General features: G+C 40.0%; 3 protein-coding genes across 4 annotated transcripts; 1 reads left to right on the forward strand and 2 right to left on the reverse strand.

The window, feature by feature from the left end:
• The first annotated feature begins 424 nt into the window (after window positions 1-424).
• Window positions 425-72,544, forward strand: nherf2 (NHERF family PDZ scaffold protein 2). Of its 2 annotated transcripts, none has more exons than XM_088936661.1 (7): window positions 425-1,122; window positions 3,274-3,525; window positions 46,673-46,852; window positions 63,477-63,630; window positions 64,600-64,643; window positions 65,538-65,612; window positions 68,947-72,544. In XM_088936661.1, the coding sequence occupies exons 1-7, from the start codon at window positions 916-918 to the stop codon at window positions 69,109-69,111; spliced, it is 1,077 nt and encodes a 358-aa protein (XP_088792787.1). In that variant the 5' UTR covers window positions 425-915; the 3' UTR covers window positions 69,112-72,544. The 2 variants fall into 2 exon arrangements, with proteins under 2 accessions (XP_088792787.1, XP_088792786.1); XM_088936660.1 differs by lacking the exon at window positions 68,947-72,544 and adding an exon at window positions 66,442-66,727.
• Window positions 72,545-102,494: 29,950 nt separating this feature from the next.
• Window positions 102,495-107,999, reverse strand: LOC148818720 (hatching enzyme 1.2-like). Its single transcript, XM_088936830.1, has 10 exons — window positions 107,934-107,999; window positions 107,760-107,796; window positions 107,071-107,121; window positions 106,432-106,587; window positions 105,996-106,113; window positions 104,785-104,963; window positions 104,144-104,225; window positions 103,543-103,670; window positions 103,297-103,419; window positions 102,495-102,523 (listed from the first exon to the last, which is right to left on the reverse strand). Exons 1-10 carry the CDS (start codon window positions 107,997-107,999, stop codon window positions 102,495-102,497), a joined length of 969 nt encoding a protein of 322 aa, XP_088792956.1.
• A 4,748-nt stretch (window positions 108,000-112,747) lies between these two features.
• Window positions 112,748-119,551, reverse strand: LOC148818721 (hatching enzyme 1.2-like). Its single transcript, XM_088936388.1, has 12 exons — window positions 119,486-119,551; window positions 119,045-119,081; window positions 118,411-118,461; window positions 117,751-117,906; window positions 117,410-117,527; window positions 116,658-116,836; window positions 116,435-116,516; window positions 114,896-115,023; window positions 114,601-114,732; window positions 114,209-114,327; window positions 113,619-113,833; window positions 112,748-112,760 (listed from the first exon to the last, which is right to left on the reverse strand). The coding sequence occupies exons 1-12, from the start codon at window positions 119,549-119,551 to the stop codon at window positions 112,748-112,750; spliced, it is 1,296 nt and encodes a 431-aa protein (XP_088792514.1).
• Between the last annotated feature and the right edge of the window lie 1,159 nt (window positions 119,552-120,710).

Below are 120,710 nucleotides of genomic sequence, written 5' to 3' on the forward strand. Positions count from 1 at the left end.
AGTGAATGTGATCGCGAATAATAATTTCAGTGCTCGCGCTTTTACGCATGGTCCGAACTTTTGACGTATTTTAAAACCTTTAAAAAAGAGAGACTTTACATATAAAACATGATGTAGAATAAATCCATCTGTAAAAAAAGGATCCAAAGGTAAGAACAGTACCCACAACTTATTTACAGGTAAGTCTTAAGCCTCTGGTTAGGATAACGTCTTTGAAAGGACTGTCATTAGTTCATAGAGTGATCAGAGAGTGGAACTGATGTCGAGATCTTGTTTTATTTTTTTAAAAGCAGCCATTTGGTAGGGCGGTGGTGCTGTTGAGCTGTAACAGATCTAAGCGACACATCTATTTACTTAAACCTTGTCGTGTAATTGAATCCTAATTCCCCAGCTGAGTGCTGCGGATGGAGCACAGAAGGAGCGCTTGAGCTACTTTCTGTTCATGGCCTGGAGCCTCATGTAGTTCAAAATGACAGCAGCCCACCAAGAGGAAAAACTTAAAAAAACGGAGTCCGTTATGCCGCAAAATCCATCGATTCAATAAAATAGCGAAGGGCAAAAACTTACACACGCAAAACAAACTGGAAACCGGTTACCTGTTGCTGTTCTGTAGAAGACTACCACTGGGATTACGCCTCACACTTGTGGTTTGTTATTAAAGAATGTTAAACGCCTGTGGATATACTTTTAATCTAAGGAACTTTCATCCTGTGCGTTTTTCGTTTTTGTGGTCAATGTTTTGAAAATCCCTAGCGATAATCCTCACATTTCGGGTCTCTGGAAAATTATCGGCAGCAAGTTTAAAGGGACTGCGTCGAGCGAGCGAGTCGGGCGGACTTGCAGTGGGAGAGGACGACAGTATTCTTCAGGTGGATAACAAAAAGTGAAAACGCAGAAATAGGTCTGGTGACAAACATGACCAAGGAGCTGAAACCGCGGCTTTGTCTCATGACGAAAGGGGAGAATGGGTATGGTTTTCATTTGCACGGCGAGAAAGGGAAAAGTGGCCAGTACATACGCAAAGTGGAGCTGGGCTCACCCGCGGAGGCTGCTGGGCTCCGAGCAGGGGACCGGGTGGTGGAGGTGAACGGTGAAAACGTGGAAAAAGAAACGCATCACCAAGTAAGTGGCGAAACACTATCTGAACCTCCCGTTGCCCCACAGCCTTTGGTTAGACCTTTCTTCGGTCGTATTTTGTGACGGGGATGAAGCAGCCAATGTTCTCAGAAACTGCGCCCAGACCCCGTCTTATTGCGCTAATGCCGTCATTTCTTTGCCCAAATAACTTTGGAAATTGCAGTACCGTGCGCGTATCAAGACCTGCCCGGTGGTATGAACTGGAAAGCTGAGGGCAGGTTAAATCTGACCAACCTTTTTGAACCGAACTCTGAGTTTTATTGGCACTGCATTTAGCTTGGTGTGCCCTTTAAAAAGCGCTTGAACACGCGAAGTTACTGTAAATTGAAACCTTTCTGCTTGGTTTATTGGGGATATCCTAGGTCCCAGAGAATTCAGTGGAAGCTTTCGGTTCTAAATAAATGTCATCATATGACATTGTTTATATTCTTTGAGCTCGGTTTCCTCGTAACAAACGAAATTGCTTTATTCTTTCTATTCAACGCATAGCCAAGGAAGTTGTGAAGACAAATGACTGATGCCACAACAATCGGGTGCTTGTTCGCTCCGTGCAGTTGGCCGTACCAGCACAGGACCATTGTGTGTAGGGAGGAATTGTCTCCAAGGAAGGGAGAGTTCAGCACAAAAAATAATCGTGCATGTGGTAGCTCTCAGGACGTAACTCCTCAAATACTTAGTAGCTTCATTTTTTAACACCTGTATGGATTACTGAAAGGTCATATACGTCGTTGTATATCGTTCAGCATTTCTAGTCATATTTTAGTTCAACAACTGGTGCCATTCTCATTTATCAATTGGAGCGATTTTTTTCTCACAGGAAACCCTTGGATTGTCTAATGAAAAAACTTTAGTTTCCAATCAGTCTTGCTTTGCTCCCTCTTTTGCTCTGGGACTCGGTTTGCAGGGAAGAGATTTTCTCCTGTCTCCGTTTAATCGCAAAATAAAAATGCAGATAATAATTATAACGTAATGAGCCCTTAGTTTGACAAATTAGGTGGAAATTATTATGCAATGATTACATTAAAGGTGAATACATTACATGTATTCATCTGTTAGTATTGTTAGAAAGCTTCAATGCTGTATTGACCATCTTGGCACTCAAGGTGAGTCTACAGGAATCTTAGTGAACTGACCAGCTCATTAAGAACCACACAGAAAAAAATCCATTTTCTTTAGCAGGTGAAACATTATTTTTTATTGTCGGTAATGACAAGGATAGTCTAAACTTCAAAATCCAAAAAATTCTTTGCACATTAAAAAATGGTGTTTTGTTAAATGAGGTGTTGGATTCTTAATATTGAAGTCCTCACCAAACCCCATGAATCAAAGACAAGAGCTGGCACTCTCCTAGGGAATAGAGTCACTACATGGGAGTATTTACATTCTTTCCTCTCTCTGCTTTGTGTTTTTGGAGTCATTCACCCTTGTGAAGGGAGATAAGGGCCTATTAAACTGGGGATTAACAGCTTCCAAGTGGAGATTCAATCAATTAAATTGGTGGGTTCACTCAAGGATGTTACTGCTCCTTGTGGCAGACTGTGGCATACCTAGACTTCATTTCTTTGTGGCTTTCCATACATGTCATCTGGTTTACTTGAATCAGTTTCAAAGTTCGTTTTGCTCTCAGATCCTTATTTTGTCAGGGTGTAAACTGCCTCCTCTGTAGTAAACAAATCAAAAACAGACCCTTGGTCTTTTTTATTTTGCTGGAATGTGCAATTTGGATTTTCTGTCAGAATTAAAGCAGGAATTACTGTTGTTTTTATAGTTGTCTCAGATTCTGGCCAACTCCTAAACCTAAATATTCTACATTTTGTCCCATAAGGAGATACCGACATAAGAATGCTTTGTCAGCAATGTTGACACATTTTCAGCTCGGAGCGAAAATGGTCCACTGCTCCTTATGCTGTGTTTTTGGTGAGCTTTCCATATTTGTCTGCAGAGCGGAAGGAGGACCTTTCCTTGTACATAATTTCATTATAGAGATGCACATGAATATATCACCATTATTCAAACTTTCACCATCGTTGCCTCTGCGTGCAGTACTGCAGCGCCCGAAACACCGTGCTCTGTAAAACCCCAGTGGCAGTGCGCCTCACAGCAGCCTCAGCCCCCGCTGTCGTCCTTCGGCTGCAGGTGGTGCAGAGAATCAAGGCCCTGGAGAGCGAGACGCGGCTGCTGGTGGTGGACAGGGAAACAGACGAGTATCTGAAGAGCGCCCGGCTGACCTGCAGCGAGGACATGGCACGCGGCGCCGGCTCAGGGCCCACGCCCAGGGCCCCGCCCAGCAAGAAGGAGAACGGCTCCATCCTGAAGCAGCCGGTCGCCCTGAGCAACGAGGAGCCCAAGCGGGTGGCAAAAAGGACTCCCTCGCAGGCCGGAAAGAAGGTGGGAGCCTCCCTCTTTTACTTTCCCACAGCTCCTCATGTCAGTCGGCTGGCGCTCGCGTCTTCACATGGGAGGCAGGCTGCAGGAAAGTGCCAGGCGTAAGCTGTGAGCTGTTATTTCTACAGGTCATTGACAGGAGGAGGTCAGTCAGAATCAGGCAAGAGGCCGGGCTGTGCTTGGAGGAAGCGTTCTTGTTTTGATTTTTTTAATGAGGTGTCTGGCATTAGACCAGTATTAAAGCATGCAGCATATTCTGGCCCCTATGGCTGCTGTGTGCGTAGCACAGCTTCGCTGACTTACTGAAGCAGTGGAAATGCAAGGGGGGTACCCCTGTTCAGTATATGTGACTAACATGCTTTCTGGCACACTTTAGGAATCACTGCACAATGAACAGTAAAGGAGGCTGTTGCTGCAGTGATTATTTGGCGCTGTCTTGCACTGAGTACATGTGTAGCATCATCAGCCTGTGTTCTGCTTACTTCCAACACCTCGGTTTGGTTATTGTTGTCCTTGATAAGAGCTCTAGATACACAACAGTGCTCTGAACTCAAATGTTTTTCCATTACGTTTGCAGTTAAATTCAAGCCACTTCTGAGTCACAACTGTTTTTCCTGTCTTGTTTATTGGAATGTTAATGTGTTTTTTTTTTCTCTTACTGATACACGGTTAGTTGGCTGGATACAAGTTGTTTTTCAGTTAACTGGTGTGGAAAGCACATCAAGACACTTTAAAAAAAAAACATTATTTCCCATTGAAGCACTTTGAGGAAGAGAAGAACTTTCTGTTCTCTGAACCTGTGTGGGGAAAATTGAAATAGAGAGCTAAAATCACTATGAAAAGTGGTCTCAGGGACTTTACACTGGGATCCACAAATTAGTCTGATGTCTGAGATCTTTTTAATAAAGACTAAAATAACCCAGGACTTCAGTTCAAAAGAAGAAGGTAATAAGATTGACTGTCTGCCTTGAAGCACAGCTAGGAAGAACATTTTTTAAGAGCATTTAACTGTGTCTGCCTTTGTAATATACTCCTTGGCAGGTGAACTTAGTGTCTGTATGTTTTGAGTTTGTCTCTTTAGCCCTCATTTATTCTAGCTGGCCAGACAGTACAGTATGTGTACTGTGGAAATCCAGACTTATTTCTCACTCTCTGCTTTTAAACAAAGGGTAAGGATGTTATGTACCACGCTTGTGCTTTGGTAAGCTTTCAAACAATGTGAACAAGGAGCATTTTAATCAGTCCCTGAGCCCAGCTGATGCCTTTAACAGTCACATAACATAGGAATGTCGAGGGGGACATGGGCAGAGGTACACTGCACAAGCCATTCATTCCGGTACTGGTCTAGAGCTCTGGAGCTCAGTCATCACAGCTGGTAAGTGATACAAGGAGCCTGTGTACTTCTCTAGAAGCGGAAAAGGAATTTTCTCTCAGGCCATATTCCTGTTCTGTTTCTCACCCAGTTGTGCTCAGCATGCTTTAGGGATTACTTGCTTCATAGGGTCACTCCATATTCCATCCAAGTTGTAAGCACATCAGAATTGGTGTTGGAGTTTTGCTGTTGTTGTCATTAGTTTATCAGCATATTACATTAAGTGGGTTGCTGCACAGCTGTCCATAAAATATGTGGTTATCTTCGCTTTGTGGTTTATGTGTAATGAAGCTAGATTTTCCACTATAATTTTACTGTGCATGATATTAATTAATTCCTACAAGTTAAGTGGACAGCCCAGTATTTGGAGTATTGAAGTAGAAAAACTCTGATATCTGGAAAAATCTGGAAAAACAGTCAGTACAGTTCAGTTATTTCACAGACACTTGCATTCAGAAATCCTTGAGATGATACTGTATCTGGACAATAGGGCTCCACCTGTTCTCAAGAAAAGAGGTCTGTGCTAAGGTTTTTCCCAAATCTAGCAGATTGTTCTTGTGGCAGTTCTTCTTTTATACAGAAGAATAAAAAGCGATAACTTAATACTGTACAACCTACAGTCTTGGACAGTATTAAGATTCCCATTGCATAGCCTTTTCAGCTGATTAAGCTTTTATGAGCATATAAACCAACACCAGGTGCAGGCTTCATGCTTATTATCCTTCTTTAAGTAACACTGCTCAGATATGAATGGAAATACAAACGGTATATGGAGATGCTTAGATTTGTGCTTCACCACCATATTTCGGTGAAAAGCCTGCAGCCTGTGAGCCTGAAACGAATCAAACAGCTGTGCAGTTGAAGCCTAACTTCCATCCTCATTGCAAAAATAATGGAAATGTTAAAAAGCCATAAGGGGGGATGATTTAACACACTGTGTTTGTTTTGGGGTGCATAGTTTACCGCAGCCAAAGATTGGCACCAGAGTGCTGGATATCAGCCTCTGCCTACAGTGTGATTGAAAAGTAGCATCACCAATGTGCCGTCGGAAGAAGTGATGCGCACCTGGAGCCCTGACAAAGAGCTCGCTGGCCTCCTAGACAGAGATGGCTGTCTTGGTTCTCCTGTATGAGTTTTGTGACTTCACCAGACACAGTGAGGAAGAACTCCTCTTTCGAAGCTTTGCTCCATATGCATTTCTCTCAAGCTTGGGCGACTCCCAGAAGACCCTCGGCTTTGCTTGGCAAAGGAAGGAAGTCATTTGCACAATTGGTTCCAGATTACTGGCGTTCTGGAGCTCCGTATCCAGGGCTGTTTCCAGTTAGAGGCCTGTTGTTCTGAGCCATCTGGGGCAGTCAGATGGTTCTGTCAGAGAGGCTATCAAACCCTGGCAAGTTCATGAAATAAGTGTTCTGATTACATTTGGTGAAGAAAGCTGACTTTCAATCCACAGGGAAAAAATCAAACTGGGTCTTTGCACATCAGTATCCACTAGTGATAATTTGCACAATCCCTTGTAATTCGCTTAATTTGCATGTGAGGGCTTCTATGGGACATGATCATTTTTTCTTTTTGACTTTGTTTTGTGAGAATGCCTACATGACACTTTTGTGCATTTTTTAAACATTTTATAGGAACAATCAAAACATTTTTTCCTCCTCTTATAAATTGGTTGTACTTCCGAATACACTCTAATCATTTACTGTCTATATTGTGCTTTGCTTAGTCTGTTGTTAAATGGGACTTATAGAGAAACGAACAGTTTATTTTACAGAAAACAGTTTTATGTTATAGAAAACAAATTCTATAATAGTTCATTTAAAACTCTTTCGTGTACCTTCAATACAGAAATCGCCCTATTTTTCAAAATATTGCAATCAACATTTTCACTGGGCATAACAGAATAAGACAACTGTTTCATGGGGAAAAAAATATATTCTTCTGTTATGATCTGTTTTCTTCAGGGCTGATTTTGCAGTCAATGCTCATAAAAGTTGAAAAACAATTTGACACTGAAGCAGTGTTAAAAGTGTTTGAATTCTTTATGTTGTAATTCTGAATTTCTTTTTGTAGCTTACATCTGTATTTGATTACTCTCATGTTACATACTGTATATATATATAACAGTAGAAGACTTTTCCTGTGCATGTGTATATAATGCAGGTCTGCTGTAATGGCTTTATGCATAGAGAAAGTCCATCTATAGGACAGTAAAGCATAACTATCATAATTTAGCAGAACCCTCAAACATTCTTTATATGAAAAGATAGAAAAAAATAATGAACCAGGGAATACATTTTACTTCTCTCTTTAAACTGCAATAAGTGAAAATATTAAAATATTATTATTTGTTTTCATACTCTGTGTCACTTATGTGGAATATTACCCACAACATGTAGTTTAAAAATATTTCAAAATATGCCTGGTGAAACTCAAGAAATAAAAGAACAGACAGAAACCACTATGCCCCAACTATCAATGGACCAATAGTTTTGTGCCATAGTGGAGGATGGACTAAGACAGTGATCTGTCCCTCACAGTGGCACTAAGTCCTTCTTAGTGATGAATCATGGTTTCATGTACACTACACTGATGGACATCAGTGAGTGCTATGTAGATGTGTACAACTATGAGCTTACTGTTGTGCAAAGCAGATCAATCGACAGGTAGGTCTAGGTGTGATGGTTTGGGTAGAAGTGTACAATCATTACAGAACTGCATGTGTAGAAAGCTGAGGGCAACCTCACTGCTCAGCAAAACATAGATCAGATACATCTTGTAGGCTCATCTGACATGACAGGAATGAAGAATATTAATCCATCAGGTCCTCATACTGCCTGTGTGACAAAGGCTTTTTGTGAATGTGGGAAATCACACATGAAATGTGAAATTTTGGGAGTGTGACAGTTCTGCTCAACTTGCTCCATTGAATCTATGCAAGATTAGCTCAGACAGCAGGTGGCACATCCATATTTATGCATATTTATGGCGCCACCACCTGGCTCGGAGACCAGTGAGCGGGGGCACTTCCTCTTCCAGGCTGCGTGAGAGGAACTGGACAGAATTCCACACGAACCTGTTGCAAAGAACGGCTCCTATTGCTTCCACAAGCCTGTGGCCTTCATCATACACCCCTGTTGGTGACCAGGGCTAATCAGCACAATCCAGACCACGACAAAATCATTCAATTTGCCTTCAATGCCGGCCTCTTCTTTGCAATTCTGTGCATTTTTCTGCTGAGCTAGGCAATGCCACATTCGAAAAGAGCTGAAAGATTGAGTTTGGGCTTTATTAGCTGTGACATAGTGTGGAATTAAAACCCTGTTAGTCGTTTCCCTTAAAAATAAGTGCACTTATATTATCTGTCTACTTATCTAATAATCCCCTGTAGCTGTCAGCCCTCCATTACAAAGCAACCTGCCTTTCAGCTTCTATTCTAATGCCTCTAGTGGTTTCTTATCATTGACCTGTGATGGAGATCACCTCGGGGTGTATCATGAATGTGAAAGTTATTTGCCTCAGCACCAGAGGAGAGCTCCTTTCCTTCCAGTTAATTACTGTACTTTCATCTAATAGCCTACACAAATTACGGGATACAGACTTCAGCAGATATCGGATGAGAAGTGCTGAGGCTTTATGACTGAGTAGTGAAATCACTACAGAGGAGGTGTTGGACCAGTTTATTAGTCAAGGAAATAAATGTATTTTGAAGTCCTGTCTCTTCCAAAGAAGGCAATGCAAGATAACTGTAATTCCCATGCATCTAATTTTTAAAATGTATTTGTGAGTCAACCATGATTTTCTCGATTACAATTTTTCTGGGAGCTTCATATGTAAACTAACTTCCATAAAATCAGTCAAAAAGGACACGTTAAGACATTTACAGATTGTATTAGTGCCATACCTGTCATAGCAGAAGTCTGATCATTTCTGAACTGTGATCTTAAACTGTATTGGGGAAAATGTTTGCCTTTCTGCTAGGACTTTTGAAACATGTTCATTTCAAAGTTTCTTGATGAGAAATAGTTGTACCTGTTTACAATTGAACCGGGAGAGGTCTTTCTAATGATCAGCTAATCTTTTGAAAAGTCATATTGGGACACAATGTTATCTGTATTGAGGTGGATTGTAAATAGCCTCTGGAGCTCCATTTTTAGAGGGACTGTTGAACTGTTATCATGAGTCAGATTAGTTGATTCCAGAGTTTGCCTCATCATTTTGTCTAGAGATCTGTCTGTAAAGTACTCTTTCCTTCAGGCTTGATGGCAATAACAAATTGCACACCTTCATCATTACCTAGGACATCATATGCCAGAGGTATGTAACCTTCCCTGCTTAAAGAATAACTAAAAAAATAAAAAGAGTAACTTAGTATATGATTCTGCTTGGTATTCAGGAAATGGGGCTAGAGTTTAGGAATTTCATGGAGGGGATCATGAGTCACAAGGGAAAAAATGGAATCACATCTAGAGGCCAAGACAGGGATGGATGGAAAAAATGTACCAAAATCACATTTGTGTGGGATGTGACATTGTTGATATCACGGCTTACATGTGTTTCACACGTCTGAGGTGAGGTGCAGCATAAAGACCCGAGGAAGGGCTCAGGTCGGAAATCATGTAGCAATCGGTTTTCAAATTCCTTTTCACTAATTTAGACAATTTAGACTAACCACCCAGAGTCTAGTGAAGGGGAAACTGAAGTGTGCAAAATAATTAGATGAAATGGAAATAAATGTAAACCTTACAATAATATTCCCTAATATTTTATTACATTTCTTTCGAACCAGCTGAAACAATTTGTCTTTTTACCAGAAACATTTAAAAAGCATTTAAACTTTTGTGTGACCCGCCATTTATAGTAAATGTGCGGTAAAAAGGAAGACCTGGTTATTACTGTATGAAACCACGCACATCACGGGCAATATATGCGTACATGAAGAAGATGAGTTGTCTCTAGTGCTTTTCTTTGCTTCACACATTGTGTAGACGTGATCAGAATTTGTTTTAAAAAAGGAAAATGAAAAGCAGCATATATCATTTTGATGGTATCAATGGCTATTGTTATATTATGTTTATTTTGAGTTTAAATTTCTCAGAAGCACATTTTTTAGAAATTACAGAAAACTGACGTTTTGGACCTACCGTAGATTTTTTCTTGTGTTGTTTTCGGTTTCAGAAAATGTTGTCTCTAAGGATGAAATATAACCATGTAATGAAACTCTAAACACAGGAGAGACAGAGGCATTCAATTAAAGGCTGAATTTCTTTTAAAATGCCAATTGCTGCCTGTTGCCAGGGTAGCCAGACTACTAGAGTTACCTTGAATTCCAGCACTTCCTCTGCAGTATAAATTAAATGACAAAAAAGCTTCTGGACTTCAGTAGTGTATAGTGTTCATGTATATCATATGGTTCAAGAACTCGTCACTGGATTCTATTGAAGCTTTAATTACAAACAGATTGTAGTAATATGCCATTCATGTGTCCAATGCATTTATTTGAAACATGTTGGCTTGATTCCCAGTTTTTAAAGATCAGTCTTGGTACATTAAAGTCAACCCAGTTGCTATGATTATTTGGACAGTCCTGTAAGTCCTTTGAAAGCTCTTTGTGCCCGATATGTTTATTTCAGTTCAACTGCAAAACAAGCCCATTAGCTACAAGACATTTAAAACTTAATTGACTTGAAATATTCTTTTTTACTATACAGAATTATTTACAGAATAAACCTTTCAGGGATATTAACCCCACGCAGTGCTGGCGGTACATTTAACACAATTCCTTAAAACCGTTCCATACTAAATTATTTCCTTCAATTTTACCTTATTTTGTGCTTGGTTATTAAATCGGTTTAGTTTACAGTGTTATTTTTATAAGGTTACTGGAATTGGGCATGTCTCAGTCTTTCCTCATAATTGCATACGTTTAGGTCTAACTATTTTGTTCAACTCATATAATTTTAGAAGAAAATGTTATAGTTATGGATAAAAGGTTTATACAACATTTGCAAATAAAGCATTCACTCATCATCAAATATGTGTAAGTGCACAACACAGTATCAGCATAGAGATGCCTGAACAAAAGTAAACTACTACTTTTATCAGTTATTTGTTATTTTGCAGAAGTTTGTGGACATTTACCTAGGATATTTTATAGAAAAATGTATGGGTCCATTCTTCGAAATTGTATTGCCTACAACCTGTTTAAATAGCTCAGTTTTTGTGTCTGAACACAGTGCATGTTTGTGCCTTTCTCTGACACCCTTTTCAGTTACATTTAATTTCAGTAACATCAATAACGTTGTGTCTGTGATGATAACAACCGTACAAGCTATTGTACTCTTTCTCAAATACATACTGCAGATTAATTATGTGTTTTGCAGTAAAAAAAAACATACTTTGCTGGAAAGGGGGGCTGAGATGTAATTGAAAAATAGTGAGTTTAAAGACCTTTCTGACACAATGACAGCATTTGCTTGATTCTGTGCGGCTCATTGTTCGCGTGGCTTTTAAACGTTTTAAATATAGCTTTCTCACACAGCAATGCAACAAAGCTGTTATTCTTCTGAAGAAGCATAATGCAGTATTTCACCTCTTTTGGAGTTCTCTGCTCTCTGCTTATTGAACCAATACGTATGTATTTGTGTTTTATAACAAACATCCTTGGAAACAGCAGTAACAAAGGTTGTAGAACAGGGGGCAGCAGGGCTAGTAATGTAGTTTTTGAGAGCAAGTGCCGATATGACAAGGTCTATTTAAACTCTGGGTGGTTTTATACAACGTGGTCCCCAAACAATAATTTTAAAACTCCTTTTGTTCCTTTATTGACAAAGGAACAAAGAAAATGTTTCCTTTTCTTAAAAAAAAGTGAAAACACAGACATGCATAGAATAAATGGAAATGTCATATTTAGACGAAATGGTATAATAAATATCATAATTCTTGGATAAGATAACTTCTAAAACCATTCCTGGTTGACACTGGATATTCTCAGTGGTCCATTATCATTGAAACAAACCCCCAAAAAGTATTATTATTAATGATGATGCAACACTGCAGAGCAAGAAAACATTGTTTTTACGTTAGTCTAACAGAGTCCTAAGCTGATCAATTTGGTCATTTTGTAGAATTGAGTATGTTTTTTAATAGCATCCCGCTGAATTTCCCACTACAATACTTCCCAATGTGGTTCTCATAAATCTGGATTCTATCGATTTTCCCAAGACCCGTCAAAGAAGCCGAATGGTAGCTCACTGCAGCCACACACCCCCTCTTGTCGTCTAGAAGACTCAACATTGATGAACACCAGTGGCCCCTTTCCGCTGGTCTGTGGGCGATTAGTCACCCTGATGACATATGGCTTCCATTCTGGGTTTCAACAAATAATTCAATGTCATTTCCTTCACCTACGTTGACAGCAGACACTGGGAGGCCCACTGACTGCAAATTACTGGAAATCAACTCTTACTTTTGACATCATAGCAGCTCCTTAATAACACAACAAGATAGTCTTAATATCATAAGTCAAAGCTTTCTCCTTCTCTTTTTTTTCTAGTTAATGTTTTTGCACCTGAAACCTCACTGTAATCATTATTAAATGATGCTACATACTATTAAACCAGTATCTGATGCCATATTGTTTTCCGTTGCTTCCTCACATTAGAACCTATTATTAACTACAGGATGTATAGTTTGCCGTTCGGCTGTATGTTACACATTACTTAGAAATGCACATGAATCAATCTCATTAGAGAAGGCTAAGAGAGAGAACATGAATCTCATAAAGAAAGAGGGAATCTGAACGGCAGAAAAAGGTTTTCGCAGAAGTAGTGTTATTTCATTTGGCACTATATTGTCTGTGATCTAAACCTTAAACTTCTTCTTGGCTATTTGTGCTGGCTTGGTTAACTAGCGGGGAAACAGGGACCACATAAGGGCTGCATGGCATGGCATGAGATCTGAAACAAGTCAGACATTGGATATAATTAATTGCTCTTTTGAGCTGTTTTTACTAGAGATAAAAAATAATCCACTGTTTATTAAGATGGTGCTAATACTTGTTCTATTGCCATCTTCAATAACGTGTAGTTTAAAAAAAGGAGATGTAACTTAATTTAGGATTTATATACAGGATTTGTGTTTTTTGAAAAGTCTTTCAACACCCTTCCTGAAATAATATACTTTTAAATGTCTGATCAGTTCACACGAGTAAGCGGTCACAAACAGACGTTTAGGTGTATTACGGAGTAAAAGCCTATTTCCTATCCAACTATCCAATCCTGAAGCTGTCATACAACCCAGAGTTTAATGTTGTCTCATCAGTTTTTCATGGTGGGCACAAACATTTGTGTTGAAATTCTTCTGATATCTGTTTCACTATCATCAGTGTTTCAGCCAATCCAAGCCTACACTTGAACAAGATTTCTAACAAATCTTCTGGATCCAGGACAGTTTTTTATGGCAAATCTTTTCTTCTTGCTTGTCATACGAATGAAGTGCTTCAGTCTAGCAATCAAACTCCAGCCCCTAGACCCTTTTCTGAATGTCCATGCTGTCCCTTTAACAACATATGCCCCAGATGGATCTTCTTTCATATCTCAAACACTCACGTCTCTACCTAATTCTTTGTGTGTATCTGCCTTTAAAATGGTCAACTTGTACAAGTTGTCTGAATCACAAAGAATTTGCGTAGTAAGCAAAGAGGGAAGTATTTCAATGTGTATAACCCTGATTTTCATTATTACATCACTCAAGTTAGAGTAGATTTCTGTACATACTGTATACTGCCAACACACCGATGATTAATCCCAGCACAGGAATACTGCAGGAATTGAGCCTTCCCACTGAATACTTTAGCAATCCAGGAACAGGGGCTAGATCAAGGATAAACCTTTTCAATAGAAAATGTTATGTGGTGCCTAGAATGTAGAAAAGACTATAACAACTGCAACGAATTGAAAAAAAATAGGAAATGAGTGTATCTTATAACCTTTATTTACAAACAATATAAATGTATTTTATTCCTGTGCTGCCAATGTGAGTATCACAGAAGAACAACCTTCATCATCATTCAGAGTGTGAGCAGTTAAATATGTCTGTAGGTGCTGCAGGTGTTTAGCAAAATTAAAGCATGTGAAGTTGGGTCTGGGTAACTTGGTGTTATGTAACTTGGATAACGTGTTGTAATGCTGAAAAGTGTCAGCAGTAGTTGTGTGGTATGTTTCACAAATTATTTCAAACTTCTATTGATCCCCATTTAATGCCATTATTGTGGAAAACACCTAAAACTATTGCCGAACCGAAAAGCAAAACATATTACTAGCAGATCATTTACGTCCTGCATCTTTGACATCTATTGCTATGAATTACTTTGAACATGTTGTTATAAATGGTGGCTAATGCAAGGTCTTAAATAGTATTCACTTACTGGATGCCTTGCAGTTTGCTCATAAGACCAGGAGACAAACAGTATGGAAGATGCAACATTAAATTGTTTTATTGCTTCTACACATGTAGAATTATAGCACAGGCTTGTGCTAGACTAGACTATTATAGTATTTTCATCAGCATTTAATATTATACGGCATCACCTGTTTATGCAGAAGTCCGGGACTATGTGTGTCTAATAACCCACACATTTATTAAATTATAGACCACAATGTGTTCCTGTAAATGGAATTCAATCAGCAGTTACTCATACTTTCAATGGAGTTGCACAATGCTGTATTATTTTACGTATGTTTATATACATGGGAACAGTGTTTTGTGTTTTGTGACAAACAAAGACTGGTGTATTATTTAATATACAGATAATATGGCCATTTGATTCAAAATTAGCTGCAAGCTGCAGAAAGTTTAAAATCAATGGAATGGTGTTAAATCAAATATTGGTTAAATCATAAGCATAACTACATTACTTCTGGTTTTAAGAAGAATTCAGGTTTACATTTTATGGTTAAAGATGAATGAGGAAATTGAATTTGTTGAAGAGTATAACTGATTCTAAACTGCATGGAATGGAATAGTTAGATTTTATGTCCAAGAAAGGGCAAACAGATTGTACTTCTTGAGCAGTGTAAGCAGGTTAACATTGATGCAAGCATTCTGAACTTGCTTCAGAAGACACATGCACAAACAGCATTTGAATTTTTAATTTTAGTAATCTTTTTACAACATTGCAAATAAAGTAATTGGTAAATTATTTTAGATAATTGGCAGCAACTCAAGAAACAGGTTTTAAATAAAGCAGAGAAATTACTTAGTATGCAACTATTGGCTGGATACTAAAGTACGCCTCCCTCGTCCTCTCCGTGGGACGTGGGCAATGAGTCGTAAAGCACGAGAACTGACGGCCTTGTCTTCAGACCTGCAATATCTCAGCTGCTGTTCTGGTAGGTGAAAATTGTAGTAGACTAGGACCCCCAGTTGTCTTTGTCTCCATGCTGTTAGATCAAGGACAGGCTCTGTCCAGATACGTGAGGAAGCTGGTATGCACTGGTTTCTCCACAATCAAATCCCAGCCATTGCCCAAGGCCTTCAGCAGCCAGCCGTTGGCAATGGGAGTAACATAAGGAGGTCAGAGGCCCTAAACATAGTCTACCTCACACTCCTGACTGGATGGCAAAGGCTAGTGGGATTACTTCCCTGTAGTCACAGAACACACACCACAGAAATAAAATCTGGCCATCTGAGGCCTGAGATGTCAGGATTGTCCTTCTTTAAGACAAGTATAGAATAGAAAGGACCTCAAGACTAATCAATGCCTGCCAAGAGACATTCAGATTGTAATGAGGAAGTGCACATGTGTGTAACAGAGAGTCACAAACATTAACCAGGAGAACCTGGTCCACCAGCAAGCAAAAGCAGGAGTTCAAGGGATCAATTTGAAGATTTACTTAATCAAGGATTCATTATTAAAAGTAGTATATTCTATTCCATCTCAACACCCAGTTATAGACAAGCTTTAAACTCTACCAACAGGGAGGTGATGAAGAACAACACAGCAGCAGGCAGTCATATAATTCCAGCTGAAATTCTCTGAAAGTTGACAGGAGCTAACACCTCTAAAGTAATGTGATGGTTTGAATTTCTTTCTCCATTGTGTTGATCTGAAAGTGTAGGATGTAGATTTATTTGTTTAGATTTAAATCAAGCCTTTTGTTGAGATATTGATCACATGACATCATATATTTAGTGTCTTTTACTTATTTGCAGTCTGCACTACGTTTGTAAAAAAAAAAAGTATCCACACCCACAAAAAGATTTTGCTTAAAACAAAGGCATCAGAAAAGAAAATGTGGGATTTAGATGTTCTCTCACTGAATAGAATGAAATGTTCCTGGGCTTGGATGGGTTATTCTGGTAAGTTTTATAATTGAATTAGTGCTTGTTCAATTGAGAACTCACGGGAATCATGTTGTTCAGACTCTTGGTCTTATTTTTTGGTTATAATTTAATTTGTGTCCTGCTTTGCACCCATTGCTTTCTGGGACAGGCTGTGGCTCCCCCATGGCCCCCTATTGGAGAGATTGGATAGAGAATTGATGGATGAAATTGAATTTGAAACTTATGGAGATTTTGGTTCTGTAAATATTATTTTGCTCACCAGCTCACAAAAATATTTCCACAAAAGTCATTTTGCCTTCCTTCTGTCTGCTCTTGCTGGACACCGGTGAAGAGAAAAGAAAGTGGAATTGTTGCTCTTTTCTACTTTAGTCTTGTTTATAGCTCCCATGATTGAAGAAAAAAAATAAAAAACTAATTGAAAATTCATTGGATGAGATGAAGACACGAGCTACAGTATTTGGACAAGCTTGATTTTATTGGCTTAATATTCTATAATAAATGAGCCAGTTGGGCTAGATTTCCCTCTGCCTTTTGTAATATTTTATGGGCTTTTTTATTTTGTGAATTTAGAAGTCAAATAGCTTTTATTTGGCATAATACACACTTGAAGTGGATAATATAATATGCTGTTGTTCATTCATTTCAGGGTTTCCTGCAGTTGTTGTGAAGGAATATCTACATCCGAACATACATTTTCTCACTGCTTTATTCAGTACTGGGTCACAGCAGGTTCCAGTCCCCTCTATATTCAGGTCCTGCTGCATGCTGCCACTTTCAGCTCAATTTTGGCAAACGTCAGTAGATGGCCTGACACCCCGAATTAGCCTACGAAATACCAGACTCCTGGTTCTGTCAGTGAAGTTTTGGTAGAGTTCCAAACCATTGTGCTGCCACTGTGCTTGACATGCCATGAGCTTCTTCTGTTGGAAGGTCGTGCTTGGTATTTGGTTTGTGACACACAAACTGTGTTGCATTTTAGCCAAAAGTTTCAGCATTTCACTTGTCTGTCTGAAGAACATTACTCCAGTAGTCTTGTGGATCACCTCTTTGGCGAGTTTTAAAAAGAAAACCAATGTTTTTTTTAGATAGCAATGTTTTTCTCCTGGCTGTTATCTCAGCCATATATATTCTGTTCAGTTTTTTACTGATGGTTGAGGCATAAACACTGACACTGTCCTCTTCAGGAGAGGCCTGCAGATTGTTAGACGTTATTCTGAAGTTCTTTCCTGGATGACTGATTTGCTCCTGGGGCGATCTTGGCAGGTCACTGGTCCTGGGTTGAGTCAGCATGGTCTTTTCAAATAGTAAACTGTCTGACAGTGGAAAAATGGTGCCCCTTTCCAAATTGGTGAGCATCAAGACTCCTTTTTCTCAGATCTTCTGAAATCTCTCTTGATCACGGCATGCCATAAGGACAAACTCACAAGTTTCTGACAATTATACAGGACAGGGCTGCCCAAACTCATTCTTTGTTTACTTTTTAACTACCTGAATGATTAAACCATCTGGTTCTAATTATCCCCTTAAGTGTGCTGAGTAAACTAGGGGTTCACTTATTATTTCACGTACAGTGATTCTTAATATTTATTTTTTTCTGCTTTAGTCACCATTGCATTTAAAAAACATTGCACTGGTAAATGTAAACCCCTTTGCTTATTTAAGAGAAGACCCCACAAAAACCTCAGCAGAGCCCAAAAACATAAGTTCTTGACTACACAGGTGTGGTGAAATGACTGAAATGACATATTTACTTCTAAAGGTTTAACTATGGTGTTTGGACTTTATAAATCACCTTAAATCCTTATTCATAATATGAAAAAAGAGCACTCTCGAATTATGAGATTTTAGTTGTCAAAAGACACCTAATTCATGTTTTTCTAGACTGTTGGCTGCATTTAAAGTGTATTATATTACTCTTTCCAGATGTCCGGAATTATGATCTGGTTTTACATTGGCTTATTCCTATATTTTCATGAGCTAGATTAGTTTTATTTTGTATCCACTTTCACATTCTATCTATGTTAGGTCATTCAAGTTGGAAATGTTGCCAAATTTCTATTTTTATCAGAATTAGGCATTCACACTCTGCTTATGAGACAAAAAGATTTAAAACTTTATAAAACATCATTTTCTTTAGTGTAGCTGTATAGCTTAACCACTATATTAATATAGCCATTTTAAAAACACAACAGTTACTACAAAAGGAGTAAAACATAGATGTGGAATAAAACTATACTGTTGTATTAACATTGTGCAATGCACTGTTATGACCTCATTTAAAATATTGTGTAAACTTTACTCAGCACATTACAAAGGAGATATGACTGTTCGGGAATCCATCCATAGAAGACTGACCAGATGCATTCTCAGGCTTAAAGACAAGACAAAAGACCTTAAAAATGTTAGTCTTGAACAGAGAAAACTATGACGGAACCTGATTCAAGTTATTAAAATATTTTATAATAAATGAGCCAGTTGGGCTAGATTTCCCTCTGTCTTTTGTAATGTTTTAAGGGTTTTTTATTTTGTGAATTTAGAAGTCAAATAGCTTTTATTTGGCATAATACACACTTGAAGTGGATAATATAAAATGCTGTTGTTCATTCATTTCAGGGTTTCTTGCAGATGTTGTGAAGGAATATCTACATCCAAACATACATTTTCTAGCTGCTTTATTCAGTACTGGGTCACAGCAGGTGCCAATCCCAGCAGGCAACAGGTACAAGGCGGGATACACCCAGGACAGGACACCAGTCCATCACAGGGCACACACACAGACACAAAGATGTACATGCTCACACCAGTGCCAGTTTTCCCAGAAGCAATTTAACCTGTCAGCATGTCTTTGGACTGTGGGAGTGTCTGGTAGAAACACACATGAACACAGGGAGCTGTGCCATCATGCCCCAGAATATAAATTTTAAACAAACATTGAACAGCACAGCATTATAAATAGAGGCAATAACAAGAAAGCAAGGAATAGAATGAAAACTGGTACCCTAATTAAAATTATTAGCCTATTTATTAAATACCTTCAGCTTTCAGTTGATGTTTGTATGCTGGACATTTGAGTTTAACTTGTTGGTAAAACCATTAGCCAGATCTTGATTGTGTGTGCTGTTTCTGTTGATTCATTTTTGCAGGTAGAAGGTTTTGGTTTTGATGATGTTTTCTCTTTAAAACATGATCACATGTTTAAACATGAAACGCTAAAGATGATCTTCTCTTTAGCGTTTAGTTCATTCCGATTCCTTTGGACTGCAAACACAATAAAATCAATTCACATATACTTGGAAAACCTCACAAGTTTGTTTTGTGAATATTGTACTGTTCTTGCAAAGCCAGCTGTCCTGCTTCCAGATGTGCAAGTTCTTAACTTGTGTTCAGTCCCCAGGGACAATGGAAGCTATAGCTGAGGAATGCAGTTGTCTTAAGGTGGCTCCTGCTTTTCTGATGTATAGTGCATAAGAAAGCAGGAAAAGTGTGTTTATTTAATGGTATACTGTTATTTATTGTTACCATTTATATTTAGAATCCCAGCATGCATTCCACATGCGTCCTTGATTCCCTCTGCCTTAGAAAGAGGCACAGACGCGCTCAAGATGTTCCTTTTTGAGAGCAGTGTACATCTTTGTGCTGTTGATTTTCTTCACATTACTTAGAGAAAGTGGCTTCTCCCCAGTTTTCTGGGTTCCCTGGATTGCATCATTTCAAGTGTGCTTTTTGTAACCTTTTAGAAGTAATGCAAACATGACTAATGCCGACACATTGCTATTGTTGTTTCCCTATACTTTCCATCTTGAACTCTTGGTGTTTTGGTAACATCTCTGTTTCTAGAGTAACAATATTTACGACACTAAAGGCATATTATTTGATCTTGTTTGTAAAGTGCGTGGCCTTCTATTATAATGCCTTAGTTGTAGTAGACAGTAATATTAGTTCTTTAGGTTCGGTCTTAAGGATGAGCTCTTGTGTACCTTTAGCATCTACTGTGTTTTGCTATGTTGTATCATAAATTGAATTAACATCACATCACAAAATGTCTGTGATTCTGTTTTATTCTGAGCAGGTCAGTTTCAGAATTGCCATTATACCAGTTATATTTAGAATCTCAGCCTGTATTCTGTATGCATCTTTCATTCCTTCTGCCTTTATAAGAGGCACAAAGAGGCTCAAGTTGTTCCTTTTTTTAAGGAGTGCATTCATCTCAGCTGAGGATGAATTACTCATATTTTCTTGTTCAGAGTTCTTGATTTTGATTTAAAAGCAAATTGTAGTGGTAGCAGGAGTAGAATTTGTCTTACCGGAAAGATTGATCTGAGTGAGTGCATTACTCCTGAGTTAAAAAGGTACCAACAAGTGACATCATGATAGGTGATCAAAGGAAGAAGTACAATTAATTTGGATTCCCTTTAAAGCAGCTAAAGATCAGTAGGAATCACCAGAGAGGAAAACATCAATTTGTGAATCAAAGGGAAAAGAAATAAGTATCTGTTTTTATAAGAGTATTCAGGAAAGATGGCATTCATTCTAGTTTCATAACTTTTGTAGCATTAAAAATGACAGAATTTTATTTTATTATGCTCGTAAATTAGTTGCGCAGATGAGCAGGTGCCCACAAATCAGATCATGATTCACAAAGTTAGTTGTTCTTATGCTGCATGTGGAATAGCAACATAATGGTCTGTGGTAATGAAGGCATGTTCTCAGGCAGCTGGTGTTTCACATAGAACGCAGGTCTGAATGTGAGCGGGCCCCACCCTGCCTATTCCAGTAAGTGAGGCCCTGTGCCTCACAGTGACTCTGCAGGAGGCTGCCTGGGGAAGACTGATAAAGTGGGCGCTGGATATTCTTACGTACCCTGTCCTCCACTAACAGGCCTTCCAGTCTTCATCTGCCTTCCGCAGAAGAGTACAGAATACAGCCTTTCGGCAAGGCACAGGCAGAGTTTTATTATTCAGGTCACTGTTGTTATTCCTCTTAGAACTGTTAGCTGATGTTCAGAAAGACATCCTTAACATGAAAATATATTGACAGTTTTCTAGTCTCTAGATGACTGTGTAAAATAAAAAAAGTAAACTTCAGTCCCAGGAGTTGGACAAACTAAGATTGAACGCATCTAATCATTCCACTGCTGCTTCTAAAAGGCAGACAGTTTTTCAGGCTATGCCAATTTTTCAAGAGTCCAATAGCATCTACTAGCTGTGTTTAGCTGTGATCTGGGGGTGAAATTATTGTTATTACAATCTGTAGCACCTTACAGGGTTACATAGGAAACCTGGTAGCCATTTGTATCATTAGGTTTGTACACACCTCACCTGTGATTTTGACCACTTCGTTTTGTTCACGTGTGAGGGAGAGAGAAACAGGGCTCGGGGATGCTCAGGGCAGGGAGAACAATAGAAGGAACACATGACAATGGGCATGTCAGTAAGAAGAAGTTTCCAAACAAATGGAAATCAGAGGGATGAATTCCTTTGAATTAAATGTTCAGTGTGAAAAGCTGAAATGTGGGGTGTCACAGTGGTTAGCATTGCTGCCTTGCAACTCTGAGGCCCTGGGTTCAATGCTGCATGGGTTTCCTCCCACAGTCCAAGGACATACTGTCTTCTGGGAAAACTGGCTCTGGTGTGAGTGTGTGCACGTCTGTTCGTGTTTGTCTGCCCTGTGATGGACTGGTGTCCTGTCCAGGGTCTGTCCTGCCTTGGGATAGGCTCTGGCTCCCCCACAACCCTGAATTGGAAAAAGCAAACTTCAGTCAATGGAGAGGTTTTGACAAGAAACTTATCTGTCATTGAACGCTGGTAGAATCTTTGTTTCAGGATGATCATGGTTTTCGATGTTGTTGTGAAGTAGGAGCCCTGGAAAGCCCATACAAAGTTACAGACAGAAAGGTCAGAGAAATCACAGCCTGGAGAGGCACGATAGATAATGATGGTCTTGCAGACATCTTTGATCCTCACTGGTCTAATGTATTCCCTGAAATAGGCAGCCAGTTTTATTCTTGCACCTGATATAAACAGCAGGGTACTTTCTGCAAGAGATGCAATAAGTGTGTCATCTTGTCGTGTTGACAGGCCCGAAGTGTATATATGAGCTGTGAGGTACAGCAGGTCCAGGTGACTCAGCAGCCCCCACTGCAGCTTGAAGTGCCTGGCGTGGATGGGGAACTGTGGACAAGACGGCATAGATTAGGTGATCAGCTGCATGAGATGAAAAAAAAAAGAACTTTTCACGTTGTTCACACTCTTATCTGAGAAATATTTTTTGATGAAGCTGGGAATAAAACGGGTGTTGAGGGGAAGGGAAAGACTGGTGGAATGATGTTCTGAGAATGGCAGTCCCTCATGAGGGCTGTTTTCGGTTTGGGTGAGTGCCCTGCCAGTGCCCGTGTTGATTCTATCTATGAAAGTATCGGCAACACACATTGTAGTGGTGACAGGACGTTCTCGGTGAATGTTTCAAATGGAGGGAAAATAGCGAAGAAACCACAACAGGTTTTTATGATGTTTCTATCGTTATTTTTAAATAATCCATTTTAGTTGAACAACCTGTGCAAAACAAAAGCTTTAAACTTAAAGCGTCTGACAGTACTGCAAGGCAGAGCCCAGATACACAAAGTGAGACCCTCAAAACAAAATGTAAATAATAAAACCAGAGAATATAGCGCACCAGTCATTCCCCTGAACTTCTTACTCTAAAGACTGATTAAAAGTTTCACCATACGCTTGGGGTATTCCTTGCTAGAATTCAAACAAAAGAAGCGAATGATGTCATGATATTATTAACTCAATAAATTCAAGGCAAGTGGCACATCTGATTTGATGTCTACTCAGTGTAAATTATTATGAATGTGGCATTCATAATAATCAAATCACACCTTCTAGGAAATGTTTATTCTGTTAAATCCAAAAGCATCTTCACTTGTGAAACTCTGTGGTGTATTTTATGCCACTACCAAGCTTGGTGTTTTTCCACAGAGTCAAGATGGGCAGGTTCTGTTGTATGAGGGTCTTTATACAACCGTTATCTACCAGCCCAATAAGAGCTCCTTTCCTGAAAGAGTCCGTTGAGAGCAGGGAGTGTCCTTTTCCTGCGCAAGCTTTTTGTGCTTTGAATGTACTAAGCAGTTATTTAGGGTGCGCCCTGCTGCCAAATTGTAAAGAAATAATACTTCTTTGCAAAGACAGGGAGCCAAGTCAACTCGGCCCTTTGCTGAGAGTAGCTTTGCAACTAGAAGTGACATCATGCATGGAGTCCTTGGATCTCAGGTAGGAAGATCTGCGTTGATGATGCCGGTTCCTCAGAGTTACCTCTTCATCACGGTGTCAGACACATTGTAGTTGTTATTTTTTGCTTTAGTAATAGTTAAGTGGGAGAGGGGTGAAGCAAAGTGTTCTTGTGCAAAAGGAATCAACAACTGCAAAACTCAGGATTTGCACCTCTGAATCAGATTCATACAGCCTCCTCTAGTCTTAAGTGACCGGAGTATGACTCCATTAAAGCCTTTCTGGTTTGCAGAAGGAGGAATGCTGGGAAGGACTAGGGCTGTTATTGGGTCAGTCCACCCCAGAGGAAAGGCATCACTGCCTGGCGTGTTGAAGGGGATTCATGCTTGGATAGGACCATTTAGAACTGGCTGGCTAAAGAAAGCAGTTAGAGAAGCTTACCATTGTGACGTGCTTGCTTTTGACTCCTTAAGCATAAATCAAGATTCAGATTGAAGCCCTAGAAAAGAGCAACCATCTAGAAGGAGATAGGCTTAAATGATTTTCTTATAAGCGTGTACTGTTGTCATCACAGGCATGCTGTTATACACAGTACTAGGCATGGCCACTGTTAAGTGCCCTTTAAACTTAGCCAACACTGTTATGTTCTGGTGCCAATCGAGAAAGAACTATTAGTAGCAACATTTATAAAATGAGATGTGAACAGTTTCAAGTATAGTTATACACTACAAGCAGTGTGAAATAGTGAAATAGCTAAGTTCTTATTATGTATTTCAAAGTTTCACTGCATTCGTAAAATAGTGCTGTTGTTGTATTTATATATATTTACACTATCTAAATGTTCTATTTCTTGGAGTCTATGTGGGGATTTGGGGGGTTGGATGTTACTATGTATAAAAGTTTGAATAGCTTTGAATAGGTCCATTCTAAGATGGATTTAAAGTTGAAAAGGGAAAGAACGTGAAAAAATGACTTATTACATTTTTAATATACTGTATTTAACAAATTAAAATATGTTTTGTACTGTATTTTGTGCTTTGACTATGAATAAGTTATAATACTTCACAAACTAACATTGTACTGCATAAATCCTCACCATTTATTTAAAATTAGTTTCTGTATTAAATTCAACAAAATCTAGTGATCACATTGAAAATAAAAAGATAACCTTACTGGATCTGTGTGTTTATATAGACAGCATGTATCGTGCATTAGAAGAAACTTCTCTCTCATAACTGCAAAAGATTCACAAAGTGACTGTATTATAATGAAAATTACAATCGTTTTTATAAGTGATCAATCCATCCATCCGTTTTCTAACAGCTTCATCCAATTCAGGGTCGCGGGGGGGCCGGCGTCTGTCTCAGCAAGCAACAGGCACAAGGGGATACACAGACACAAACACACACACATCGGGTGTAAGGTTCTCAGTGAAAAAAAAATGGATCATTGTTTAGGAAAATCATTAAAAATTAAATAAAAAAACTTTCAATGCCTTGGATGCATAAGTGTGCACACCCTGTATGAAGGAGGTTGTAACTGTGTTCAGATTTAACCAAACACATTCCAAATCATGTACAAAGGTAATTTGCCATCACCTGGCACCAGTTGAAGTGAATCTGAATAGCCCTAATTAAAGTCAGCTGTGCCTGTAAGAGTTCCCTGAAGGTTTCTTGGTTGTATAGTGCAGAGATAACCATGGTCCACATCAACAAAAGCTGAAATTTCAATTAGGGTGTGTAGACTTTTCAGACCCACTGTATGTGTACAGTGATTGTTTTATAAAAGAACTATTTTGTCCTGTGAGGCAACACATGGAACCTTTCTTAGTAATCTGAGAACCAGATTCCGTGTTCTTACTTACTGTGATTCTGTGTCTCTTACAAACAGGGTGAGGGTGATTTCCAGTTCTTCTTTAATACTGTATTGAAATAAGACAGCAGATACATTTCATACTCATGCTCTCCTTTGATGCGCTGTACAGACAGCCAAAAAAGGCCGCTGGTGGTCACTTTCATCTTCCAGATATCCGGATATTAATCTGGAAAGATAATTAGAGCAGTCTCTTGTCCCGACAGTAATTTGAATACAAATGTACCAATTTGCCACAATGTAACAAGCAGAAGTCGAAGAATTGCCTTAATTATACAGACTTTATGTATGTTATTCCTATATCCATAAGGAATAGATTATAGTATTCTTGAATTACAAAGGACTGGACTTTTTGGCTTTTTGTTTTGGTTCCTTGGCTTTATAGATATTATTTAATTAATGAGGTAATTTGAAACTTATGACCTCAGTATACTTCTTCAATACAGTTTTTAGAGAAACCAGTTATTTTTTGTGCAAGTTTTCTTACATCGCTGTTGTGATGCAAGTGGTAGAATTAAATGTTACTGGAACATTTCTGGATATTTGTTGGGATTTTGGAGTAGTATAAACGACAGAAAGAAGTTTGCACTGCTCCTTTTTTTTATCAAAAGGAAGACAGGAAGTCAATTTCTCACGCCCGAAGGATCTGCACTCAAATATGAAACCTGAAGAACAGTGAAAGAGCCATATTGGCTTTGCTTATGAGCAGTTTTCTCAAGGAAAACTCTGATTTTTATCCATTTTCCTGAGCCTCTACTCAGAGGATTGAAGGTTGTGTTTTTAAGATGACTCTTCTGGCTTTATTTTAACACAGACGTTATTTTAATATATAGGGGTAACAGATGAGCATTACAGTAATCCATAGTGAAAGACTCCTGCCAGCGTATAGCCCAGAGAGATCCACAATTCAAATCTCAATCCAACTAAAAACTCTTTCAGGCAAATTGTCAAAAAAAATCTTAGCACACAGCACAATAGTTTTGGTGGAAAGAGGAGCAAGACGGTTAAGCAGAATTCTTTTTAAATGAGAGTTATTGCCAAAATAAACACGGCTTTGAAAAGAAATACAAGGTTACTCTCACTTGTGAATCTTTATGATGTTTCAAATACCAAGGGGTTGAAGTCAGGACTTTTTACAGGGGGTCTGCCTGCAAGACGCTCTGACAAAAAAAATACCAGCTCTACTTTACACCTTTTAATCCCATGTTTACTTTACAGAAGTATTTGTAGGAATATTAGGCACAGTATTTTCCATTCCATCAAGCACCCTTCTAAATGAAATACATAATATGCATATTAGATATATTTACTGCTGTATAAAAACAGAACTCTTTCTTAGATTTTGACAGGTCATATAATAAGTTGTCTCCTGGGCAGAATGCCTTCAGCTACAGTATGTAAGCTCTTCACAAAGACTCTGTTGTAGCAGTATAGGACAGAGCCCAGATTCCACTCGATTCCGGACAATGACACTTGTGGTGTAATAATTGACCTAGCTGTAACAGTAACCTCCTCCCATTGATACTTTGTTGGACCTCAAATGGACGATAAAACTGAAAGTATTTTGTTTTTGTGACGAGGCTTGGAGCATTTGAGGACATTTTATGGAGCTTGGTAAACGTCTGAGGAGAGGAAAGAATGAATGTTTTGCTTTCTGTTTTGCCATGTTTTGTACAAATTGTACGTGAAAAATGTTCAACTGTACCACATTGCTTTCCTTCCAAAACCCGAGAGGACAAAAACACTGATGAGAGTCACATGATCTCTGTAAGATCTTTTGTTTTTACTCAGGTCATTAGCAGATGTTTTACACAGCAGAGACACCACCTCTTTAAACAACACCACAACAACCAAGTTCATTGTCTTATACAGTATGTACTTTTAAGAACAAACCACAAAATATCAGAAGACTGTCTATTTATAAATCTTCATCCAGAAATAAAATAAATGAAATGCTGGCCAGCTGGAAATCCAGTACACTGGGAAGTACAATTCCTGTGTGTGGTGTTCCACTGCAAAACTATATCAGCTTCCCCTACTATTTCCATAAATGCTATAGTGTACTATGGCTATTTTGACAAAATATTGCACTATTTATAAATTGCATTATAATAAATATTTACGTACATATTTTAGCAATTTCAGCAAACAGAAATTCAGATTTGCAGCTGTTTGTGAACATAAACACTCAGAGACACAGACAAACACTCGCACACTCACACCAGGGCCAGTTTCCCCAGATATCAATATGTCTTTAGACTGGAGGAGGAAACTGGAGCACCAAGAAGAAACCCACATGCAGTATGGGGAGAACATACAGACTCCACACAGACATCATCCCAAGGCCAGAATTGAACCCAGGGCCCCAGCACTGCAAGACAGCAATGTTGACCAGTGCACCGCTGTGCCACCCTTTTATAACAAGCACCAACCCTAAGTGCAATGTTCCCCGATTCCTGAGCCCGTCTGTGGCAGCCCCCTTTCATTTATCTACCAATTAAGACGTGCAGTGCGATAAAGACTTCACCACATCAGCGTGCCTCCACTGCCACCTCATGACTAGATTAGATCAGCCTTCGTACCCAGCCAGACCCAAACATACATGATATTGTAAAGCATTAGTGTGGCTGTGACATGCATCTGCTTAGTGTCTTTAAGCTCTGAGTCCTGTTTGGCTTCAGGGGATGGTTCTTGCTTCCTTATCCACTTTGTACACGCCATGTCTGTATACAGTTTGTGACAGGACTCTGTGATCTCTGTGTAAAGATAAAAGGAAAAGAGAGGAAGCACTCACCTCAGTTCAGTTATTTCGTAGGTCCGAACTTTGCTCTTGCGTTTCCTGCCTGCAGTCCATGTGGTTTGTAAGATGCAGAAACTTTGTAAATCCTGTATGAACGGTGACATTTGGAAAACTCTTCCCGGATCTGCAAAATTACACCCAGTCCTTCATATTCGTGATAGATATGTTCCTAAATGATCCTCAGTGTGTTGGGTAAAAGCTCTCCCAGGGGTATACCTACAGTCGCACAGTTGTACACGTCAACATAAATATGCCAAACCTGACAGGAAATAGATATGGTACTTCAGTTTTCTCTTCCAGAAAGGAATGTTATAAAAATGAACATAAAACATGGTCCTATACAGGTAGTGAGTGTAGTAATCATCAAGAGGATGTGATCGATGGGGAGGGGTGCGTCGGGAAACTCAGGGGCACAAATTGAGCCTCAGAGATGGTCTGAAAAGCATCTGGGCTCTGAGAATGTTCTAGAAGCCCGGCACTGCACCTAACTGCCCCGATAACGAGGAAGGGCTTTCTGCTGTTAAGTTCCTTTCGTTCATTTAAAACAAGCAAATGATTATTAAGAAAATGGGCTTCCAAATATTTGTACCTGTGAGTTTGGCACAGGACGCTTACACCACACTGAAACACAAGAAGGACACAGCGAAACATATCAAGTCTCCACTGATTTCGTTAAACCATCAGAGCAGGAAAATATCTTCTTTTGCACACAACTCTTATAATATAGCCCATGGTAGTCGATCCATCAGGACAAGGGCTGACCCAGCCTTTTATTCATTCGGGTCAGTCAGTTCCGGCTTTGCCTGTTAAACTTTAATGATCATTGGTAACGCACAAATTCAGCTCCTTTGATGTGCTTGCAGAAAAGGTCAGGCAGAGGGGAAATAAGTTTCTTCTGTGCGACACAGGCAGGCGGAGTTGTCGTGTATCAGTCTGATAACAGGACTGTTTGACGCATATGGGGCCCTGTCACAGAGCCCTGCAGTTCAGTAAGGGGTCCACTTCAAATCATTTTCAATTTCAGCCTCCTCCCTTATCCCCCCAACCCCTAAAGCCAGGAGAAACAAAACATTACGTCTGTCAGTCCTTTAAACAGTCTCAATTGATATGCTTTCTGTAATTAATTAGTAACAGGAAAGCAGGCCCCTTTACCTCCAAAAACTACAGCTCAGCTGTGATTATGAAGCAGCTTCCCAACAGGAAATCATTTTTTTCTCTGTTTTGCTCTCTAACTACAGAACATTACCTCACTGACGGCAGTTGAGGTGAGGTTTTCGGAGTTGTGGTGTCCTTGTTAATTATGCTTGGCATTTCATTTCCTCGTGTTGCCTGGGCTTCGTGTCAAATCCTGAGAAGTGAAGGATGAATGTCTACTGTTTGCCCAGCCCTCCGCCTCAGTTCACCTGAGGAATGCTGAAATTTAGGATCCCAACTTAAGCAGCTTCTCCCCTGTTTTACATACAAGCCAATTAAAAGTCATTCCCTTCCCTTTGTCAAAGCAGTAAAAAACCTGGCATTGATAATGCAAATTATTTTGCAAAGTCATCAGAAATCTTGAACGAAAACCCTGTTGTGCCTGCACCTGTTGATTGCTCTAGCAGAAGCAGAAAGAAGGATTGTTCAGGTGGAAAAACAGCTTCATTCTTTTTCTCGTCTCTACTTTTGCAGATGCAGTCTGATAAATTGGTTTATCCACTAAGTCTGACTTCTTCCGAAAAGTGGGTTGCTTTGGAAGTTCCGGAACAATAACAAAATTGACATTAGCTGTGAGGCCTGGTTCTGGAAATGCTGCATCAAGGATTTGGATTTTGTTAAGAAGAAATGACATAATATAAAGACTGTCTTAAATGTAATATAATGTATATCCATTTTGAAGCAAATGGCCGAAATTTAGGAGGAATCTGAATCTTATATAAGTCAGTTACAGGCTGAACACAGACTGGGCCAGGCGTGGATGGTTGCCATGGCACCCTTTATTCATTCAAAAGAAAAAACTCAGAGAACAACAAACTTTGTTCACAGGGTGAACCTCTTTCACAAAAAGGAGTAGGAATTCTTGAGCCGCTGAGAAACTTCCCAGGTTATTTCTCAGTGGCCCTTTTGGCTTGTCGATGATCTCTTGTACAGCCAGTCCTCTGCAGTTTGCCCCCACAGCTCTCTTGGTGAGCGGCTTGGGCCTCCAGCTCATTCGGGAGCCAGTGTGCCCACTGGAGCCTTTCCCTAGAGCAGGAGCCCCTGGGTGGGCTGTAGTTACCCTCTCCCCAGCTACCTCCCTCGCCTGCTGAGGAGACACAACACGTGAAACAAGCAGGAGCTCGGCTGTACCGGGTACCGGGGAGTCTAATGACTGATGTGTGGCTCCTGCTGACTCCCTGTCGCAAAGTCATAGAACACAATTCATAATTCATGACATCGTTTAGAGCTGGCCTTTGTGTTCTACAGCATCTCACAGCAATTCTGCACTCAAAGTGAACATCAAAGAGGGAGCTGCTGTGCCCTCCCTTCACAGGAGCAACAGAGTGCCATTCTTTAATACTGTCAGAGGATGGTAACGCAGAAAAAAATAGGCCTGGTTTAAGTTCGGTAGTAGTGCTGCTGGTGTTTGCTTTTCTGGTGCGTTTGGTGTCTTGATACATCACCGTGCCATGACAAGTACTAGAAGAATAACATTTCTATCTCCCCCTTTGGCAGCCGGCTTTAATTCCACTTCTCACCTAACATGCCAGACATATCCACGTGTTGACCCAAGCAATGAATGGAAAAGGAGAACCAAGGGCTTGTTGACGATAGCATTGATTTCACTGTAAACATTTATTTTCACAGTCCTCCGGTGTGTGTTCTGGTATGAGGACAGAACAGAGAAAATGAATTTCCATCACTTGAAGAGAAGGGCTCCATTCTGTAGTTGTGGCGCTGTTTGACCACTGTCTTCTCGGCTTTGTGAACACGTTTCAGAAGCTGCTGGCAATACACAAGCTGATCTGCAGCACAACAGTGGTGGCACATTAAGGTCTTCTGACTTCTTGGTTTGTGGTTAAGCTACAGCAAATGTTCTGGAATATGAAATCCTTATGTGCAAAACAGCTGTAAGGTTTAAGCGCTTCAACATCTTCCAAATGGAGAGTAAATTAAGATTTTCAATCCCATTTCCATCAATATCATAGAGATTTAATCATAGAGAACCACATGCTTTGAAGTATTCCATTACAGGAGAACTGCAGGATTTTTCCATCTAAAATTCTGTGGTGTAAGTTGACCAGCAGAAAATGATCAAATTTCAAAATGCTTTTGCAAAGGTTTTTCACCAAAGGATGTACCAAATGTTGGTGTTAGAGGTTAATTTGCCAAGTATTTAGAATGAAATTTTGATATGTGGGGTCTTTTAAAAAACACCCTTTCAAACTCCTGTATACCAAAGATACAGGAGTGCAAAATATTTTGTTCCAGTTTCTTTTAGTGTTCCTTGAAGTTAAAATGTTACTTTTTGTTGATTCCATTCACTCACTTTATTAAACTTTGCTATGTACTGTACTTAATGTTGGCAGTTACTCTCACACACATTGAAAAAGTAATGTAATTCTTTCAGAGACCACACAATGAGGACAGAGTCAAAAAAAAAGATTCCAAATTTACAAATAAGTAAAAATATTTGTGCGTCTGAGGATCATTACCAATGCTACAAGATGTTAGCCCCCAGACCATGTGAAAGAATTTGATGGACATCTTTACCTAAAGTTTTTCTATCAAACCACGTAGGTGACAGTATAACTGGATTCACCTGAGTGAGTTACTGTATGTAACAGACACATTCCTGCCAGCAGCAAAGCCACAGAGGATGTAAACAAAGCAGACGCAGTACATTATAAACACGTTGTTGTACTCTTATTTCACCTGCTGTTCTAAATTACAGGGTATTTTGAAATGTTAACAGCCCCAGCGAATTCAAACAGAACGCTTGGTTATGACCTTTGGCGAAGTTCCAGTGCAATTTCTCTGAAACCCTCAACATGCTGTTCTGAAATCAATCCTGACTTTCGGTTGTGGGTTGAATTATCTAAAATGTTTTCCCAGTACGAAATCTTGAGTGTTCTGAAGAATTGTTTCAGTTTCTATTGTTCCTACAAGAGTAATCTAAAACACAATGAGTTTTGTGTTTGGTTTTTTATCTGTTTTTATATTTTTTTGAGACGCTCAAACAATATTTTTGGTAGTCTTCCCACAGTACAAAGATGCTGGTAGGTTAATCGGCCTGTGAGGAAACTAGCCCTGGTGTGAGTGTAAGCCTGTTTGTATCACTGTCTGCCTTGCACAGGACTGGCGTCCTGTCCAGGGTGTCTCCTGTCTGTGCCCATTTTTTACTGGGAAAGGCTCTGGCTTCCCCATGACCCCATATTGGATAAAGCAGTTAAATATGGATGGATAATGCTTTGTGAAAGGTGAGCTCATGGAACAGTTAATATCTCTCCTGTAGGTCTTATATACAAGCTGGGAAGATCATCTTTGTATGGCTGTAAAACTAGAAACAAATCCCTTTAACTGTACACACACATCATCTTGTGTGAATTGCTGTTAATTGTGTAAATAGTTGTCTCTCAGGGTTTGCAGCCTGATCATATTTGGTATGTTGAAGGTTACCACTAGCCTGATGTCTTGTTTCCCCCTTGCTAATTGCGCTAGATTCTGCTTTGCATTTCAGTGGGAGATCCGCTTCAGTGTTTGTGTGGCTTTTACAACCCTGTGTACTTCTTGCACTTAAACTGAAAAACAGACAAACGAAGAAGGAATGAACATACAGTAAGCAGGATGAACTGGATCACCTTGGGGAATGGTTTGCCATGTGGTTATATGGTTGGAAGGGGTGCTACGAGGGAAGATGAGCTGCTCAGCAGGTGGGCTGTGTGGCCCCAGGTAGTGCTGGATCACTTTGCTGGTGGCCCAGGTCCAGAGTCAGTGGAACAGTTGGATGATGAATTTCCAGTACAGTGTGTTACACCACGTCGGGCTAATACTGAGCAGGTCCTACAGTAGGTCCTCAAATAAAAGTAAAAAAATAATAGTTCCCATCGTCCTGTGTATTCTTTTAGGTTCGTTATTGCTACTGTATATGTATATATTTTCTGTAGATCCTCCTTACAAATGTAGTTTGGTCCACCTAGTTTACGCATACTTTTAAATAAACTTCTTTATTTACATTTTTGCCCTTATAATGTACAGTATGATTGTTTATTCTGAACATATGCTCTATATAATAGCTGCGACCAGGCAGTCATTCCCCCCACTGTGATGTTTTTCAAGAATTCATGAAGGACTTTCTTAAATTGAAAAGGGAAGCGTTTTACTTAGACCAAATTTAAATTCCCCCAATTAATGCTTTTGGAAACGGAGAAGGTTTGAGTCGGTTATTTTCTTTTTATTAGTGCCTGCAAAGGGTATCGGCTCTCTGAGAATAAATACAAAGGAATGTGATCCAAAGGATGTGAAAGACATGGGGCAGGTTATACCCAGACACAGAACTCTTGCATTGCACGAGTGCTGAGAGGCCCTTAAAAGAAAAAAGATGAAAATCTCTTTTCCTTTTTGTATTTCTTCCATCATTCATTACACATATATAAAGTATACATGTATTGTGATTTTAAATCACTTTAGCATCATATACTGTACTGAGTACTGTACCTTATATAATGGTAATGGGAAATAAAATGGTGTTCTGTAGCTGTATTCCTTTATTTTATATTTTGCTTTTTTCCATGGGCATTTGTAACCTTTGAGTTGTGCATATACATATGACTTACAACAACAGCAACTTGGAATTTAGCTTCTTTTCTAAAATACAAGCTAATTACGACATATATGTAATCAGTCCTTTGTTTAGCATTTGCATTGTTTGTACAGACAGGCAAGCCCAGGCCAGCAATCTAAACTGTTTGGACCTGATGGCAAGACAATTCAAAACACGCTTAGACTAACCTCGTTCCTGAAGCCAATATTAACACTAGGCAACAGGTCCTGTTTATTTTCTATAATGAGATCTTTTTGTTGACCTTTATTGAACCTGGTAATGAGAGCTACAGCCCCATACTCTCCCACACAGGGAGTGAAAGAGTTGCTTTGCGTGTGGGATGTTATTGTAGAGAGCTGAATTTAAGCCCAGGTTGCTTAATGTTGTGGTGCCTCTTATTATGTCCCATTGCAGCAGGACATGTAGTAAAACATAGAAGTATGAAATACAGCTGCTTGACTGGGATGGATCAATGCAGCTCACGACAGAAGTAATACCAGAGGGAATGGGAGGATACATGGGATAAGGCAGTGTACTGATCCAACAAACATCCCTTGGGACATTTAATATTCGCAAAACAAGAGTGGTGTATGAATAGTATAGTTCATAATCTAGAGGAGTTCTAGTGAAAGTGAAATGAAGAGGATAGACAAGCACTGTAAAAGGAGCAAAGGAAATTCAAAAGGTTTTAGATTAGTTTTAAAGTTCAGTTCTGCCCAAAGACCAGAACAAAACATTCGTGAACAAAAAGGAAGATCCTACACTGACAATCTGAAAGAGCCAAATATTTTTAGTCTTGAATAGAGGACAGCACGAGCAGACAAGATCTGAAACCTCCAAGGCACTGACAGAGTCAACCCATTGGATATTTTCAGAAATAACAATTTAACACAAACCTTAGATTAATTAGATACCAGCAACCAAATAAGGTAGATTGCCAAATAATTGTGAACCTACAATTGGATTTGAGTGTTTTTTAAGGATTAATGAAACCTTGGACTGAAGGCATGTCAATCTTACACATCAAGAGTGTTGGGCAAACTTCTGGCTGATTAGAGCATAAGAAGGGTTAAGGGAATTTGAGAGTAATTTCTTGTTTGTTTAAAACAAGTTTTTAAAAAATATGTATTTTGAACTGGCTGGCATTAAATTGGAGATTCTCTCTTTCATGTAAATAAATTCAATATGATTCCTTTTTCCTTTCTGGGCAGTCCCTGCCAGTTCCCACTGACAAGTTTCCAGGACGTTTCCAGTGTGCTGTGCTTTGAATTTTAAAAAGTGGGAACTGTGGAGTTTATAGAATAGAAATCACAGGAGTGTCATTAAAACCTCAAATGAGACTGAGAGTAGTATAAAGGAACTCTTTTAAACAAATTAGCTCATCATCAGGCTTTCAGAACAGATTTCTGTAGTTACATTTGTTACATTATTTTAAATGTAATTTCTCTCTCCAGTATGAGAGGAAAGCAGTGTGAATTATAATTTAAAATGTTTATGAATGTGGATCTTATAATAAACTGCAGAAGTTGATGATGATGTTATTTTTAAATTTAAAAAAGAGAGCTGAACGATTCTTTAAACTATTGGTCAGCTAATTTTATGAAAGACAAAAATAATTAAAAACTCTAAAAACAAAGTTATATCTATAGCAAGCAAAATCCAATGTTACTGAAATGAATTGGTAAATCATTTTCCCCTGGAATAATATTCACGGATTAGTAGGTGAACCATTATGTAACTAGCATGCAATCAGAAAGTATTCAAACAGGACAGCTCGATTTCTGAAGGAGTGGCTTGTGGTTTGTGATAGTGTTCTGATTTCGTGCTTTCAGACACTGCTGCTCCGAATTGAAACGTTAAAGACTTTTAGGTGTCTGTTCCAATTGTTCGACTTGCTGACATAGTCTGAGAAGTACAGAGTACTTTTTTTCACAGCTAAGGCTCCCAAAGACTTTCAGTAAAATTCCCCTGCCCAAGCAAAAATTGCACATTAACTTACAGAATGATTGTATATGGTAGACCACAGATGCCCCTTGGTCTCAGAACGCTACACCACACAACAGCTAGACCTCAGGGGATCTGAAATGTAGGAATCAGGTACCAGAGAGTTTAGGCATCACCAGCTTTGCATTTAATTTAGGTTAACATACAGTACCTGCTCTTGTAGAGTCTTAATGTCACTATAAACACTAAGGGTATGACTTCTTCACCAGATTGGAAAAAATGTCATTGCTCACTGTGACCATCCTGGCATGGCTTCTGACAAAAGAGTTATTCTATCACTGGAAACAAGCCTGTATTGAACGTCCCCATTCTTTTTTCTCAACACCTTGAGTGACCCACTTAGTCTAAGGGAGTGGTTTGCTACATACAATGCTGTCTTGACAAGCTGAATTAATGTGAAGAGCAACTTAAAGGAAAACTAGGTAGTCTGGTTTGACTGGTTTTCTAATGTAAGCAGCCTTGATTTTTTTAAAGTCATGTTTGTGCCTTATACTGTACCTATGGTGAATAAATTGTTTTTGAAATGCATTTTGTAATACAGAAAAGATGTCTATTGCTTTTCAATCTTTCCAGTCCCTGTTATGTATTAATTGGTAATGGTCAATTGACATCTCAAATCCATTTAGCTTCAGAAACGTCCAGTCTGATGCAGTTTTATTTCAGAAAAGAAGTAGAAATGGCCAGTCCAACACAGTTTCGTATTTCAGCCAAATGAGAACTTTGGCATATGTCCTTATGAATAGAGGTTCTGTTGTGACACTTCCTTTTAAAAGGATGTTCTTCGCTAATGCATTTGCCCAAATATGGAAAGTAAGGAAATGTGATTTCAGTTTTACATGTGCAATTCGTAGTTCTAATTTTCATTGTGGTGGAGAGGGCGAATGCGTTGTCCAATATTTGATAACGTTTCAGAGTTTTCAGCTTTTCAGCGCTTCTCACTGCTTTTACAGTGGTGCACATTAATGCAGTGCCAGCCGGGATCGGGGATTATTAAATCTTGGGCTTTATGCTGTTAAGAATGTTCACATGCCAGATGTCCATGGAACCTGGTTTAATAATTCAGAGACCAGATTCAATTTCATCTGCCTGTGTGCAACCACTAATACGTGTACCTGTTGAACGTGTGTGCGTGTGAGCCGGCTCTTTTGTGTAATGGTATCATGTATATATATATAACCATCATCTTCTCCAGCCTTTGTGAATCCAGTGCTGTGTGAAGACATTCCCATGAGTCTTCCCCTGATCATCACTCACTCTGATTGTTCCAGAAAAACATCTTGATTTCATCTCGTTAGTCTGCAGTCTTCTTCTTCTCTGGGGATTCCTTCCACTATGTCTCGGTCTAAACAGTCATCTATTCTGCTTGTCCGCTACATGTTAACTTCGTTGGTCTTGTGATGATGTCACAACCTGTTTCTCAGCCCATTCATTTACTTTTTGTTATTACGTTCATCCATCATTCCGTTCTGCCCTGGGGTGTCTGGATTTGTCTGGAAACTCACATGTCTAGCAGAGAGAAACCGTACTTCAGACTTGAAAAGAGAGTTAATTTCATGCTAATGTATTCCCCAGATCAGATGCAGTTCTACATACAGGTACATACTGGTATGACATGTCAGGGTTGTCTTCTAACTTGACATGGCCGTGAGAGAAGTCCAGAAAAAATGGAGATTCTTGTCTGGACCACATTCCCCAAAATGCTTTGGGGAATGAGTCGCTGTCCTTGGCCAAATGACCGGTTGGGGCAAGACAATTGGTTGAGTGGCATGGGTGGCAAATTAAAAAGCAACTGTTGGCCCCTCTCTAGGAACAGGGTGTACTGTATATTCTCTGCAGTGCTGCTGTCTCACTGCTTTTTCTGCTTTTTCGGGTGTTGTATTACTTTGCTGTTACTACTCTCTGAGAACCGTTAAAGAGTAAACTCTTTTTCCATCTTTATCCTGTCTTACTGTCAGTCCATAGCTGCTTCATTTTTCTGACAAGTGATGATGAAGTTGCCCTTCACCCCACACTCTTCCATCAAGCTGGGGATCAGGAATAGGTCATTGTGTGTGTCTCTTTCCCCAGATGTATTTAAATATAGAGTCAGTTGCCTTGAAAAGTTAAAGGAGGGTAGACAGAGGTGAGTTACAAAACAGAAAGGACGTTTTGGTTAAACATTCATTTCAGCTGTTACTTGCCCTAGTGACATGTGACTAAGCTCCTAGTGGGCCTAGCATTTACAGTATATCCCCAGTGATGACAGACTAGTCCTAAGGGCATTAGTACATTTGTTTCTTAGTATTTTGGAATTATACCATTAGCATTTTGGACCCAGGATCTCAAGTACAGCATACATGCATATTTTTTATTTCTACTGGCCTCATTGAGAGGTCACAAATTAAAAGCTGTGGTGAATTGGTTGTTTATCATCACATGTGTATTGTGAAGTTATTTATTTCGCTTCTTTTTTTAGTTATGACTACAGTAAGAATTACTAACCTGCTGTACAGTTGCTTATTAAACCCATTTAAAGTTTGAAGCACTGTTTCTGAGAGATTGAGAACACTGTGCCTGTATCCTGTAACCTTAAGGTTTCTCTGTTTGCCCACTTCAGTCCTGTAGCTCCAGAGAAAATGAACAATTCAGCGAACTGTCATGTGATACAGACTCTCTTGTCAGGAGACAAAAATCATTTGTTCCCTTCTCATTTTCCTTGAGAAAGTGATAAAAAAACGTGTTACTGAATTGAATTCAGAAAAGGGGACCTCAGGATACTTTCCACCTGGGCATGGTGTTCAAAACAAGTGAACGAAAGAGCTCTGAAATTCAGGAATAAGGACTGTGGATGTCTAGTTAGCACTCGGGAAGCATATCAAAATTTCCGAGTGAAATTATGTTTTTCCACCTGATTTTATAGCATTTGCAAAGGTCCAAGGAGCTCAAAGGAAAAGGGCTTACAGGAAGCATCTGCAGTTGTTGTTTTCACTTCAAGCTCTTAACTAAACTGAACTGTTTTAATGTGGAAATAAATATTAAAGATCTAGTGTTGCATTCTTTTTGTTGTAATTATGCCATCTTCATTTCGTTTTACACCCCACGTGACCCTGTGTTTTAGCAATGAAATAACTCACCCCAATAAATGAAACAAGCTCTGGACAGCCACACGATAAACATTGGCTATTATGATTTGTATCTGCTATGGCAGATTCTCAAGACTGAAAAACAACAAGGATTTATGTTTTGTTGAACATGAACACTGGCTTATCGTGGCTCTTGCTTTTCCTCCTGTCTTTGGTAACATTAGGTTATAAAGAAGCAAAGGAAGTTTACAAACAGGAACAGGTGGTGCAGAGTTTCCTGGGATTGGTGACCTTGAACCGTAAGTGTATGCAGCACTGACTCCTGTGACTTTCCAGCTGCAATAAGCTTGCAGTGTTTGAGCGACATCATTTCAGGGCAAAGTCTGTGACCCTTATCCCTCCTCTCCTGTCCTGTAGTAACCGGGCTGTTACTAATGAAGCTGTTTACTATGAGGCATTTTTTAAGCAGAGACATTTAAAATGAAAAACAGTTCAGGAAACCAGATGTAATCTATATAGACATGGAGATAAATTATATGTTGCTCCTTAAGTAGGGAAAAGTTCGATCTTCAGAGAAAGTACAAATCCATTTTGACTTAAGTCAGGAAGGACCATGTGCATGTTGGTTGTTTGTAAGGATGTTGCCTATATGGTTGTATATTCTCCAAAGCCCAAGAAACCTTTTGTTAGTCCCCAACAAGGGCTGATAGAGGAGATGCTTCGTTACTTAAAGTGCTGATGCACACAGAGGTCTTTTTTAAAATGCCAGATCAGAATCAAAAGGCATTTATTGTTATAATTTTTATAAGAAGAAATTCAAAGAGGGGTTTACAGATGTTTTTCTTTAGCAAAGAGGGTGTTGGCAACATAAACAAGAGACACTGGATCATTTTAAAGACCTGTGGTTTCCACCATACAAGAAAGGGCAGAGGCAGTATCTGCTGTATGCTTCAGTGCATGACGCTGTGGCAGGTATAGTTAAACACACACTGGCGAGAAGAAAGCATAATTTAACAACTGGAAACATTTTTTTTACAAAAAAGTTCATAATTCGAGTAAAAGCTAGAAGGATGTATGAAAGGTTTTTGTGTTTTTTTGCAGATATCCTGCTGATGGTAACTATTATTGAATATACTGACAGTACTAAACTTAACTTGGAAGTGCTTAGATTTAAACCAGTTTCCTATTGTGGCAGCCTCTAGTAAAATAACAGTAAATATCCTAGTTGATCTTAGTTGATAGTCTAATAATTAAGTTTTGAAGTAATTAATTCGGTTTCATGTATCATTCTTGTGTGTGCTTTAGCCCTAGCATGCCTACCCCTGGACAGGATGCCAGTAAATTTATCCAGACACTTGCTGAGAGTTCACTTCTTCAGCTTTATGTGCCTTTAACTTTCTCTTACAGACGCAGTGCCGGATGTATTAAGTGTGACACTAGGGAATTTAAGTCTGAATCGGACAATTCTGTGGACTTCGTGTTCCCCTGTAAACTTTGCTCTACTTTTGCAGGTCAAGTCCAGTTAAAATTCCTGACTTTTTTCCCGTCACTGTGTTCTCTATGGGTAGATCTTCACCTCAGTCATCTCTGGAAATCCTCCCAATGTCAATATCATTAAACGTAAATTGTAAGCTGGGTTGTGGTCTGTGGTGAAAGTGTAGTGGCTGATATATTGGGTATGCTATATCGTCGCTGACCTAATCAGCGCTGTAGAATTTCTTTTCGGAGATTCATCAGTAACAATTGACTGTACTTTCACAGCACATTAGACCTGGTACAAATGAAAAAGACTATGTACAAGAACTATGAGAGATGATCAACACATTTCAGGGCAGAGGCAAGTGCAAGTACTCCTGAAATACACAGTTAAAAATACTAAAAACGGCAAGTCTTGGTACAATAAAACAAAAAAAATTGGATGGTAACCTTTTCCTCAAAAATTGAAGTCATGTTCTCACCATTGTGCTACAATGGTCTTACTTGTTTTAATGTTCTTCTGTGTCATCTTCATCTGTCACATTATAGTCATTTTGGATACTAGTTGATTTGCTCGTGCAAAAATGAATAGCTGAACAGTTGCCAAACTGCACACTTCTGCAAGTATAGTTAATCTCTACAGTATGTGGTGATTAGGGCATCACTGTGGGGCTCTCATGACACCTCCTGCTGTACAGGCAGCTCTGTGGGGGAACATAGACAGAACACCATGCTGTGCCTGAAACAAGTCTGGACTTTTAAACGAATTAGTCCTACCTCATTTCTGTTTACCTGTGGTGGTGTATCACATAGAGAAGCCAGCCAGAACGAATGTTCTGTCTTCTGTTGTCTTGTGTAACTGAGGAGAAATTAACAGATTTTTATAAAAGTGCATCTTAATATGAAAAGTGTTTTTAAATCCTTTAAAAGCTGTCTTTTCAATGTACTGTATATGAATACCGTAGTTGTATATCCATAGTTTTTTCTAGTTATTCTTAAACAGAATAACAGAACAGAAATACACTTCTATATTGTCACAGTTTGACATGCCAGGGCCTTTTCTATGTCAAGAAACAGATGACTCATGTCATGACTTGTTTTTGGCAGAATTGCACAATAATTTCTTATTATATTATATATATATATCTTATAACTCGAAGTAATTGCAGCGAACCCCATGCACGTCTGAGCACTTCAGGTGGCGTGGATGTGTATTCGTGGGCGTGGGTTGAGTTCTGCAGCTCTCGATGTTGGCTCCCTTGGCTGCACCCCGGCTTTTCCTTCAGGTCTCGACTCGTGAAGTCCTCGGTGCTGCCGGCGAGCGGAGGTCTGCTTCCTGGCCTGCAGTTCTGGGCCCCGCTCCAGATTTCCAGCGGAGCCCCGGTGCAAAGTGTGGGAGGAAGGGTTGAGCAAAGACGGCACAAAGGCTGTGGCCACCACATGTCCTCGTCCCGCGGGGGGGCGAGAGGGTCTGAACAAGGCAGCAGGGACTCTGGAGACCCTTCAAAGTTGCGTTTCCCAGGCCGAACACTTGGCAAGCTTTTCAAAATGGAAGCCACACAGATAAGTCACGGAAAAAGCGGAGCTGCTCATAACCCCCCCCCCCCCCCCCGTGCACCTTTTTTAACATATGTGTTTAAGAGCTTTTTCCACGCAGATTGGAAGTAATAAGAAAACAGTAGGGTAGTTCAAACTTGACGGGTGACTAGATTTAGCACACTATGCTTGTTCTCCTTGCAGCAGTAATTGTTGTAAAATCCCCCCAGATCTTATATGGACCTGGAAAGTTCAATGCAGGTATCATTATTTAAAATAAATATTCTCTAGCAAATGCAGTGCAACAGTACATCAGCCGATCATCATTGAATTTAATTCTGAATACTGGGCAGAGGATTTTTTTTTTTAATTGACAACAGGGCTATCTAAGAAAGCTTCACGGTACTTGAGCAAATGTAATAGGAACTTGGGATGCCAGTCAATAGGTTTAAAAAATATACTTTTACCCATCCATCCATTTTTGAGCCGCTTCCTCCAATTCAAGGTCACAGGGGAGCACCAGCAAGCAGTGGGTACTAGGACAGGACAACACCCTGGACAGGACACACACACTTTCACACCAGAGCCAATTTTGAACAATTTTGAAAGCCAATTAACCTATCAGCATGTCTTTGGACTGCGGGAGGAACCTGGAGCACTGGAAGGAAACCAACATGCACACTCCACACAGATAGCAGCCCAGGTCCAGCATTGAACCCAGGGCCCCAGCGCTGTGAGGCAGTAATGCTAAACACCCCATGACCTTGCCACCAACATATGCAAGTATGTGAATTTAAAAAGTTTGTAAAGACATTGCTGCTTATACCATTCTGCCAATTATGTCATTTTGTGATGCCTTCAGTGCATGACTTCCCAGGGTGACAGTATGTCCAGCGAGCAATCAGGACTATGTGCCGCACTGTTAGGATCGTGTTAGGGTTGTGCTGTGAGGAACGTGTTAATGGTCAGGGTGGTCCCAACCTAAGTAACTTTCTGTTTCCATTTTGTCAGCATGATACATTTCTTGCTGAAAACACTGCAAGATTCTTTGATCCGTGTTGGTGTTCAAAGTTTCTGTGATTTTGTTTAAAAGCCCCTATTTAAAATATTTAATTAAATCCATTTGATTTGAGTGTTGCATTTCTTTGTTGCATCGTTATACTTTATCATACAGTACCATACGGTCTTTGTGTTTATTGGGAAGCCGTACTCTAATCAGTTTGTTGCTCAAGAAGAACAGATTGCTTAAATTGTTCATATTATATATCAGCCAAAAAATTGCTGACACCAGCACACCCCCCATGAGATGTTAGGCCTGCAGCAGGATGATGCAAATTATGTAAAGTGCTGATACAGAGATGGACTGGCTTGGCTGGAGTTTTCTTACTTATGCAAGCTCTTGTCTTTAGTAAATATTGAAAAACCACACCAAAACATAATTGAAATGTAAATAAGAAATATTGACGTTGAGATGTAAGCAAGGAAATACACCCAGAGCCCCTCATATTGACTTAGTCACTGCCTCTGATTTAAATATTCAAAATCCCCAAATACACAAAAACCAATACTCTGGACTTTTTATTTCAAGTAAAGCCAGAAAGAGACACTTGGATTAGCTTTATTAATGATCTGTTTATCCATTTTCTGTTAGTAAACAAATAGTAGGTGCATTGTGTTATACCTCACAATATAAAAAGGGAAAGTATAGTGAACATGTTTTTGGAATAATAAAAGATTTGATGATTTAGTTTCGGGGGTTTGTTTAATCTTTTTTGGTTCCTCCCTATAGATCTCTAGCTCTCTGTAAATAAAATACATCTAGTAAAACTCTTGGCGAATGTAAGATGCAGAAGCTGGTTTTTATTCAGTTCTCTTCCAGTTTTGTATTTTAAACAGGCCTCTTGGTGTGATGATTTGTGGAATTAGAGAGGAATAAAATAAGTGGCTGAAATATGAGCATTCAATTTTGATTCTGTTTAGAACCATCTTTACTCAGCTGCCAGTGGTCATTAAGCCATTTGATTGGATTAATAGAACAGATAAGACAAGTGTGGGAGAAGGACATTAATCCCTTAATCTTAAATGAGATGTGTGTAACCAGGGTTGTCGGGTCTCTTCATTCCATGTCTTGGATCTTGAAATGAAGGTATTGCTGCCTGAGCTTTTGTAACGCATACTGCCACTATTGTGGGTTGTTAAAACTGGCTTACCAGCGTGGTGACGTCACCGCCCTTCCCTGTGGATAGCAGGAACCGCAGCCGCCGGGCTGACGGGAGATTTCCCTTTGGCTCAAGTGGCTGGGTCCCTGTTGAGTGATGCCGGAAGCCTGGGTTTGAGTCCCCGACAGTGGGGGGCTGACCTGAGGCGGCAGGGGCGAGGGCGTATACCCACGTGAACCCCGAAGCGTTACACTTTTTTGTAGATGTACTGTATAGATGTTCTCCTGTCATCTATAGTTGATGTTGCAAAGATGGATTGAACCACATCTCTGTTATATCAAGATGCTTCCCAAGCGTAGACTGCCTCAGTTTTTTAGCAGGTTAAGATCTGTCTTGTTGCATGACACTAAATGTGCGGCAATAGATATTGAGGATATCTTTGCCCCCAGGTTGAAAAGCCTTGTTGTAGCATCATCTTTCCAGGGTAGCCTACACCTGGCTTAGGTAAGATGACTCCAGTCTCACTGTGTTGACCATTGTTGTGTTTTTTTAGAATTTGCCTGTTCAATCCAAAACAGAAACCAGTTTGGGTGTGACTGTCTTACCATCAGATCTATGTTTGAAATCCTGCCCAGATGTAAATTAGGACAGTAACGCCTTCCCTGTCTCGTATGTTGCTTTGCAGACCTGTGACTAACTTGTCTTTATCCTTGCAGCTGCCCCTTAGTTTTCTTCATGTGATAGGATTGCGCACTGTCTTGTGCTTAAGTTATGGCTTTGCTGTTGACCTGAAGACTCCTGCCAGTGAGAGGGGCCTACTGTATGTGTAAACCTGAGGAATTGTCCTACAGCCAAGTCATAATATTTTTGCTCTGCAAGGAGGAGACTGTGAGGGGAAATCACAACTGGGATGAGAAATACCCATATCTTGAGAATTGCATCCCTTGGCTAAGCCATGAAAGGACTGTAAATATTTACACATAGAGACTAAGGAACTACTAGATACTACTGGTATTGAATCTCTGGCGGCCTGAACAGTGTATGAATAAAGTGCTGCATAAGGAATATCAAAGAAACATTTAGCAGAACATCACAAACTTCCTCTGAGTGTCTCATTAGTGCAGTCGCGGTGAGGCCAATTAATTTCTTCCAGGTAGCTCTGTTAGCATTTGTCCTGGTAGATGAAGGGGAAGTTTTGCTTTGCTGTGGATCTGCAGTAGGTCTCTTCTAGGCAACGTGATGTAAACATGCCTTACTTAGCTGCATTTGATCCCACTGACATGAATCAAAATAATTTCATGCAAAAGAGTTTAAAGACAGTAACAGTCTAGAAAATGAAATGGTGTTCTTGCATCTTGAAAAGGTCAGTGTTTTGCACATCTCTTATTAATTACTACAGGTGCCCTGCTTCATGACATTATCTGACAAGAACCTGCTGAGCCCTTTGGTCTCTTTAGAAAAATGGTGGCACCTTAATGACTTTGAGGAAACGTCTGTATCACAATTAAAATGTTTTAAGGTGATTTTCCGCTGACTTGAAACTCATTTTAATCTGCCCCTTAAAAACAGTGGACAGTGAGTATCCTGGGACTGTGATCAGACACATGTGTAGCTCCTGCGTACACAACTTGTGTTTTTTGGAGCAATCGGAGTACCTTGCTCAAGGGTATAGCAGCCCTGTTCCTCCTGGGACTTGGCCCCACACCCCTCCGTCAGGAGTCCTGAGTCCTAGCCACATCCTCGAACTGAAATGTGCATGTGGGATGTTTCTAGTTCCAGCCTCTGTCCTGTTCAATTCACAGGCTTGTTAGGAGGAAACACAGGACATGCAGCACTGGACTTTAGTGTTCCTGCAGATTCCCCAGGGAAGTAGTACAGAGTTCACCCGGCCACAGCGGTCACTATAAACAACATTGTCTGCTTTGGGACACTGGTCCAAAGGGAAATGGATCAAACAATTAAATAAATAATCCGCCATTGATCTTTTTCCCACTCTTTCTTGAACTGCAGGTGGTAATATGAAATTGCCTGGGTACGGGGGATTTGAATTGAAGATGCATAGCCATTGAGACATCAAGTTATTAATTCTCTGCATGACCTGTTAGGTAATTGAGAACGTCTATCGCATTAAGGTGAAGCAGAACATATGCACGCTTAATGTCAATCTACAGGGGTCGTTCATCTCATTTAATTTTCTCATAAAAGAAATGAATCCAAAGATGTGTTAGTGTCTTTTGTTGTGTTACAGTGTTGCCACAATTTTGTCTGGATTATTATTGCTTTCCGAATATCCAAATTAGAAATGTAAACTTGGTGAAAAAACTTCTGCATGTTAAGACGTGCTTGCAAAGTAAAGTTTTGAGATGCAGATTAATAGTGTTACATCAGTACATGACAGTGAAACTTTGTGAGGAGTAAACAGTACCTTGGCTCTATGCTGGTGTGTTGAATTGTGTGTTCTGTGGGCATGGCACTGTTGTAAACTGCATGTCTTCTTTTCCTGTTCCTATTGAAGGAAAGCCAAAGCCCAATGAAAGAATATCACCCACGGATGTGTCATCTAAAAAGAAGTGAAGCAGGCTATGGCTTCAACCTTCACAGTGAAAAGTCCAAGCCTGGACAGTTCATCCGGTCAGTGGACCCTGGGTCACCGGCTGCCAGGGCAGGATTGAGGCCACAGGACCGGCTAATTGAGGTAATTAAAGGGACTTAACATTTGTTTATCTGCTTAAGAACCATCAGACGAGTGCTTTCAAAGAATCTCACTTTTCATTTCCTGATGGGCTCGAGGTTATATTAAGAAATACATCTTTTTAACAGCTTTTTAAAGGGCCTGTGTCTCACCTGCCCTCCTGTTCCGACTTCAGGCTATTCGCTGTTCCTTTGAAATGCCTGCTTGGAGTACTATGCTCTCCATCTGACCCTTCCAAAGACAAAAACAACATGCAGTACCTTCTGCAGGGACTTTTCAGATCTAATTAGGAGGCTGTGAAGTTGTATTACACCAAGATCTCACTTTGAAGCACTTTGCTCTTAAGCCACTGATACACTTGTGTGTGCCTTGTCTGCTAATTCCAGTCATGAAAATCTTCTAACAGGTTGAACAGCAGAGAATAATACATGAAAACAACATACTGTAATTAAGCCGTACAGCTCTGTGTCAGTGACTTAGCACACTTTTTTCAAGGATAATAATATGTAGGAACTGAAGCAGTATGTTCCTGGAAAAGAAGCAACTATCCCCCAGCTACACCACATTGAAGATTTTCAGGTTTTAAGCAATACGATCTATTATTTAGTTGGCATGCAAGTACAAAATGAGAGAGATATATATCTCCAGAGCCCATTTAGAATATCAACAGCATGATAGTCTGGCTACCTGAGTGCTGCAGATTTTTTAGAGGCTATGCAAGAGAACCTTTGTGCGTATTCAGAGCTGGGCACGACAGAGGTGGAGGTTAGGAGAGGAAACGCAAGAGGCCTCAGCCTCCATGCTGACCTACTCTCACAGCGTCCCCAGGTCGGCTCCTCCAGTACTCCGACAACACCAGTCTGCTCACTGCGCATGTGGACCAGTAGGTGGGAGCAGAACCTCTAAACCAGTATGGTGTCATCTGACTCTGTGCCACAGAAGGTGCTGTCTTTTAGATGAGATATTTAGCCAAGATCCTGACTGTTTGTGGTCATGGAAGACTCCATAACATTTCTGGAATGAGTAACAAGTGCTAACTGTACTGTTAAATTCTCCAAGTCCATAAATCCCACTCAGTGCTCCCTACATTTACCTCTCTGCTCACTAATAACTAAGATTTCCTCACTGCCCAACCTTATCAGCTCTGCACTGTATCTGAGTTACTGACACAAAATGTGTCACAATTTAATGTCACATTGTTATTACACAATTATGCATAATTTAATGTCACATTGTTATTACAGATGGTTAAGTCAAACCAGGTTTTTACTCAATGTGGCATTCCTTCTGATAGTATACACTGAGGGAACATCTACACGTGTCTCCAATAATGTCTTTTTGGAATGATTAACCAGGGCAAATGCTAATGTGTTCTCCTATGCAGTAAGGAGAATATTTAGATCAAACTGACCATTGTACTCAGGTAAAGAATGAATCATCATGGTTTTAGAAGTCAGTCACCTACAAGAAAAATGCTGAAGGGAGATATTGTGAAACAAATAACAAAATATCCACAAGAAAGAATCAAATTTAAACTTGACAAGAATCTCTTACCTAAAAATCCTGAGGTACTGAAAAAGACTTTTCCCAGTAGGTGTTTGAGATGCTTATTGTAAGGCCAAACTCCAGGCTTTAATTCCAGAAATTTGCCTGTGATATCCCGTTTGAACGTTTGTGGGAGGTTCCTCAATCTGCTGTGTCCAACCACAACATAGCAAAATAACTCAAACAAAACCAAAATGTTGTTCACCATTTGAATTTTGTATTTTTTTGTATTTGCCATGTTATCAGACATTTTTTCTATGCAGCTTAGGCATACTGTATTAATCTACATAAATGAATCTAAACATGTATTAAATAATTTTCGAGGACAAGACCTCATTCTCCTTTATTTTTCAAAAGAGTCTGTAAACAGTTATGTGTCTAAATAATTAGGTTTGGGCAATCACTTGAATTTTTTTAATTTACTTCAGCTTCAAAACACAAAAATACTGTACCTCAAATATCCTGCAAAGAATGAAAATAATTCCAAGCATTTATGACATAGATTAGATCCATGTGGTATTGACGACTGCTTATGATGTTAACTCGTAATTGTGCTGTTAAATTGTTAAAACACGCTTTATTTTCCTTGAATCATTTCTCCCACTCTTGCTCATAATTTCAGGAATTTTTAGCAGCGGTTGAGCTACATGCCCTTTTTTCACAGAAAGTGTCATTACTAGAGTCCGTAATTTAACCTGATTGGATTATTGGCTTTCCAAACTGATTGTCTTTCAAAAAACCATGGCTCTAACTAAATGAGTCAAACCATTCTGTAATCAAAATGAAGTCTCTGCTCTGAGGTTTATATTAGCAATCAAGTTCACATGTTTTGCTTAAATGTGCTTGTAGTTTGTATTTTGTTGAAAGTTCGAAAGATTTTTTCCATGAGGCAGGAAAAATGTCTTCACATTTATTATCCATCACATTTATTCTGTGTTTCATCATTGCTTCCCATAGGAATGTCAGCTGTTACATTAACTACCAAAACACACAGCTTATAAAAGGGCATATGAAGACACACAGGAATAGGCACACTCCTAGATTCTTTTTCTTTTGTATGTTCTCATAAATCAGTGATGGATTTAATTAGGATCATCCACCACAGATTTAAACAAGTACAGTACAAGGCCTGAAGCAAATACATAAAATAAGAGAATAAAGTTTAATAAGAGAATAGGTTTCATAGAGAGAATTCAAATGTATTTCTCCATGCCTTGCATCTAATCTATATTCACACAGGACCTGTCCTTAGCTAAAGAAAACGTACACCACACTGGAATAGAGATGGTTAATTCTACACTGGAAACAGAAAGTAAACCATTTTTGGAGCTCTGATCCCTTTAACAAAGTTAGGGGGCATATAGATACTGTAGGATTTATGCTTTGTGGACCAGGGGGTAGTCACAGAGCAAGTATGTCTAGCTTTTTTAAACTGGTTAGACAATCAATCAGAAACTGCCCGATTAATTAGTCAAAATTAGTTAAAAGTCAATTACACAGGGCCTCAGGACTGGAACCAATCAAGACTTTAACCGTCTTGCAACTAACTAATTCCAGCTGTTTCAACTTTGTTTTTCAAGCTTCTTTCTTCACCCTAATGGAAGCGTTCCATCGGTTACTGGGTTTTTATAGCTTGTGATGGGCTGCCGGTTCTAAGTTACAGGCCCCAGTGTTTAACACTTCATTAGAATAAACTTTTCTTGTGCCGAATGGCTCCACCACATGTGCTGTACAACCCACATGCTGTACCTCAGAGTCTCTAACTCACTGCCAGGAAGTGATGTGTGGTGCACTAGTATACTGTACATGGACATTGTAAGACAGGACAGTTTTTACTGATGTGTAGTAGTAGTCTGTATTCCATCAATCAATGCTTTCAGGCTGTGTAACAATTCCATTACCTTTTGCGAAATAAATAACAATGATGATCATCTTTGACAACAGCAACCAGGAATTAGGGTTGCTTTGTGAATGTTTGGAATATTTGGTGAGATGTGTTTGGCTTAACCTGCATGGTTAATGGGCAGCCTCCCAGTGGCCACAAGACAAGGGGCTTGAACCCCATTCAGACCAGGAGTCCAGGAGTCCAGGAGTCAGCAAGGTGGAAATGGGGAGGAGGAGAGATGACTGAGACAAATGTAAAGGGAGTTGTTTGTGCTTGATACTGTACAGATATATATATATAACTAAATTTCCATAATTTCCATAATTAGGAACACCTGTGTGAGATGGACTTGCTGTTGTTCACTTCAGTTAATAATTTCCATTTATTATAAATGTCTGTCCTCTAGGTTGAAATGACTTCCCCATCAAACAAATAATACTCATCGCTACACCTGCTGCAAATAAGTCCAAGTTAAGAGCTTGATCAGTATAGCTTCTTTGGACAGGGAGCTATTCAAAACCTGCTGTGTCTTCCCATCCCTAGACTATGTATATAATAAATTCAAATGTCACAGGACTCCGTCAGCGGATTTTCCTTCTCCTCTCGAATCTGAAGGAGATCTTCCTGAAAGTGTGTAGCCTGAATACTTTGTTGGTGCAGGGAATACTCTTCCCATAGCCAGTGGAAACGAATGTCTGGAAAGGATTCAGATCCCACGTTATAAACTCTGGGCTGTTTCTGGTTTGACAAAGTGAAATCAAAGAAGTAGAACACCTTTCGATTGAAGCCGGAGCCATTCCAGCACTTACACGTACTGTGTAAACCTAATATTGTCTAAAACTAATATCAAAAGTAGGACACAAACCCACTTGGCAGAAATTACTCTTTTGAATGCAAAATTTTAGGCATAATTTATGTCAGAGAAGCACTTTCATGATTTTCAGAACAATACAATGTTTTATTGTTTTTTTTTAATTAGTTTGTATACCTCAAACCTACTTTTGAGTTTGTTTTTTTCTAGTTATATACATTAATATCGGTCTGCTTTATTGCTTTTGTTAACGTTTTGACAGTGGTAATACATTTTCTGTTTACTTAAAATGTCTCTTGGTTTCGAATTTCACACACATAAAGTGTCTACATTAGGAATGTAGAGTCATAACAAGCTTTGTGGAATACTACCCTCAGGGTAATGCTATAGTTGACCTACAAAAATAAACCTAAACAGCAAGCTATTTCCTTGATTTTGTTTGGAAAATCAGTTCACATTTATAACATCAGGTCACTAAAACCAGTCTTACTTTTTGAATTCCCAAAAACAGTCTGGGTGCTGAGGAAGATAATTTGGCCAGGATAGGTTTATCTGGCTTATGTGCTGTGAAGAACGACAGTACAAACCTTGATGACCACATCTGGAGAGGTTGTGTTTAGAAATGTAAAGATAACAGTAAAGGGGAGAAAAAAAAACTCTGCTCATGCTGAAAGAAGAAAATAATTCTCTTGAAATCTCAGGGCATTTCCTGAGCTCAGGTCAACACTAATAGGATCTAATCTCTTCACACACTGTTGGGACTCAGTAATGAAGCACAGATGTCACTTGGTGTGTGAAAAGAATCCACCCTTATGCAAGAAGCAATCTGTCGTCTTAATTCAATACACCAGCCTGCCATGAAGGGCAATCATTCCAGTACAGCGCAACCTGAACTATTTCAGAGGCAGTGTCTTATGTTTTAATAGTCGACTGCTGTGAAAATAGCCCCTTAGCAACTAAGTACAGGCGGACTAAAGAAGTATCAACAATAAACTTTAATTTTGAATGTTTCTTTAAACATGCATTATGTTATGGTTACAGTAGTAATGCTTCAGGAGTGATTCGGGTGTCAGTTATTTGTAGTCTCATAAGCTTATCTACCCTGGAGAATCCTGTCCAGCTGTCAGTATTTAAAATGTGGAAATAAAAATATCATTCATAACTGAGAGCTCATGCGTTATCTAGGAGGTAATTTTCATTTTCCTTCCTACATTGCAGTATCTCCATCTATTTCAAATAATTCATGTATTTCTTATCCAGCAGAGTACAGGTGCCCAATCGTGGTCCTGGAGCATTAGTGTGTCTGAAGGGTTTCAACGTGTCTTTATAGCAGCTACACCTGAAGGGCTGGTCTGAAATTGGTCAGATCCAGCCAGTAACCACTTGTTGTAGCTCATTAAGAGCTGAGCTGAAATGAAAACCTGCAGACACACTGACCCTGCAGTCCTAGGACTGGACACCCATGCATTAGAGGCTTATAGTGTACGGACTGGAACTGTCTTTGAATTCAACACTGCTCATTTAATCCATTTATTCACCTTCCTCCTAAACATAAGCATTGAAAGATTTCAAATGATGGGTGCTGAGAGGTGCAGATTTGTCAAGCTGTAATAATGTCACTGTGCATGAAAGTGATTTACATTGAATTCACCAAGCATGGGATTATTCACCCTTTAACATGAGCTAACGGGGAATATGAGCTGGGTTTAGACCTCAGAGAGTCGAGTTAGTTTTGACTGATGACGTGTGCTTGCAGTATGAATCCTGCTCAGTAGGAAACAGACCTCAGGTTCAGATATTTGATGTCCGTTGCCTGGCTGAGGAGCCGATGGTGTGAAGCTGTCATCTGTGGGATTATGACTGAACGCTTCTAAATCAGAATCTTTCCCTAGAAGGTCCTCAAACTTTAAATACTGTAGATGTACAGTTTTGTGTACAGCTACAGCGAACGTGTTCTGAAGCAATCACACATCAGCACATCAATTCAGTGTGGAGCTTTTTCAATTATGTTTCCCAACCCAGAGTGGTTTATGGAGCTGCACCTAAAATTCAGACATTTTTCAGGGTCCTGCAGGCTAATTCGCCTACGGCATCTCAGACTACGGCATCTCAGACTAACAACAGACAAGGGCACTACACCCAAAGTCCAGTAACTAGATGCAACTGGGTTTGAGCTCTCCTGAGGATGTGGGGTTTGTCTCTGCAGTGGTCTCATCTTTTTTGAAGATGTGTTACTTCAGTAAAATGTGACCATTCAAAGCCTACAATGCAAGAACATAGTAAAGTAATACAGTACATGACAAGGAATGAGTTCCCATGAGATATGTCTTTACAGGGATGCATGGCAAATCGCTAGGCACAACTGGAGATACAGTGTACTGTGCTAAAACATTCCATTTCCATGCTGAATGCTCAGCATTGCTAAAATTCCTCACAAAATGTACTGAGAATATCATCCTCTACTGCAGCACTTAATTCTGACTGCTTTGCTCTTTCACAGAGTTTTGAAAAACTGTGAATATTTTTTTAACTTAAATAAATATTGCAGTGTTTTTGGACACTGAGGTGTTTTTCCCAGTAATAATACTGGTGATGTAACGTTTTCAGACTAACAGAGCTCACACATACCGATGTATGTCAGACTATTTGGATGTGTGGAAATGTCCAGATGTACTTCTGCTCTTCTCCACCAGCTGTTGGTGTCACATTACACTAAACTATCAGGGCCCACAAGCTGGGCGATAAACCAGTTGGGCTTTTTAATGTTTTACATGTAATGTCTTGTAAATATGTTCTCTCAGACACGGAGTGTTGTTGAAGGGCTTTGTGTACATGCCTTGGCAAGAAGAAAGGATTCAACATAAGCACTGGGGATTTGGGTGACACTCAGTGCAGTACACAGTAAACATCAGTTTATTTCTAAATATTCCACTAATATACATATTATTTCAACAATTAATACAGCAGACGTCTGTAAAAGTCTTTAGTTTTATACTGTTGTCCCCTTTTGGGCTTCCAATTTAAAATCATTTGACTTTTAAATCAAATAAATCATGCTTTTTCTCTTTTCTACTTATCAGTAAACAAGCTTTCAAGCAGAATCTGTAACAGACTTTGAATCCTGCGTGGCTCTTTTTCGCTTTTGGCTGAGCAAGGAAATTTGTTTTATTGTGTTTTGACACACGTGTTTTGTTTGCTAGACAATGAGATGAGATATCTGATTCAGGAAAACAAATAAGCCAGGCTTTGTTGTCTGCTGTTTTCCAGAAGATGTGACTCTCTCGCACTGAAATTGTGTTTCACTCTTGAGTGCCGGATATGATTGGGTCATTGACTCTTTGTCTGAATAATAGAAGTAGACAGGTTGTTTACTGTACAACAATGTGAGTTGATGCAGAATAACCTGTAATTGATGTTGATTTCAGTGCCTAGTGCTATATATAATAGAGAATGTTGGACGAGGCAAAGAGAGTAATTTTCCTGAAAGGAATACAGTATGTTTCATGTTTGATCTGCTTTCCCAAAAGAATATGTAGAATATGTTTACCGAAATAATTTCAAATAATTTTCGTTATTTCAGAATAATTTTATTTTCCACTAAAACAACATATTTGAATGTTTATATATTTGATTGACGGGGAGTCAAATGTATTTGAAATATTGAATTATGTTGCCACCTCTCAAAAATTAAAATTTTCTTTTAATTATTTTATTTACTAGAAGCTGTAAATACTGGCTGTAAAATCTGTAATTTTCCCACTTCTGGTAAATAAGCTATTGTTATGTTTATGTGGTCTATGTAGATCTACAAGAAAACTACTGTACATGGAGGTTTATTTAAAACTGATCGATAATCTACTACCAGATGGGCAGGATGAGTCAAATTGCCTCCTGTCGTTTGTAACATTTCTTAGGTTCTTATGTTCTGTTTGGATACTGTTAGCCAGCTTCAATGTAGAGAACCTGATTTCCTCTCTGCTGTTATTTATTTACTCATTAAACTGGCTTTGTGAATTTATCCAAGGTGCCCTACTGTAAGTGATGTCTGTATTGTTGAATTATGTAAAGGAACACTGTAACTCACAGTAGAAAACAAATTACAGAATACTACACCCATTGAAGTTCTGGATTATAACGCAATTAATGTGACCAGAAAGGTATCAATTTGTCAATGAAGGTGCATGCGAGCTGTCATCCGGCTAACTAAGATGGAGGCTCATCTCTGGATTATTGTCACTTTTTCCAAAGAGCCAAACAACTGCACCGGACACTGAACACAGGACGGATTTTCATAGCAGACACTGTGTTGTAGTTTCAATGTTTGCGCCTCAGCTCCAGATCTGAAAGATTTTTATCCCAGCATTTGCAAGCGTGTGTGTCATCGCTGCGTCCCATTAGTTCTCTAAGATTACAATTAGTCATGCTGACCAACTGCTCTCGCCAAGATCAGCATTACGCCAGGAGTGTGAAGAAAGACGTCCTCTTCGGCAGATGGTTTCTGCTTGGCGTGACACTCGTTGGCTTTCTCCACCCACTTCTCCGCAGCCTGGCTTTGCGGGGAGTCGTTTTCGGAGCCAGGGTCATTTGAGAAGAAATGGAAATGTGAAAATACTCCTGATGCAGGTCACAGAGCAATATTTTCATGAGATACTTGCTGCCACATTCCGCTGGCCACGCTTATTCAAGCGAAATGAAAACCGAATGCGAGTGAACAGCAGCAACACGCCCTGGGGTGGCACCTGGAAAGCGCTGTGACGTCTGAAATCTTCCGTTTTCTTGTTAGAAAGTAGGTGCCAGCTTACCATGTGTGCAAAAAAAAACAAGAAATAGAAGAATATATTCTTATTTAGGTGGTTACATCACAACTGACAGCTGGCAGCCCACTGAAGCTCAGGCGGTGTGAGCCTGGCCAGTACCTGCATGGGTGGTGCTGGATGTGGTGTTACTGGGACCAATAGGAGGCTCACCCCCCCGGCCCTGTCTGTGTGGGTCTTAATGCCCCACTATCCTGTTTCTGGTTTTAAATGTCCTTTTGCGTGGTTTCTACTTATGCCCCTGCCTTGCCTGCCAAGTATTCCCCATGACTCTGAATTGGAAGAAGCAGTTAGAAAATGGATGGAAATCCTAACTTTTAGTTTGACTTTTTTTATTTCTTACCACCGTTGTCTAGAAGATGTACCTCATGTATCAACATAAACACCCCAAGTCTTTTACATAACTAGTCTTCTATCTCCCTGTTTCCCATTTAATTTGTGTTTTTGCTACATTAGCTTATTAACTCTTCAGCAGCTCAGACCACTGATAGAAATAAAGAACAGAGGTCCTAATACACATCCCTGTGATGAATTACTGCTTGGATCATCCCAGTTTGAACATGCACCCTGTATCTGTAATCTGTACAGACATACTCCGTACATATTCTATTTGTTAATCAATTTTCAATCCGAACACTTTTTCTTGAATGACAACACATACCATTTGAAATTTAACTGTTTGAAAAGCTTAAAATCTAGATACACCATGCACATGTGTTATCTGACTTCAGACTCTTGTTTTCAGGAATCTGGATGGTATGGATGAGGCAAGCTGATTGATATTGGCATCGCCACACAAAAAACAAAGATATAGCATGGGCATGAATATCAACAACTGAAGATTTCAAGCTTGAAATAAAGATTCTGTTGGAGAGAAGTCTTTTTTTTTCTTTCAAAGACACTCCTAGTAGACAAGCTCCTGGCATCAGTCCATAGCTGGAGGGTTCTTACAGCATGCCCATTCCTGTGGGTGTAAAAAGTGTGGCTAGTTGACACTGGCAGATGTCCAAGGAGGTGAAGTAACTGTACTGTCACTGAATCTGAAGGCTTGACCTCACAGACTGATAAGAAGAAGGAAAATATGAGCCCAGGGAAATAATGTATCCGCATTTCAGTGTGTTTTGCCAAGCAGCAGGGACAGAGTCTTGTTTTACCAGAACAAGCTGTGTCTTAATCAGGGTTGTAAAGTAATTCGAATTAGTCTGACAGAGGATTTTTGTGTTTAAATAAGTAGTGAATACATGCCATGCATAGGAAATCACTGAGTTTTTAGGAGCAATCAACTGTGAGGGGAGACTTTAACAGTATGTCCAGTCATACTCACTTGCATGCAGATAAACATTTTAAAAAGTTGTTCTGCTATTTGCAGAGTTCCAAAGTGTGATTTCTCGGTTGTCATTGAATCATGAAAGGTGATGCACTAAAGCTTAAAACTACCTAAAGAAGCACACAGACTATAGCGACATAGTTCAGATCCCGTACATTTTCAAGGTCTGTTTATATCACCAGCACCTATTGACCTGGCAAGGTGGCAAGACCAGGTTGAAGTCAAAACAAAGCCAATTCAATCTGGAAATCCTGTTCCCCAGGGCCAGAGTCACACTGGCATGCTCAACTAGCACAATAAAAGGCCTATTATGCCAAAGTACTGTTAATCAGTTAAGTGAGACTTGAGATGGAAGGAGCATTAGACTGTAGGTTTCTTGGTTTAGAGACCACTTTGCATTACATTTCTCCTATGGTACAGTACATTTACCATAGTCTGCTTGCTAATGGACTAGAGTATTGTCAGACATTGTGTGGGCAGCCAGTTCTCTCCTCTAATTCCTTTAATGGTACTGTGTGAAAAATGTTTATTTAAAAAGACTCCTGCACAGCAGGGGTTTTGACAATGATTAGTTATGACTAGTTCATTTCACCTATTGACTAATCCACTCAGTCATTTTTTTATTTTCTCCATTTTCGTAACCACCCATTTGCAACAATAAATATAATACACCCCATTATATTTATTTGAATGTATTTAGATTTTATCTCGAGCTGCAGGGAACGCAACCTGTATTTCACAGCCTTCCATGTACTGTATTTTCATCAGCACAAAAGCTGTGAGACCTAGATTTTTTCTGGCATGCAGGGAAGTGTTCCTGCTGAGGGCATTTAAAGACTGAAGTGAAAGTAACTCCTGTGATTGAGATACATTGATTTGAATGGATTTGATTATATTTGTGGAAGAAAAACATCTGTCTTTGGACTAATGATTGCCAGAAGATGGACAAGTGAGTAAGATGCTACAGTCTAGATCACAGTTCTTCAAGCTCAGGAGAAAATGCAATTCAAGATCCATTACTACTGATCCATCCATTTGGTTTCTTAAAAAGAACAACAGATAGTCCTTATGTATAATTTTAACATAAAGCAGCCTTCAACAGATTTATGAATCTGATACATTTTGAAATAGGTTCCAAAAATGTGCGACCAATAATTACAAAACATTAAAACATTGGTCTTTATATGTAAACTGCACGATGAAAAGTGCATCTTTGTTCATTGAACATGTTGTATTTATATTGGAATGGAATACTACATTACTAGTGGTCCTAGTAAGCATTTAAAGTTTTAAACCCCTTTGACCTGTCACAGTTTGCCTGACAGGAACATTCAATATTAGTTTTTTTTTTTCAGCTGGTCTACACTTCCAACCAGACTTAATATCAGAAAATATATTACTAGGGAGAGTGGCTGGGTAAAGACTCCATCCAACAGTTGTTGGCACTTATTTGTGCATACCTGGGTGTGACAACCCCACCTTTTAGAGGTGGCCACGTGAGGTCTAAGCACATGGAAAACCTCACAATGGAAAGCACCTTTACTCTAGCAAAAAAAAAATCTTCAATCTACCTTCCCCATGACTCCTTGTATATATCAAACTAAAGCTAGTTCAACCCATGTGAGAATGTGACTGTCTTCACCAATGACTAATCAATCAAATGCAGCACATGTGAGCATATTTACCAGCAGCAGAGGCTTTAACAGCCTCAGGACAGCTGTGTCTCCTTCCCTGATTCCTGCTAGGCTGTCACACTGGGTTGTCTTGATTTGTTGAGACATGCAGTTTTCTACCTTGTCTGACAACAAACTACTAAAATAAATTAATTCCACAGAGGATTTAGTTGGTTAAGTTTTGGCCTTATAAACAATTCCAAGCTCCCTGACTGTATCTGCAATCCAATGTCGTTTGTTGGACATTGCAATTGATTTCTAATAAAACCACAAGTCTTGCTGTAGCTACTGTAAGTGATAGACATTCCAGTAAACGTTTTATATGGCCACTGTGTTGCTGTGTTTTTATTATGTATCTTTGGAGGTCAAAAGGAAAGTATAAGCATCTACAAGTGAATTCAGCAGCTATCTGTTTCTTTTGCAAACTCTGTCTCATTTCATACAAAGGATAAATATTAAAACAAAATACCTTCTAGGATACTGATACTTGAAACCCACACTATTCGTACAACAAGTGCCACTCATGAATATTTGATTGTGAACCATGGCTGAATTGCACAGAACGTAGCTCTTTTGAGGTCAACGCAGGCACGGTGTTTGTGTCTATTCTTTTCAAAGAAACTTTCCATAAAAGCCCGTCTTTCTTCCGAGAAAGTGATATGTTCTAATAGGGTGAAAATGTTCTGCCCTGAGGTGTGATGAGACATCTTTTTTCTCTGGTCTTTCTTGATGACTGTGCTGTGAAAGTAAGTGGTTGCTAGGAAACCAAAGAGAAGCAGCAGGGGAAAAAGAACATTAGAGCAGCAAAGCACTTTGGGAGAAGTTGAAGATTTAGTGAAGGGCAGTTGCGACAAAACTATGGTGACTCCGGAATGCATTTAGTCTCTACGAAATTATTCTTTTTTAACCTTTAATTTTCCTTCCCATTCTGTACCTGTTCTGTTCTCACTCTTGAGGGAAAGTAGGAAACAGATTTTCATTAATCTCATTAACACAAATATATGTTCTACTTTCAACTTTTCAACTTTAAACAGTAATTAAGAGTAGTATATTACTTCATCTCAAGTCTCAAGTCTTCAGTGCAACTCTTGTATGAAAAGTATTCATTGACCTAACCTTTGAGTTTTAGGAGATTTGTTTTCCTTGTTACCTGAGGTTGTTTTAAACATTGTACTATGTACATTTTTTTAAATTATGATTGTTATCTACCACATACACCTACATTCTGTCAAAAAGAATATTTGTCTGCATGCCTAATGTAACTGCTGGCAAAAATAAATCCCAAATTGTACAAAGTCCCTTCTAGGCTAAGCTGGAAAGGATAGGATGGAAATGCAGTTTAAACAGGCTCTGGGAGTGTTAGTGTTCAGCATTGGCTGTAAACTGTGTCCCGGAGGCCAGACCTCTGTGGCTGTGATGTTTGGTGAAAAGCATCTGGACTTTTTTCATGATTAGCAGTTTCAGCGTTTCAGTGAATGGTAAGACTAAATGAATGTCATGTGAATAAACACAAATCGAAAGCCTCTTATTTTTAAAAAGCACCCTTGGTCTTCATTATTAATAATTAGAATAATGTTGGTATTTAATGCAAGCACACTCTTGCTGCTTGGGAGGGGGACATTAACAACTTTAAATTTACTGTCCCAAAATAGCTGTCTTAGTGATGCAGTGTAATAGGGTGTCACAAACCCAGCTCTTTTGCCAGAATGCAAAGCCAGGAGCAGTCCTGTCTGGTGGATCTCTCACCCTGATGTGGACGCTGATCTGTTTGCCACACACACATGGTTCATCTCTCCCCCTGCCTTCGACACCGGGAAGGCCCACTACCCTTCACTTTGTGTCAGTAATGCCAAGGTCATCACAACTCTGCTCCTGTGTCCCTGTGGAGTCCCAGGTTTCTTTGTTGGCAGCGATGCTCCAGTATGGTGAAGGAAGGAAACGTTAGTCGCGGCTCGGTTCATAAGAGCAGGGATGCTGACTCTGGTGCCCAGGCTAAATTCCACTCTGTGCTTGAGCAATCTGTTCAGGTTCTCTCCTAATGTAATGAGTGAAGTAATGTCTAACTAATAATGTCATAATGTCTGCCACACGACACCTAAGTGGGTGCAGCACTGCAGCTGGGAGAGATGTGGGACCCCTCCTATGTATTGTATATGGCCAATAAAGTGCTCTTATGTATAAACTAGACTGCGGCTGCTCGTCGGCCAGCAGGTAGCACTGTTCCAAGACCAGTGCTCCCGGTGCTGTGACTGGAGAAGCGGTACTGCAGCGCTGTGGGAGGTGCCATCTTTCAGATGAGAAGTTAATGGGAAGTCCTGATTTGAAGATCCTGTGGCACTTTTCAAAAGGGGAAGGTGTTAGCCCCGGTCTACTAGCTAAACTCCAGGCTGTGCTTGAACGGTCTGCCCTCCCTAAAGTTCCACCTGATATCAAAGAGTGAAGCAATTTCTCTCTTCGCCACCTGCTTGTCTTCCTCGTGTGGCTACTGGTGCTTCATGGTATCCATGTGAAAAAGACAGGTAACATCCTAAAAACCTGAACATGACCTGGACGTGGTTTTTGTTTTTCATGTTGCTAGAATGAATATGTCAGACTCTGCTAAAAACCACTTCAAAAGACAGTTTCAGAACTTTTTGCACTTCTAAGCCAGTGTAAAAAAGCATAATTATTGCAAAGCTGACTCTGCAAAGCAGAATTACTGAATTTAATAGTTTATTTCATAAAACCGGTACATTGCATCAGAATTGTATAATTCTATGTGAAGTTATACTCAGGGCCTTGTTTAAAAATTTATCTTAAGACCATTAAAATAAATCAGTAGATTTATTTTTGCTCTCACTATGATTCTTTTGATGACAATGTATGTCAAGGGTATCTTAGCCTACTTTTGAACTGGCTTCTGAAATTCCCAGCTTGAATGGGAATTCAATTTTAATCTGTTGGAGTGATATCACCATCTGGTGGTTAAAATGTCTGTTGCATGCTGTTTAGTAACAGCATGGCGAAAGCTGAAGTGCTTTGGGACTTTTCACAAAGAATTGTATACCTGCGTCTTTTCTGAGGCAATAGTATAGTCTCATTTACTAACCAATGTTCTCGTGTGTTAACTGTGGCTTATTTCCAAACAACGGTGTGTCGTATGTCACATAGTCACAGCAAAAAGAAGGAAATTATGCCAACCAGGGAAACATTACTTGTAAATCAGTGGACCAGACCCATTTGGAAGCTCTCTTGTGTGTAATTACAGTTTAAATAAATTCTGTTTCGAAACACGGGACTGTTGTTTTTATTGTTGTTCTGTGTCAAGTGCAGTTAAGCTTTGATGTGGTGAGGAGGGGGTCTGGACAGATGTATTTTGGAAACTTAAGAGCAGAGGGAACAGCGTGAAGGCAGAGTTCCCTCACTGGGAAAGAAGGAGAACAAAGAGCTGTTTCATCAGGCATGTTCTGGGGTAAGGGGAGCATGTGCTCATGAGACTGCCTGGGATAGGTGTATTTTCAGGTGCTGTAGGGAGTCCTGGAAGAGAGACTGGGATTTTTCGGGAGGTGTGAAAAAATGGTTAAAAACTGAAACATTCCAGCACAACCTAAAATATAACAGTTGTAATTTTTAATAACGAGAAATAAAATTATAATTTATAATCCTTGTGCTTTATTATGAAAAAAGAACTGTGTGTACCCTATGTTAGGGTGGATATTTCTCACTGATGGTAATTTGATGCTAATTGTTTAAGACTTAACTTTAAAATGTTTTAAAATATGTATTGTAAAAACCTACAGAACACATGTGGATTGCATTTCTTGCAGTTCAGTATTTAAAACTTCATTACTTATTAGGACCTTGTGTGCTTCTATGGCATTGTTTTTGTATAAATCACATACACTTTACTGTAAGTTTTATTATACCCAAGCTTCCTAACTAGAGAAAAAACATAGGAAACTGGTAAGCCTTTCCTCCAACACATGAGCTCTCTCTCTCATTTCTCCCCTAACTTAAGAAAGGAAATCAATTCTCTGCAGATGTCAAAACTGGAAATCAGAAAGAATGAGCAGGATTTCAAGTTTACAGACCGATTAATTTTTAGCTGATTGAAAGTGCTGAAATGTTGTAAAATAAAATAACTTGAATTTTCATTGATTGAAATGATTTGGAGAAACAGTTCTGGTTCACTTAATTCTTGGCTTTTTTATTTTAATTACATTTTCTTTCATGTGACCCACTAAGAATTTCCGCATATTAGCTGAAATTAGCAGTATTTTTAAGATACTCCACCACTTCATGAACGTAATCTACATAATCAAGGAACCAATTAATTTATGGAGTTAATTAATTAATTTAAAGTCCACACTTTGGACAGTGTATAGTAAACAGCTAATGGCTTTTCTCTTGAAAATGCATGAAGATTAATAACCAGCCTCATATGGAACATTTTACACACTTTTTATTTGCTTTCATTTAATCCCTGTTGTGACCAATCTCTTGGAGGTTACTGACTTGAACCGGCTCCCAACAGAGTGTGGTACAGTAAATGTTTGGCTGGCGCTGGATGGTGGTGTCGGATTGTGTTCGCAGGTGAACGATGTCAACATCGAAGGAATGAAGCACTCCGAAGTGGTGGCGTTCATCAAATCCAGCGGCACCGAGGCCCGACTGCTGGTGGTTGACGTGGAAACAGACGAGTATTTCAGGAAGCTGGGCGTCACTCCCACCGAGAACCATGTGAAAGGTACTGCGGCACACTGAACTTGCAAGCTATAGCTCGATTTCACGAATTCAGCCAGAACAGGGCACACGTTCATTAGACGTGCATTAGACATTCACCGGTCTCAGTTCAACTCCAATACAGGTCTAAAGGATGCAGCAACACAGTAATACAGATGGAGTCCACTACTTCTTCATTTTCTAATTGATGCTGTAAGTGTTATTGGCAGACAAGGTGTCCCCCTCCATCTGGACCAGAATTTCCAGATAAATACCCTACTGTGGTGACTGTAGACACTGCTGTCAGAGGTATTGTCTTCAGATGAGATGTTAACATTCCCTGCCACTATTTGTAAGAGCAGAGATATAAACAGTCTATGCTCTTTCTAAATTCTACTGCCTACATGAATCTCGTTTCTCTAAAGCTCCCCCTCAATTCTATTGGTGAAGCAATTTCTCACTTCTTCACTTAATCTGCTGTGCACTGAAGCTACTGGCACTTCAATCGTGGATGAAGTGTAATATCCTATATGTTATATCATTTAAATATTATAATAATGCATTAAGTCAATGTGTTGCTTTGTTTTTACTGCTTTTTTTAAGAACACAGTTCTTAAAGTTCTTAAATACATACGTTCTGTGTGAGCTATAAATAGTACCCTTTCCTGTTATCATTTTCTTGTTAAGGGTTTCTCATTGTTCCTTTGTGGTTAACTTTAGTTGTGGGTGACCATAATAAATCCAAATCAGGGTTCCATAAATTCGGGCTGCAGGTATATACAGGACCTACAACCATTGGAAGGAATGATTCATATTTAGTGCAAATAATAATTTTTTAATAATTTTTTGATGATGTGCTTATATTAATGAACAGATCTAAAAAGTCTTAGTCTCAAATAATTCTGTAAATGTTGTAAAATACTGTAACTATAAGATATATGCATATTAGCAATAATCTGACATTTTTTCTTTGACATTTTTGTGTTTTTATTAGGCTTTGTGGCTCAGCCTATAACCAATGGATCCCCAAAGCCACAGGTTAGTGTCTTAATCATTACAGTGAGATATGACTCACTTACTCACACACTATCATGGTCTCTGAAACATTTTTTAGCAATAACCATTCTAAGATTTATCTTTTGCTGCTAAGAAAGTAAAACTACTATTATGCTGTTCAACATGTTACAATTTCTGAAATTTGTTCCAAATAACTGCATGCTGTGCTGAATAAATGAGGTTTTTTTTCTAAATGAGTGTTAAAACCTTGTCTGGTACTGTTACACACAGTGCTGAAATATTGAAAATTACCCTTTTTATTGTAATAATATCACGTTACTTCTGGATATCTTTCATTCTTGGGAAAAAAAGTGTGTTTTTTAACTAAACAAACTTACATGAGCAAAGAAAATAGAATGGCAATACTTTGGGACAAAGTGCTGCAGCTCCTGCTGTTCCTCTTCAGTCAATTTTGCCACCCAAGTTGTCACTGATGCTGGATTTGCCTTGTTCTGAGAGGAGCATGTTAGCAGCAGAATCAGACTGTTTGTTCCAAACAGCCAACTGCTGCATTCTGTTTTGTGTTTATTTCGACAGGGGCTTTCCAAGAGCTTGCTATACGCACAAGGCTTTTTAAAGTTAAATTGATTTCCCTTTAATCCTGGTTTTGCAAAAATGTGAAATATTTCCACCATAAACAAGGACACCGAGCTTCCTGTTCCTCAGCATGTAAACACAAATTAAAGCAGTTCCAGCAAAATGGAATTTTCATGCAGAGAACTACATAAAGTTGGTTCTCATCAAGGTTCTTGTTTATTGCGGTGATACTTTTTTCTAAATCTGTATATGAAATGTCATCTAGATATTACAGTAATAGCACTAAGTGTCCTTTATGTTTGCATGCAGAATATGTAGTTCATATATGTTTTTGGTTAGATAAATGGAAGCTCAACTGCAGACTCCTCCCAATCAGAACTCCAGAGCCCCGACAGAACCACTGAGTTAAAGCAGGTGAGTAAGACACCTCGTGCATTTTTTCTACAATTATGACGCACTGCTTCTTTTCCTTTAACAAGTCAGCGTTTCCTTTAACAGTCATTGGTAATATTCTAAAAATCCATGCCACTATACCTGGTTCATTCTTTTAAACAACATTAAATAAGAAATTGCAGCAAGGAATTAATCTTATTCTTATTGTATTTAATATGAAACTATAGTGTACCAAATATCACATTGTTTCTGAATAGTTTTAGAACAGTAACCTGATTAGTAGCTTGCGTGCTGAAAAATGCAATTCATAGAATAATCATTTATCTCCCCTTTATTTACAGTGTCTTCCACATTTATTCACACCCCTGTTGAAATTAAAACACTAAACATTAATTGGAAGACCTTCAGAATGGATATTGTTTCTTGCTTTCTGAATGTTATGCAGTAATTTCAAAAAGAATGTCACTGAGCAGACCAATATTTGTCCTATGCATTGACATAACTGTCATAAATTGCAAGGGGCGCATTTGTTCACACCCCTGTTCCCCTCTGGCAGGAAAGACACTCACTAGACACTTTGTGTCATGTACTGTGCTGTAAGATTGTGGCACCTCAGAGGGGAGATTTATGAACATTGCTTAATGCACAATTGCTCTTCTGTCCTTCAGACCCTACGGTTTCTGTTATTGTTCTGCCACCTGAGGTGGAATCAGAAATATTCAATGGGATTGGGGTCTGGAGATTGAGATGGCCAGTCAAGAACGTTTATTTTTGTGAGCAGTTAACCAGTCGCTTGTCGATTTGGATGTACGTTTTGGATCACTGTCATGCTTGGATGTTTGTTTTCAAGTTTGAACGTCTTGGCAGAGGAAACCAGTTGTCTGGCCAAAATGTCCAAATACGTAAGGATGTTCCCAGACGGGCACGAGGGTTTTCTCAACATCTTTTTTGCACCCCACATAAGGACGATGGGCATGTCCAAAAAGCGAGATTTCCAGGTCATTTGAAAATCGGAAGCTCTTCTATGATTGCCACCTTTGTGCAGGCCGTTTCAAGCGGTATTTTCTGACCCACTTTGTTTCCTGAAGATGCAAATATGTGTGGCAGATCTCCCGCTGTTGCCTTTGTATTTTTGGTTACCTTTCCAAGCCACTTGTCTCACCGCCTTACTAATCGCATCTTTGTGAGAATGTGGAATTTCACACTTCACCAAAAACAGCGATTAATGAAATGTACAGCAAAACTGAAACCCAGCTGTAGGGATGCAAGGAGTCACAGCACAGTCCAGTGAAGGTTTGAGATACATTGGCTGTTTCTGGAGAGCACTGAAGGAGACACACAGTAGGTGTATTTCCCACAGAGCTCTGAATTGCAACAGTGTTACAGAGGGTCTTATCGTCCTTGTCCAGCCATATTATCGCCTTGAATGGGGATTTATGAGTGACCATTCCCCTTGCAGTTCAGTGGCTGTTCCTGATGATGTCATCAGGTCTTTCCTCTATTCCTGAGATGTCATGTACAACCACAGGTGTCTGTTTAAAATTCCCTCAAGCCAGGTCAGGAGTAATGACCCCAGGCCAGAGTCAGATTTCTACACAGTCAGCCTTATTTACAAGAATAAGAGACCTTTTGACTGCCTCTAATGAAAGACTCTTTGTTACTGCAGTTCCTTCTAAGACCGACCTGCCAGAACTGGAAATTTCAATTTCCTTTTTTTAAAAAAAAATAAAGATACTCCCAAATTATTGTCAATTGTCAAAACAATCAGTCTGAGACAATTGGGGTGTCAAAGATCCAAAATAACTTCATCTGGCAAGGTTGTGGTGACTGAGATTCCCTTAGGAACTTGATCGTACTCATTTGAGAAGTATGACAAGGTTTCATTTGACCACTTCAAAAACTGTTTAAGCATCCCACATTTCCTTTTTGGTATGAAATCACATTCACTGGACATTCTCTCTTTGATGGTCTTTTATTTTGGAAAAGTGAAAAACTATTTTAAAAAGAGCAGCTCCACTTTTAGTGAAAATTCTAGTTTTGCCATCAGACACGCAAAACAAAGATTAAACACATCCATGAGAATTCAGCCATAGAAGCTAAAATTCCAAAGAATTGGTCATTAAGTGAGACACATATTCATGTCAGACTGTGATTTTAAGGCATCCAAAATGTAACTAAGTTCAGGCTTTTGTTTTTTTTTCTTTTTGGAGACTGCTAAGTTGGACTTTGCAGAGTCTATTTACTATTAATTTTGGAGTGAGGGATGAGATGCAATTTACAGTGAAAAGTTACTACATGCTCATCTAAAATCAGAGGATTGAACACAACTGACTTTGTTCTATCATGGCTGAACATGTATGCAAGATGATACTGGGAAACAGAAGCTGAAATTCTATACTTTTGCCCCATATATGGTTAATCTTTTGATGTGAAATACAAATTTGATTAATACACAGCAGAAATGCCAAATTTCCCCTCTTGATACTTAATACTTTTCACTGTAGGTGTACCTGTTTATTATTTACACAATTAACCGAGCACACTTGTCAGTATAAAGGAGCTTATTCTAGACCTGAAGCTCTTAACTACGCTGGAACACATTCAACAAACTGTTCACTCCTGAGACCGGCCATTCTAAAAGCTCTAGTCAAACCAATTAAGATCTAAAATAATCTAAAATAAAACCTCTGTGGAAATAAATAAGCTATTCAAGTGAAGTACCATTTCTTGTACTCTTTCAGTTGTTTATTTTAGAAGGAGACTGAATATTGCTTCATCATACTATACACTATACATATTACTTCACAGACATTCTAATTGATGGCTGTTTTAGAAACATAGAGTGACAAAAAGCAGGTGTTGGAGATCTATGTTTGCACGTGTGAGCTCAGTCCGCAGTGCAGTGGAGTGGGAAATTCATTAGCACGAGGAAAACCACCCTAGGTATTTAAAGGTAAGGAGTTATTATCCTACATATCTGGCTTATAGTGTCCGTCAGCATATCTGGGTTCTGAGATTGTACAGTTGTTGTCAAACTTAATCACCTGTTTGTATGGAAATTGCCATGCACAGGGACAGGCACAAATTTATAATTTTGGAACTGTTTTCTTGTTTGAGATGTAATTCTGTCTATGTCTATTAGATAGAAGCAGATACAACAACATTTATTTAGCATACAACTTTTCTGTGAAAGGCAGTGCGTTGAATCAGATCGGATCGACTGTTGGATGGAAGAGCTTAGTTGGCCAACAGGACAGGAAATGGCATGAGAGAATGGGAAGGAGCCCACTCAGTAGATCAGATCTATGATCCCAAGGCCCTCTCATAGCTCTGTGTTGGTTCTTCTTTCTTGCAGGTGGAGGAGCAGGACGAGGGGTACAAGGACCCGTTTGCAGAGAGTGGCCTCAGACTGAGCCCCACAGCAGCTGAAGCCAAAGAGAAGGCCCATGCCAAGCGGGCCAAGAAACGGGCTCCTCAGATGGACTGGAACAAGAAGCACGAAATTTTCAGCAACTTTTGAAAAGCCCCCCTTGCCTGACGCTGCATTTCAAGAAGAGGGAGAGAGGAAGAACGTGACAGAAAAGCATGTAAAAAAATGTTTACAGAGCCCGTGCAAGATGTTTATTTTTCCAAACTGCTGCAAGAAAAACCAGTTTCCTTGACAGAAAGTGTGACCAAATTTCCTCTCATGTGCATAGTGAGAAGAACAGATTTCTAGTTTAGGGAAATATATCTAGATTTGTTATTTTCTTTAATGGAATTATTTACAGGATAGCTGATGTATATTGCATTAAGTGTATACAGTTTTTTGTTTCATTTTTTTTAATTCATCATCAAAAACATCTAGGACGTTTTAATAAGCATGTCCTTCTCTTTAGATAATTCATAAATTGGTTAGTGTCTTTATTACATTCTCTAGAACTTCATTTTCACTTTAATTCAACTCAACACATGTGCAGGTATTAATTTTTGTCAAGGCAGTAATTCCAAAGCTCTTTCTGGTACATTCTTCCACTGGGAAGGTAAAAATAATTTAAAATAGTCAAATAAAGCACTACTGAGGATAAGGGATGGTGTTGAATTTAAATGTATCGAATTTTAGAGTCGTTCAACCACAGAAAGCCACGCGTAGATAATCCGGTACACTGTGGTTTAGAAACACAGGAGTCTTCAAGGGTTCCATTGTGCTTGCCAGGGTAGATCAGAAGTTAGCATCTTGGAATGTGTTGGTAACGGTGTTGATGGAGGTGACGTGGCTATCAGCCGAGGCACAGCTGCGTGAATTTTAACAAGACTAAATAACCATGGGTTGAAGAAATTAAGCTGGCAAAAATGAAGGCCTTTGATAACCTTAGCACAAGCATACTTTGAAATTTTATCAGTATTCCACCAATCTATAGACATTTAAAAGGATTGAACAAGTAATTAAAATAAACAATGCAGAATATTTCCTTGATAGTTTACTTAAAAGGGCACATTCAAATGCTTTATTTGTGTTTCTTCCTGGAATATAAGGGCTTAGGGGCATCAGTAAGTAGGCAGCTGTGGCATCTATTCTAGCTTCATTCTGCCCTGCTTGGCTGAGATGAGCATGAATTACAGAGGAGTGAGTAGTTTTGGGAGGGGGCTGCACGGTCACATGGGTCTGCTCTTGGGTCCTGGGTTCAATTGCAGACTGGGATGCCATTTTTACCAGGAGTTTCCATGTTGTTCCTGTACGCATGTGGGTTTTCTTTAAGGGCTCAAGTTGACTTACATTTTCCAAAGACACGCTGGCTGGGTCAATTAGTTTCTCTAGCAAATAATTGTCCCTGTGAGTTTCTTTGCGTGTCCCCTGCCTGCCTGCCACCATGAGACTTACAATTTGAGGGTAAGCAACTTTCCGATAATGCATGGGTGCACATCAATGCATGGTTGAGGAGAACTAAGCGAAAAGAAGAGACTTAAAATGAGAACTTGTCTACCACTAGGAGACAATATTGTGTGATTTGCTTGAGCGATAAGCAGACACAGCTGTCGTTTTTTTTGCGACTGAGGTGTTTTGGTTAGAATCGCAATGAGCCAGAAGAACTGGAATCTATATTATGAGTGGGTTTAGTAGTTTGTTACAGTAAAGGTGAACCACTCTGAGCAGTATTATTTTTGTGTACTGTGGGTGCACTGTGAGCTCTGGAGTAGAGCACCCCCTGTGTGGAGTTTGCATGGTCTGGCTGGGTTTTCATGGGTTTTATCCAGATGCTCCGGCTACCTTCCACTTCCCGAAGGTTCGACTGCTTGATTAAATTGTCCCTTTCTCCCTGGCCTTGCTATGGACTAATGTAGGAGTAGTCATGCCTTGCGCCTTAAGATTCAACAATTCGCATTGTTCTGATAATGGAGGAATTTGTGTGTAATGAAACCATTGACAACTCTACCAATGTGTTTGCTGGAAGGTAATAACAAGATTTTCCTATTACGATGGATCTCGTACTGCAGAATGTGACTGTTGTAATAATAGCAGTCTCCAGGTCTCTCCAGAGTGCTGAAACCTCCTGTGGAAATGTGATTTGGGGCTGCTGGTGTAGCTCTTGTCTGTGCTCTTTGTGTTGGAAATGTGGAGACAAACCATCGCTAACCAAACACATTACATGAACGTATTTTATAAACAAGCATCGACGTGCATTTGAAGTGGATTTCTTTTGCAGAGAAAACTGGAGCTCAAAGCTGTCAAATAGCCTCCTCTTCCACGTGTAGTATCCCAGCTCTGAACTAGATTTGGAGCTACTTTTCAACATTTCTCTCGCTTATAATAAGATAAGGAATGAGTTATAGTTATATAATAGCATCATAAAAGGTACAACCTTAAGAATCTTTGCCATTTTGAGTCCTAAGTTTATTTTAGGGTTTTTCCAGTTTCTCAATCACATTGTCAGTTTTAACAAAGGAAATCTCTGATGGCTTTAAGTCAAACTTACAGCTGAGCCAATGCGTCATGCTTGTTTGTACTGTAAGTTTTTAAAGGATTTGGGAAATACTTGCTTCCTTCTCATAGGCCTTTGAAAATAGGGGCTCAAGAGTAACACTTACAGTAGAAATTCTGGTTGGAATTATTAAGCCACATATGGAGACACTGCATTTTATGTGCCCGTGACTGTATTTTAAAGAGCTGGTATCTACATAATTAGGGAAAAAATCACTTTGTGTATTAAATGTATTTTTAAAATGCTTTTTTGTAACTGCAACTGGATATAGTATTAGAATTATCTTGTTCCCATTTACATTTATGAAGGTGTTCTCTTATTACCTGGTATAATTATGCTGATTTACTCTATTCCAGTTTCCAATATTTCACAATGTATCGGCAACATTAGGGAATACTCAGTGAGCTTTGATGTGTATTTTTATAAAGTAAGACACTATAGCCTGTCCAGGAATATTCATAGATTTTCTTTTATTAATCAGGTTTGTTTTCTCTCATTTTTCAGGCTTTTGCTTTTGTTCAAAAACTACAGTAGTAACACGTTGTTTCTAATACAATGCTGCAATCAGCAGTGTATCACTTAAATTGTACGAGGCAGAACAGCACTCATTAAGGATTGAGTGTACTTTTAAAAAAAGTAAAAGGATTTTTTCAAACAAAAACTCTTCTTCAAAGCTGTTAATGTTGTTGAAAGACATTAGGTCTAAACTTTACTCTGACTGGCTAGATAGACCTACCACTGGAAAATAAGCAATAGCTAGAGCAATTTATGCTACTTATTGCAGTATTTCTTTCTTCTACACTGCAGAGATGAATTTTTAAATACTAGCATGAAATACAGTTTTCCTTTAGCCATTCTATACTAAGTCTTTCCGTACCCCTGTAACATCTTGTGTTGTCTAAGACTACCGATGCATTTCAAGTACAGGTATAATTAATGGTGTCTGATTTCTACATTGTTAACAATAAACTTATTACAAAACGAGGAATCTTCACACTGTGTTCAAGCATATTTATTCTCGTTCAATGTCGTAATGTTATTTTATCAAAAACAAATGGTGCACCAGACATGTCTTGACGGTCTCCTGTATAAGAGAGCAGGTCAATTTGCTTCATTCAGGATTCAGAAGTTTTAATTTGAGCAGACAAAATGAGTTATGCTGAACGTGGATTGTATCTGCAGCTGTTACAGTGTTGTCCTGTTTGTGATTATATGGATATTGCATATAAAATATAAGTTATGACACGGTATTCCTTTTGGTAAATATATCTCTATTTTTCTTCTCAGGTAAAATTAGATCCTTGAAATCTTATTTGCCAAACTGTATTTAATGCTTCTGAAGTGGACTGGTGTCCCATCCAGTTAGTATCTCACCTTGAGCCAGTGCTTCCTAGGTTAGGCTCTGGGGCCACTGTAACCCTGAATTGGAAAAGCAGTTATTGAAAGTGAATGACTGTGAATTTAAGGCTCCTATCAACTTCATACCTCTGAGTAACTGTTCCCTGACACTAAGTGCTCCACACCTGGCGTGATATTGTCCCACAGGACCTTGATGTAGCTGTCTCTGTCGCTCCGGTTGTGCTCATGGATGAAGCCCAGGGCATGTATCACCTCATGGCTGATGATGTTTTTCTGCATGCAGCCAGTCCTGGACAGTGAGATGTCCTGTTGCACTCCTCCACGGCCAAAGAAAGACCAGCAGCTTCAAGACCAAGAACACAAACCAGGCAGCAATAAGTGCTGTGCAACAAGAAATGAATAAGAAAGCCCTGCTAATCATCTGGTGCAAGGGTAGACACTCAAAGAAGTTCCATTCATCCCTAACATCCCTTAAAATAAAGGCCAGGCTGACTTGGATTACTTCCAGGAGAGAGACTGAGACATGGGGAAGTTACAGGAGTTGTTACAGGTGTTTCTCTTGCAAGAGAAACAGTGCAATTTTTCTTTGGCACTGCTGAGGACTCTAGTGAGGACTTTCACACCTTTTCCTGACCTTAAGATCTACATAAACTGGTGTTTTGGTTTGCTGCTGGGGAATGAGCTGTTGGATCAGAGTGGATGTTGCACACTGCCTCAGACTAGTAAGCAGGTAGGATCATCTTAAAAAAAGGGACATACAAGGATACAATTTTACCTCAGGAGCATAACCCAGCTGATTCAGTCTGTGTCACTGAATGACACAAGGCAGCTCAGAACAATTGATGTTCTAGCATAAAGTCAGGCAGAAGGCAGTGAGAAATTGGTAAGGCCGGTCATTTCTGAGAAATGCAATCTTTTTCTGAAGAAAAGAATAGCAGAATGGTATGTACAGCAGCTTTTTTCCTGATGTTCCAGAAGAAATAAGAGCCAAGCTGTACCATTGATGTGTGCTCAACAGCACTGAAAGACTGTGAAGAGGGCAGTTTGCTTGCTGTGGAGTGGTGATAGAGAGAACTTGCATTTCCTGCTAGAAATTGTGCCTCATCTCTCAAGGCTTTCTTGCTATCTCCCACTCTAAACTGGCTGAGCGGTTCCACTTTTCAAACGTGTGAACATCACTGCAAGCTCAGCCAGTGTGGAGGCAGATTTCAAGAGCCTCAGGCACTCAGTGTGATTTTGCCAATGACAGTTTAGACAGTTTCCTTATGCCAACAGGCGAGAGATGAAAGTAATACTTCAGAGGTCGTGCGTCTTTCTAACAATGGCTAGTGTGGCAGCGAAGAGTTGGTGCTCATAACCAAATTACGCCAGCTTATCCCGTTTGTGTCTGTGGATTTAAATACACTGAAGGTAGGAGGAGTGGCAGAGCAGTCTGAAGTTGCCCCTCGCCCATAAACGGCTCAAACGATGAAACACATCGCATTCGCTGAAAGTAGCTTTTGTGCTGCTTTGGTTTCTGAGATATACAGTAACGCCTTATTTCTATGGGGTCGTGACGTCGCACTGCCCACCTGCAACGTCGCGGGAGAACCAAACCGGTCTGATTCGTTTGTGCCGGTTTGTGCTGTTAAAAATTGCTTTCCAGCTGCTTTCGTTCCTGAGATATAGATCCTTCTTTTTCGGGCAATTATGTGACTCTCTACAGCGACATTGACCGCTAGTATCCCCTGAGAAAATTGAAGCACTCTATTGCTGCTGCAAGGATAAGTATATGTGCAATTTTGTTTCTCTGTTTCCAGGGGGACGGCGGTTTTTTTTATTTTCTGTGCGTTTGTGTGAACAGGAAAATTAAGTTTGTCTCCAATCCCATACCGTAATCACAAGAGTTGTGGGTTTAGCCTTAGAAAACGAACATTAGCAAACAGTTGCATGTTCTTAAAAAAGGCTTTAACCAGCACATCTTAATGCTTCGTAGCTGTGTCAATATTTTTTCAATCTTAAGGATTAATTAGTTTCTCATTGTGATACGAATCACTGGAAGTTTGAAGATGCGATCCTTCTTTAGAGCAACATATTTAAAAATACTAGAATTAGCAACTTCTAGTAGTACAAGACCATTGCTGAATTATATATTTTACTCAAGCAAATTCGGAAACATTAAAAAGAACCAGGATTTGTTTTTTAAGGGGCACTATGTAAGTTGTTCTAGGTACAGTAGTTCATGACACATCTGCAAAGCAACATTGGAAACTCTTGCTGTCTCACAAATGCAGACCTCGGAAATATGCGAAAATAGTTTTATTTTCACAAAAATTATTGAACATATATTTAAGTTTGTTTAAAAAAAAACGTGGTTATCCATGTCTTTTTTATTGTGTTGGTGGAGTAACCTTACTGGAACTTAAATTGAACATTTACGATTTTATTTTTCAATTCAATTCAAAATACTTTATCCCCGGGGATTCAGATCATCAACAGTAAAAAGTCAGAAATTAGCCAAACTTGCGCCAGAAACACCGTTTCTGAATTCCTGTTTTTTAACTTTGGACCAAGCAGTAAGAATTATGCTGTTAGTTTTTGATAGTCTCACATGTGATTCCTGTACTGTACATCACATATTGAAAGTGGTTCCCCAACACTTTTCACTGTATAACGAATAATGTATACAGCGTATAACACTATATAGAATTTTAATGAATTTTTAAATTAATCAAAATTAATTTGCATCTTCCACTAGTTCTTTGCCAGCCGACTGTTATTCGGAGATAACATTTTTACCACCTGCACTCTTTGCATTTGACTACATTTTGACTATAATAACTGTCATATCTCATAGCATATTAAATAATAGCATTTCTAATGTAATAAAGAGCGATGTGATGCTCCACTGATTGCAAAAATTACATCCTAATCACTATTCTGTTTTCTGTGCATACACCAGGTTACGTTCTATTTAAATGCATTGATTTTGATATGCACAGTTTTAATCTGAAGGATTAAACGTCTGTGTGTGAACCTTGTCACACGACTGACCACTATCATTCGAAAAATAAGAGATGTACATGGCCCGTATTTCGCGTGGCCGGCCTGGTGGCTCCGCGGGCTGAACCATCGGACACTTCTAAAGTTCAGAGAGCAGATCGACTCCCGGAGAGTCGTGTGAGTTGAAGTCGAGCCCCGAGCCTCCCCGTCAGTCTGAGATCTAAGCCCCGGGTGAAGCTCTCGTGCTTTCGGGGTGAGTTTGTAAAGGGGCTGTTCTCTACCACGCCGGCCGTTTTGGGGGGCTCCATTTTCGGGGCCTTCCAAAACAGGGAAAATGGGGGGTTTAAGTCCTTTATAAATACCTAGCTCGGAATTCAATTCAAAAAAGCAGCCCCTTATACCACTGAGACACCTTCAGGACAGGTGTGGCACTAGCAGTGAAAGAGAGGTGCAGTCCTAACTAGGAGCGACAGGGGTCTCTCTCCAGCACATTTCTCTTGATTCGATCAACCAGCCGCAAGCTAAAACAGTCCAGAAACAGCTTCGTAGGGGAATTTTGTTGTATTAGGTTGTCGGAAAATCCTTAGCCGTTAAACGTTAAATGCTTTGTTAAAATTGACTATTTATCTTCAGTACCGTGAGTGTTGAGCCCTTGTAACCGAGTGCCCAGCTGTCATTCAGGAGCCGAGCCCGCCCCCAGAGTGACCTTCCTCAGCGGACACGCCCCGTCCACCTGTTCCACAGGTGCGCCCGGCAAGATGGCGGCGGGGTGAGTTTCTGCGGCGTGAGGTGCGTTTGCGTTTTATTCCTAATTTTCTTCTTTTAAATGTAAAAAATGAAATTTCACTTTGAGGACAGTTAGACATAAATGTATTGTTGTTGCAACTTTCGTTAATTGCGTTTGTTTCTCTTTTATTTGTGTTTTAGGACGCCGAAAAGAGCCTCCTGCTCGTTTGAGCGTGCTCTCGAAGTTTTAAAAGTCTGCATTCAGCGTTCTTGTACTACCTTTCATGTAAGTATACATCTTTTTTAAGATATGGTATACCTAGCTCTTCTTTTAACGAAAAAACCTGTAATTTATCTTCAAACATGTGCTGTATAAAGTTAGTAGCTGTGTAACCTCTGCTTTTCGGATTCGGGCTATAATAACGCTTACCGCTCAGAAATGATAAAATGTTGTAAAGATGAAATTGACTAATTCGTAAGTTTTTCTTTATTTCTCCAGGTAACAAAAGGATTTGAAGAACTCATCTCCACTTATGAAAGTGTTTTTCCAAGGTGAATTCTGTTCCTACCTTCCGCTACACTATTTGGGTAACTCGATAAAACAACACGTATTTCCCAGCATTTTAACAAAAGAACAGTTTTAAACTAACTTGATAACTTCTTTTCGTTTCATGGTGCTTTTCTGGAGTAAACTCTAAGGCACTGGTTCTTTTTTATGATACTTTTATTCATCTATTGAATTAATTGTGTAAAGATGGATAATACCAACAAATTTTATCAATGGTTTTCAAAACCGAGTTTATTTGAATATTATACACGCTGTAAGTGTACCTGGTCTTGTATTTACAAGTAGCATTGGATTTCTATGTGACCGAACGTATTTTCTAAATATTGGAGTAGTGGGACTGAGATGTATTGGTGATTTCCCGTGGTTTGTTGTTCAATTTGAGTGTTTTTATATTTTTTTATTTAGGTAGCGTATTTAAGAAGTTAAAAGACTTCAGAACTTCAAGTGAATCGATTCTGCTAGTCCGATATCTTGTTAACTTGATCCTTTTTCTTTTGCCTTCAGTTCTGCGGCTCCTGCTTCTCTGCGCCCCGACGATCTCCTTTCCAGCTCCACTCCAGCAACTCAACGAGCGTTGGCAAGTTCTTCTCGACAATGTGTGCTTTTCCTTGAATTTTATTTTGATACCCGTGGCTTGATCTGTAGTGTACCCTTTATGTACCGATTTATCTTGTTCTTAACCTGCATGTTTGCTGTTGACTGCTGCTATTGTATGTGCTGCGGCTCCTGGTTCTCTGCACTCCGACGATCTCCGGCAATTTATTCTTGACAATGTGTGCTTTTTGTTACATTTGATTTTTGTTACCAGTGGCTTGATCTGTAATGTCCCGATTCAGTGCTGTATTTTATTCTTGACCTGCATGTTTTCTGTTGACTGCTGCTATTGTATGTGCTGCGGCTCCTGGTTCTCTGCACTCCGACGATCTCCGGCAATTTTTTCTTGACAATGTGTGCTTTTTGTTACATTTGATTTTTGTTACCAGTGGCTTGATCTGTAAAGTCCCGATTCAGTGCTGTATTTTATTCTTGACCTGCGCGTTTTCTGTTGACTGCTGCTATTGTATTTGCTGTGAATTCTGCAATAAAAACTCTCATTTCATTGTCTGCATTGTCCTGTATTTTCGAAGGTGCGAAGGGTTGTCTTGCAGTGTGCGCCACGCACCGCACTACTTTGACTTGGAAAAGTGCGAAGACTCCCGCCTTTTTAGATGGTCTCTGGGGGGAAAGGGTCCCTAGGAGGGAGCGTGGGTATAGCCCTGGGGGGAGGAGAACTGAGGATAGCTCTAGCCAAGCCCCCTCACTCCCACCAGGAGGGGAAGGCAGGCTGGAGATGGCCTCGGCCCGAGAGAGAGGAGGCACCCAGGGCGGACTCAGCCTATCAGTCACAGCTTGCAACTGACAGCTTTGTAAGTCCACACCCCAGGAGACCTGCCTCTCTGCAGGGACCAAAGCCACCACCAGCCTGCCATCCTCTCCTGCCGGGAGCGAGTGGGCTTGGCTAGAGCTGCGGTCAATCAGCCAGCCCCCGCCTACCCCTCTCCAATGAGGGGGGGTGGGCGAGGCTCGGCTTGATTGCTACCACACCCCGAAGAAGACCCCAGATACTAAGTTTTTTGGCGGGAAAATCTGGACACGCTTAAAAAGGGGGTAGCCTTTGACCTTTTCAAGTCAAAAAGCGATAGGGGGTCCCCTTGCGGCCACAAGCTGTTAGCAAAATCTCTCCGCCAAAAAACTCACCAACATCGGGGGTTTTCAGGGACAAGGGGTACAGAACTCTGCACAAAAAATCAAAGAACAAAATCAAGGTTCAATCAACAATTTATTGAGCGAAAATTGCATACAAAACAAAGCATTACAATACGTCGGATGCACAGGATTCGAAGTGAAAATGAACATGCATTTCAATTACAAAGTGTCAAAGCACGGCTACATTAACGCTAAATTCCGTAACAAGTCAACAGAGTAAAAAAATATTTGCATGCAACTACAAGGAAAAACACAAACATACAGCACGTTACTGTTTCTCCGAGTTAACAGTCGAGGCAGCGACCGGAATGAAGACTGAAACTTCGTTGCAATTCCTGCAAAACAACAGAAATCAGAATTAACCTTCGGTTACAAACAATCTAGAAATGATCCCAGCTAGTTAGACCGAGCTTCTGTATTGACTGGCATGTTCAGAATATTTACAAGAATAAAGCGCTTAGTCTGGTGTAACAGAAAATGCTCCTGTTCGAAGAGGGTATTGAAGCAGTTGCATTTAAAGATTACATTTCAAGTGTGAATACCCAAAGCACAATACAGCTACGGGGTGTCGATTGCAGAGTAACATTCTTTTTAGCATTCTTTTTCTGAAACAATTTAGTCAGCACAAATTATTCATCCATATCTTCATAGGCTCCGTTGTTTTAATTGTTGTGACGCAATTCGAAAGCCTAAACGGTTTCTGAATATTCTATTAGGTGCATAAAAAACGAAATGTATCGTTTAGTTTAGCAGAAAACGATTTCTATAAACAGCAGGCCTACAATGTTGTCGAGTGAAAACCATTTCTGCCCGGGAGAAATCTAGTATCTCCTAGTCTGAGTCTTTTTTTGACAAGGTGCATCACATTTCCAACAACAATTCTCAGGAGATACTTCAAAATGATACGTGTAAACGAATAAAAAGGTTTATACTTACATCGGTAATTCCAGCAGCTGAGCCAAGCATGTCCTGCCCGCAGACACCAAACTGGAAACACAAGAACACAAGTATTTAGACGATTATTTAAAGATAATTTAAACCAAAGTTTATAAGTAGCAAACGGCGTTTTAACTAGGGCAGATAGCGTAAAATATATTTTAATGAGATACTTGTAAAGAAATGAATAAAATGTTTAAACTTACGTTTAAACTCCCAAGTGTGAATCATGTCCTTCCCGAAGACACTAAATTGAAAACACCAAAAAGTCGAATTTACAATTTAAAGCCCATTAAAAGGTTAGTTGCAAGCGACAATTTTACCACGAATATAAGAGCAAACTCTGGAAAATAACGAAAATCTTTACAAAGCTACTTTTCAAAGCACTTTCCAAACGAAGGTTTGGATGAATGCAAACGCTTAAGTTTGTGAACAAAGGCGCATTAAAAATGCTATTTAGCTCCCAACAAAATTACGTGTTTTACCCTTTTCTCATATAAGGTTTAGACTACATAATTACATGATTTAAATTTTATCTATATTTAAATAAAGGAAAAATAAAAAATAACCATAAAAGCCGCGGAACAAACTCACTCAGCTCCGCTCTCTCCAGCAGAACCTGGCGCACAGGTGCGCGGGGCGTGGCCTGCGAGAGATGTCATTCGAGTGGGCGTGGCTACAGACTGACGGTGCAGGCAGCTTTTTTTCTTGGCTCCACCTGGAAACTTGTTAAAGATATCGAGCCTGTTTACAGAAGCCCCCATGAGTTACAAGTTTCAAAATCTTTTTTTCCCATGGCTATCTGAGTAATCATAGTTAGTGCATTTAATACCTATTAGTGTTTGAGAGCCACAGGAATGTGAATGAAAGGATTTAGAAACACGCAGGCGAGCTCTGGGGTCTAAAGTTCTTTGCAGGACACTTACTGTTCTATAACCTGATCTACAGTATCTTAACTCTGCACCAAGAAGTCAGATTTTTCATGTGTAAACATTTATCATGCACTCAGTTTGCCACCTTTCTACTTCTTATTAGTCATGCAGCTGATGTGTCCATGTAATAAGTTAAAAGAACATGAGAAAGTTCAAATGAGAGGACAGTATTTCATCCATGTAGCCCTTTTGACAAAATGACAAAATGTCTGGATTGCCTGTGCCACTCTCCCACAACTCTTTGCGTAAAGAACTTATAAATACACTTCCCCATGACATCCTTTCACATTTCACTTGGTTCATGTCAAAGTAGTCCATGCTGTATTACTGCAAATTAAATTTATTTTAATTGGTTAACTGCAGCAACTACTTAACTCATTAGCATAACACTAGTGCACTGTACTGAAGTACATGTTATATTCAAATAAACTCAAATTTCTCAGCCTCAGTGCATCCCCAATTCTAAACTTTAGACCATTCCCTAAGCATTATATATGGCTAAAAGATTATACTGCAACCCCAGACACCAGGAGGAGCTGGAGACCATGGCTACGCTCGTTAAACCAGACAGACCCACCAGTGCTTTTGAAGAGTCGGAGCCTACCTGGCAGGAGATTAACCATTTCCTAAAAAGCTCTGGAGCAGGATCAACGCCAGAGCCAAATGGTGTCCAGTAGAAGACTCCCAAGTACTGCGAGAGGCTCAGGCGCAGACTCTGGGAGCTGGTGAAAGCAGCAGGGAGGAAGAACTCAGTCAAGAAAAGCTGGCTGATTGCAAAGAGGTGTGTGAGGCCATGAGGGTAGTGGCTGCCACTATGGACAACTCAGGCTCAGAGTCTACAATTCCCTGATGCCTCTGTCCTCTCTGATCTCCTCTGAGATCAAGCCCTAGGTCCCTCACAATGCTGAGCTCTTCACTCGTGGTGTCCTGAGCTCAATGAGCTTCACCTCCAGCTCTCACCCTCTGGCTAGTCCTTGTCAGGGAGAAGCAGTGGAACGCCCTCAAATAGATCAATCCAGTTTCACCAGAGCTGCTCTATCGCCTTCTTTGCCTTACTGGCAGGCCGACTCGGCAGCAACCGAGGCTGCTACTCCTCCAGACCTTCCTTGCACCTCAATGACACTTCTCAATCTCTCCAGGAGCCTCCCTGATCCTCGCCACCCCTCCAGGAGCCTCCTTCTCCTCCCTGTAGCCACTGGTCCTCTCATGACCAGCCAGCCCTCGGGCTTCCAGGTCCTCCTCCAGCCACTGACATCATCTCCTGACACTTCCGGGCTAACCAGAGTCTCCTGAGTCTCACTCTCACACTCAGACTCAGCACACTCATTACACTCAGTCTCCAGCTCCTCACTGTCAGGCTGAGACTTGACACACTCATGTTAGAACCACACAACCTCTCAGTGCCTCACTCTCGTGTCCTACAGTAGGCTGTGCACACACAGCTGACAGCACACCATTCCTGTGCCCAGTCACCAATGCTAACTACCTCCACCCTCAGTGGAGCTTATCTTTCTCTACTCAACGATTTCTGAAACAGGTTGAGGTACGGTGAAATGTTTAGGAACCAATAACTTTCAAGGAAAATTGATTTGAGCAATGTCGTAGTGTCCCTAGAAGGCTTCTATAGGCACCTTGCATTTTGGCTCAAGCCCAGGCTGTGGTGTTTCTGTGAGCCAAGATGGCTTCTGAGCAGGTAGCGATCTGGAAGCAGGTGTGCGTTATTGAACTGGACACACCTGGCCATTCCACATGAAGAGTTTAGGGCTTTTGGGATAGGTTCCTATGGAATTAGCCAAGCCCCTGTAATTAATGAAGAGGCTTATAAAAGTGAAGTTTGGGAGGAAAGCATTTATATTGTGCTTTGAATTGGAGAGGAACATGAGAATTATTCAGTGTGAGTTTTGTCAATGTTCCTGTGGCTCTGGGATACTGGGATATGTTTGGTGAGAAGAGCAAGATGTCGGTGGTTTGAAAAATTCAACCAGAACTTTTCCTGAAGCCAGCTGATCCTCTGTGGGACTTGTCAAGCTGTGCTGTGGCTTGGAAAAGTCAGTAAGTGATGCTGTCCAGTGGGAGTACCACATGTGCTGGGATTTTGTGTAAAGGAAGTGTGTGTGCCAGCTCGTGGATAATCTATGTTGGGGTGAGCTGAAGCTGTGGAGTAAACTGGCATTGTAGAACTACATTCAGCAGCACTGACCAGGAGCTGTTCAGGGTGTTGCATGCAAAAACCAGCTGGGCTTGTCCACATTGGTGTTTCTGTATCTTCTAGATGAGGGTTAGCTGGCTGCACTGTTGTACTGCCTCTGGAGGCAGTAGGTCCTTCAGCACAGGACTGACAGTCTGCACAATTGAGTCTTCATGGATATGTACAGTACCTTGCATTGATCTATCCTGTATGTCTTGGCAGCATGCTGTTATGGAATTTGTCACTGAGAACCCCATTCCAAGGGACAAGGACAGCTGTATTGGGAAGAACCCAGTGTGCTCCTGACTTGGGGGATCCAGAAACCCAGTTTGACCCTGCTGAACAGCCAGTGGGGAGAGATCCTTCCACTGAAATACAGGTAGGGCACTGTGGTACTTGGATCAGCGTTTGAAATGAGTAGAAAATGAAGGTACTCTGGATAAAAGCATCAGCCTAACAACCTAGTCCTTTTGTGCTAAAGGCTGCTTCCTCACAGCGGTATTTCCACTGGTCAGTGACGGAAACCGTCCTTCAGTGATGGCTCATGATCTGGGTGAGGTTGAGCCATGCTTGGGAGTCCAATGTGTGACTGGCCTGGGTACGAGTGTTCAGTGTGTGGTGTCAGGACTTGGTCATGTAATCTTTCCTTTCAAGAGGTGCAGGAGAGGTGTGCTCTTGGTATTTTATTTTTTTTATGTAAAGAGGTGTACCTTTACATTTCAGGATCTTAGTCTCTTGTGTTCAGAAGGGTTTCATCCTACTGCAGTTATTTCACTACTGCACAAGGCTCAGTCTTTTGTAGGTGGTATTTGACATATTGGCAGGGATTCACTTTATCCATCACGAAAATGCAGCAGTAAACGGTGACATGCACCAGCAGACCCTCTACCAGTTAGAGGAAAAGAGAAATTAAATTAATGGAAAACAAGCCTAGGTTGTCTAGACAGCCATGAATTTAGCCAGGACTCTGGGGTTAACATCCCTACACTGTAATCTTTATAGACCTTTCTTAAACATCATCCAAATGATTGAACCTCTTTGAGCAAGGCATAAGATGGAAGAGCACTTCTTACAGGTCTCTCCCACCCCACACCCAACCTGCAGTGACAGTCTGGATTTCCAGATCTGCTTCCTGACTGAAGAGCTGAGGAGTTTCTATATAAGTGTAGAAACCAGAGCCATGCTCCATTGTCAAATGGGGGCTGGAGTACCTCTATCTCCTATTGGTCAGCTGTTCATATACTAGGGAGCTGTTTCAATTGTAAGCTTTTATTATTGGTCAATAAGGGGAGGCATCTATTCAATTCCTATTGGCCAGAGGTGGGGAGCTGAGAAGCCAATCAGATCGTATTCTAGATGACGATCTTCATACACTCCTCTCTGAAACCGGATATGTTTAAAGTTCTTAAAAGTACAGAACTGGTAGGATTACAGGAAGACACAATTGTATAAATTAAATAGAAGGCAATTTTCTATCCTCTGAATCATATTTCCATCTTCATTAATATTCTTTGGATTATAATGACCACAAATGAGTTAGAGCAGAGCTCTTATTATAAGTATCATGTTTGACAACAGAATCCACCTACAGTATAACAAATGTTGTGTGTGTAGGCATGTAGATGTATATAAGTTTGCTGTATGTACTGTATATTGTATAGTGTTTATTCAGACTGCTGCGGGTTTTTTATGCAAACTCCTCGGTTGTGGTTTGACTGCTAAAAGAGCCTTGAGCTGTGTGTTACAGTGACCAGGAGGTGTGGCCACCATACTGTGTCCATATAGCGCTTTATTTAAACAGTTTGGGACACAGTGTAACTGTGGTCACTGAAGCAGGAGATGATTTTTATTGACTAACTATAAATCAAGTAAATACAGTGAAATCTAAGTCAAAAGTATATCAGTTAAAAGTTATTTAATGTTTAAAAGGAATACAATTTGAATGCATATTTATTCAAGTGCTGTTATAATTAAACACAATTTAATGTTGTCAGCTACAGTATTGCCTACACTTGAGGCAGGCTTTGACAATCATGTACAATTCTTACAATTGGAACAGTCTAGTAGTCAACCTGTAGGGATGGCACAGCCACCATTCAAACACACAACACAAAATGAAGAAAACCCAGACTGATACAGGGGAGTATCAGGCAGAATGCCAAGTTTGCACCATGAGTGTGTGAGATGAGAGATTAAGGAATTTAGGAATCCCTATTTCTGTGACAGTGCTGACTTTCTGATGAGAGAAACTGAAACACATTGGTGTTCACTTGCTAATGAGAGGACTCTCTCCAGTTTTAATCGAGAGTGTGTGCATTGTGGATTATTTCAGACCTGAAGGCTTCTTCTTCTGGGAAGGAGAGTTCCTGCACACTGAGGTCATTGGAGGACACAGCTGCCACAATGCAGGTAGGAGTATCTCTGCTCTGCCAGCACACAGCCTGTTTTACAGTCCTGGTTCTTTTGCACAAAGCACCTGTCAAATGTAAAGAGCATTGTAAAATACCAGCTCTTCCCTCGTGTATTCTTGTGTCTGTCAGTATCATATGTGCCACTGTTCTTCTCCAGCAGTGTCTGGACATGAACTGGATTCTCTAGCTATCAATCTGTCCACCTGCTTCACTGGAAGAATGTGTGAATGTTCTCTCTAAAATATTTATTCATGGAAGATAAACTTTTGATGTTCATTTTCACATCACTGTGTTTTGAACTATGAATTTCTGTTTGTAGAACTTTTGTGATGCCACCGCAGGCACTGCACTGAATGGGAGGTACTTTTAAGAAGATTTCGCTCAGACTTTTGATCTCATTAAGATGGCGGAACTGAAGTACTGCAACATAAAACACCACAATGATGATCGAATTGGAACGAAACAGAGGAGCACTCATACCTGCAGGACACATAAATCAAACCCAGAGATGACAGAGAGTAGAAACTGAAGCCAAGTTGCACACAAACTACAGCTGACTGGATTTGGTGAGTACATGATTTCCCATTTGGAAAAGGATATAGAGAATGTGTTGGAAGACAACAGGAAAACAAAGACTTTCTATTAAATAAACCATACTGTAGCAAAACAAAGAAAGGGCAAGGGAAGAAGAGAGAAGAAGAACAAAGAAAAGGGTAAAGAAAAAATCAAGAGCAGACAGTATAAGATAAAAGATGTAAAAAATAGACCTTTTGAACTGACATGCCTTTAACTCACCAGATCTGGGACTCCTGTCTGTTACTTTATGACCTCGCTACCTGCCATGGGAGTTTGGACAGGCGTTTGCAACTCTTCTGTATATTTCTCCTGATGCCGATTATAAAACTGCCTCAGAAATTAATTTGGGAGATTTCAATGGCTGTTTGCTTAAGTGAGTTCTCCCTAATGATCATCAGTCTGTAAAAGGCTACACAAGAGGTTCTAGAACGTTAGATCCCTGTTATGGTAACATTAAGAGCACCTGTAAAGTTCATACAAAACCACCGACATTCAAAAAGAAAGAGCAGGAATTCAAAGCTGTGATAGTTTGAGAGGGGAAAGTGATTCAGAGGAAGATATAGGAAGAATTGAAACAGGCTAAAAGAGATTATAAATCCAAGGTGGAGAAACTAATGAATAGAAATAATGTACAGGAGGCGTGGCGTAGGATCTAAACCATGATTGGACAGGTAGCCCTTAGTAATGGGAACTGGCTTGAGCACACACCCCACTATGTAAATGAACTGATTTTTTGTTTTGCTCTGTTCAAGAGTAGAGAACCAGGAGAACCTATTTTTAACAATGTGATTGGCCCCACTGGTGTGTCTCCCTTTACTGTAACATCGAAACAAGTGGAGTGCCTGTTTTTTGTGTTTTAAGGACTCGAAAATGAATGTGCCTGGAAAATCTGGAAGGCAATACTTTGCACAAATGAACAAGTCTTGAAGAGCTTAGTCCTGTATTTTATAACTTATTCTAAAAGTCACTAGACATATATCTACAACCTGGTAAGTTAAAATATTTCTGTCCAGTTACATTAACTTCAGTCACAATGAAATTATTTGAACGAATGGTTTTGTTACATCTTCATTCGGCAGCCAGTACACTCAGGGACCCCTGTCGACTTGTGTCACAGAGCGAAAAGAGGAGTGGAAGAAGAGTTGCCCTCTTAAAAAAAGAGTACAAGCATTTAGAAATTCTATCATCCTACAGTATGTGTGTGTACTTCTTGTTGACTTTTCATCTGCATTTAACGGTATTCATCCAAACAGGTTGCTAGGGAAGATTTTGGATATGGGAGTTCATCGCACAACTACTCAGTGGATATACAATGTTCTTCCTGGTCAGGGACAGTATTCGTGAGTGAGCCTGGGGAAGACTCTCACCATCAGCACCAGCACAGTGGTACCCCAAGGCTGTGTGCTGTCCCCATGGCTTTTCAAACTGTACACTAGTGATTGTGTAAGCCACTATTACCAACTTTATGGATGATGTTGCTTTGATTGGACATTTGAATGATGATGAGTAGAATTACAGACGGGTGATCAATATTTTGTGTAATATTTGGTGTCAGGATAATTCACTGTTTTTAAACACAAAACAAAGGAAATGATGATTGAGTTAAAAAATTAATGTTCTATTCCTTTGAACTTTTTAACTGTGAAAGTAAAAGATATTGAAACAGTAAAAGAATATAAATGCCTTGAAGTTGAGTGTAAATTCACTTGGACCATCGAAACAGAGGCAAGGTATTTGAAGGTGCAACAAAGGCAGTATTTCCTAAGGAACTCAAGGACTTTTAATGTTGAAAGCACAATGTTGACACTTTTTATTAAGAGTTTTGTTCAGAGCATGTTATCCTTTTGTATTCAGAGCTGGGGTGGTGTCTTGTCCTTGCAGAACAAAAACAAGTTGAGCAAAGTGATCAGGACTGGTAACACGTCTGACAGAACAAAATATTATTCATCCCGCACATCAGATCTTAGATGACTCCGCTCATCCACTCTTTTTAGAATAGATTCTCCTGCCCTCTGGGTGGAGGTACCAGATCCCCTGTAGGAAGAGTAAGAGGGCATAAAAGCATTCAGGTGTTGAATAACGAAAAGACTGTCTAGAGGTAGGGATCTTACTACTGTTATCGTCTTAGACACTTTACTAGCTAATTGTCTGTTTTTAATCTTATGATAGTGGATTGAGTTCTGACAGAGCAATCATGGAATTGTACTGTTGTTGCTGTGTTTATTATTGTCAAATATGTTATAGGTTTATGAGCTCTTGATGTGCAAGACAAATTCTCTTAGAGGCAATAAAGGTTAATTCATTCAGTCAAATCATAGTACTCTTTAGAAAAATCTGAAAGTGGATGAAAATAAGGGAAAGTTTAAAATGGGTTTAACAAGCACACATAGTTTACTTTTTGAATTCAAGGAGGGAGGTTTGTTTTGTATGGGTAGGAAGACATGATTGGATCTATTTTTGAGGGAGAAATTGGAAAGATTTATCATTCTTCCTTTGAGAAGAAATGTAGTTTTTCATATGGGTACATTATTTCTTTTCCAGAGTGTTTTGGAGACAAGTTGCTCTGTGTTTGTTTGTTTTATTTTATCAGGGTAGACCTGTGTTTTTAACTGTTATTTGCCTCAGGTGTGTTCTGGTCTTGGGTTCTATCTACTGATCGACCTGACAGATGACTGTAACCCCCGCGGCATCACACTTTCATTTAGTTTACATGGAATACTTACAACCTAAGAGCAACATGTTTCAATCTGAGATTTATCTTTTTTCAATTTTGAATAGAAAGCCTGACATTACTTTCACTTTCCTATTTTGACAGCAAGTCCGGCCTCCTGGAGTCTCCTGTTGAATTCGCTCTCTGCCTGTTCAGGGCCACTTTGTCCTAGCAGAAACCCATCACTGACACTTGTACTGTTATTTTAGACCGCTTAAATTGGGTTAGGTTTATCTGGCAATTTGTTTTTATCACAGTTATTTAAGATAATATTTTACATACAGCTATATAATTAATCATAGATAATGATTGAACAATAGCCTTTGTACTGATTATATTTTCCTCTGGGCTTGAGCAACTGTCCCTCCCTGCTGCTGACAACCCAATTCTACAGAAAACCTGTCATGACTTGTTTTGTACTGTGGGAATTATATTTGTATCTGCAGCTAAATGTGGGTGTCTGTATGTATACAGTATATATTAGTGCTCTGGGGCAGTGTAAAACTAGCTTGGGGAAGGCCAGTAACTATCTAAATATTACAAAGGGACATTGGGCAGATTAACCTTTACGTGTGTGAAACAGACTGATTTTTAGGCTCATAATGATTTTCAATATCAATTAGATATTCACGAAACAGACATGAAATGGTTACATAGCAGTTTGGTTCTACAGTAAGTAGCCTTGTATCATACTGAAATCTGTTTTCATATTTGTTGATGGAGGAATGATTATATCTCCAGTGATTTCTGATTGTATTTCTCAACTCCCAACAGTGCTGACAATCACAGGCCTTTCCCCCGAGTCCCTGAGCTGGGGGGATCATGAGGACCACCTGGACACTCAACACAGTCTGCAGCCTCACCTGCACGAGAGGTCATTCTGAACAACAGGTTCTTACGTCATTAAGAGAGAGTTATGATGCAGGGTTTTGTCATTCAGGGGTTTAAAAGATATCACATTCCAAATTCTTTTAAGAAATGTTGATATGAAAACATAAAATAATGGAGTGATCATTTTATCACTTGATACACATTCTCTGTTTTGCAAATAGCTCTGCACCTGGAGTAACAAATGTTGAAAGTTGTATCTCTTCATGTCTCGTTTTTCAAAGAAGCAGTTGATCGTTTAGCGTTTCATGTTTTGTGAAAAAGTTAATGTAAACTAACTTTGTAAGCAAACAAAGAATGGTTTACCTTATGAAATGTCTTTTTCCGAGTAAACTTCCAGTTTCTTTCATTATGTCTACACTGTGGAGACTAGACAGATCTCTCAGAGACCTGGATAGACATTAAGATTGATTTACATTTGATATGTTTTTGTCCTTAAGTAGTAAACAGTAAATATTTTAAAGAAGAGTTGTCAAGGTGGATTCTGCTTCCTGCAGATTTAAAGTTAATTCCTTGAATGTTCAAAATGTTTATTTTTTCTGTCACTGACTGATAATTAAACATCTGAAGAGTTTAAGTGTTTCTTCTTTTCACACACACCCCATAAGCCTTGGTTGTTAAATCGCTTTAGTTCATTCTCAAAATGCCTCCTTAAATGTGGAATGGTGTCCAGAGCGGTTGTGAAGCAGATTGTGGGTGTGTGTGTTATAGCACCAGACAGGTGCTAATTAACCCTGCCCTGCAGTGCTCTTTCAGAGGACAGGCTGCTCTGCTCATACAGGACTGTGATCACTTTTCTCATTGTGTGCTCAGCCACTGAAAAAGCACATTAAACCTCTCTGATGGGTTTACATTCTCTCTCAAGTTTTTGCCAATTACATGAAAATTCTACACAAAACACTTTGCAATTAGAATTGGATCCTCTCAAGTCTTCAGTTTCTCAGGAGTCAACCTGCAAGCAGGACTAGACTGAGCTGAACCTGCCAGGACTAGAGCTGCTCTATCAGATCTTATTGCCAGAACCAGTCTGGACAAGAGCAATAGTCACGTAGAGGGGGGCTGGGATATTAAGCAAATGCAAGCATCGCTAAATTATTTTACCGGTAAGAATTGTGCCATCAAGTATTCACTTGTCCAGAGGGTGCATGTGTACATTCAAGCAACAGCTGGAGTTGTGCAAGCTTTTTGCCTGTAAAACAACTGGCATGGATGAAGATGAAGCACCCTAAATTCATGACTGACAGGCACTCTGAGCCGTCTGCAGGGGCAGAGGAAACATGTAGGTTCATTAAAGAAACAGGAGGAGAATGATCCCCTGTGGAGATGCACTCTTACTACATAAAAGGTGAGCGCACCAAAATACCCAAACAAATTGGTTTAAGAAAATCCAAAGACACTAGTTTATTGCAAAAATTGAACAAAAAGAAACCGTACAGGCGTAACCCGGCCGGCTGTTATCCAGACGCTCCGGCGGTCCGCAGTCTGGAGCCCCGGGAGAGGAAACGCTCCAGTCAGGACAGCCGGCCGGAGAGACGGTGGGCACCTGGGACCGCGAGGCGAGTCCGGCTGCTCTCCGGGATCAGCTGCTGCTCGAACAGGGGAGAAAAAGCGTTTCTAATACATACAGTCGCAAGTTCTGGCCTCTCGCCTTAGCCTATACAAAGTTAACAGCACTTTTGGAAAGCAAAAATAAGCTGTTTAGTCGTAGAGACGTGTTCAACGGAGCGAAACAGTGTTTTACCCGTACTAACCATTTCCCCGTGGTATTCCCCCCACCCCCCTCAGATTAAGTTAGCGCAGCTGTGGGCTTCTTCTTCGCAATCTGCTTTGCCATACTGAAAAGCAAGTTGGTCCTGGGATTTCTCCGACTATAAACACAAAGCTCTTTCTTTAAACCTGAAAGCAAGAGGCTCTGCAAGCAGAGTGCAGACCGGTTGGATTCTCACCTTCGAACTGACCGCTCATCTGTCCAGTTTCACGCCACACGGGAGCTCTGCGCTTCAGCGTCCAGGCTGTTGTAGAGGACAGGAAGGCCGGGGAGCTGGAGAGGAGGAACTAGGGAATAAGACACCTGCTGAAACACCACTAACAGACCTGAGCAAGCACTAAAAATACAGGTAGCCATTTTAAATCGTAGCAACAACGATCCGTTCCATTTCGCCTGTTGATACGAAAGTTGTTGGTTTAGTTTGAGTTCAACGTCTTTTTGAAAGCCAAAAATCCTTTTCTAAAATCCAGTTAATGGTCGTCTTTTTAATTATTCTGAAGTTCTGATGCCTTCTCTCGTTTCATTTTGAATTATTCCCATCTAAATAGGAAGAAAACTTGTCCGAAATTCTACTACCCACATAAAGCAAAACATCCCGGGATTATTTTCATGTCACTGCAGAGCCGCTCTTTAAGGACAAAGACGCAATACTGCTGCCAGAACAATTTTTAAAGGAAACTAATTGAAGGCGGATATAGATTAATCACACCTGGCTTCGGACTGTTAATTAATTAAACATGTGTAAAACACGGATTGGATTCTGGAGTTGGCATGGATCCCTCAGTCTTTCCGACACAAGTAATTGGAATGAATCCCATTCCATAATTTTAACTACACCGCTGATGAAATAACCTTATTAAAACTTTAATTGAGGATTTACGATTTGTTTACAGTTTAATTCAAAATACAATATTCATCCCCATCTATCATCAATAGTAAAAGGTTAGAAGTTAGCGACACCCTTGCGCCAGAAACAGTGTTTCAGAATTCCGTCTTTAGCTTTGGGTCAAGCAGTAAGAATTATACTGTTAGTGTTTGACAGTCAGTCTCACCTGTGATTACTGTACTGTACGTCACTCATTGACCGTGGTTCCCTTTCACTGTAGAACGTGTGTATACAGTGTAGAACACGATATGGACTCTTAATGACTTGTTAAAGTAATCCAAATGAATTTGTATCTCTTAGAGAAGACACTTACAGGTATGAGTTAATACAAATCACCTAAACACCTGTCTCACACTGCATCCACTAGTTCATTGCCAGTGGTCTGATATTCATAAACAACACTTTCACCACCTACACTGTGCACTTGACTACAATAACTTTCACATATTATAGTATATGAAATAATAGCGTCTCTCATAGTAACAATAAGAAGCGATGTGATGCCCCATTTATTGCAAAACTAACTTTTACATCCTTGTCACTGTTCTGTTTTCAATGAATACACCAGTCCACTTTCTATTTACATGCGTGGCTTTTGTTTTTAAATCTTTAATCTTTAAACTTTTATGTGGAACCTTGTCAAACGCCCATGGAAATATAAATATACTGTCGTGACACCTACTGTTCTTAAGGAACTAAAGGGATATTCTGCCCGGACACCAACTGGAGTACAAAACATTTAGACCATTTTAATCGTCCATGTAGTTTTTTTTTTTAAGTTGTCTTCACAATCATTAAAGACATTTTGTTTAAAAAATAAATTAATGCTTGATGAGAGAGAAAACAGGGGAACCGCCTCGTCTTGGAACTGTGACTTGGCTTTAATCTGAATAAGAGATGTACATGGCCGCTATTTTGCGTGGCCGGCCTGGTGGCTCCGCGGGTTGAACCATCGGACACGTCTAAAGTTCAGAGAGCAGATCGACTCCCGGAGAGTCGTGTGAGTTGAAGTCGAGCCCCGAGCCTCCCCGTCAGTCTGAGATCTAAGCCCCGGGTGAAGCTCTCGTGCTGTCGGGGTGAGTTTGTAGAAGGGGCTGTTCTCTACCACGCCGGCCGTTTTGGGGGGCTCCATTTTCGGGGCCTTCCAAAACAGGGAAAATGGGGGGTTTAAGTCCTTTATAAATGCGTAGTTCGGAATTCAATTCTAAAAAGCAGCCCCTTATACCACTGAGACACCTTCAGGACAGGTGTGGCACTAGCAGTGAAAGAGAGGTGCAGTCCTAACTAGGAGCGACAGGGGTCTCTCTCCAGCACATTTCTCTTGATTCGACCAGCTGGCCGCAAGCTAAACGTGTCTGGCGAACGACTTCGTAGGAGAATATTACTGTATTCGGTTATCTGAAAATCCTCAGCCGTTAAATACTTTATGTATGATTTGGTGAGTTAAAATTGACTATTTATCTTCAGTAGCGTGAGTGTTGAGCCCTTGTAACCGAGTGCCCAGCTGTCATTCAGGAGCCGAACCCGCCCCCAGAGTGACCTTCCTCAGCGGACACGCCCCGTCCACCTGTTCCACAGGTGCGCCCGGCAAGATGGCGGCGGGGTGAGTTTCTGCGACGTGAGGTGCGTTTGCGTTTTATTTCTAATTTTCTTCTTTTATGTGCTAAAACTCAAATTTCTCTTAGAGGAAGGCTTGACAAAAATGTGTTGTTCTTGCATCTTTTGTTAATTGCGTTTGTTCTTGTTTAATTTGTGTTTTAGGACGCCGAAATGAGTCTTCTGTCCGTTTGAGCGTGCTCTCGAAGTTTTAAAAGTCTGCATTCAGCGTTCTTGTACTACCTTTCATGTAAGTATGTTTTGTAAGACAATGTCTGTTTCTTTTAACGAAAAAGGGCTTTATTTAACCTTCAAATATTTGCTTTCTCAAGTCAGTAGCTGTGAAATCTCCGCTTTTCGGCTTCGGGCTATAATAACGCTTTCCACTCCGAAATGATAAAATATTGTAAAGGTTTAATTGACTAATTCGTATGTTTTTTATTTCTCCAGGTGACAAAAGGATTTCAGGAACGGGGCTTCAGTTATGAAAAAGTGTTTTTTCCAAGGTAAGTTCTTTTCCTGCTTTGCACTATACTATTTAAATAGTATATAAAAGACAATGCGTATTCGCAACATTTTAACTATACTATACTAACTAGAGAACTTTTTTTCGTTTTGTTGTGCTTTTGAGTAGAAAAAGAAACGCTAAGACACTGGTTCTTTTTTATGATACTTTTATTCATTTATTGATTTCATTGGGTAAAGACAGATAATACCAGAGAGCAGAGTTATTCGAATATTATACACGCTGTGTTACCTGGTCTTGTATTTACAAGTAGCTTTCAATTTCTATGTGACCGAACGTATTTTCTAAGTATTGAAATAGTTGGACTGAGATGTATTGGTGATTTTCCATGGTTTATTGTTCAATTTGAGTGTTTTATTTAAACAGTTAATAGACTTCAGAACTTCAAGTGAATTGATTCTACAAGTCCGATATCTTTTTAAATTGACCCTTTTCCTTTTAGATTCAGTTCTGCGGCTCCTGGTTCTCTGCACTCCGACGATCTCCGGCAATTTTTTCTTGACGATGTGTGCTTTTTGTTACATTTGATTTTTGTTACCAGTGGCTTGATCTGTAAAGTCCCATTTCAGTGCTGTATTTTATTCTTGACCTGCGTGTTTTCTGTTGACTGCTGCTATTGTATTTGCTGTGAATTCTGCAATAAAAACTCTCATTTCATTGTCTGCATTGTCCTGTATTTTCGAAGGTGCGAAGGGTTGTCTTGCAGTGTGCGCCACGCACCGCAAGGCGACACCCTGTATCGCACTACTTTGACTTGGAAAAGTGCGAAGACTCCCGCCTTTTTAGATAGTCTATGGGGGGGGAAAGGGTCCCTAGGAGGGAGCGTGGGTATAGCCCTGGGGGGAGGAGAACTGAGGATAGCTCTAGCCAAGCCCCCTCACTCCCAGCAAGAGGGGAAGGCAGGCTGGAGATGGCCTCAGCCCGAGAGAGAGGAGGCACCCAGGGCGGACTCAGCCTATCAGTCACAGCTTGCAACTGACAGCTTTCTAAGTCCACACACCAGGAGACCTGCCTCTCTGCAGGGACCAAAGCCACCACCAGCCTGCCATCCTCTCCTGCCGGGAGCGAGTGGGCTTGGCTAGAGCTGCGGTCAATCAGCCAGCCCCCGCCTACCCCTCTCCAATGAGGGGGGTGGGCGAGGCTCGGCTTGATTGCTACCACACCCCGAAGAAGACCCCAGATACTAAGTTTTTTGGCGGGAAAATCTGGACACGCTTAAAAAGGGGGTAGCCTTTGACCTTTTCAAGTCAAAAAGCGATAGGGGGTCCCCTTGCGGCCACAAGCTGTTAGCAAAATCTCTCCGCCAAAAAACTCACCAACATCGGGGTTTTTCAGGGCCAAGGGGGTACAGAACTCTGCACAAGAAATGAAAGAACAAATTCAAGGTTCAATCAACAATTTATTGAGCGAAAATTGCATACAAAATAAAGCATTACAATACGTCGGATGCACAGGATTCGAAGTGAAAATGAACATGCATTTCAATTACAAAGTGTCAAAGCACGGCTACATTAACGCTAAATACTGTTACAAGTCAACAGAGTAAGAAAATATTTGCATGCAACTACAAGGAAAAACACAGAAACATACAGCACGTTACTGTTTCTCCGAGTTAACAGTCGAGGCAGCGACCGGAATGAAGACTGAAACTTCGTTGCAATTCCTGCAAAACAACAGAAATCAGAATTAACCTTCGGTTACAAACAATCTAGAAATGATCCTAGCTAGTTAGACCGAGCTTCTGTATTGACTGGCATGTTCAGAAGATTTACAAGAATAAAGCGCTTAGTCTGGTGTAACAGAAAATGCTCCTGTTCGAAGAGGGTATTGAAGCAGTTGCATTTAAAGATTACATTTCAAGTGTGAATACCCAAAGCACAATACAGCTACGGGGTGTCGATTGCAGACTAATGTTCTTTTTAGCATTCTTTTTCTGAAACAATTTAGTCAGCACAAATTATTCATCCATATCTTTATAGGCTCCGTTGTTTTAATTGTGATGCAATTCGAAAGCCAAAGCGGTTTCTGAATATTCTATTAGACGCATAAAAAAACGAAATTTATCGTTTAGTTTAGCAAAAAACGATTTCTATAAACAGCAGGCCTACAATGTTGTCGGGTGAAAACCATTTCTGCCCGGGAGAAATCTAGTATCTCCTAGTCTGAGTCTTTTTTTGATAACAATTCTCGGGAGGTACATTATGTACTTCAAAATGATACGTGTAAACGAATAAAAAGGTTTATACTTACATCGGTAATTCCAGCAGCTGAGCCAAGCATGTCCTGCCCGCAGACACCAAACTGGAAACACAAGAACACAAGTATTTAGACGATTATTTAAAGATAATTTAAACCAAGGTTTCTTAGTAGCAAACGGCGTTTTCACCAGGGTAGATAGCGCCGAAAATATTTTAATGCGATATATGTAAAGAAAAGAATAAAACGTTTATACTTACTTGGATAATTACAGCAGCTGAGCCAAGCATGTCCTTCCCGAAGACACTAAACTGAAAACACAGAAATGCAGAATTTAGAATTTAAAAACCATTTAAAGTAATACGTATTTGTTGCAAGCTATTTTTTACCACAAATATAAGAGCACAAACACACAAAATGCTCTGGAAAGTAATGAAAAAAACTTTACAAATCTATGTAAGCTATTTCGGTTTGGAAACATGCACACCCTTGATTTTGTGAACAAAGACTTAAAAATTAAAAATGCTATTTAGCTCCCAACGTAAATACTTGTTTTAACACTTTCTTCTTTGAGGTTAAGACTACATAATTACATGAGTTAAATTTTATCTATATTTAAATAAAGGAAAAATAAAAAATAACCATAAAAGCCGCGGAACAAACTCACTCAGCTCCGCTCTCTCCAGCAGAACCTGGCGCACAGGTGCGCGGGGCGTGGCCTGCGAGAGATGTCATTCGAGTGGGCGTGGCTACAGTCTGACGGTGCAGGCAGCTTTTTTTCTTGGCTCCACCTGAAAACACGTTAAAGAAATCGAGCCTGTTTACAGAAGCCCCCATGAGTTACAAGTTTCAAAATCTTTTTTTCCCATGGCCATCTGAGTAATCACAGTTAGTGCATTTAATCCTTATGAGTGTTTGAGAGCCACAGGAATGTGGATGAAAGGATTTAGAAACATGCAGGCGAGCTGTGGGGTCTAAAGTTCTTTGCAGGACACTTACTGTTCTATAACCTGATCTATCTTAACTCTGCACCAAGAAGTCAGATTTTTCATCTGTAAACGTTTATCATGCACTCAATTTACCACTTTTCTACTTCTTATTAGTCATGCAGCTGATGTGTTCATGTAATAAGTTACAAGAACATGAGAAAGTTCAAACGAGAGGACAGTATTTGATCCATGTAGCCCTTTTGGTTACTGATATCAGTTTGATTGGATAGTCTCATGCAGCCGTTGCTCGAAAGAAAACAGGCTGTTGATTTAAAAAAATGTCTGGATCGCCTGTGCCATTCTCCCACAACTCTTTGGGTAAAGAACTTTTAAGTACAGTTCCCCATGACATCCTTTCACGTTTCCCTTGGGTCATGTCAAAGTTGTAAATACTGCTTTACTTGCAATTTTTTTAACTACTTAACTCATTAGCATAACACTAGTGCACTGTACTGAGGTACATGTAATATTCCAATGAACTCAAATTTCTCAGCCTCAGAGTAACCCCACCAGTGCTTTTGAAGAGTCAGAACCTACCTGGTGGGAGATGAACCATTTCCTAAGGAGGTCTAGAGCAGTATCAGCACCAGAGCCAAATGCTGTCCAGTAGAAGACTCCCAAGTACTGCGAGAGGCTCGGGCGCAGACTCTGGGAGCTGGTGAAAGCAGCAGGGAGGAAGAGATCAGTCAAGGAAAGCTGGCTGATTTCAAAGAAGTGTGTGAGGCCATGAGGATAGTGCCTGCCACTATGGGCACGAACAGGCGTACCAATGCTCCTGACACAACCCTCACAGCCTGCTGGGGAAGGTTTTTCCCAGTTTTTCTTACTTTACACACACCCTCCTCCAAGAGTGGTGATGATCACAGCCCACTCATCTGGGGAACATGTGGAGGACATGTCTGGACCTCCAGCCCCTGGACTCTCGGTCCTCCCTGATCTGCTCTGAGGCCATGCCTTAGGCTCGTCATATCGTCACACCTCTCATGACCAGCCAAACCCTTGGACTTCCAGGTGCCTAAGAAGGGAGGACCAGGAGGAAGCAGTGGTGACGCCACATTTATAGGGGAAAAGAGGGGTTTACAGAAATCATGGGAGTGAAGTGAGAAACTCATAGACGGGGTTGTTTGAGTACATGAGGAAACTGTAAGCATAAACAAATAAAATGTTATTTCAGGCTCAGCTGATGATTGAAAAAAGTCACCCTGCTAGTTTGTTTAAATGTCGACTTACCAAAGCACCAGCCCAGTTCTCAGTGAAAACAGAAGGAGGCTGTTCAACATGAAAAATCAGTTAATAAAACAACAGCCAATACAGGGCATCTAAAATACTGGAAGGAATTCTGTCTCTCAAAGTAATGCCTCAATCTCCTTAGTTAACTAAAATTACAACACTCTCATCAAACATTGTTATTGTTTTAAACACAGGGGATTCTATTAGCAAAGCATGCTTTTATAATGGGTCTGGGGCACTGACTTTCTCCTTTGTGATACATCGACTGAGAGCACCATTCCAATCATAGCAAGCATCCACAAGTGTTCTGACATAGGAAGAGAAATAATATTGGGCACTGAAAGAAATGTTTAAGGGTTATAAATCACAAATCTGTATATGTATAAAGGTAAAAACTGTATAAACTATAATCAAATCATTTTCTTTCTCTCTTAATCTATTTCTGAAATAGATTGAGGTATTCTGTGCTGAAGAGTTTAAAAAGAACACACTGAATGTTCAGGGGAAATGTATTAAAGCAACATCATAGTGTCCCTAGAAGGCTTCTGTAGGCACCTTCCATTTTGGCTCAAGCCCAGGCTGTGGTGTTTCTCTGAGCCAAGATGGCTTCTGAGCAGGCAGGGATCTGGAAGCAGGTGTGCACTATCGAGCTGGACACACCTGGCCACTCCACATGAGGATTTTAGGGCTTTTGGGATTGGTTCCCATGGAATTAGCCAAACCCCTGTAATTAACGAAGAGGCTTATAAAAGTGAAGCCTGGGAGAAACACTTCTACATTGTGTCTTCAGTGAAAAAGGAACATGAGACTCTTCATTGTGAGCTGTGTTGCTAATGTTCCTGTTTCTAGAATACTGGGAGCTGTTTGGTGAGAAGAGCAAGATATCAGTGGCTTGGAAAATTCGACCTGTTCCTGAAGCCAGCTAGTTGATCCTCTTTGGGACTTGACAACCTGAGCTGTGGCTTGGAAATGCAGTAAGTGATGCTGTCCAGTAGGGAGAACTACATGTGAGGAGATGGTGTATGAAAAGGATGTTTGAGCCAGCTCATGGGTGAGTTGAAGTTTAGTGAATTACCACTGTGGAATTCCTAGTTGGTGATGCTGAATGTAGGACATGTTCAGGGTATTACCTATGACAAGTGCAGTTTGTCCTCATTGCTTGATGAGGGGTTAGCTGACCGCTCTTTACTTCCTCTGGAGGCTGTGTTCATAAGCACAGGACTATGAAACCCTCTGCACAACTGAAGTTTATTGACCTGTCTTAAAGGCAGGATGCCTGGAAAATCCATCCCATCTTGATGGCATGCTGTTGTGGCAAAGTGCGATTCCAAAGGACTGTCTTTCAGCTCTTGTAGTAAGCTGTATACCAGCAACAGCCCAGTGTTTCTTTGGGACTCAAACCCAGCTTTATCCTGCTGCACAGCCAGTGAAGAGAGACCCCAGTTGGGGCACTGCTGTACTTGCCTCAGCTGTTGAAATTAGATGGTACTCTGGATAAAAATATCAGTCTAACAATCTAGTCTTGTTGCTTCTTTGCAGAAGTACCTTACCTGGACAAGTGGCAAGGTGTGGAGGACTTTCCATGATGCCTCATGATCTGGGTAACGTTGAGCAGCTCATGCTCCCCAAGCTTGGAGAAGGAGTCTGCGTGGCCTGAGGAGGAATGTTATTGAACTGTTATTCTGAGACCATGCTCCATGACCAACAAACTCAGGACTTCATGTATCCTTGGCTGAAGGAGTCCTGTTGATCACATGGGGAAGAATAGAGATGGGTGGCTGAAGCTCGCCAACAGGAATGGGACATGCTCCAGTAATGTGGAACAAAGATGTGGTGTGTATGGTGATCCTCTGACCTGTCATGGTTTTGTAACTATTGTCTGAGCAATAAAGTGAAGGTGTCACTGGAAGCCATTAATTTCTATGAACTGTGTTGTGGTGCCAGTGGATAAGGTTCAGTGGGATGACAGTCATTGATAACTATGCCTTCAGGAGTAGGATTTATTGGGCAACAATGCCATGTGGAGGAAAATTCTTTCCCCCCCATTTAATGAGGGGAACGTTGGGATGCATGTACAGGTAAGCAACCACCAAGGTGGTTTCTGTTCTGCTGTTGACATTGGTAATGCACAGGTGAAAATAGCCTTATCCTTACAACCTCAACCCTCTGAAGATGCCTTTTCTGCAAGACCAGAGTGGGCATCTCCAGACTTCATTCTGAAAAATGCCAAATGAGATGGGTTACACAGGTTACCTGGGAGCAGTAGGGTAAGCTGTTATTTTATTACTCACTGATGGGAGCTCCTTACCTTGAGGGTTTTGTTGCAATGGAGCATTAACGAGTCACAGCGGTTCAGTTCTCCTGCGCCGTTGGGGGGGGTTCTTCCGCAGAAATAAGGCGATACAGCTCGGAAACCTCAGCAGCACAAACACCACTTCCAGCCGCACTAACGAATACGATGCGTTTGTACAGTTTGAAGGGGGAGCAACTCCAATGAGCTCCATTAGGCTGTAAGGAAACTATAGTACACGCCTCGGTCCGTCATCGCTCAACATGCCTCCAACCGAGAACGTCCACAAACGCTAACTAACTCGTAAAGGGAAGTACAACAACTGTAGCCCCTGAAATTGCAACACGTACATTTCCACCATTGTGCGCAAATGTAACTTATACATAAAATCGGCGATCTGTTCGCTTACTAGTCAGAAGGCTCTCCTTATGAATTTATATAATTTATCCCAGGAAATAAATGCGTCTATTATAGGACACCCGTTCAAACGCCAACCTGCAGGCTAGTGACTATTTGCTATTATCGTATTAGTAGTTAAGTACCCTTCTCTGGTACATTTTTATCAAATGCCTCACTTCAGTTGTATACTTACACGAAACAAAGTAGTAATCACGGTCTACATATGAACTCACTGCTGGGATGAGTTGAAATGTTCTGATTCAGAGCTGCAGTTCGTGCTAATTAGATCAACGGCAGTGCTGAGCTCTCGGCGCCGCATTGAGCACAAGTCCAGCTGGGCTGCAGCTTCGTTCCGCACGTTTCTCGTTGCAACTGAGCTCAGAGCTGGAGATGAAATCCAGATTGTACCGTATTAACTAGCCCGCAACCACGTGCTAAAGCCGCAAATTCGTTGCATATGACTCCACACGATTAAACAACGTTTCCCAGAGATTTATACAGCCAACTACACTATACTTACTGTAGATCCTGTCGGCTATTTCTCCCCTCTCCCGCTAAAGGAACTGCCTCAAGAGGATGAGCTCCACCCCCTTCGGCACCTGCTGTACCAACGCTCCATCGAAATTATCCAGCTCCATATTTCACCATTAATGGATTATTCCCCCCTAACAATTTACTTATACTAATAATTATAATTAAGTTTAATTTTAGGGTAAAAGTAAAACCTTCAATTATAGGATTGAACTGAAATAACAAGCCTGATGTAAAATGAGCATTGCTATTTATGCTGTAAGATATTCACACTCTGCAATATAATGACAATGTTAGTACTTCAGTGCACCTGCATCCTCCTGTGGGGTTCTAGAGTGTGAGGAATTGAAAGTACGGTAAAATGAAAGATACTTGATTTGTGCATGGTTAATGTTTATTTCACAACAAGGAATATTTACACCCTACAAATATCTTTAATTCTTGGCGGTGAGTGCTGCCTGTTGTCCTGAAGCTGAGTGTGGAGCGGGGTCCTCTTCATAAGAGAGCAGGTCATTTTCTGTTCATTTCCCCAGGCTGAGCTGAAAAAGGGAACAAGAGTGAAGTAAAAACCTGGAGTTTGTCAGTCAGAGCCACTGGGTTTCACACTGAATTGACAGTGAAAGATACAAATCATGAAATGACAGAACTGTATGCATTGGTACACAGTTCCTATTGTCACAATATCATTTTCTATAGAGTGAAGATAACCTTCAGAAGTAATATCCTTTCATTTTCATATTCTGCTGAACTATCTAAACATGTGGCAATTCTTCCATTCAACTGTCAGATTCTCCTGCTGTACCCTGGGAACATGCAAATTTAATTCAGGTGTATAATCTTCAGATTTTCATCTGCTCTGATTTCATTTGAAATTATTTTTTTTGTATTACTTAAATTTCCAATGGCTATTTAAAGCATGAGCTCTACCTCCTGACCCCTGAGCCAGTACTGGGCACCCCTTAGAAATGCCCACTGTCAAGCTGGTGGACATTTGCTGTGTGCTGAGTCCACTGTGCCTTTAAGAAGCTTCAAGTCTACTGCGGGAGAAACACTGTTCCTGCACCCTGAAAGGCTCCCAGCAAGCCTATTGTCTGGTTCACACAGTTGTCTACCAGCCCACTGATTCTATGTCTAACTGCTATGCACCTTGTGTCACAGATCCCTGATAACTTCACTCTAAAGTGATAATGAAATATATGGATTTGGGGAATAATGAAATCTGTTTCAATGCCAAAAAGGTGACTAGTGTAACTGAGTATTAGAAAGCGGGCTGTGAATTCTACTGCCAAGCGTTCAGAAGAAGCAGATCTACCTGTTCCTGTGGGGGTGTTGGGCTCAATGGTGGGGCCAACAACAGGACGAGTGGCTCTTCTGGTTGTTCCAGTTGTCCTGGTTGTAGGGGTTTGGGTGGAAGCCCAGCTCTTAGATTCTCCTTCTGATGAAATGGGGGAAAAGGAACAGATTAAGCCTTGAAGGAGACAAATCCTGAAGCCCTGGTTCGGGAACTGGTATGTGAAAGGAAGGGAAACCAGTGAATGGAGTCTGAAAGGAGACTTACTGCACTCATAAAGTCTGTTGATCTTCAGGATATCCGTAGTGGTCAGCCAACTGCCCTGACCTATTTTCCTGTTGCTGTCCGGAATGGGTACCAGTGTTTTCAAACCACTGTGTTTAGCAAAAAATCCCCTGAAATGAAAAAAGTCTTTATGAGGTTTTCAGCTTTATCATGGATCAATGTTTTTGATTGTAAACAGCTCAATGTAACACTAGTGGAACAAGTGGAACCATGTTTTCCTTTCTGAGAAATACCCAAAAGACGAGAATATTCAAATCAGTTGAGATTATTTTTTAGAGACTGTGTGCATGTAAAGTACTTACTGTTACACTGTGGAAGAGAATATGCTGGTCTCCTTTCAGAAAAGGATCATAAGATCTAAACATACAAAACAAAGGAAAACTCTCCCTATAGAAAGAATGCAAGATCAGTAAAGGCTCCTGGTGAATATGACAGATGTTGTAAAGACATTTAATCATTGATCACATTCAGCTTTTACGCTGCCTGTTTTCTTCAACACAGGAAGCTTTCTGCACATTCTGAATAACATGCGAGATTCCTTCATCTCGTTTCCCGATGAGAAGATACTGAACATTTCACTCACGGTTTGTAATGAAGAATTGAGTCATAGTCATAAGGAGTGCCCAGGTTATTGGTGACTCTTTTTACAAACTGATCTTCGAAACCTTGTAAAACAGAAAAGCATTTAGTTTGCAGTAGGTTACAGCCACTCAACGGGTCAGGGTTTTATTTGGTTTGAAGTCTAAGGCTCCACAGGTCCAAAGAGAAAACTGGTCAGAGGACAGCAGATTTGAATGTTGCTCCTTTGTTTCAAGACACAGCTTTGTTTTCATCCTCACTAGTCAAGATTATGTTGCCAACAGACAACAGTTTCAGTTTTCCAACTCAAGAAAACAAGAACCAGAGAGGGATGTGTCTGCAAATATATCTGGATTCAGAGGTTTATATCAAAATTACAACATGAATTAAAAGAGAAGCTCAAAATTATGTTCAACCTCAATATGTCTGGTCCAATCCAATACCAAGCCAATATAATCTGGGTACAGTCTTTGTAGTGCTGCAGAAAGCATATGTCATAACATGTTTTTCCTGAGTAAATTCTAAAGTAGCTAGGCTAGCTAACTTTACTTAAGGAATATTGCTCCTATTACATCTTTTATGCACAAATTAGCTTCTTCAATTATCTTCCTGAGTAACTGTTCCCTGACAGTAAGTGCTCCACACCTGGCTTGATATTATCCCACAGGACCTTGATGTAGCTGTCTCTGTCGCCCCGGTTGTGCTCATGGTGGAAGCCCAGGGCGTGCATCACCTCATGGCTGATGATGTTTTTCTGCACACAGCCAGTCCTGGACAGTGAGATGTCCTGTTTCCCTCCTTTGCGGCCAAAGAAAGACCAACAGCTTCCAAACCAAAGACACACAGCAGACCAGAAATCAGTGTTTTGCAACATGAAAAGAGCACGTAAGCTCCTGTGCCCATCTGGATCCTCTGTTAGATCACTGGTCCCACAGCGGTGACACAAAATAGCAGCAGATCTCATTTGATAGTAACGTACCAGAAAAACATGTTTATTAAATGACTTCTTAGAAATTTCCAGAAATAGATGCTCTGAATATTTGTATCCTTGCACTTCCTGAAGATAAGATTCTACACCACTTTTTGGGTTTTGTGGTCTCAGGACAATAGTTAGACTTTTATATTATAATGGATTTTGTTCAATACTCTGCAGTGCAAGAACCTTCAACCTCTTATACAGGTTATTGTATATTATGAGCATCATCAGTTTTATCAATACCTTTACTTAGTTTTGGGGAGAAGACACCAAGCTTGTCATTCAACAATCTCTAATTCACATTGATCAGAATCATTAAAAAAATCATGGTACTCTACATCAGTTTATCAATCATGAAACACTACACTGGCCGATCCACTACATCTTCCGTAACATATTGAAGTCTTTTTCAGGTGTTAACATTTATCGCTTACTACAGCTCAAGATTTGTATTACAAAATACAGACCATCCAGAATCAACATTTAGCTTAAAAAGAAATAGCTACAAAATCACTATATGCATAAAAAATTAAATCAAGAACTAACTGAAAATAATTTAAACAGTTTAAAAAGTACATTTATCCTGCAGATAAACATTTTGTGTCTAGAGGTATAGCTGAATTTATAGGTTTAGATCATTACTTGTGTATGAACCACAAAGGACTTTGCTAAGAAAATGCCTGAAATTGCACTGTCTTAACGAACAGAGTGAAGGCTATATGCATTTTCCCACTTGTAGGGATATTTCCCTGTTCAGAAAGGTTGGGCAAATGTTTTTTTTAAAAACGTCTGAAGTAAATTTTGGAGTTCCAACCTCAGAACCACCTTCTCTGCTCTGCTGTGAGTTTGACTAAAGGATTCTGTATAATATTGAACTCACCCATCGAGGGAGCGGAAGTTTAAGTAATCTCTCTCTCTGGATCGGGGAGTGAAGATGATACAGGTGACAGTGGAGATCGCAGACAGGGCTCGATCGATCTGTACTCTTTGCGGAACAGCTGGAGAATAAAAGGAAAAAACTATTCCCGGTCATAATTTTGCCTTTGCAAGAATCAAAAGATGTTTGATTGATGTTTGACTGTACTAATGTCACTCTACATAGTCATATTTCAGATTAATAACTAACACAAAAAGGTGTAAAGCTCTTTTGAAACAGGATTCAAACTTGACAGCACATGTGGTGGAAGTTTTTGTTTACTTTTGTGTTGTGCACTTTCTGTTTATTTTGAATCCAACATAACAAACCCTCAATTTTCTGTAACATACTACAAGGAAGAGCTTGGGATTGACATATACAGAGGTGAAGGTGTACTCACAGAATTCTGGGTCTATTACGTATGGTATGTACACAGCTCCATCAGAGGACTTGGGCCAGAAGCACTGTCGACCCCTGGGACAGATCAGAGCGCTCCTCTGGTTGGAGTAGGCAATATCTGTAAATCTGATGGAGTGGCTTGATGTGAAGGGCATTGCTGGAACAAAAACAGAAGGAAGAGTCCATTAAATTCTCTCAATTTAATTAGAGACTGAGGTTTCCTGTCATGAGACATGTAGACCGTTCCTTTGAAGCTGAAGAAAGTGAGCTATAATATGATCATTTATACACAACTGAAGTGCTACCAGACTGAGTCTAAGTAAAAGTACCCAAGATGAGATGCTCGTACTGAAGGTTAACCAGTAAATTTAAATGTGCATAATAATCTGTGGCAGGTGTTTTAAAGTCACATATCCCTGAACGTCTACCATCTAAAGTATCATTTAATTAGTACATCCAATAAATCACTTTAGCATTGACATGAAGTTTTTCACTTCATCTTAAGTTATGGGGCAGCATTAAAAACTTCTTTCTTATTAAGTGGACAATATTCTAAAGTGGAGACTGTCTCTTAAAACTACTTGCTTCATCCTGTCCTTCTGGGAGGCCAGCTGACACTTGAATAATGAATGACACTTACTTTCCACAGAGTTGACATTAATAATCACTTCCATGGCAGAAACTTCATCACCTGAGACAACAGGGCACAAAAACATTAGTTTATTCCGAAGAGGTGGAGTGTAGAGAAATTGTTTGGAGTAAAGTGCAATACGCTTGAGAATACCAGCTTGAATGCTGTAGGTTAAGTCAGCTCAGACATGATCTTGTCAGTCTGTTATACAGTGTGAACCATCACAACAAGAGCGACAAAACCCACCAGGCAGAGAGGGGAGAATTTGTCACTTTTTAGTATGTATTACTTTAATCAATATGTCATTTTTTTTCTTTCTATTTATGGACCCCAAACTGGAAACAATTTTGATCAATCCAGGTCAGCACTGCTATCCTCATCACTAACAAAGGTTTATACTGTACATGGTTTCTCTTTTATTGAAACGTACTGTACATTTGGGCAGTTTTCACACTAACCTAGTGTGAACACAAGAGCTCACAGATGCAGATTCCTAACACTAACAGTACACAACCCTATCACATACCCTAATATACCCTTGATACTCAATTAATGAATGTTCCCCAACTTATGCAAGGACAGCGGCAATAGACTATTTTATGTGTTTAAGTATGTTTAGCTCATCACAGGCCTGTAGTTCACTTATCTTTGTTGTTTTTTTCTCATTTGTCCTCTTTCTCTAAGACATTGTCACTCACCACCTTTATCCTCTGTTGTTTGGACTCTCTCTGTAACCTAAAAGACATTACAAAACAAATAAGAGATGAGTATCATGTCTTTTACAAAGTCTCCAATATCCCAATAACAGGAGCAATACTTCAACATGATTGGGGAAGGACTTACATTTAAAATTCCCAAGTAGCACCACTTACCAGCACTGGAGAGGCAGAAATCTGGAAAACTGGGAGAAGGACAATGATCCAGGCGAGGAGCTCCATGTCTGAGCGGATCTGAGCAGCAGTGAAGGTGCTGGGATGAGAGTTCAGCAGCAGTCTGGCTGGAGGTGAAAGCTGGAGGTGTCCAGTGTCCCAGGGTGAGAAGTGAAAGCCCTTATATAACCTCAGAGAGCCCCAGTTGCGTCACCTCTGGCTTTTGTGCCTGGGAATGGGAATACTGACCTGGTAGGAAAAACAGGAATGGTTAAAACATGTAGGAATGCAGGCAGGCGACAAGAGCAAGAGTGTCAATTCTGAATTCGCACCACAGTCCGCCACCCAGTTCTGAAAGATCGACCATGGATCCTTTCACAGCTCTGGAGAAATGTGATTTGGGTTCCATCTCCAAATATGAAGCCTGTAAAAAATACAGTGGTGGCTACAACAAACTTCTCAATGTGCAGGATTTGATGTCCATTTAATGTGGAATCCGTAATATTCCACTGTAATCCATGTAGATTTACTTTCATGTCAATGATAACTCAAGTATTCGCAAGCATTTTATTAGAAGAATAGTTAAGAATCTTAAATGGAAACAAGTACAAAAACATAATGTTCCATATATTCTATTCAGATATTTAGATTTAAATATTTTCTATTTTAAAAACTAAACAAGACATCTCTCCTTAAAAGGCAGTTATCACCTATAACATCTTTACCAGATGCCAGACTGGTTAATAGTGTACTTTCCCTCTTGGTACAGTATGATATTTAATATTGATGCAATACAACACAACAATTCTAACAAATTCCAAGGAATTACAATGATCACAAGCACATTTTTCATGCAGAATTAAGACTTCACCTATGAAGACAATGGTGGTATATTACAGAGCATAATAAATAATGTAGGACATCAAAATGGCCAACAAAGCACATGGAAAAGTAAGGGGGGAGGAAAAAGAGGAAACTGTGGCTTCATTTACTTCACACATTCAGTATCTGAATGGCCTCTCAATATCTGCCCTTCCATGTGCGTATCACTGAGTGTGAGATTCCTCAGTTATTTTTTACTTGTGTCTATTACTAAACTGCCAACAAGAAGTGGCACAACATGGTCCTCTTTTAATCTTAGCCTTTCTTATTTTTTGGACAGAGATCTTGTGAGCAAGGTGCAATATACACCTAAGAGCCTTAATATCACTCTTCCTGGAGAGCCATGGGGAAGAGCAGTGCGTGGGAAGAGAATGAGCTGTAGTGTCGCCACTGTTTTCTCTTTATCCTCCAGATCCAGCTGTAATAACCAGCCGAGCTGTAACTGTGGATGAAGAGACCAGATTCAAACCCTCCTGTGCAGTTTGACCTCCATCAGATAGTACCTGGGAGCAGTTGGGCGGTGCAGTCAGTGTAAACAGTCTTCTTCAAAAGAGCTGTTTGTAAACCTCAATTATAGACAATCACAAAGCTCCAGCTGGAGAGACCTGTCCCACTGTACACAAAGCATTCTTATGTGAAAGAAAATACCATCTTTATCACAATGTGTTTTTGTGTTGTAGGAAAAACAATTTATTATTCTGAAGATCTGAGCTCCCACTGTGCAAGTTAATTAACATAACGGTTACGAAACTGTTGTGAAGTTCCGTGAAAAAATTGTTTTGAACCGCGCACCTGGTCCTCCTTCCTGCAAAGGAGGGAGTTCTCATCTATTGCGTGTGGGACATGTCTGAAACTCTCAAGACTACACTCTGATCCTCCTAGAAGACAACTTCTCTAATGGGTTTCAGACAAGATGTCTATTCTGTAAGGTTTGTCAGGCAGGAAATCACCATGTTAGAAGTTGCAGTCTATGTAAACTGATGGTAATTCTCCTCAAAACAAAATCATTCACATCTCAACTACAGTGGGTCAAAATCTTACATTTGTGTTAATTTTCAGCAGCCTACTTGAGAGAAGTCCCAAAGCCTGTGCTAGATCCCAAAAATAAAATAATCATTGTTCTCTGAGTGAGGTTTTTTTTGTTCAATACAATTTTTAAACATTGAGTTAATCGGTTTTGTATGTTGCTCACATCGATTTGTAAAAACAACCTTCTGGCATAAATGAGTACACAAATAAGTAACTTTTGAAAAATGCATTAGCCAAAAAACGTAATGCTTAAATAGTATCCTTTCATATGTTGCTGGAAGATCAAATGTTGAGTTCAGAGTCTGAGTCTGAATCTGAGTTCAGTAATCTTGGAAAATGAACATGAGTCCTTATTACTTGATCACAACAATTTCATGTCTTTGTGTGCAAAAATATCAAACTAAGTTGATCTAGTTTTACTAACTTTGCATAATGCTTTCCCTGAAATATAGTTTTATATATGAAGTATAACCATGTTACTGAAAAAAGTGTTTACTGTTCTGGTATAAATCAACATCTTTTATTGACTGAAATGAGTCTCTAATATGGTTTCGCCCACAAACATCATAAGTGTTGTAAACGTCTCCTCATGTCCTGCTCTTTAACTGTTCAAGCAAGGTGGATTAACTTGTTTGAGAGAAGATAAAAGTTAGGCCTTAGTTTAGACAGATTCTCTACCGTCACTGATGTTCATGCTATCAAACTGATTAAATAACTGAGAAGATTTGCACAAATGATTTGCCAGGCTCATTAGTCATTTAAATGCAGGAAACTAAAACAAACTGACACAAAAAATGAGGATGGATTCTTTTTGTTGGTTTTAACTAAAGGGTATGTAATTTCATCACAATCTCAATACAAACACAATATTTTAAAAATTATTTCCCAGTCAGTTTTAGCCTTTACCTGAAGTTATAGAGAACCTTTAAAGTCCTGTTCTCTCTGAATGCTGTGGAACTATGTGTCCAAGTGGCTGCCTTGCTTTCTCACTGCATGAGGACTGACCCTGAAACAACCCCATGCTTAGACCAGGTGCAGCCAATTAGCCATTTGACACCTGAGAAGAATTAACGACTGTCCTCAGCACTGAGTTCAATGATTCCTCAAGGCAGCTCCTTCATCAGCATTGAGATGTAGAAATCCATCCTAGTTTCGTAAATTGAGAGCTAAATGTAAAAAAAATCTAATAACCAAGTATGTAAGGAGAAGATACAGTATTTGTTTTGAGTGAAATACTTTAAATTTCAGCAGCATCATAAAGAGGCATGTAGCTCATCCTTAGGTCCAGAAGAGGGCGCCATTCTCTACTCAGGTTTTCCTCTCTGTTTTAGTCAGCCCTGGCTTTCATTTGCAGTATCAAGCGAGCAATGGCTCTTTGGGAAGTCCTAACCCTACACAGGCCATGTTCATTCCTGAAGGATTATACATTTGCAGGTCAGGAAGAGGAGCTCTAGCCTACATTTTGATTCAATAAGGGAAGGAAGATATTAATAGCCTGTTCAAAATGGTTCCAAAAGACGCAGACTAGGGTCTGTCAGACTAAGACACAGCCAGGCTTTCACTTCCCTTTGTTAGGAGAGTGTAGTAAGTGTAACTGTGGAGCTGATTGAGTTAGGAGCTGCAGATCAGTGACAGGTGAACAGAGTAGCCTTTGGGGACACAGGGAAGAGTCTCTCCAGTGAGCACAGAGTATGTGATGGCTGTGCCAGTGTGTAAGTGTTCTGGGTGTGTCTGGTACTCTTGGAGAGAAACTGTCTGGATGACAGGTGAAGTACTGGACAGGGCACTCGAGAGGCTTGGCTTTAGTCCTGAAAACCTCACCAGATCTAGGAAGGAATCTTTATATTTCACAAACATCTGCCCACAGATTCTACTTCTTTATCCCTTGGTGGTGAATATTTGAATATGGAGTTTGCTGAAGAAAGGGTAGATTAAAATCATGTAGCAACCAATTGAGGTGCTGATGCTTTAAATATCTCCAGTGCTGGAAAATTGTAGCACGACTGTACAAAACCATTGATAATCATAAAAATGTACTTTGACACTCACATTTCTGCACCAATGTGAAAGTATTCAAAAATTTAGAACAGGTCGTCACATAACTCACAGAGGAATATTCTACATTGATGTTTCTTGGCCTAAACATACTGTATTCGTTTATCCCAGTAACATTTACGCACAGATGCATCATTCAGCACTTCGCTCAGCAGTTCTCCAGCTGCACCAGCGAGATTAAAGACGGCATGAATTCCAGTGGAGAGCTTTGAGTGTCCTCACACAGCTACTGTCCTGGGTGTTTGATTCCTGACGGGGTCGCCTTCTTTAGCAGGAGGATTTGTTTGCCATTTTAAATGTACTTTATAGCCAATAGCGTAGTCAGGGGAGACTCCATTAATTAAACCATATTTTCCCTTTCAAAAATAAATGTTTTGAAACAGTTCATGTAAAGCTTTAAGTGTGTATATAGAGAGAGTTTATAAGGACCTCTAGGTCTATGAGGGGTGTTTCTTCCAGGGTCAGGCACTCAGAACAAATAAATGTTGAATGAGCTCCATACCTAATTCTCACCAGTAGGTGGTGTACTCACAGCCAGTGCCGTTAGAAGCCTTTAGACTGTATGCTCTCAGATGATCGCACCGTGTGCAGCTCATTCATACTCACACCCATGATGGAGGCTAACAATCAAGACCTGCTGCTGTGTTTCTACCATCGTGTGACAGGACCGCTGGACAGGGAGCGCCAAGAATGGAAGTTGTTCAAGACTACAAGTGCAGGAATTATTTTGTTTTTATTGCAAAACATGACATTTTCACAGTGTTCAAACTGGTCTGTAATCTTCAATGTTGCACCACAGTGGGCTGTGTAAGAGTCCTCTTCATAGAAGAGCTGGCCGCTTCGTATTCACTTCACCAAAGTGACCTGAAAGAAGCCCCAGAGGCACAATTAGAGCCTGAACAACTGAACACCTTGATTCACGTACAACTCATTTAAAAGAAGGGACAGAATTTGAGCTTCTATAGAGTGATGGTAAAACATTGTTCTTTTGGGTCGTGAGCAAGTCTTTTGGAACTTTTTCATAGTTTTGGTATTTTTTCATGTTTCCATTATATCTTCATTTTACTGACGGATCAATAATCTAGGTTAATAACATCATAGATTCCTATCTATAGAGAATTTGTCTCTATAGATTTTCATTGTAGTTGAATCGTTTTGGTCAAAATATTTATTTAGAATTGTTAATTGCTGGCTCAGGGGTTACGAGTAGAGACCCAGTGGCTCAGAGGGGTTGTGTCCGACTCCTCTGAGAGTCCCACTGTCAGGCTGCTGTACTATTTGACATGTGGAGAGTCCGCAGTGCCTCAGAAGATCTTCCAGTCCACTGACTAAAGCAGAAATGGTCCTGTGTGCTAAAAGGCAGATGGCAAGCTGTAGAGGGTTCTGATTAGTAGCAGGCTGAGGCTACTCAAGTGATTCAAGCCAAGAGATGCCTCAGAGACATGTGACCAGTTGTGGATCACTGCATATACAGCCCCGCTAATTGTCTGGAGTGAAGTGGTCAAAATCTATTCTAACAGCCTCTATTATACAAGCTGATCAGAGCTATCTACCTGAACTCTTCACTGCTTCATCTTCTCTGTTCCCAGCTCAATTAGTCAAACTTGCCATCAGGTGAAGATTAGGCATATAAAAGATGCATGTCCATGATCTTTAAGGCCCATGACTCAGATTCACAGTATATTTTACACTTCTATGGCTCTTTCTTGTGATTTGCCTTACCTGAATGACATGCTGAAGCCCCTGTTGTTGACAGACCCATCGGTATGGAACTCGATCACAAGAATGGGGCCGAAAGACAGGATAGGAGCAGGTGTACTGGAGCCACAGAGCTTTGGCCCAATAAAGGTTTTAAACTTGACATCGTATATAGAAATGTAGTCAGATGTGCAGCTCTCAGAGTCTTGTATGTCCATCATCTCAAAGGATAATGAGATCTAGATTTATAAATAAAAAGGAAAAGAAATCTCATTTTTTTGTGCTGAGAGTCTTGTTAAAGGGAAAAAAACACACAGTACAGACATTTCACTGGAAAGAATCACAAGCTCTTTTCAGGACGTGGAAAACGGTAGTTAAGGTTTATCCTAAATATTAAAGTGGGTTAGGATGAAAGCACAATTAGTCCAGCAAGAGTCTAATAACCCCATTCCATGAAATGTTCTTACATTTACAGCCTTAATAATAGTTTACTTGTTGAATTTGAATAAATTTGAGTTTTTCCAGGTTTTATGAATGAAATGAAGACCAAACAGGCAGAATACATCAGGTTTTATTAACGGTATAAAACTCACATACTAAAGAGTAACACTTACCGGTGACTCTGCTTCTATGCGCCACAGGCAGTTTTCGTTGTTGGGGTACACATTAGGGTAGTTAGTAGAATAAATCTTCCCTGTGTCTTCTGATGAGACCCTGACAGTCATTCCACAACCTGAAAAAAGTTCAAATGAACAAAGAATCAGAGTGGAGACAGAACTGTATTGATTTAAAAACCTTGTTACCTAGCAGGTAAGTCATGATGGGCTTCTGGGAAAAAAGATGACTAGAAAGAGAGCTCATTCAGTCTAACAACTTCACATTCACCACAGATGCTAAAACAAACATACTGGTCAGGCTTGGGGACTCATTCCTGCCCGGATATGACTTGAGGGGGGAATGGGTCCTGTGTCTTTTTGTTGGAATTCCTCTGAATAAATGAATTTACCTATCCTTGTGTCCTTGTTAGGATCAAAGATAGGACCAACAACAGGAGGAGGGACTCCTCTGGTCGTTGTAGTTGTTGCCGTAGTCGTAGTTGTAGGTGTTTTAGTCAATGTCTGCTTCTTCGATTCTCCATCTAATCAAATGGAATAAAAGAACAGTAAACCACAGCCTGATTGCTCAGAAAAGACATGTTTACGCTGATGTGGAAGAATCTCGGAGACTTGCAGGTCTAGAGCAGTATTAGTGTGGCAGGTCAAAGGCAGAGAGAGTACAGCATGAGTCTGAAAGAGGCTCACTGCAGTCGTAGAGTCTGTTGATCTTCAGGACGTCGATGCCAGTCAGCCAGCTGCCCATCCCGATTTGTCTTGTGCTGTCAGGAAAGGGCACCAGTGTTTGCAGACCATATTGTTTAGCAAAAGCATTCCTGCAAAGAAAAATAATTCAGTTGTTTGTCTATACATTGATCACATTTTTAAATTCTGATGAGGAAATATCAATAATCAATACTAATGTTAGTGGCAAATTAACCACATGCTTTTACAAGCAATACCCCAAAATAAGAAATGACAAGGTAATTCCATTAAATTGTTATTTATCCAATAGTTTATACCTCTTTATGAGCTTATTAAAGAAAAGAGTTTTGGATTTCTAAAACAAAATAGGACCAGTAATACTAACTCAAATGGCTCTGGGTGTAGTGCTTACAGCCACATTATGAAAAATGTAAGACAGGACAGTTTAATTTGTGAAACTAAACGGATGATGTCAACACACATGAAATGAAAAGGAAAGAAGTGACGATACTATCAATAAAGACACGCCTGGTGTTACGACCCCAAGTGTCTTGGGTAAAGGGGTGTAACATTTAGGATAATTCTTTTGGAAGCAGGGGGGGCTTTGGTGAGGGACTAGGAAGTGTGAAAACAAGGGTAAGGAACTAGAGTGGTGCCAAAGGAAAGAAAATAACAAACAAAATGGAGCTGGCTAGGACAGTGAGGGAAAGCTAATCTGACTACAAAAGAAAACCCGAAACACATGGTCTTCGGCATCTTCAACACCCTAGCTAACCTGCAATGACTACCCAAAACCATACAAGACAAATGTCACTCACCCGTACTGAACTGGTGTTACTAATACAAAGTCAATTAAGTGTGTAAAGTGTACCCAACAACCTAAACTAACCTTATACACAAAAGTTCACACAAAACCACAAATGAACTGGGAATACAAATAAGGGAGAACAAGAGTAATCAACAGGAACAGGGTACAAAAGAACACAAAAGTTGAACATGTGACACGTTAGGGCAAAGTAATGGCAAAACAAGGATAAACACACAAACAAACGAAAGTACAAAGAAACTAACAGAATCCAACAAAACAAAGCCGAAGCTATACAAAAATACACACACACAAAGCAAACCGCCGAAGCAAAATGAAGCAAAATGAAGCAAAATGAAGCAAAATGAAGCAAAATGAAGCAAAATGAAGCAAAATGAAGCAAAGCAAAACCAAACAGGACCGAAGTCAAACAAAAGGCCTCTCCTTCAAGAAAACCTCCATGTTTTATAGTAAATAAGATGCACTCTGATTGGCTGAGAAGCTGATTGATCATGATGTCATACGGAACAGTGGTGTAATGGTGGGCCAATGGGGGAGGGAGAACAATCAAGGGTCAGCAGTGTGGAACATAAAAAAAACACACAGACCACACACTGGGACGTAACACCTGGTAAAAGATTCTCTAAAGACTACCACACTCAGCTCTAGAGCTGCTTTTGCATATTCATATTCCTTGATCTTACTTATGACAGATAATACTGAAATATGTATCTTACTTATTGTAGTGAAGAATTGAATTGTAGTCATACAGAGTACCAAGGTTGTTGGTGTCAGTTTTTACAAACTGGTCTTCTTCACCTATAGGAACAGCAAAAAATAATTAATTTAAATTAAAATATTTCCATATTTTATCCTATATTATGGGAACAAATTCACTCAAAGTTCTCCTTTTGACTTCTGTCTCTGAGTAACTGTTCCCTGACAGTAAGTGCTCCACACCTGGCTTGATATTATCCCACAGGACCTTGATGTAGCTGTCTCTGTCGCTCCGGTTGTGCTCATGGATGAAGCCTAGGGCGTGCATCACCTCATGGCTGATGATGTTTTTCTGCATGCAGCCAGTCCTGGACAGTGAGATGTCCTGTTGCCCTCCTCCACGGCCAAAGAAAGACCAGCAGCTTCAAGACCAAGAACACAAACCAGGCAGAAATAAATGCTGTGCAACAAGAACAGATCAAGTACAACTGATGTGAGCGTCTGTGTCCTCTGATAGACTGGCATCTCGTCCAAGGTGTACCCTGCCTTGCCCCACCGCTGGCCAGGACAGGCTTCGGCTCCCCTGTGACACTGAATTGGATCAAGCTTTAGAAAATGGACGGACAGATAAACTAAAAGCCGGATGAATGTAGTGCAACAAATGTCGGTTTTGCACAGTTGTGACTGACTGTAAGCAATGTACTGTATGTTGTAAAAAGTATTCGCACTGCAGTGCTTCTAAAGGTGTAGTTTGTTGCAGATAAATGGAAGTAGATTAAAGTAGGTTAATGTACGAAATGTACAAAGCTGATTGTTTCGCACTTTCAGGTGTTTTACTAAACTCTTGCCATTTCTTGGTTTAAATGAGGGTTCTTAATTAATGGTTCAAACATGACTTAAGCGAGCATTTCTGGATTAAATGCTGGCACTCAGCTCTCAAAGCAAAGTTCCCTGCAGGGATCCTGGAGTTAAATTCAGTATAATATTGAACTCACCCATCGAGAGAGCGGAAGTTTAAGTAATCTGTCTCACTGGATCGGGGAGTGAAGACGATACAGCTGACAGTGGAGATCGCAGACAGGGCTTGAATGATCTGAACTCTTTCGGGATCAGCTATAGATGAGAAAAAAACATCCAATTACATTTCTGATTCAGAAGGAGACAATTTCTTCTTTGATTCTATGTCATTGTACGTGCTCATACATCAGACGTACTCAAACAAAACATCAGCGTACTCTAAGTTTGAAACTTAGTAGGAGAGCTTATATCTTTCTGCAGCTTCAGAATGGAAAGGTTAATAGAGATTAATATGCACTAAAGTAAAAGATTTACTCACAGTATTCGTAGCCTATCACATATGGTATGTACACCACACCATCGGAGGACTTGGGCCAGAAGCACTGTCCACTGCCAGGACAGATCAGACCGTTCCTCTGGTTGGAGTAGGCCATATCCGTAAATCTGATGGAGCGGCTTGTTGTAAAAGGTATTGCTGGAACAAACAAGGAAAATTAAGAAACTATTGCTCAAATCCTTTCAATTCAGTCATCAGAAATAAAGCGTTATTCTTTTCACCAACAGAAATGTTGTTACTCTAAGGGATTAAGCATTCACAATTCCACTACACTTTCAGACAGAAGGACTTTTTAATTATGATGCTCGATTGGAATATACAGTTAGAAGGCATCGGAACCACTTATTTATATATTTTAATTGTTGAGGTTCACTCTATTAAATGTTATCATTCTGATTATCACAAACTTTTCTCTTGTCTTGAGACATTGACTCTAACTCAAATTTAAGTTTTATTGTAGGATTGTTTCAATTATTATATTATACTTTTTATAGTGCAGCTATCATGTGACTTTAGCATAGGTTTGATTTTCATTTTAAACTTTTGCAATCTCTACTCTACCGAGTCCAGGTGTCAGTCCTCGACAAACATAAAGTTAAAGTAAACCAACTGCTTCGTCCAGTTCATTCAGGAGACACTTACTTTCCACAGCATTGACGTTGATGATGGCTTCCAATGCAGATCCTTCACCAGCTGGAAAAAGGCCACAAACAACTTATTCCAGCTACCAAATATTGGATTACATAGAAAATAACGATGTGTAAATGGAAATGATAATACATCAACCAGTTCTTGTATTAAGTACTGGAACACACCCCAGAATATCAGTTTGAACAATTTTATCTCAGCTTCAGAAGTTACGAATTGGAAGAACACTTAAATGCCCAGAGGTATTTGTTTGGTTTTTGTTCTCAATTTTTTAAATTTTCATCGACATCTACTGTAGATGCCATTATTAATCCCAATCACAGTAAAAGGTGGGTCATCTTTCACACTGTGAACCTACGGCCGTTCTGCTCACAGTCAGCCAGTGTCGCTGCTCACAGTGAACCCAGACAACTGACTCCCTGCTCACCAGGACTCAGCATGAGCTCCTGCAAACCCAGGACACTCTTTTCAACAAGGCGCTTTCCTTGCTTATGCAAAGACTGCAGCAGCAGAATAGGATCACATTTTGTTTCAGACAAATTTTAAATAGTTTTTGCTCACATTGGCCTGTCTCACTTGTCTTTTAATTTATTTGCCCATTCTCTCACAAACAGACTGGGTCACTCACCAGTTTTATCACTTATTGCTTCTGCTCTGTCTGTAACCTGAGAGAGAATACACATTCACAACCGTGAATTACTCATGAATATCATTTTCATAATCAAGAACATTCGTCAGATAGATATTTGTAAATTGCAGCACCTCTGTTTGGCTTCACAAGCTCAACGGTGTTTTAGTTTGATTTTATTTTACAGCTGTAATCTCACAAACAATCACTTTTTAGACAATAAGCCTTCATGAAGTACTTACAATAATTCCAGTTTTAGAATTTGTTTTACTGTAAATACTGAAGTTCACCATTTCAGTTGCCACAATTACCACGGAGCTTAATAATTCAGTATGTGTGGTTTTCAAACATCAATGTACTGTAGATGGTATCATAATAGAAGCCATAATAAAACTTGAAAAATGAAAAGGTTTTACTTATTTCAAGAGCAACTGAGCTTACTGGCAGTGGAGAGGCAGAAATCTGGAAAACTGGGAGAATGACAATGATCCAGGCGAGGAGCTCCATGTCTGAGCGGATCTGAGCAGCAGTGAAGGTGCTGGGATGAGAGTTCAGCAGCAGTCTGGCTGGAGGTGAGAGCTGGAGGTGTCCAGTGTCCCAGGGTGAGAAGTGAAAGCCCTTATAGAGCCCCAGAGAGCCCCAGTTGCGTCACCTCTGGCTTTTGTGCCTGGGAATGGGAATACTGACCTGGTAGGAAAAACAGGAATGGTTAATTGATGAGATGCAGGAATGCAGGCTTGTCACTTTGTAATGCCAGTCCAGAATGCAAGCTCTTCCCTATCCAAATCACAACCCAACTCATCCTTTACCATTACTATGTAAAGTTCCAAATCAATTAATGTTTTAGACTTGGGTATCAGCATACTAATGTACAGATAGCAACACACAAGTGCAAGATGGCTGCCTTATTTTGAAAAATATTGTAGTAATACTGAAAAAATGTTTTTTTAGAAATCTTTGTGAGTCTGAGAACTTGAAGAAGGGACATGGTTGGTGGGCTTGATGTTAAAGCTGCAAGAAAATTGAACATCCTTTACTGTGTTGACTTACCCATAAACATTCACAAGCACTTTATCCCAAGACACCAATATCACACTGACAACATGACACCATGTATATCCACAGCCACACACCTCCATTAAAAGGCAATCAGCAGTTACTGCACTAAAAACCACATTAGCAAAAAATGTTCATAGCTGTCTCCGTATGGGATAATTTATTACTGTTGGCATGTTTTTTAAATGTTGTGAATTTTATATAGCATATAAATCTCCTATCTGTTAAATACAGAATTATCATTATGTCACCATAACAATTTGAAGATTGGTAAACACTAGTAATAGAGCATTATACAATCTTGGTCTCCAGGCTTAAAACTGCAGCTCTGTATTCAGTCAAGAGAAGAGGAGCCAGATAAATACCGGGCTTAAAGCAGTGTCCTATGCTGACTAAGAGCTGACTTGGTCTTTAACAGGGATTACGAGGGACCTGATAGACATTCAGACTCCTCAAAGGAACTGACCGTCACAAGTACACTTACACCTGAGAACAGATAGACCTTCTTCTTTCTTTCTGCTTTTCTTCTTTTTATTCTTCTTTGGTTTTGGATCACTGTCTTGCTGCCCAGTGAGTTCGGAGGCCTGCTTTTTGACCTGGGCAGACAAGA

The sequence above is a fragment of the Atractosteus spatula genome, chromosome 18 (assembly GCF_055471065.1).
Source record: "Atractosteus spatula isolate fAtrSpa1 chromosome 18, fAtrSpa1.hap1, whole genome shotgun sequence".
NCBI classification, from domain to species: domain Eukaryota; kingdom Metazoa; phylum Chordata; class Actinopteri; order Semionotiformes; family Lepisosteidae; genus Atractosteus; species Atractosteus spatula.

Excerpts from the sequence above, each read along its gene's own strand:
- nherf2 (XM_088936660.1), top strand. The coding sequence starts at position 916 with ATGACCAAGGAGCTGAAACCGCGGCTTTGTCTCATGACGAAAGGGGAG. Across the intron at positions 46,853-63,476 it reads CACAGGACCGGCTAATTGAG|GTGAACGATGTCAACATCGA; the intron begins GTAATTAAAGGG and ends TTGTGTTCGCAG. Across the intron at positions 63,631-64,599 it reads CACCGAGAACCATGTGAAAG|GCTTTGTGGCTCAGCCTATA; the intron begins GTACTGCGGCAC and ends TGTTTTTATTAG.
- LOC148818720 (XM_088936830.1), bottom strand. The coding sequence starts at position 107,999 with ATGGAGCTCCTCGCCTGGATCATTGTCCTTCTCCCAGTTTTCCAGATT. Across the intron at positions 106,114-106,431 it reads CGTAATAGACCCAGAATTCT|CTGTTCCGCAAAGAGTACAG; the intron begins GTGAGTACACCT and ends TTTATTCTCCAG. Across the intron at positions 103,420-103,542 it reads CAACAGACTTTATGAGTGCA|AAGGAGAATCTAAGAGCTGG; the intron begins GTAAGTCTCCTT and ends CCATTTCATCAG.
- LOC148818721 (XM_088936388.1), bottom strand. The coding sequence starts at position 119,551 with ATGGAGCTCCTCGCCTGGATCATTGTCATTCTCCCAGTTTTCCAGATT. Across the intron at positions 119,082-119,485 it reads TTTCTGCCTCTCCACTGCCA|GTTACAGACAGAGCAGAAGC; the intron begins GTAAGCTCAGTT and ends ATTCTCTCTCAG. Across the intron at positions 117,907-118,410 it reads CAACGTCAATGCTGTGGAAA|CAATACCTTTTACAACAAGC; the intron begins GTAAGTGTCTCC and ends TGTTTGTTCCAG.